The sequence below is a fragment of the Oenanthe melanoleuca genome, chromosome Z (genome assembly GCF_029582105.1).
Source record: "Oenanthe melanoleuca isolate GR-GAL-2019-014 chromosome Z, OMel1.0, whole genome shotgun sequence".
NCBI lineage: Eukaryota > Metazoa > Chordata > Aves > Passeriformes > Muscicapidae > Oenanthe > Oenanthe melanoleuca.
In genome coordinates, this window is record NC_079362.1 from 990856 (window position 1) to 1135034 (window position 144179).

General features: G+C 38.6%; 4 protein-coding genes and 1 long non-coding RNA gene across 8 annotated transcripts in view; 2 read left to right on the forward strand and 3 right to left on the reverse strand.

The window, feature by feature from the left end:
- RGMB (repulsive guidance molecule BMP co-receptor b) overlaps positions 1-6336 on the reverse strand; it is a 14212-nt gene extending 7876 nt beyond the window's left edge. The window contains exons 1-2 of the mRNA XM_056513002.1: positions 6029-6336; positions 3270-3778 (exon numbers count right to left, since the gene is read on the reverse strand). Of these exons, the coding sequence (XP_056368977.1) occupies positions 3270-3778; positions 6029-6128 (609 nt within the window). The 5' untranslated portion in view covers positions 6129-6336. The remainder of the gene's footprint in view (positions 1-3269; positions 3779-6028) is intronic.
- Positions 6337-41204: 34868 nt separating this feature from the next.
- On the reverse strand, positions 41205-46393 carry LOC130264771 (uncharacterized). Of its 2 annotated transcripts, none has more exons than XR_008842515.1 (3): positions 46070-46393; positions 42952-45519; positions 41205-42167 (listed from the first exon to the last, which is right to left on the reverse strand). It is a non-coding gene; the product is annotated as an uncharacterized LOC130264771 (long non-coding RNA). The 2 variants fall into 2 exon arrangements; XR_008842514.1 differs by lacking the exon at positions 46070-46393 and having other exon boundaries at positions 42952-43058; positions 43162-45936.
- A 394-nt stretch (positions 46394-46787) lies between these two features.
- Positions 46788-100341, forward strand: RASA1 (RAS p21 protein activator 1). The gene is made up of 25 exons (XM_056513263.1): positions 46788-47378; positions 62385-62534; positions 63861-63996; positions 64760-64830; positions 67651-67768; positions 68639-68670; positions 70959-71011; positions 71637-71787; positions 74695-74773; positions 77656-77776; positions 79800-79956; positions 81557-81644; positions 83655-83732; positions 84888-85045; positions 85341-85417; positions 89526-89698; positions 89917-90076; positions 90254-90396; positions 91109-91224; positions 92416-92502; positions 94802-94869; positions 96501-96589; positions 97409-97486; positions 98678-98812; positions 99457-100341. Exons 1-25 carry the CDS (start codon positions 46993-46995, stop codon positions 99538-99540), a joined length of 2988 nt encoding a protein of 995 aa, XP_056369238.1. The 5' UTR covers positions 46788-46992; the 3' UTR covers positions 99541-100341.
- CCNH (cyclin H) lies at positions 99453-109540 on the reverse strand. Its single transcript, XM_056513264.1, has 9 exons — positions 109382-109540; positions 109182-109304; positions 107974-108047; positions 107509-107719; positions 107032-107195; positions 105238-105308; positions 102748-102859; positions 102124-102184; positions 99453-101831 (listed from the first exon to the last, which is right to left on the reverse strand). The coding sequence occupies exons 1-9, from the start codon at positions 109496-109498 to the stop codon at positions 101787-101789; spliced, it is 978 nt and encodes a 325-aa protein (XP_056369239.1). The 5' UTR covers positions 109499-109540; the 3' UTR covers positions 99453-101786.
- A 29-nt stretch (positions 109541-109569) lies between these two features.
- Positions 109570-116592, forward strand: LOC130264772 (E3 ubiquitin-protein ligase Topors-like). 3 transcript variants are annotated; one of them, XM_056513267.1, is made up of 3 exons: positions 109570-109701; positions 114405-114608; positions 115460-116592. In XM_056513267.1, exons 2-3 carry the CDS (start codon positions 114577-114579, stop codon positions 116529-116531), a joined length of 1104 nt encoding a protein of 367 aa, XP_056369242.1. In that variant the 5' UTR covers positions 109570-109701; positions 114405-114576; the 3' UTR covers positions 116532-116592. The 3 variants fall into 3 exon arrangements, with proteins under 3 accessions (XP_056369242.1, XP_056369243.1, XP_056369244.1); XM_056513268.1 differs by having other exon boundaries at positions 109595-109654; XM_056513269.1 differs by lacking the exons at positions 109570-109701; positions 114405-114608 and adding an exon at positions 114717-114786.
- The last annotated feature ends 27587 nt before the right edge of the window (positions 116593-144179 follow it).

The following is a 144179-nucleotide window of genomic DNA, read 5'->3' on the forward strand; positions in this document are numbered from 1 at the left end:
CTATTCAGGAACAATTACTCTAGGGATATCCAGAACACCTGTCACAGCAGCAAAAGGCTATAAAGACTTCGCACCCCTCCAAATAAAGCACACAATAAATAAAATTTTAAAAATATCAATATTCTATTTAATGCACTGTACAATACCCTCCCTACCTGCTCCCAGTAAGAGACATTTATTCTCAGGGAATTACAAAACCACTTCCAAGACAGGGAAGCTCTTTATACTTATCTAGAGCTGCAGAAATCAAACATAAATAATGCCAGTGACTTACACAAAACCCATACAAGAAGTCTGTCAGAAACAAAAAGAAAGAAGTTTAAACTTAAACTCAGTTTCCCAGTTACTTGCTCATGATCCTCCTTTTCCATCTGAAAAGCAGTAACATCCTATGCCAAGAGGCGTAAGAACATCAGTCAAACTCAAAAACCTGGAGTTTCAAAGTCTCAGCTAGACCACAGAACATAAAATAGCTTTGTTCATGGTGAGAAACAGATGCTACTATGAGTAACACAAATATGCAAAATACCTACAAACAAAATGTCAAAAGCCTTTTTGTGGATAAGTATGCAACCTCACAAGATGTGCTCTTCCAATTAAGGAATTCAAGGGAAATTTTTCCTCCTTTTCACATTTTCATGCCAGATGTGCAGTGAATAAGAGGCAGGGGAGAAACATTATGCATTTATTCCTCATATTCTTATTTGAAGTGTCCTCCTGGCATTCTCTTGTCCTTTATGAACTTACTGGATAGTCCTCAGACTGCTGGGGTTCCCATAGTCTCTTAAGTTTTGGAGAGAGAAGAAAACTTCACACGTAAGGCTGCCTTCATTACCAACTCCCTCAAAGACTGGTACAGCAGAAAGCTAGGATAAAAGTGAAATGTACTAACTCCCTGAAAGGGCAAGTGATGGTTTGCACCTTTCAAAAGAACAATGGGCTGAAGATTAACCATTCTGTTTCTATGACTTCTTAAACCACTTTCCCTAAAAATGCATTCAGGAAAAATATTGTCCTACCTTTCATTAGGGCTGCTTTAGAGAGGACTAATTAGGTGAGTATTTGCTTTGGCTTCTGTACAACTTAAGTTCAGCATATACCTTTGTTTTTATTTCCCATTAAATATCTATTTCAAATACAAGCAATGAAAAATAGCCAGAATAACCAGAAAAGGAACAGTCTGAAAATTTTTCTTATGATGATGGTGGAAGATCTATGTAGATAAATGTCACTGAAGTGTAGCTCTTTAGAAGTCATTCAAGCTACCCTGTGGCCAAAATCAGTTAATTACATCCAGTAGCTTTTTATTTCATTTATAGTAGCCTGTTCCTACTAGAAATAACAGAGTAAAAAGCATGGATTAGAGACACTAAAACTTATCTTTTAAGTCACTTGTACATTCAAACAACCTTCCTTGCCTACAACAGATGGGCTAAATTCTGTTATATACAAAAAAAAAAAAAAGAAAAAATTCAAGAACTTTGCAACACATAAGATATATTAGCCTTAGAAATATTTCTATTATCATAAACCATAGATCTTGTTTTATTTAACTGCTTCTGCACACCTAGCTGTACTTGGGCAATGACAGGGACTACTAGAAGAAAAAACATTTTACCCAAGTCAAAGACAAAAGAAAACCCTCTTAAGAATAAATACAGACAGAAGGCATCCATACTTTCCCTAAGTATGTACATACTGAGTGTTCACTTCTTTTATCTCTTTAAAAAGACATATACCAGCACAATGTGCTACCACAGTCAATCATTTTCAGAATGTGAGTAAACTTAAGATCATCTATGCACTACGACCACACCCTAGCCATCCAAACAATTTGTACACAAGAGTCTCAACTTTTTCCTCTACTACTATCAGGAACAAAGAAATAAAGAAAATTCTGCAAGAGTTTAGCAGAACTGGAGCTAAAAGCTTACTGCAGACTATGAAATGCAGCTTTTTCTTTCACTTATTTAGGAGTCTTTAGAAAAAAGCTACTGAAGGAGACTGTGGGGGACATTAAGTCTCTTTTGCAAAGCTTACTCACATTTAACCTGAGTCCCTTATTTTATACACCTTCAGAACTCATTCAAAATGAAAACTGTCTTTGAAACTGGCACAAGTTAAGAAAATGTAGTTCTGAGCTCCAGTCCAATCTCTGTACACTCACACAAGCACTGCCATTTGTCAATACTTCAAAATACAGCACAAACTTAACAGTAAAACTGATTTTCCTATAGTAATACTACTGCTCAGCCAACTCCACAGAAGATGTGTAGGTTATACCTACTGTGAGAGACAACTTTGGCTTCTGACTCCAGTAACTTAAAAAAACTACTTCCATGCTTACAAAACAGTGAAAATTCTTTGGTGTGAATGTCTTGAAGCTGTGTACATAAAGCCTGGTTGTAGCTTGACAATACAAGAGCTACACTACCACAATTTTTAAAAAAGCCCTTTCACTCCAAAAAAGGTATCAGCTTCAAGTGCATACTTCAGTAACTGATGGACACACTTGCTACCTGCATTCAGCAGGAAGAGATAAAGACTTTTCTTAAGTTAAAGAAATGGCATCATTTATCAAATACAATCGGATGTATTCCTACTCTGGACTCCTCAAGTATTTGAGAGGAATACAATTATAAGTCTTGCCTGTCTCAGCAAGGGTTTAATATTCTTGGCACAATTTTAGGGTCACTGCTTGTTTAGTAAAGCCAAGGTACTAAGTCCTTGTCAGAAGCATTTAGCTTGCTATCTCCTCTCAGTTCTCTGTAGTTCCCCCTCTGAAGAGCTGCTTTCTGGTCTAAATGGCCAGTGCTTTGGTAACTAGCTTTTTGTGCTGCTTTCAGTATTATTTGTTTTCTACCATTATAGCTGGGAAGTTTAGAAAACTTAAAAAAAAGCAGAGGCATACATTCTTTCCACCTTTAAGTTCCCTTCCAACTCAAAGCATTGTATGATTTTTTTGAATTTTTAATTAGTGCAGAGACAGTCACAGATGTACAATAATCAGTAACTGTGTTACATCAGTATCCTTACAGGCTTGTGTGGTGATATGCAAAGGTTTTCTTGTAATAAGCAGGAGCAGAGGGAAGAACATGTTTTGTTTGATATTCATTAAAGAAGCTGCTAAGAGTTTTACCTTTTAATACTACTGCATAGAAGATTCTCAAGCAGCTACACTTCTTCACTGTTAAGCGCTAAATTACTTACTTAACTGTCTTGGCCTTTTACTTCTCCATGCATGCACAGTGCACAAAAAAAATACATACCTTGTTTGTAGCAGTAGCGCTGAATCCTGGGACCACAGGCACATTGGTCACTTGCACTGATAAGTAGTTATTGTCTATGAGGGGCCAAGCACCTTCCACTTTGCATGTCTGGAAGTGATCCTTAAAAGTTCTCAGATGAGGATCCCCAAACAAGCCACAAAACAGGTAGGTAGGAGGAGTCTTGTCTCCCCCGTGATGCTCTCTCGCTTCTGTGTGGCCACTGTAACTGCAAGGATCACGGGCAGTTTCAGGGTTGGTGGAGGATGTGGGTCCGTCTTTGGTACAGTTTCTCTGGGTCATGAGATCACCGATCCCAAGCACTGCAGCGTGGTAGACCAGGTTTCCACGGCACACTTTGGAATTGCGATAGGTACACACAGAGTACGCCCGCAGGGCCTTGCAGAACTCCCGATCAAAGTCCTCAAGAGCCGCGTTTAGATGTGAAGTGAAGGATACAAAATCAGTAGTGCACTTCTGGATTCCACAAGATGTGTGCAGCTGACAGTCACCTAAGCACAAAACAGACAGAATAAAGCAAACCTCTTAGGTGGCAATACCCCTTTCCACTCCCACAAGAACCACAGAAAACAACCTGAAAGAAAGTTGCTCACCCATTAGGGAAACACTGCATTTTAGGAAAAAGGCGGTTGAAAGATAGCAATGGAGAGTATCTCAGATGCTGACAGGACTCATGATGTCTTAATCCATTATTTCATATTGTCTAGATGAAAATTAAGAGCACTCGGCCCTGTCAAGTATACGCCAATAGTTTTTTACAGATACCAAGGTGATGATGTAATTCTTTGTTTAAATTAATTACTTAGTCAATAAGGAAGTCTCCATTTAGTCTTTAAGTACTTTACACAAGTTACTGAATTTTTATATGAAATTCTGCCCCTCAGAAGAGTGTGGTAAAGGCAACAAAGTAATGTTGTTTAGCCATTGTTTAGATGTTAGACATGTCTAAATATGTTTATGCAAAAACTAGACTGAATAAAGCAAAAATCAAGTTCTCTTCTAGAAAACACGGTGGGGGGAGGATGGTCGGTAAGCAGACAAGCAGTTCTCTTTATTTCTCTTGCACTGCTACAGGTAATATGTCACTGCTCGTTTTTCTTGGAACAAATGCATCAAAAAATCCAGCTGTCTGAAGTGCAAGTTTTCAGCTAACACACCTGTACACCCACACCCTCTCCCCACAAAAGCCTGGAGTACTTATCAGACGTATGCAACTGCTACACAGTTCAGTTAACATGAGCAAACCAGTCACACTTTATCTGATGTCCTAATTTCCATAAAAAAGCACAGTTAACATCCTTGCAAACAAATTGGAGTTTTACAGCTGTCTCCTCCACAGTTCTCACAGGTATGATCTGAAATTCTTCCAGAATATCATGGCAGTTAACAAGGCTTTCTGAAGATAACTCTTTAGCAGAGAATTTACCAGGAGCAAAAATTAAATTAACAAGACATACTAAGGGAAATAGAGCCACACTTTTCACACAGGTTAAAACCAGGAGGACCCAAATCTAGGATAAATTGCATTTCCTGTCATCCAAAGAAAATGTACCTTTAAAAAGAATATGTGCACAACTTCATGCAACAGCTGTCCAAGCCTGCAAAACTACCTACTAAAATTAATCGGTGGGAACATTTAATTTCTCACTGTCACAAAGCATGTTTTGAACACTATAAAAATGCCTACAAAGACACGTGGAAGAGTTAAAATGGAAAACATAATATATCTATGAGAAACTTCTGAGCTGCGAGAAGTGGAAAGTAGGCTGAGTAACAACATTTTTCGTTTTTAAATAATTGTTTTCTGCAATGCACCCAGTGATGAGAGGATATCAGCAATTTCTTTGCCTGCCCCTTAGCTGACCTTCCTGAGTCAGTACTCACATGACTTACTCTGAATATTCATACTGTGAATTTATAAGCACAATATGTTTTGCCAGTGATGCATAGCTAACACAAATCTGCCAAAATCCCAAGACAACATCAAGTAAGATGAGGAACTCTCCACCTACAGCTAAGAATGACCATGACTTGTGTAAGTAATCTGAAAATTTCTTTGTGTAAGCCATACATACCTCTGCAAAGTACAAGAAAAACCCATAACAACATTCAACTTCTGTACTTTCAGATACACAGAAAAGATCCATGCCAAACAAAATGACAGAGGGAATGTTGGGTTTAGAGCCAGACTTTCAAAACATCAAAACTTTTATTTCTCTTCAGTCCTATTTGTAATATTATTTTCATCACAAATAAATGAGGCTAGCTGAGCAAGTCTGTCAAGTTATCAAATAGTCGAGTAAATCATAGAATCACAGAATTTTGAGGGCTGGAAGGGACCTCCTGGGATCATCCAGTCCAACCCCCTGCCAAGGCAGGATCGCTTGGAGCAGCTGACACAGGAACGGGTCCAGGTGGCGTTTGTCTCGAGAGAGGGAAACTCCCCGGCAGCCTGTTCTAGGCTTAATGCAAAGAGCTTCTTCCTCATGTTGAGGTGAAACTTCTTGTGTTTTAGTTTGCAGGCTCTGCTTCTCTTCCTGCCGCTGGGCACCAACGAGAGCCTGGCACTGTCCTCTGGGATGAGGATATTTATACACAGCCCCTCAGCCTTCCCCCCGCCGGAGCACGCAGGCCCAGCTCGCCAATCGCTCCTCACGAAAGGCTCTACCTGCAGGAAAAGGACCCGCCAGCTCCTCGCGTCTGCGGGCGCCCCGTCCCTCCCAGCCCCACGCTCTCGGTACCTGCGCCCAGCAGCAGCAGCCCCAGCGCGGCGAGCAGCCGCTGGACGGCGGCGAGCGGCGACTCAGCCCTGGGGGCGCGGGAGGGCGCAGCGCTCCCCATGCCCGGCCATGCAGGTCCCCGGGCCGGCGGCAGGACGGCGCCGCGGCATGAGGCGGCGGCGGAGCGGGCGGGCGGACGGCGTTCTCCACACTGCTTCCCCCTCCGCCGCCTCCTCCTCCTCCTCCGGCTGCTCGCTGCTGCCCGCGCCTCCCTCTGCTCCAGCAGCACGGCCGCAACGGCGGCAGCGCGACGTGACGCGACGCGCACAAAGCGGCGCACCTCGATAGGGCGGTGCCCGCGCTGCGCCCGCCCCGCTCCTCCCGTTCCTCGTCTTCTATTGGTGCTCGGAGCTGTCTGTCACAGCTGGACAGGCGCCCGACGCCCCCTGGCGGCAACGACCCACCCAGCGCGGGCCGGGCCGCCACCGTCGCGTCACTACGGAGCGAGTGCGCCTGCGCAGCTGAGCCGCGCCCCTGAGGTGGGAAGGAACGGCGCCGGGATAGGAAAGGAAAGAGCCCGGGACACGGTGGGGAGCACCCTCCGAGAGGAGAGGAGAGGAGAGCTGCCGGGAGAGGTCAGGAACACCTCAGGGATGGGACGGGGAAGGGCTCCGGCCAAGCAAGGGGATACGGCCGGATAGAGCAAATGGCAGCAGCGGTGCGCTGCTGGGAGCAGGGCAGGGGACGTCGGTGGGACAGAGCCGGTGGCAGCGCAGGGACAGCGGGGCTGACAAAATACCGGGACAGAGCAGGGGTCATCACCAGGGCGAGAATTAGGAAAATCTGCAGGAGAAGATAAGTTCCCTCATGCCAGGATATTTTTTGGGCATCCAAAGGTAAACTTCCCTTTGAATACTAAGAAGCTAACAGGATGAACTTACTTTACTTCTCAGACGTAAGTAAAAATACTGCTTTCAGGCTGTTTTTCCAATCTGTTTCTCCTTTCTCGCAAACATACTTCATACTGCTGAGACTAGACCAGCTGAGGGCAGTTTGTCGCGGTTTAGCAAGGCGGGGTGCTGGGTCACAGCAATCCCTGGCAGTGCTGATGGCTGGGACAGTGGCTGGAAGGCTGCCTGGGGGTGCTGACAGGCTGAGCTGAACACGAGTTTCTGGAAAATAAAAATCCAGGAAAGAAACTGCTCATTTTATCAGCTGTGATAGGAAAAAAACCCAGCCAACCAACCAAAAACACCAAACCTGAGCAAAAATCTGAGCTTCGGCAGACATTAAAATGAATCTAAATTGCCTAGAAAGTTAAAATTAATCTAAACTGCCACAACCTAGAAAGAAGACATTTGGCTTCTACTATAGGTCACATAGTATTCATTAATCTAGCTGGGGCTCCGAAAAGTGTCACCCATGGTTTCCTTTTTCTTCAATGCTCTTAGAGAAATATTTCTGCTGTTCACCTCTACTAAGAGACAACACCAACCTCCTTTGAATTTCATATTGCTCTAATTTAATTTTTGTAGTGTAGTAACAGCTACTTGGATTCCTTGAAGCTGTCTTTGACTTTGGATGTCGTCACAGCAAGGGTACATGTACATGCTTCTTTTGGAGGCTCATAGAAGCTCACTCTGTCTGTTCTCCTTCTGTTCCAGAAGCAAAACAGGTGTATTAGTACATGGCACAGCTGACTCAAAGGGGTTTATCCTCACAAGATCCATACCACAGCAACAACCGTGGTTTTGTTTGGGTTCTGGCTGAACAGTGGCTAGATCTGAGCAGACACAGAATCTTCTCATACTGAACTACATGGTATACAATATTCTGCAGCCTTAGATGTTTGTGATTCTGTTTTTACTGCTTAACTCTATGGATAGCTTACCTTAGAAGATACTTCACTAGAGGTCATAAGGCATATTCCTTTTCTCTTAGGGTCTAATATTGTCAAACTGCTATGGACTTTTTTACTGGAGCAAAAATTACAAAGGAAACAAGATCATTGACAGAGTGAAATAATGTAATTTTGTTCCCTTGACTAATGCTGATTCATTCTATAAGCACAGCCATTTATGGAACCAGATTATGTTATACTATATCATGCTGGTTTATGTAAATCAGAACTAAAACTGAGTGCTTTTACATGTAGAAAGAAATTTTTCTCATGATCTCTAATATTACTAAAGATTTTTAAAGCATTCTAACACCCAGCTAATGCAGTAAAATTTCCCTAGGAGTAGGAAATTTTGCTTGTGAGGGATTTTAGAAGCTGAGGCAAATCTCTATCTTAAAAGTCTGAAACTGTCAGAAAAGTGCTGAGGACTGTGTTTTGAAATTAATTTCTCAGAGAGTACACAGATCTACAGGTAGATTGTAGACTGTACAATGGATCTCTTGGACTCCAAAGTAGTAACAGGTGTAAATATGCCTGAAGAGCTGCTACACTGTATGTGGAGTTGATTTATGTTTGTCTACTTGTTGCGCATGAAAGTAGCGATGTCCTGAAAGAAATAAGACCTCATCTTGGACTGGGAGTTTCTTTCTCTTCCTCAAAGTTACACTTGGAATTGTAGCTTTCCTTAGCAGGCCCTTGCAGTAAGTTATCCCTGAATGTGTGGCTCCACTTTTTATCCAAATCCTACAGTTCTTTTGCTGCCTTTTTGGAACTGGAGGATCTGTGGTGCACGCCTGCCTATTTTCCCCCGGCCCTTAACAGCTGGCCTGGACGCCTCACAGTCATAGATACCTGAATTATAATTCCACCAGTCTATGCCATTAGGGAAAAGGGGTGAACATCCCTAGGAGGAAGGCACTGAGTAGTATGGTTTTTGAAAACCATATAAAAAGGAAATGCACTCAATAAAATTTGCTGTTGCTGCATGAACTGCGGAGTGTTGTGTCGTGCCCAGCTCAACTGTGACACCTCTCATCACCCATTGCCAAAATCCTTAGTGGGCATCTGCTAATTGCTTCAAATATCTCAATTCAACACCCCTTTCAGTTTAAAAATTTGATTATAGAAGGCTCGCAACCGCACTGCTTATATACAATTACCAGTTTCATTTAAAAGCTTACTGCAGATTGGTACAACTGCACTGACCATATACAGAGATACAAATATCACTTTCAGTTCACACAAACAAATGTATCACAGGTTACAAAGTAGTTGCTTATATATGTATATATACAGAGACAAACATCAGTTGGAATATCTAAATATCCACAAAGCAGTAATTAAACTGTACAACGCTACACAACTTTACACAGAACTCCATACATATATAAACATAACAATCTATGGTATGTAAATATATTGACATCTGTGTAAATATAACAATATACATGGTGAATCTATACACATAAATATGCGAAAATACGAAAGGTTTATCTTTAATAAAGTATCTCCTTCAGTAGAAGTATCTAAACTCCTATCTAAATCTCTGTATACCTGTGATGGTATATAATTTCAAATACAACTCTTGACATATAGAAACATAGCTATATATGGACAGAAGTATAACTGAATACACAGATACGGAGAGAACAAGATACAGATGGAACCCAACCGGGACATTTCCCCATGATTCCTCTCAGTCCTTCTGCACAGGACTTGCTGTGGCAGCCTGGGGCTGAACCCCAGCCCTGGTAGCTACAACCTGGGGCTGAAAGTGCTGCTCGGCCCAGTCTGGCTGCCAGCCTGGACCCCAGCATGGCAAGAGGGGACAGAGGCAGGAGAGTGGAGAAAGAGGTGAAAGAGCAGCATATACCTCTAAAATATCAATAGATCACTTAAATATCGGTAGACATAGAATTCTAGAAATACAGACCTCTAGAATTATAACCTTATCTAGTTGTCATTTTTCAGAGTGCTGATGTGATGTGACATCAGGTATGGTTGTACTCTGCCACAGATTGCAATGTAGCATGTAGCTCACGCACTGTCAACTATCTGGAAGGTGGCTTCTGTTGTGGGTACTTGTCCTGGTTTGAAGGACAGGGATCTGCCAATAAAGGCAGGTGCTTCTCTTTGACATGGAGAATGTAAACCCCCTCCCTCCAAATTATTAATTGTGAAATTAAGGGGCTCTCAGGCAAAGATATGGGAATTAGGAATAACAGTTTTTTACTAGGAAAATTAAAATAGAAATACAGTATTGCAAAGAACAATCCCAAAACACTGACAGAGTCAGAATACAACCTGACACCCCATCAGTCAGTCAAGGTGTTGGTAGCAGTCCCATTCAATGGTGGCTGCATCCTCCTGCAGTGGCAGATGTGGTTCAGCTGGAGCAGTGCTCCTGGAGAAGGTGCAGTTTTCCTCTGAGGGTCCAGAGATGGTGTGGAAAAGTCCGGCTTTCCTCTGGAATCCAGTGGAAAGAAGGTAACTTGCTGTCCAAAATCTCAGTTTTTATCTAGGTAGGAAAGGCTTGGCTCCTTCCCCTGGCTGGAGCATCTCCCAGTGGGATGATGCAATTTTATCAGTCATGCACTGGGACTGAATGGGCCAGCAGCAGATGATATCTTCCTGGAGGGAGGATGGGTTGTGGAAAGGATAAAGATGATTGCCCCACCTAGTCCTAAAGATGCCCATTAGCAGATGGTATGTGCCACGGAGATAAGGGTCACTACCCCACCTGGCTTCAACAGATGGTGATACAATACACATTTCTGGCCTCATCAACTCAACACAATCCTCGCAGGACAGCCAGCAGCTCCTGTAGCAGACACAGGATGCAGGGACTTGTCTGAGGAGCTGCATTCAAACAGCAGCAACCCACAGTTTTCTCCACGTCATCTGAGAGTTCCCTGCCACAATGTGCAGAAACATCCAGGTGCTCATGCCACCAATTTGGAGGGGGGAGGGCAAGAGTGTATGGTTTTCGTGGGAGTATGGAACTGGGAGACTATCACTGCTAAACCATGAAAGCCAGAAGAGAAATGGATGAATGTATGGACTGAAAGGCTTCTGATATTCCTTACTGCAGGAAGAAAAGCTCGTCATAGCCCAAGTATGATGCGGTGCCGGATTCTCACTAGCTCACTGACGGCTCTGTGCTGAGAGTGGGGCACGCCTCGGGAGCAAGGCCACCCAAGGTCGCTCTCATGCCCTCTATGGCACAGTTTGGTTGCTGCATGAAGTGGAGGCAAAGTTTGAAGAGGCCTTTTGTATGGCTTCCATGGAAGGTTTATTTCCACGGATGTTCCAGGGACCAGAGAGCAAAGAAATACGGATGCAGCAATTTATATATGAGAGGGGAAATTCAAGGGGATGTTACAAGTCTTCAACTAATCGGAGATATCCTGGGGAGGAGCAAGAGGGGGGTCTGGACCACAGTAACTCATGAGGGAAGCAAGGGGAGGAGAATTGGTCACATGGGCCAGTGGGGCATCCAGGTTTAGGGGATTTCCAAAGGGGATGTCCGAACAGGGAGTTTTCAGGCACAAGGGAGGATTGATAGGGAACTTACTGGAACAAAGGAAGGTATCGAGGTGGATTGACAACAGGGGTAGGAGGAGCAAGGAACATTCTACAAGGGTAGGAAGGCACAGCTTGAGCTTAACCATTAACACAGGGAACAACTGAGCAAACCATTAACAGAACAAACCATTAACATAAGAACACACCACAACACAAGTACGTCTTATGTACGCAGTTACTAAGGAGAAGAATTTCAGAGCTGTATTGTGTTACACCAATCTGTTGTACTGTTTGGCAGCCCCACACTATCTCAAGGACTCACCTACCTTGAAATTTCCCCTGCTTCCAGACACAAACAGAATTACCTCTGTCCAGGATTAGAACTCATGTACTTGACTTGCTGCCTTCTCCCCTTGCCTGCAGCACTGGCATCAGTTTGTTCTTTTCAGTAGCACTTTATTTTGACATCTAGAATTAAGTCACAGAGGAGAATTCCATACAATGCAGCACTTCCTACCAACACTGCTTCCCTATTTTGCAAATGTCCACTGTAAAAATGGAAGTTAGCTTAGAAATTTACTCACCTTCTGTGGGCTGGAGTTTAGAGTCCAGCAAAGAATTTGAAAATGTACTGCCATCCAGAACATATCCTTCATTGATGGGACACAGATTTAAAAGCAATGTCTGTTGAGGAATCTGATGCTGCAGATTCCCATAAGCCAAAGGGAATCTGTTTTTGCAAAGACATCAGGAGTCCAATGCTGTACAGGGAACTATTTTTTTAGAAGGTCTGAGTTGGGAGGATGTAGGAAAGGTGGTCAAAGTGGGGAGAATGGGCAGATACACCTATGGGTGAATTCACATTCTGATGGCTGCTTCAAGGACACACCCTGCCATGCTCAGGACATGGGCACTGCCCTGTGCAGAGGATGTGTCCCTGAGGTGTTGACAACACACATTATTCAAGTGTCATGCAAACACATGCAGGATTAATGTCTCCATAGCTTCTGTACTTGTAATGGGGACACTCAAGTTTTAGGCATCCAAAATTCATGATAAATGAAAAAAAAATTGGAAAAGCCAAGCAAGAAACCTGCTCTTGCTGTGGCTTGATATTTCCAAGAAATATCTGTTGTCTGTGATGACATCTGAGAGTTTCCAGTTTTCTGGCTATTATGTGAGCCAGAGATCTACCTGTAATGGACAGGAGGAAAGGAGAGTGTTCAGAAGCGTCTTTCCCACTCCCATTACTTTTAAATCAATTTTTCTCTCCCTCATAAAAAGACAATACTGAGGATCAGTACACCTGAGGAACTTTTTCCTCTACTACTGTGCTACAGACAGATTCAGCAGCATTGCTTCACATGGATATCCACAAAGTGACCAAAAGTCACTGTGTCCCTTAAATTCAAAAGTCTAAAATCTCAGAGGATCCAGATAGAAAAGACTTATATGCTCCATATTTGCTCTATTGACTCACTTCTGCCTGGTACATCTTTGTATGACAAAGAATAATAACAAGGGAGCAGCTCCCTGTCACCCACGCAACTGAGGGACCCCTCTGGCCCCAAGACTCAGGGCACTCTAAGCATCCACTTTGTAAGCAGCCAGTTCTGCTCTCATGGCAGCCAACCACCAAAATCCTTGCTGACTTCAGTGGAAGTAGCAGCATTTCCCATACCTGATGCATATGACTGAGTCTGGGCTGGACAAGTGAGATACACAGCAGCAAAAGCTGTCTTTCAAAATAACCACCTGCCACTGTTACCTCGTATTTGCAGTAATGCCCCTTCAGCCTGAGGCACCTGGCCAGCCTCAGTGCCAGCTTAGGTTTTGGTGACAGGCCCTGGGCTCCTAGAGGTTATGCACCAAACAGAGGTGGGGACTCGCTCTCCAGACTGAGCAGGGCAGCCCCAGGCAGCAGTTTTGCTCATCCCTTACTTCTCAGAGAATCAAAAATGACCATTTTATTATGCTGAATCCAAGACAGCATCCAACCTTCCTGCCACTCACCAGTCCTCTGCTCACAAACAGCAGGCCCAGCATCACTGTGGGCAGTCATAGAAGAGTCTCTGCCCCATCTGCACTGGGAACTGAAACTCTCTACAGTCACAGCAGAAAGCCTGTATCTGCACAGGATGTTTTGGCTACCCCACTCTTCTTTGGGTTTTGCTGGAAATGCAATTACCCTTTTTTCCTCATCTAGAAGTATCATGGCTTAGCAAAAGCTGGGCACTGGGCCCTATTCCAAAGCCACTGCAGGAGCAGATGAAGGAAGGAGACCCCCAATTCCAAACCATCTCTAAAAGCCCAGAAACAGGACTTTCTGTCTTTAAGAACAATGGACAATTCAGAAGTGCATGTATAGCTTATACACAAGGTGACAAGGAAGACAATCTACCAACAGAATTAATGTTTTACAAAGTTTTATTGTGGGTGCCACTCAGGGCAGTTGACCCTTGGGAAAGCCATTCTGAGATGGTCCTTGCCATTGTGTTGCAATGATCAGAGAAACAAGGCTGGACCGAGGAACAGCTGATTTTTAAAATGGGTGCTGCTCGAAAAAAAATGAATGAACCATTCTTTTCTAAGTTCAGTCGTCACAGGCTCAAGCAGGATTTCTCTGGTGCCCACAAATACCAAGAAATAGGAGTGAGGGAGCCATTTGCATTCCATCTTTATGTTCATGATCTGGTTATGACAGGGAAATACAGTCTGTAACCCCACTAATCCATTCATTCTGCAGTCTTCAGTTTGCTGGTATTTTTACCCTGACTGCACTGTGGGAATGCTGCTTGCTGTCTCAGGAAACTCCAAATACTTCCTCAGGTTCCTCTTTTCTACAGGCAGGAGTGATTTGAGTTGCCAAAGGAGGGGAAAAAAAGCTATTGCTCAGGAACCTCCAACACATCTGAGAAATCTTGATGCCAGTAGGATTTAGGCTTAGGTGTTGTACTGAAGCCCACTGAGATAAACAAGAGCAGGGAGGCAAATGGTGGAGCGCTGATGGACTCGGCTGTGATTTGTAGGGAGAGCAGTGACTACCTTTCCTTGCCCTGCCCTTCTGCTGGATGGCACCTTCCTTCCTGAGAGAGCTGAGTGGCACGTTCTGCAGCTCCCTGTCTGTCACACAGCCTGGCAGTAATCCTGAAGCAGTTCTTGACTTGACCATGGTGGGCAGCAAATGGGGCTGGGACAAGTGACAGAATCACAGAATTAACTAGGTTGGAAAAGACCTTTGAGATCATCTAGTCTTACCTATGATCTAATACCTACTTATCAACCAAACCATGGTACTGAGTGCCATGTCCCATCTTTTTTTAAACACTGTCCAGGGACAGTGACTCCACCACCTCCCTGGGCAGATGATTCCAGCACGCAATCACTCTTTCAGTGAAGAATATTTTTCTAACATCTAACCCAAACTTCCCCTGGTGCAGCTTAAGACTGTGTCATCTTGTTCTGTCAGTGGTTGCCTAGGAGAACAGACTATTCCCCACCTGACTACAAACACCTTCAAGGTAGTTGTAGAGAGTGCTAAGGACACCCCTAAGTCTCCTTTTCTCCAGACTAAACAACCCAAACTCCCTCAGCCATTCCTCAGTCATTCAACACTCACAGGCCTTGTGTTCCAAGCTCCTCACCAGCCTTGCTGCTCTCCTCTGGATGTGCTCAGGTGTCTCAACATCCTCCCTGAACTGAGCTGGACACAGCACTCAAGATGTTGCCTCACCGGTGCCAAGTACAGGGAAAGAATGACCTCCCTGCTCCTGCTGGCCACACTATTCCTGATAGAGGCCAGGGGCCAGTGACCTTCTTGGCCACCAGGGCACACTGCTGGCTCATGTTCAGTCGGCTGTTGACCATTACTCCCAGGTCCCTTTGTGCCTGGGCACTGTCCAGCCACAGCATCCCCAGCCTGTAACATTGCCGGGGGTTGTTGTGGCCTAAGTCAGGACTCACCTGGACTTGTTAAACTTCATCTTATTAGACTCAGCCCATCTATCAAGCCTGTCAGAGTTGCTTTGCAGAGTCTCTTACGCTTTAACTGATTGACACATGCTCCCAGCTTGGTGTCGTCCTCAAATGTACTGGTGGAGAACTCAATCCCCTCATCCAGGTCACCAATGAAGATATTAAACATAACAGGCCCAGCACAGACCCCTGGAGGACACCACTGGTGACTGGTGACCAGCTGGATGCAGCACTGTTCACCACCACTCTCTGGGCCTGGCCATCCAGCCAGTTCATAACCCTGCAAAGAGTGTTCCTGCCCAAGGTACAGGCTGCCAGCTTTTCCAGGGAATGCTGTGCGAGACAGTGTCCAAGGCCTTGCTGAAGTCCAGCTACACAACACCCACAGCCTTTCCTGCATCCACCAGGGAGGTCGTCTGGTTATAAAAAGAGATCTGGTTGGTCAAACATGACCTTCCCCTCCTAAACCCATGCTGGCTGGGTGTGATATCCTGTTCATCCTGTAAGTGCTGTGTGATGACACATAAGATGATCTGTTCCACAATATTACCAGGTACTGAGGCAAGACTGACTGGCCTGTAGTTTCCCAAATCCTGTTTCCTGCCCTTCTTGTGGATGGGTGTCACATTAGCCATCTTCCATCTGGGACCTCCCCAGTGAGCCAGCACTGCTGGTAAATGATGTACAGCACCTTCACAAGCTCATCTGCCACTCCCTCATCAGCCTGGGATGAATCCCATCCAGTCCCATAGACGTATGAACATTCAAGTGGCTCAGCATTTTTCTGACTGCTTCCTTCTGGATAGCAGGGGGGCTACTCTGCTCCCTGACACTATCTACCAATCCAGGAGGACAGTTGTCCTGAGGCCAACCTATCTTTCTGTTGAAAACTGAGGCAAAGGTGCTGTTCAGTACCTCTGCCTTTTCCTCATCTTTAGTTACTGAATTCCGTCCCAGATCTAATAGAGAATGGAGGATGCCTTTACTCTTCTTTTTGCTATTAATGTAATTATAAAAATATTTGTATGGTTTTTCACATAAGTTGCCAGTTTGAGTTTTAACTGGGCTTTTGCCTCTCTGATTTTTTTTATACGTGTCTTAGCAATCCCCTTAAATATTTCCTGAGATACCTAACCTACTTCCAAAGGTGATACACCCTCTTTTTCTTTCCTTAGCTCCTTCAAGAGTTCCTTGCCCATCCAGACTGGTCATTTGTCTCGTTGACTCATCTTTTGCCACACAGGGGCAGTCTGTTCCTGTTCCTTTTCCTTCAAGATATCTGTTTTGAAGCACACCCATCCTTCCTTTGTGGGAGTGTTTTTAGAGGAAAATGGACATGTGGTGAATGAGCCAGGAAAGGGATATGAATGCTTTTATGAACCTGAGCTAGGCCTGTTGCATTGCCCTTGAAGTCACCGTGAAAGAGAGGTAAGAAGAAAAACAGCTGTTGCTTAACAAGAAAGCAAAGGGCAAGACAAGAAAAGCTGAATGCAGTAGGTGAAGATGCCAAGAAGCTGTGAAGCCAATGAAAAATAGAAAAGTCCTCATGTTTGCCTTGTGCAAGAAGGCTTTTACCAATGATGAGTTGTGTGATCACGTGTAGGGGTAGAGAAATTGTATATTAAGGTTAGAAGAAAGCAATAAAGCGGCATTTGATTCATATTGAAACGTGCAGTGTCCAGTTCTTTATCATCTCAGATAGTGATTTCAGTGTGCTAACAAGCTGAGTGGACCAGATCTGCTTGGCAGGTAAAACTCTGCAGCTCGGGAGCAGAAGGTACACTGGCTGGATTATGGATTACTGAGACCAGGGCGAATTGGAGGACGGTTCGCGATACTAAGGAGAGCGTACATTGCAACGAAGCACCCTCATGAGGTGAGAGCCAGGGAAGGAGATGGGCCAGAATGTATCTCAGGAGGAGGGAGCAATAGTGAGGCTTCTCCTCTATATACTGTCTAAGAGAGGAATTAAATACTATGCGAGTACTCTCCGTAGACTGTTGATTTGGTGCAGATATAATGGAATCCCCGCGGGCGCTCTGACCGTGTTTCATACGGAAACCTGGGAGGTGGTCAGGAAGGTTTTGTGGGATGCAGTGAGTAACAAGAGATAAGATTATAATGAGAAGGACTGCCCGCAGTCCGATGGAAAGCAAAATGCCAGCACAGCTAAAAAAGTCAGGTTGTTGGTGTTCACTGAGTTATACATAATAAAAAGACCAAGCCGAATTAAGTGTAATAAAAAAAACCCGATTTTTATTTTGTGACTGAAATATGGTCCTTGATAGCCACAATCAAAAAGGACAGTGCTGAGCCCAGGATCAGTGCCAGGTGAACACACTCTGATCCGACCTCTATCGCATGGGATCCCCCAATGTTCACAAATGCTGTCTTGGTCAGTCCTGTTTTTATACAGTTTTTCTAGCCTGGAGCAGAGGTCCATCTTTCTTTTTGTAGTTTTGCATATTCATGTAGTTTTCTTTCTCTGCATTGGGCTGGACAAAACCATTTCTGGGAAGCGATGAATTTTGGTGAATGCAGATTTTGGCTTAGGGGAACCAGGCATTGAGATGTAGTTTTCCCTGATGACTCCGGTTATCTTGATTAGCGATACTTGTTGGGTGTTCATTGCTTGGGTGTTCCCTGGACAGTTTCTGAAAGGGCCATCTCCGCCGGGGCCACTTCTATCAACTTGCTAATTTAGGTTCTTCAGCTTTTCTTGGCAGCTGCAGTGTTGCAATGAAGCAATCCCTGTTCCTCCCTCTGCAGCTTTATGTTCTAAAGTTTCCTTTTTATTTTCTTTATTTATACAAACATGATTTATTTCACATTAATTACAAACCAACACAAATTATTTTATTATTTAATTTTATTATTTAATTATTTATATTTTAATTATTTATAGATTACAATTGGATGAAAAAACACAGAAGTGCATTGGGCTCGTCAGAGCTCTCTTGCCTCCTCGCACCTCTGCGGGGCTCGGCTTCCCCCTGCACCCCATCCACCTGCTGGAGAGCAGCCAACCAGCTCCATTTGCTGAAGCTATGATGCACCATTATTGGAATGCCTTAAAGACGCATTGAAGTGCTTTTGTTAAAGATAACCTTGCGTTTTTAGTGAATTGTGATTTTTAGCAGGACTTACTGGAGAGACCTAAAGGTATCTGTCTGAATGTAATGTGGCAAGATGTCGTTTACTTAACAGAAATGCTGATAAAATTTACCGTATGAAATTACACTAAATTGGCACTGGTTCTTTGCTAGGTTATGATTTAGAAACTTATATACCTAAAAATATTTACAGGTGGATAACGTTTATGCCCCCTTAATTTCGGGGACCTTTCCTCGCAAATGTTTTAATTAAATGCTGGTAGAGCAACAATCTTTGAGCCCAGACTGAAGAGCAATTATCTAGGTTCTATAACCTTGAATTTTATCTACCACGGTTATTTGAAGCTCGACTATAATTGCACAGCATAGGCAGACAATATTGTGCTAGTTTTGCCCATTTGCTTGTTTTTTACATCACAAATTTCATAAGGTGATTTCATTGTGCATCCTTTTTACCATAAAACCTAAGTGTCAAAATTTTAATTATGTTTGCCTATTTAGTGAAACTCACTTCTGCTGTATGGTCAGTCTTGAGAAGATTGAAGAAGTGCCAAGATCTACATTGTCATTTTTTTTTTTCAGTGAAGCTGCACTTTAAAAAGTCTTAGTGAATTTATACTTGTACCAGAAAAATCCTTACAATGAATGAGTATTTTCAGTGATATTTCCTGCTGCCATAAGCTGTTCTCAAAGCTGAATTACATAAAATTACAATATACTTGCCATACCTTTATAATCCTTCCAGTAAATTAATGTTGCTGCTCTTTCAAATACAGATTGTTCGAATTTTCGGTAACTTTCTTGTAATGATAGAGTCAAAATCAGTTTTAGGTGATACTAATTTTTAGCTCTGTTATGTTTTCATTTAATACAATTTCATTTAATTAAATTTCATTTAATACAAAGTGTTTCTATGATTAAGCGAAGTTAAGCTCCCATACTGTCAGATTTGAGTTGAGTTCTGTTAATTTAACAAGGATTAAGTTCTATTATGTTAATTTTGTTTGGTTTAATTTCTGGCAAGTTTGAATGTTACTGGGTTTTGACAAAGTCAAGTTTAACTGTTCTTCACTTTAAGCTGTTTAATGTTCTAGTCCAGTTTTATTAAGATCAATTTGTGTTTGATATTAATACTGATCAACTTTCAGTTCTCTTAAGTGTGCTTTTTGTTCTCCTGAAGTGCTGATTAAGCTACATTCTCTCGTGAGCATGATAAAAGGATGGGTTGGCTAGTCAGGAGACAATCCTGAGAGAGAAGGTGCTGAAAGTACTGAAGGAACACTTCAAAAGGATGAGAGAACTGCCCAAATGGGAGAGAGGCTTGCTGCTGTAAGAAATCTGCTGTGAGGTCAGTCTGGGTCTGCAGTTAGACCCTGCAGTGGGTGCTTGAAGTCAGAGTCAAACTATGTGAAAGCTTGTGGTCAGAGGCAGCAAGAAAATACTTGCAGTCATATTCCAGCAGGAAATAATCTGCCCTCAGAGTCTGCAAAGGAAACCTACAGTGGGCGTTTGCTGCAGTCAAAGTCTCTGATCAATTGGAGTTGGGTGAGTTATAATGAAGAATAAGCTGGGACCTTTTCACGTTGTTAAATAAGAATCTGTGTCTTAATTCATTTCTATCTCAACTGCAAGGTCTGCTGCAACACTACTGATTGCATGGTGTGAATTTACCAATTTTGTAATAGGCATAATTTATAAGATATTTATGTTGTGTTTATTGCTGGCTTTTTAATATGTTTTAACATCTCTTGGTAATTATCTATGAGACACATGCCATTTTCAGGATCTTTTTTTATTGTTCTCTAGTTGCATATGCATCTCCTTTCTCCAGGCTACCTCTCCATTGTCTCATGATTTTCAGTATTTTCAGAGTTCCAAGAAACAATACCTGAGCTTCACTGAAAACCTCCTCTAAACTGATGATCTTGTGGTCCTTGGCAGAGAGGACAGAGCACAGATGAAATCCTAATCATTTTTTTAAAGAAGTACTCCAGCAGTTTGCTGCCTTTGAGACATCTCTGTCCTAAAGGGAACCAGCCTTTGGATGGGTTTGATTAGTCTTTCACCTCAAAACCTTTACTCATAACTTCTATTATTGAGAGTTTTGTTTTTAAAATGTGTCGTGGAATTCCCTTCCAGTTAGGGCAAGGGCTCTTGCCATGCCCTAGCTCTACCTGGATGGGAAACTGCCAACAGACCTAGGTGTTTTCTGCATCAAAATAATATTCAAGTTGCACTGCAACTTTGGCACTTTAAACCTTTCACTTACTAAAAGCATTAGAGCTTACCCTAAAACTTACTTACTTATTCTACTTAAAAGTCTTCTTTATGTGTGAGTGGCTTAATATACTTCAGTGCATCCAAAGGCTTTAATTCAATCCCTACACTCTGATTTCTCTCTAAAGAATTCAGAGAGACCCCTGACTCACTGACTCCAACAAAAACCTTTTCCTGATGTTTGGAAATTTCCTGTCTAGAATCAAAGAATCATAGAATTGTTCAAGTTGGAAAAGACCACCAAGATCATAAAATCTAGTGTTTGACCAAACACCACAATGTCAATTAAATCATAGCACTAAGTGCCCATTCAGTAATTTCATAAACACCTCCAGGTATGGTAATAGAAAAAAATGGATCCCTACCATAAGTAACAGAGAAAGAAGAGATTGGATGTCCATATATTTTTCTTTTCCTTTTTTCTTTTTTTTTAAAAATGAACAGTCTAATAATTAACTCTACCTAAAAAACCCCTCTGTTCTTGTAAGCATCCAAAATTATATTCAGCTGCTAAAACTGGGGGGAAAGAATGTAAACTGGGTGAGGCACCAGTTCTGTCTTTAAATTTCCGGTTATTTCCTGTCCTGGTTTGAAGGACAGGTATCTGCCAATTAAAGCAGAAGCTTCTCTTTGACATGGAGAGTGTAAACCCCCTCCCTCCAAATTATTATAACTTTTTTTTTTCCCATTAAATGGTGGCTACAGTCCTCCTGCAGTGGCAGATGTGGTTCAGCTGAAGCAGTGCTCCTGTAGAAAGGTGCAATGTGAGGGGCCCAAAACAACCTAGGGTTTGAGCTGCAGCCTCACCAAGCACCCTGTACATAGGGACAATCACTTCCCTGGTTCTGCTGTTCTCACTATTTCTGACACAGGCTGGGATGCCATTGGCCTTTCTGGCCACCTGGGCAGATGGCTGGCTCATGTTCTGCTGGCTGTTGACCAGCACCCCCAAGTCCTTTTCCACAGGGCAGCCTTCCTGACATATTTGTCCATAACTGAAGCATTGCCTAGGACTGCTATGAGTTGTGGCTGAGTGCCTGATAGGGCAGGCAGGGGAATCATGCTTGTTCAGGTCTTTATGTTACTGGTGGCAGGAGTGCTGACAGGACTTTTAAGGAATTCTGATCTTCAGCATGCTTAGAACATAATGGGTGGCTCAGTAGCTGATAGGGCAGCTGCAGGAACCTGAGTTGTGCAGGTGCTTGTGATGTTACATGTGGCACAGTTCCTCACAGTGCATACATAGGAGCCTGGCTCGTGCTGGTGATAATCACTGTTGGATGAAACAATATAAGGTACTGAGTAGAATCTGATCATGCTGGTGCTTGGTGATACCACACTTGGCAGAGGAACTGATGGAGAAGGTGAGGGAAGAGCAGCACTTCATATCTTGCCATACTTCACTTTAGGATCAATAAAGAGCAACAAACCTAATGGTGTACCTGTGAACTGGAAAACCCCATCTCACATTCAAGTGAGTGAAGGTGCCTTGAAAAATAATTTGAAAAGTGGTTTTGAAACCCAAAGATGCAAGATAACCAAAGTATAGGACAAGATAGCTACTAAAAGTACTAAAGTACTAAAATGAAATCTGTCCTGCCTGTACAATTACTTCATTCTAAAAGTATCACCATCAGGAATTTGGGGACAATCTGAGTTGTCCCCAAACTGCACCTCATCTGTATGCCCCCACCACTCTCCCCTTGAGCTGGGATGCCTCTTGAGTTTAGAAACACTTAACCTGAGATGAAGAGATAGTTTCTTATCCGAGGCAGAAAGATTCTTTACCGGTGACAATTCCTCACTGAGTGACTTGTAGCATGCTGGATAATTACTATGAAAAATTACTAATTCATTTAGGGAGTCATAGATCATATATGTTAGGCACACCATATAAATTGTCAGGAGTTGTGAGACTTGCTGGAAGATTTAGCTGGAAGACAATGTCTGTAGATAGTAAACCTACCATCCCTCAAGACAGGTCTGTTAACTGGAGAATCATGGTAGAAACATTTTTCAAGCTAGTCTTCAGAACTTAAACTGGGATTTACATCACTTCCCTTACTGGCAGCTAAAAGAAGTATTTCCAGTCAGGCTTTATTTCTACATTTCATCCATTAATCTTAGATATTCATCTGTGCAAAAGACGAAATCCTCAATTTAAATTGATTCCATCCCTATTTTTACCCTGTTGTACATCAGCTGCATTTCTCAGCAGTTTGCCATCTTTTCTAGCTTAACACTTTCTCTTATCACCCAAACTTTTCCTTATTACAGCACCTCAGCTTTTTGCTGGAAGTAAGTCCCCCATTTTTACTGTTTATTTCTAATATTCTAGTAATCAACATTGAGCATCTATGTGAATGTACTAAAAATTACTTGGGCCTCTTCCTTCTGCAGTAAATTATGCCTGCATTGCAGCAATACTGAATCACATGCTCTAAAGCCTTCCATTCAATGTGTATGACATGAAAAGTGATTTTGGTTATAAGTACCAGGAAATATGGTTGTAAATATGATTGGAAATAAATAATACAGTCTTGGAAAATCATTACTCACGTGATGTCTATTAGCTGAAGTTATGTTTTGCAGCTTCTCTTCCTCTTAGGTTCCTCACTGTCATGTTCAAATTCATCCTAAAATAAAGTGAGTATATTTTTTTTTTAGTTGAAACCACCAGTATATAATTTGAGGTTTATGTTCCTTTGAAGTCCCTTTGTGGTTTTCCTCTTTTTAAAAATCTCACAACTCTTCCTGCCTTAATAAAAAATCTGCACATTTCCTCAATGTGGTGTTTGTTCTGCTTTCTGGAAACCTAATGAACTTATTGAATAAAGCCATACCTTTTACTAATGACTAGTGTCCCACAGCTTGCCTATCTGCAGAAATTACTGTGTTGTAAATATAGGTGTGAATTAACTTAATGATAATTGTTTTATATCCTTCTCTAGACAGATGTCAATGGAAAATAAGGATGTATTATGCTGATTTCTAGGTCAGGGTTTGGCTGTTATTCTGAACATATCCTTCCTTACTAGCTCCACATTTTGCAGCTAAACACAATGCCTGCAGACTGTTTTTTACAGGACATTTTTAGAAGAAACAATTGAGAATTGTAGGATTGCTTGAACTTGATGTCTACGCCTCTAGCATGCATGGGAAACAATAGAGACAGAATGGGATGAGTATCTCAGAAATGGAGTCACCAACTTTGCCTGATGTTCTCTGGTGTTTATGGGTGAGGTTGAACTGCTGGAGGGAGCCAATAGGATATTGCTTTAAATTAGATTCAAAGAGAGAGAAACTGACTTTAAATATGTATAAAGAGACAATGAAACAACTTTTAAATTTTCGATTGGAGTATTTAGTTTGTCTCAACATATTTTGTATGTAAAATGGTGGAAAAGTTAAAAATGTGACTTGAACATAAAAGTGAGATAGCCTGCATCTCTGAACACCAGGTCACAGCAGGTTCCTGAAAAAACACTTGGTGTGCTACATTGACCACTCACTTCACAGTCTTGGTAATAGTAGCATTGTAAATTCTGTGTTAGGACACTAGCCTGTGTGAGCAGGCTTTGCTAAGAAACTAAAAACATTCTGCTATTAGAGTGGAACTCCAAATGTCTGCAAGAGAAAGGCTTCCAGTGTCAATTCCAGTGGTGGAACACCTGGCTATTTGATACCTTAGGTCAGACCTAACCACAGCCAATGTTTGCATCACTGGAGACTCTGTCGTGGAGCAGAATTTTCCTTTATCTAACATTGGTCTCTGTGATCCCACAATGGGATCTTCCAAATAAATGGAGCTGGCAGAATCAGAATCAGACCCCTGAAATAAGTGTCAGCCTCTGGAGGACACTGAAACTTCCCTCACCTGCTATGAGATTATATTGAAGTAATTAGATTTCTTATTTATATGCATTTCTTTTGGGGCAATCCCAGCTTAGAGAAATTGTTCACAGTAAATGTGAGACTGTGAGTGGGGCTTCAAAAAAAGATCTGTCTCATAATACAGGCAGCACTTCTCACCTACTCAGGTGATACCCATGGATCTCAGTGTCCTTGATACCCAGAGTTGTTCATTCATCTTATGCCTAGTATTGAATTTTTCTGTGGTCTGAGGTCTGGAGCAATTTTGAACAGAGGAAATGTGCACTGTGACCAAATTTGTGACCACTGTTCACCAAATTTGATCCAAATATTTTCCATCAGCTTGAACCAACAAACTGTACAGAGCACTGAAAGATCAGGAGTGAGAAACAAAAAAAAAAAAATTATACAGCTTTATTCTCAAGCCACATCTCTTCTGAACTAAAAAGACAAGTAAGTATGCCTTGCTGGTACACTACAGTATAATTTTTCCAATTTATTAGGCTGACAGCAGCCACAGTCTGACAATAGGTTACTTTTGTCAAATTTAATAAAAACTTCAATAGTGAAAGCCCTTGGAGGCTACACACCAGGAAAGGTTGTGACACAGTACAATGCACACTTCCACTGTGCAGCAACACAGAACCTTTGCCCTAGACATACACTTCAACAGGAAACACAGAGGCTTTTTACTGGGTTTTGTGTAGCAGTATCACAATAGAAGCTTGAAAAATATAAAATAATTGCCTATATTATTGTCTGCTGAATGAAAATTCTATCAAACCCAATTCATGATTTTTGAGACTGGTAAGGCTGCTAACTTTTGTCACTTTAAAGATTTTTAAAGACATTGTTCCAGTCCTTACTTCTCCAAAAAGCCCTTTGTATTTGCATCACATCTAAACAAAACACCAGAACTTAGAATGCTAAGCATAAATGTCTTCAGTACCTAACTATTCCTTTCATATCAATGAATTTCCTCTTCATGCTAGAAGCAGAATTGAGGACCACAAATGGCATTCCTTTTCAGACAAAAACCATAATATAATGTTTATTTTGAAAGCAGCCTGTAGTGGTTGTAGAGTCCAGACACTCAAACAAGATGAAAATTGTCTGGTTACCCTAAAAATTATACCCTCAAGCCCTATGAAAGGTCATTAAAAAATGTGTGGAATAAATGCTCCCTGGGGAACTAAAACCTAGCCTTTGAGAGAAGGAGAAATCTGTGTAAAGTCTGAATATGTCTGTGAAATGACAAATCAAAACCCAAAGTGGGAGTTAAATGCCAGTAAAGAAAGGGAAGTCTGCTACCATGGTTTCTATAGAGAATATTTAAAAGAAAGGAAGTTTGAGTATCAGAATATCGTATCATAGGTGTGAAACTGAGAGAGCTTTCACTTCTAGATGGTTTGGATAGAGCCTAAGTGAGATCATTAGTCAGTGTAATTTTCAGCATACTCTTTGAGAAGATATCTTAAAAGGCTTGAAAACAATTTCCCATTTAGGAATTTTAAGAAGACTTTTTTTTCTGAAATAAGTATATTACCTGAAGGAGGGATATAAAGTTTTGATTGGTAATATATGTAACTCTTCAGTTTAATACAGCAATGATGTAAAATTGCTGTCCATTCAAACTTGCAAACTATTTTTAGTTTAAACTGTATAATTCATCATTCCATGACGTTTCATTGCCTTCATGGATATCTGAATCCATTTAAATACATGTTCTTTGGGGAGAAAAAAGAAAGTTATTCCAGGCACATTTCCAACAACCACAGTCTATAAATAAACAATTAAAGGCACCAAGGTTCCACCACAAGCATCCTAACAAATTATATCCCCATTACAAAATGGCTAGCTATGAACTAAAACCACACTAACTGCAATAATTTTTTTTAATACCAGGGCAGTTGTGCCAACTCCTTATGTAAGTCTAAGACCACCTGCCTTCTCAAATAAAAGACTACAAATTGTTATTGTCACCTGCTGTCCTTCTCATTGAACACTATGTATGCAGAAGATATATTACAGTTAGTGATAGAATGCACAGTCCAGGTATATCAGGTTTGTGTTCTTCTAAATCTGACCACTGCAAAGATAAAAAATCCCAAGGCAACCTCCATCAATATGTTCTGAGTCAAAACCAACTGAGTTAAAAATATTGCATAACCACACAAGAGATTATGTGTTATTTGATAGAATTTAACAGAAGACAATGACTTTTTCTACCAGGGATGTACAAGAGGCTTCTTTGTAATAATTTCCACCTTTAAACAGAAGGTGATAAAGAATGCCACTTGGAATAAAGGAGATGGTTATAAGCTGGCTTTAGCACTGCTCCACTCAGCATGTTAATGGGAACCTCAAGAGATCATCTGGTCCAAACTTCCACAGAAAAGGGAACCTAGATAAGCTCACCTAACACCCTGTCTACATCTGGAAAACCTCTTGTGCTGGAGACTCTTCAGTTCTTTCCTCCTTCTCCAGCCCTTTGATCCATCTGGCGTAGCTCACGTGCACCAGTCAGCACAGCAAAGGCCCTGCTGTGTGTCTCCATGGACAGTCCCCTTCACAACACAGATGTCATCCTTGGATTGCAAGCCTGGGCATTTAGGTGGTTGATAGAACATCAGAGACATTCTGTCAACTGAGATACAGATCTTTGCAAATTAAATATAAGTAAACTTTTGTAAGTAATTTTATTGCCCATAGAATTACTGAGACGTGTGTGTACAACCTCAAAGTTTTCACTTTTCCTCCTCAAAATATCTTTCTAGAGTTGTTACCCCATCACTCTAGGGATTCTGTTCAGTGTATGGATGTCCACAGGCTGCAAATACTCAGTATAAATTTTTTGAGCAGTAACTTTTAACAATGAAGGCACATCCTGCCTATCAACTGCTTGAGGCTTCAGAACACAGCAAGGGAAAACAAAAGAATGCATTTCAGAGCTGTGTGCAGAAGATAAAATATTCATGTCCTGATTTTTTATAGAACTAGCAGGTATTTATGTATTCCTTGCAGATTACTTTGTTAATTCAGCACTTATGTGGGTGGATTCAATACTTACACTAGCATTGCTATGTTCACATAACCCTGAAAGGAAGTCCTACTGCATAGTTCAACTGTAATATTCAATACAGCATCAGAAACCACACTACTTCCTCTTCTGACATAAATACCTAAACAGAAAGAACTCATCTTATTTTTTTAACTTTTGTTGTGTCTTGTGAGGGAATTCAAATGTTTCCAAAAAGACTCAGAGTTGTCTATACTGATTTCAGACTTTAATTCTTTCTCCCTCTTAAAAGCAGCTTTGTAAATTGGGATCCTCCTACCCACATATGAAACAAAATAAAACAAAAAATATTTCTCAATTATTGCAACTTGTAGCATCAGGAAGTGAGGTTGTCTATATATACATGTACATTAATATAACTTGAAAATTTCACTTCATTGCAATTTACTAATAAAGCAAAGTGCTGTGTTCTTATTGAGATAACAAACTTCCTTCTCAGATTCAGTAAAGAATAGGACAGTAAAAAAAGACAGAAAAATATATTTTTTTTTTCCCCTAAGGTTTTGACAGGGTCCCAGATAGAATTAAAAAAGGATGAAAAATGCTACAAATTTAAAATATCTGGGTTTCCTAAACAAGGGAAACTAGGTTGGGCATTGTAAATTTACAGGTTTAATGAATAGTAATTAAAAGTATCTGCTGTTTGAGTAGAAATATTCTGTGATAATTTGTTCAGTTTATTTCCACATTATTTCCTTTTCCTGACATGAAAATAAATTCAACATAAACATTTGTATTCATTTGGATTTTTCCCAGTTTAGAAAACAGATAATTTTGGAGGTGTTTTATGACAGTGCTAGTTTATGAAATGTAAACTGTACATTTGGGGCTTGAAGTGGCTTCCAGGTCTTGGAATTAGATTTTTCTTAATGTTCCATTGCCTTGGGCTCAGTTTTTCAAAATTCTGACATTTAGCACTGAAACATGTTTATATTTCATTGAGAAGCCACAATAGTTCAAGCTGAAAAAACTGAAGTATATATAAAGTCCAGCAAAGCTAAATCAGATAGATTTTCATTAAAGTTTAAAATTTTAAGTTATGAATTGTCCCTAGGCTAGCAATCAGGATGTGTTTGTAATATCCTTCAACTCTGACATCACTACCTGTGGAACTTGTACAAAATGTAAATTGCATTACAACTTAAAGCTCTGATTTAACTTTACACTGAATAAATTACACCTTATCCTAAACATTTTTCCTCTGTGCTATTTGTATAGTTACTGGGATGTGTTTTGATTAGAGTTTTGAGGGATTTTTGTGCATGGTTTTCTTTAAAATAATACGTTGCTTCTAGCTCACCTTGGTGTAAGATATCTAATTTTGCAAGCATTCACTTGCAAAAGTATTGAACTTTGCAATTTATCCCTCCTCCCTATTAAGAACATTACTTTGTTTCTGAAGAATTAAAGATTTGTTGAAATTTTCCACAAAAAGATAATGCTGGTGGTAACCCACACAAAGTTGATGGAATATTTTTTCATTATTTAAAACAAATTAAATGGCAAACCACTAAAAAAAGAATTGTAGGGCTCTGCATAGTTTCCTCTTCTGCCCTTTAGTAAGTGATTTTTCAGTTATTACTGATTGGACTGGGTCTGGCTGGGATGGAGATCATTATCCTCACAGCAACCAGTAAAGTGCTGTGCTTTGGATTTCAGGCTGAAGGAGCTTAGATAGCAGACCAGGGTTAACAGTGCTCACAGTCCACTCATGTTTTCTCTGTTACCCCACAACAAACAAGCTGGGATGGGACACAGCCAAGGTGAGAAAAGTGATCAAAGTCATACCCCCCACCATATGACAGCATCAAAATTGCTTTAGCTCAGGCAAGAGAGGATGCTTTTGTGAGGTGGTTGCACATCTGAAAACATGACTGATCCCAATGGTCAGTTAGCCCTACTAATCCCCTTCAAGCAAACATTTTTTGGAAAAGCAGACAGAGGGTAACAGATACTTGGGTCTACCAATTAATTATTTCACTGATTTATTTTGCTAAATATTATCATGACTATACTAAATAAATAAAGGGAGAAAGATAAAGACAGGCAGAGCTCTTGCACTGAAAAATGTTAAGATGTGGAGAGTAATGCCCTTCAGAAGAATAAGACCATGTTTACTACAGAATTCACTTTTAATTGGTGGCTCTTTGATAGCCTCAGGAATCCTTTCAGAAGTGTCCCCAGAGGACAAATGTTGCATCAGAAAAATCACTACAAGAGTCATATATTTTTTGAGGTTAATAAATAAATAGTGGAAGCCAAAGCCTGAGAAGAAATGATAAATATTAGAAAAGCAAGGGACACCTAAAGAAAGAGAACTTCAGCTCAATAACTGCTAAATAACACTTTGGAGTGAAGAAAATGCCCAAAAAGTTAAGCACCATCTGATGAGCTTGTGGAGTTTTTTCCTACTTAATTACAGATGATGATTCCAGAGATACTTGCATTTGAAAGGGGGAAAAAAAAAAGTACATTAAATCTGTAAGTCGTTTTTGCAGAGCTGCATGCAGGCAGGGAATTTAAATGCCAAGGTGTTGCTTCCTGCCAGTCTTGTAAAACAAATGGTATTGTAAATCAACATCAGGGTGAATATACAGTCACATGAATGTCTGCTACACTCCAACTTAAGGCTTCATATCTTGTTTTGAAAGCAGTACACAAAAACCAGAATTGTAAGGAGCAATGGCAGCTGAAACGTCTTGCAGCCAGCCCCACAAGCACTGCTGTAGTAAGCCCAGTGGGGTTTACTTGCCATACTAAAAAAAAATAAATAATCAAAAGAACCCCACAACTATCCCACAGTCCTTATCTAAATAAATCTTTTACATAACTCAGAGTTTGGTTGACAACTGGCAAAATATTGATAAACCAAATTTACAGTAAGGAAAGCATTACAGAGAAGAAAGAAGTATTTTGGATTGTTGTTTCGGGTTTTTTATTACTGTGTTATATTAGAGCTAGTCTAAAAATTTTACTGATTCTTCTACAGGAAAAAAGAACCCAACAACCCACAAGCTCTACAGAACTGGTAGATAGTTATAGCTCTGAAGAATTAGAAATAACATATGTATTAGGCTTGTATCTGGTTCACTCAGGCTGAAGAAGCAATGGGGAAAACGACTTATGTATATATGTTACAAATGTGCAAGGAAACAAGGTCAGATTTCACAGATTAGGTTGGTTTGGAAGAGATCTTGAAGATAATTTCGTTCCAAGCTGCATGTCATGGTAAGGAACACCTTTCATTAGGTATGTACTTATTTCCAGTAAGTATAAAATAAATAAAATTAAAATAATATCATAATTCTACATTGTGAAAGACAGTGAGTATGAGAGATTGAATCTAATAGCATCACTAAAAGGTATGCAAGGCTGCATGTCATGCTTGGAGCAAACAAAAACACTTTCATTTTAGAAAAAGATGAAGCAAATCGTAAGATACTGTGCTGCATACCTACGGGATGTTAGCTTCTGCTTCATGGCCTTGGTTCTTTTAAAAATATAAATATTTCTGATGTCTTTACAAAACAAGTGAACTTGCTTTACATTTATTACTGTACCCAGACTGCTCCTTGGTGACTAACAGACACTTGATTTGATTCAGCCTCATCTACAGGAACATTTCCTCTTCTGCTGGAATATTACATTCCACTGTTCAGGCAATCTCACAAATCCCAAAACACAAGATCTGAGAGACAAATGATCTTATGAGAAGAAGCATTCACAAATCTTGTATGGTGAGTGCCAGTACTTGACAGTACTAGGAAATAATAATAACTGATATGGTTAATGATGATGATGATGTCAGCAGTAAAAAAGTTTAACTAGTAGTGCTAATTAAATCTACTTAAAATGAAATTATGCTAGCTAATTTGCTCAATAGGTTTCTTGGATTATCTAAGATTACCTTTACTCTTGCTACAGAGAACAGCCTCCTCCTCACAAATTATTGGTGAAAAAGTCAGATAACAGTACCAGGGGATGGTGGGGAGAGAACAAATATCTACAGTAATTCATAATACATTATATTGAGTGAGGTCACATCCTGAGTACTGTGTTCACTTCTCATCTTCACAGTGCAAGAAAGACAAGGGACTACTGGAGAGAGTCCAGATGGGCCACAAAAGATGATGAGGGGTCTGAAGCATCTCCATGGGGAGAGACAGTGGGAGTTGAGCCTGTTTAGTCTAAAAAAGAGAACACTGAGAGGGAATCTTGTTAATGTGCATATAAATATCTTGAAGCCAGATACCAAGAGGAAGGTACCAGACTCTTTTCAGTGGTATCCAGCAATAAGATGAGGAATAATGGCCATAAAATAAAACACAAGAAGACTCATCTCAACATAAGGAAGAACTTCTTTACAATATGGGGTGGCAGAGCACTGGGACAGGCTGCCCAATAAAGTTGTAGTCTCTGGAGATATTCAAAACTCACTATGTCCTTGCCTTGGTGAGGGGGTTGGAGCTGCAGATATCCCTTCCAACCCTAAATATTCTGTGGTTTTATGGTATTTTATTTCAAAATATTATCTTTTCTTTTTTTCCTCTGGAGATGACAAGGGCATGAATCTGAAACTGAAGGAAAAGCTGGTGTAGATAACTCACATGTTAAGCAAACCACGAAAACAGCAACATGGTGGAAACAGCACTCTGAGGCAGACCCTTAGTGACTCAGATATTCTGAATTACTTTTAAAAAGGAAGTGGTTATTTCTGTATGAGGGAAAAGATATCAACTCGTGCATGACACTTCACCACAATTGTACTCAGGGCTCTAAGGAAATCACCTATGGTTGCCAAAATATAAGCACAAAGTATTTAACACATTTCTATGTATTGTCATTACAGGAGTGGGAGAAAAACCCCTTACATTTAATCTTAGTTCTCTTGCAACAAAGAAACTATATCTTCCTTTGTTTGTTTGGCACTGGCCCTCAACCTCAGAGAATTAGGGCTTTAAAGAAGTGCCAGATTTTTCTGATAAGAGATAGTTCTTCCCCCTAACTATTTGCTTAGTGAAAAACAGGATCAATGGATACAGCAATGGATACAGCAAGTTTACCTTGTCTAGCTGAATCTCCAGCCTGCTGGGTTTCAAATGTTTAAACTCACAGTTTCAAATTAGATGGAGGACTTGCTGAATTCTCTCTTACAAATAGACTTGGAGAAGAAAAGTCAGGTTTTCACTCTCCATCATTGGACTATGAAGGAAGTCCATAGTAAGGTAACATTATTGTAAATTTGTACATGAAACATTTGTAGAATTTGTAAAATTTGTACACCACCAATTTTGTATACAAACATCTTGTCAAACCAGCCATTTATTATCATTATTGTGTGATTATTGTTATGTCTGACTTCTTATAAGAACAGCTAGTAACTCACTAATTCAGTGCTTGCCCACCCTCAAATCACACAACATGAGTTAAAATATTTGCAGGTGATCTGGATGGGGGTGGAAAGTGCACCCTCAATTTGCTGCTGATATGACCCAGTGAGGACAGACAGGTACCAGGAGGAGTGTGTGATATTCCAGAGGGTTGTGCTGCTATCCAGGGGGATGGAGAAATGGGCTGACATAGAGATTGTGTATCTCAGGAAATGTAAAATCCTGAAGCTGGGAACTACAACCCAAAGCACCAGTATATAGTGGGAGCACCCAGCTCTGCACTAAACCCTAGAGGTCCCACTGGAATAGAAGGTGAGGGTGTTAAAGTAAGCACACAAGAGTAATGATAAAATGACAGAATTTAGAGTAATGGTTCAAACTTCTTAAATTTTTTTTTTTTGGGGGGGGCAGGGGGGGAGGGTCTATGTATGTGTGTGTGTGGATGATATGAGGTTGATACTATTAAATACATTACACATTTTCTTCCCTACCTCTTCTGAGATTTTATAAGTGAAAAAATACATTGCAGCTTTTTACCGAGATTTGTGAAATCTGGTAACATTTGAAATAAAGAAAAATTTTTAATTATTATTTATAAATACATTGCTCAAAATACAAGAAATTATAGGATTGGTCTTGTAAATGGAATAAATAAAACCTTTAATGCTACAGCACTTGTGCAATTTTTATTCCCTTGACAGCTTTTTCCTTTTCAGCTACATCTCCCAAAATAGTCAGAAAACTGGGTTCTCCCAATATTTCACTAGAAGCATTAGGTTTTCCCTTGCATTTTTTAAAAGCTGGATATATTTCACTCAGAATGACTAGACTTTCTATTTGTAGGAACTGATATTTCAAAATCGTAAAACAGAACTCAAGCTTGAAACACAACCTTGGAAAGTAAATGTTATCTACATAACAAAGAACTTCAAGAGAGGATCTCGTTTTCTGCTTCCTTTTTTGCTTTTCCTTTCAAAAGCAATGATATTGATCAAGCCAAACCCATGAAACACGAAACATGGAAAGAAAAATCCCTATAGTTTTAGATTAGCAATTAAACAGTTATATTCAGAAGTGCATGCCTGAACAAATCACTCCCTTTTCTGTAGTACTAGATCTTATTGAACACACAAAACACTTAAGTAATGACAATAACCCAGTACTATAGTGAATGTAAAATGTAGCCAAACACATAAAAGCTATGGTCTTTCACATGCAAATATTAAACCTTTACAGTTGCCCTTAAAACTAAATGGGAGAGAAAACTTTGAATACAAAGATCACTAATTCTCTCATCAGTGAGACACAGTGGCATTTTTCTGGAAGATAAGCATAACAAAAAAACCCCAAAAAAACAAACCTGAGGTTTTCTCTGAAAAATAATGCCTTTGTTCAATGGCATTATAACTGATGAATGACACCTATGTAGAATATACAGAATACTTTGTGTTTTTACTGAGAATTACAAAGTTGATTTATGAGCATTCCCAAATAAGAGAATGAGCTAATACACTTTAGTGATGCTTTCCTCTACTAATGGACAGTGTGGGGTATGGTTCTGTCAGATAAATGGCAGAGGGTCGGCAGAAAAAAATCTTAGAACAAACACCTTTATATCAGTCTCTGCTATTTTTTAGTCCACTAACCTTCTATGCAAGAAAAGTTCACATGCCTCCCCCTTTTTACTTCCATGGAGTAATCTTTTGATTTGCAAGACAGGTGTTTGCTAAGAGAGGCAGGAGCATCTCTTGGAAATGGAGAATGTCAACCCCCTCCCTCTGAATTATTATAATTTTGAAATTAAGGGCAAAGATATGGGAATAGGAATAACAGTTCTTTACTAGGAAAATTAAAACAGAAATACAATATTACAAACAACAATCCCAAAAACACTGACAGAGTCAGAATCCAAGCTGACACCCGTCAGTCAGTCAGGGTGTTGGCACAGTCCCATTCAATGGTGGCTGCATCCTCCTGCAGGGGCAGATGTGGTTCAGCTGGAGCAGTGCTCCTGGAGAAGGTGCAGTTTCCTCTGAAGCTCCAGGGATGTTGTGAAAAGGGCTGGCTTTCCTCTGAAATCCAGTGGAAAAAATGCCACTTTTTTGGGGCTCCAAGTCTTAGTTTTTTATCTAGGTAGGAAAGGCTTGGCTCCTTCCCCTGGCTGGAGCATCTCCCAGTGGGATGATGTAATTTTATCAGTCATGCAGTGGGACTGAATGGGCCAGCAGCAGATGATATCTTCCTGGAGGGAGGATGGGTTGTGGAAAAGATGAAGCTGACTGCCCCACCTGATTTTGACAGATGGTGATAGAGTACATACTTTTGTTCACATTCTGTATTGCAGCCTAAGACAAATAGTTATATTCAAGTGTAGCCAAGTACAAATATATCTATGAAGTGTGTATATATGTATATACATATATACATGAAGTGTGTATAGTCAAGAACTAAAGAGAACAGATACACTCTTCCTCTGGTGTAATGTGATTTTGCCTGAGTGAGAACGCTTAAAACACCATTCCATGTATCAGGTATCATCTATATAAAAAAATTGCAGTAACATTTCTTAATTTAAAAAATTATTACCACCTTTCAGTGATTAAAGCATTGTTCCTTTTATGAAATCAGAATTAAGTATTAACTGCCAAAGCAGAAAATGCATTTGATGTTAGTCATTCAAGATACATAATTTTTTTGTTGCTCTTCTTCTTCTAACAGCAGCATATAGATTTAAAGCACTTTATCCAGTTTCCTCTTCCTCCTCCTCATTACCTTCTTTTTTTATGTAGTTTGTCATCTCACAGCTATTCAAATAACCATCATATTACATACTGGTTTTAGGGAATCTAGCCTGAGATAGAGGAACACTTCAATAGACTTTAGTGCCACGTTGCACTGCACAGTATTTGAATGTTTTCACATAAATTGGTGGGGGATTTTTTGTTGTTTTTTTGTTATCATAGTTTTTTTTTGTTTGTTTGTTTGTTTTTATTTTTTGTTAGGTGTTTTTTGTTTGCTTTTAATAGGCTTTGTTTTTAATAGGTACTTGCACTCAAATAATTCAGTTTTTTAAAGAAAAGACTGCAATATGGTAGGTCAGATGCAGCATTTGTACCATTTTTCTTCCAGGAAGTATTTAGGATTATTTCGAACTCTGCTCTTACAACCATTTCTTTTTTGTTTCTACGTAATTTCCAGCCAATATGACATGTGGGGAAAAATATTCATGGAATACTACTAAGCAGTTTGCATACTCTGAATAAGAGACACAGTGATCTTCATTGAAAAAAAATGAAAAAAACCCCAAAAAGCATAATTATATGTTCAGAAGGCATTAACAACTGTGCAGCATATCCTCCCTAACTGTGAGTCAAATTGCACAATGTGGTTTTCACTACAGAGAGCCTGTAGTGGATTAGATCCTATTTGGAAACAAAATTGTGAAAACAGCTTATATCAGGGTGAGATATGCATACTGAGTGGAAATCTGAAAAGGTTTAAATGTTTTATAAAATACATAGAGGCTTTGGCATTTGGGTTTGCTCTGTGTTACCCTCTCAAAATACCTGAAAAAGAAAACTCAAGGGACTGAATTAACTTTTTAAATTATGACAACATATTGTACTTACCATGTAACATGAAAATCAGGACAGAACTAAACTATTTCAAATTAACACAGCCATTTCTTTCCCAAAGCAACAGAATCTTAAGCAACCCAAACAAGGGTGAGTTGATATTCCTTGTTTGTTCAAATCTGATTCTCCCAGCAGCTTTTAAAATGTCTCAGTATTGACTACTTTGCATTACTCTGATGTTCCACTGAAATGACTCTTCTAAATTGAGTGGGTCTGTACAGGAACACTATTAGCAGGCTTTGTTCCTTACCTTACCTAAATAGGTTTTAAGGAATGACACATCCCATTGGATTACTTAGGTTTTTTTCACCCTTCATCCTCCATGTCTACAAGCAGAGGGAATCAGTTCTTGAAAAATGAGATTACTTAGAATAGGAAAAAAAATTTGATTCTCGCCTTTTGCTCTGCTCTGGTGAGACCCTGCCCTGTAGTTTTGTGCTCACCTCTAGGGTCCACATTATAAGAAGGATGTGGATCTGTTGGAGGAGGAGACCACAATGAAAGTCAGAGGGCTGGAGCTCCTCTGCTGAAGAGAAGCACTGGGGAAACCTTAGAGCCCCTTCCAGCATCTGAAAGGGCTCCAAAGCTGGAGAGGAACTATTGGCAGAGGCATTGTCCTGGTTTGAAAGACAGGTGTCTGTTAGGGCCCTCCCTTGAAATGGAGAAAGTAAAGCCCCTCCCTCTGAATTAGTATGATGTTGAAATTAATGGGCTCTCAGGCAAAGATATGAGGACAGGAATAACAGCTATTTACTAGTGTGTGTAACAAGGCAAACAAACAACAACAGCTGTGGCATTAACACCAAGCAGAGCAGGAGTCCAGTTCTATATCAACCTATATCAACCAGTTCTATATCAATCTATATCTATATCAATCTATATCAATCTATATCCTCCTCCGAAGCCAAGGGTAAGCAAGAGAGAACAACTGCCCCTGCTCTCCTTTTATGCACTTGTAAATCTCACACTGTCCCCCTCCCAAAAACCAGAGAGGTTCCCTCTCCCCAATCTCAAGGACTTAGCTATCAGTGCTTCTTAACATTCAATGGGAAAAATTCCACAGGCAAAGTGGAAAAGAAAAAAAAAAGACAACCCCCAACAGGCACGGAGTGACAGGACAAGGGGGAATGGCTTTAAATTGTCAGAAGGCAGGGTTAGATTAAATATCAGGACAATATTCTGCGGTGCAAGGATGGTGAAGCCCTGGCCAAGGGAAGCTGTGGTTGCCCGACCCTGGCAGTGTTCAAGGCCAGGTTGAACAGGCCTTGGAGCAACCTGGGAAAGTGGGAGATGTCCTTGACCTTGGAGAGGGGTGGAATTAGATGATCTTTGAGTTTCCTTTTAACCCAAATCATTTTGTCGTACTATGATTGCATGAATTGCTGAGTTAACTTTCCACATTCTTAACAATTTTCAGTATTTTCTATTAGCCATATTGGATACACTTGATTATAGATGAGCTGTTCTTAATTTAAAATAAGGACACAGAAAGATGACATAGGTCTCTTAGTGCTATCTTTGAATTAGAAAAAAAACTAAAGCATGGCATTGAGTTAAGAGGAGTTTTCCTTTTGAGGCCCAATTCATCATTATATGATTCTGAATATTGAAAGATATTTTGCTAATCTGTGCAATAAAGTAGCAAAGGAAAAATATGACTGTTAATGAAGGCTGAGGAAGACATGACAAAAAATACAACTGAACGTACAAAAAATACAAGCAAAGGTACAAAAATAAAACTAAGAGAAAAATGTTTCCCATCTCCCTTCTTCCCCCTCCATTGGGGGCAAGTTTGATAATGCATTTCATGACACAGCTGAGCAACCCTCCTTCCAGATGTGGACCTGTCTTGGCCCTTCATATGAGTCACTATCACCCTGGAAGGTGATTTAGTAAAGCAAGATGGAGATAGGCAGCTCCTACTGCTTTAACACGCCAGTTTTTACATCTGAAACATGGTATCTTGTACTCTGTGGCTGGATTGAAGTCTATGCCAACAGGACTGCTGTTTTCCAATAAGTCTCAACAATTTAAGATCTTAAGCAATTGGAAATGTGTAAAACTCTTGGTGTGACACTGATAATAAAGTTTTCATATTGCTGCTTGTGGAATTGTTGGTTCAGTACTCTCACTAGCACTGCAGAGCAATTCATCTGAGACCCTGCTTTTTCACTGACATGGTACTACTCCCAAATATGCCATATTTTCTGTACCTGATAGGTAGGACTTGCTTTAATTTCTTCCTAGAGTCTGATATGATCCATGCTCTTAAGGCAGGTGATGAGGCATGGTAAAGTTCTAACAAAAATAGCATATATTCTTGCTATGCTGGCATCCAGACTGAGGGATGGAAAAAGGCAGAATGTGGCCAAATGCTGTCATTCATACAAGGAGGTAATGTCAGGCACTCCTGTTGTCCAGGTACTCTATTCCCTGGGAAACAGAGGTGATGCCAATAGGTGGATTGGCTGGTTAGGACAGCAGAGGGGTTGGAAGGGTGAGAAAGCGAAGGAGGAAGGAAAATGCAGAATTACTAGACTGTTAGGTACATATGTAACTAAACACTAATTTATGTCAATGCAAATTTTCGTTCCCACATGAATACATAATCCAGAGGAAATCTGAGTTACAGATATGCGAGTTCAGTTGTAGACTGGAACAGTATTTTGTGCACTGCTGTAAATCACACAAACAAGCCCACAACTTTTTCAATTATTATCTGCTTTACCAAGGCATGGAATAGCCAGGCTTTCAAAGGCAAGACCAGTTAAGAGCAGTGAGTTAGCATAGGAGGCAATCTCTCAGTCCCCCATGCCCCTAATACACAAAACCTCAGAAGCACCAATATTAAGAAGCATCCTTTCTGAGTGGGAAGGGACATTGTCTTCTCTTGTGCAATGTAACATGAGCTAACCTGCTGCTATGGAGATATCTCTCCCTACAGTGAAAACCATACTAAAAAGATGGAGCCGTAGGCTCAAATACCACAGTGAAAACCAGTGAAGACCACTGCTAGCTCTAAATCCATTAGAAAGGGATTGTAACCTTGTCTGAAATCTGCCAGTCTGACTTTGTTCCTCTGGGAATTGCTGACCACCATCTGGCATAAATTTAAGCAGAAGCCAGAATCCTTTAATTCCATCATGGTGCTGCTATCTCACCTGCTGCAGGGACTAGATGTGCCTATTCCTTGCGTATGCCAAGACAGCTCCTTGTTTCCTTTTTACCACGTACACTGCAAATTTTCATTAGTTAGAAGGATACTAGTATATAGCCTTCCCTAATTTTCTATTCACTGTGCTAAATCCTGCAACTGTTATAAGCACATATACTGCTGTTTACACAGCACAATTTTGAAAATACAGCCAAAGCCTCATGTATTTGTATTATATACTCTGTGATTGATATAGTTCTCCAAACAGCTCATCTTTCATTGTTTTACAAAAATAAAGTTAGAAAAATCAATATGTGTTTGCTCATTATGAGGGAATAGATATCCTTGCAAATTGTGCACTATCAGTGAAGGTTGTAAAGCTATTCACAGGTGCTAAAAAAGCAGCAAATTAACTATAAACTAGAATCTATATACCAGCACATCTTGGAAAATCTCAGATTAAATTCAAACAATGTTAATGAGTTACCATTTAAATATCAAATGAAACTAGTATTATTTGTAGATAACTGCTGCTGCAATAATTGCTCCTATGTAGCAGATGCCATACATCAGATGCAATGTTTGAACTTCCCCTTTTTCCTAATCATCATGAATGTCATGTTGAAGCATATATGTAATAACTTCCATACCTTTCAAAGCAATTGGGTTCAGCATTATCACCATTTAATCTTTAGGTACCTCTGATTTAATAAAATAGTGAAATGACAGCTAGTTTAATTGTTTAATACCTTTTATATTATTATTTTATTTTATTATTATTTTATACCTTTATAATACAGTAAGTTAAAATTGAATAATCACTGTGTGAATATGTTTATGTTATTCTAGAGTGAGTTACATCATCCATCACTTAAAAACTATACTATGAATTACATCACTTAAAACTATAGACTACATATGTTCCTACTTGTAGTAGTTTCGTGCTCTGGAACTGATTTCAAAGTCAACAACAGAAATACAACCAGCTTAAACAAATTGCTTCATACAAGTAAATTCTATTACAAGCAACAAACATAATAGTAATCAATAGTAATCACAAGTAGACTATGTGAGAAGTAATGTTCAAATTAATACATTATAAGGTCAAGAAGTTTAGGAGTATGGGCAGTTATATAAACCACATAATTTTACCTGTTAGATCTAGCAGATTAATTTAGTGTCTTAAGTCATAGAATCCTATAAGATAAATAAATATAGATAAGAATCTTATCTATAGATAAGAATCAAAGTCAGCATATTGGATTTTAAAAATCAATTTCTTCTTTCTAATTAAGAAACACACTTTAATGGAAAAATTCATCCCATGATGGAAGACATATAGAAATTAAACTGTAGGTAGAACAGGACACCTAAACTGTAACATATGAAGGAATTTGTTCCATGTGAGTATATACGTGCACAAAAATAGGAATCTTCATATACAGAATGTGTAAATATGATCATAGACACAGTTACTCATTTTGTAAATACATTTTATATGTCTATCATGCAAATACTAGTTTATATACAGTCAGTAAGCATATACAAAAGATTTGATGGCATCATGTAAGCAGGTATTTTAAAACTTAATTAGCTTCGTCCTGGTCTGATTTCTAGGATCTGGCCACAACTTAGATAAAGAAACATCCGTCACATGAATCAGCATTTTCTCTCCTTACTTTTCAGTTTTCAATGACACAATCTATGAAGATGTTAATTTAAAAATGCAGGTCAAAAAGAATTTTTTTTTTTTTGGTAACTTACATGGAAATATTTTTCCCCTGGAAACTTACAAGAAAATTCTAAATTCAAAGTAACTTCCACTATTATTATTTTAAAAGCTTTATTATATAAACATTCCTTGAAAAGACCAATCTATATCTTACATATTGCCTACAGATGTTTTATATTAAGCCATTGGAACTGATAACCACAAACGCAGAAATTATTTTATTGAAATGAGTGAGAATGATGCATTCCTCATCAGTGTTACTAACTGTTTATTTTAAAATTTCAGAGTACACAGCACAAAAAATTACCCAAATTTGAAATGAAAGACAGTCCTCCGTGCAACAGCTGGGTTTATCCTGCACAGGTTACATGACCAGTCTCAGAGGAAATTCTGTAGTTATTAAGACTGTAGTTATATTTTCCTGTTTGTTCATTCTTATAATGCTTTTTTCTTTTCCCTGGCTGGTGTAGAAGCAACTATGCAAACATCCAAAGGATACCTAAGCAGCTGCAAAATACAAAGATGTTTTTCAATGTGTAACTTTTGTCCATCAACGGCCAGAGATATACTGCAGAAACCTAAGCTCCATCATTACTGAGAACCATTATGGAAGTTAGATGTAATTAACTAAGCATGGAAACTATTACATGCAGGTATTTTCATGTTTAAAATTGAAAAGATAAAAAGCTGTCCTTTGCAACCCAATCTTTCAGTTCTTCTTATGGAATAACTAACAAATCTGCTTCCAAGGGTGAGGATAATTTTAGTGTTGCTTAAAACATAGCATAATTGTTCAGTGTACACAGGCTCATGGGAGAATCTAAATATGGTTTTTATGAAGGCCTAAATTACAAATGTAGGTAAGTACAAATAGTAAGGTTATTTTTTGCATTTAAACATAGACAATGATATTGAATTTCAGTAAAAGGATCACATGATAGAGCAATCATGTAGCACTTTTTTGTACACTACTAAAGGTAAAGGGGTGTTGGGCTGACAGGGTGTCATGGTTTAAAAGCCCAGCCAGTAGCCAAGCCCCCTGCTCACTTACTGCCCCACTGCCCCAGGACTGGAATGGTAAAAGCCAGAAAACTCATGGGCTGAGATACAGACAGCTCAACAGGGAATGCAAAAACCATGCACACAAGCAAAACAAGGAATCAATCCACTGCTTCCCAAGGGAATGTAGTTGTTCAGCCATCATCAGGAGAGAGGGCCCCATCACATGTAATAGTGAGCTGCAGAAAAATATGCCATCACTCCGAATGTTCTCCTTCCTCCTCCTTCTTACCTCTGCTTTATCTACTGGGCATGATGTCACACGGTCTGGAATACCCCTTTAGTCAGCTGGGCTCACCTGTCCTGGCTGTGCCTCCTCCCAGCCCCGATGCACCCATCCTTGACAGCGTGGCAAGCATATGAAAAGCAGAAAAGCAATATATGTAGCATGCCAGCTCTGCAGGTAGGAAGAAGCAGCATTCTGTAACAGTTTATTTTATACCTGTGGGAGTACAGGAGGCAGAACTGGAGTAGTTGGAGCATTCCAGGATCTTATTACAGGAAAGTTGCTTTCTCTCCCATGACAGAAAGACTGAAAATTCCTCTGCTGCTATTGATTTCTGAAATAGGATAACACCTTGGAAAAGTAGAAATACAACTGTGCTCAGGCAGAAGAGAGAAGTAGGAAATAAGGAATGATTTTGTGGTATTTGTATCTACTATCCAAGCAACACCTTCTCTTTTAATAACTGAAATACTGTGTCACACTTTATGTGGCTTTTCACCCTTAACAATTAGATTGTTTAACAGATTTCAAATGCTGTAAAAAACCCTACATGACTCTCTGACATACCTGTGAAATAGCTTCTTACTTTACTGATGGAGAAGGAATAACATTGCTCAAATTACTTGCCCACTGACATACAAATCAATAACAAACCCAGCCTGAATACCTGAGCTGAAATGTCTCCCCCCGTCACTGTTCTCACAATATGTACTATTATATTAGCTCAAACTAGGGAACAGGCAAATGTGCTTCTCAGGCAATCTAGCCTGATACTATTCTGACACAGCAGGGATGAAGGACTGACTATCCTAGTGTCACTTATAACTGCAATTTCAGAAACAGACGTATTTGCAGAAGCTCAAGAAGTATTGAGAAAAATATCGTTACACTTGCCCCTTCATCCAAATACATTAATTAAAAAAAACCAGTCCTATGAAGGCTTGTAGCTGTAGTTTTGAGTAGTCCTGAGAGGAACAGGAGTTGGACTAAAGGATCCTTACAGATCACTTCCAGCCCAAGATATTTCAGAATTCTAAAGATGGAGTAGACTTCCAAGGCTTAAGAAGTGACACAAGGTGACATGCAGAATCTCCAGCACCAAGTGACTTGAGATGGCAACTTTGCCTGCAAAGTGAACACAAAAAGTGTGTCATCTGCAGAGAGCTAACAGCTCAGCTGATATTACTAGGAGGTCTTTCTTTGTACAATCCTTTTCCAATTTAAAATTGTTCTCACCAAAATAAACTTCCTGGAAGAGTGTTGTAGACACATTACCCCCTCCTGAGCGAAATTCTTAGCGCAGCTGTCCTTCTAGTCCCCATGCTCCCACACACATGCTGCTGCCCTGGAAAGCACTTAGAAAAGCTTGCCTCATAAAGGGAATCTTTTAAATATTTATACTGCATTTCTATATTTAGGCTTACTGCTACTACTACTGTGACAAGGCTGCATTAAAATTAATTTTTTTAGAAACCTGTGAGAGAAAGCAAGAAGCAGTAAAAGGAAACACATAGAGAGAGTAGCCTACAACACTCTTTGGAATTACAATTTCTTAAAGTGGAAACCCAGCAGTAAATGGATGTATTCCAATGGAATAAACTGAGGGCTAGAGTCAGCTTCTCTGTTCAATGTGACCCTGGGCACAAAACCAGAATATTTCCACATATCTTAGTAGTGGAAGTTGAAAGCAGTTTGCCCTCAGAAGGAAAGATATGAAACAATTTCAACAGATAAGAAGAGCTTAAAGAGCTTGGGAGCTGTGAAAGTGGGAGCAGTAGTTTGTTTAAGTGGCCTCAGGAAAAATTCACTTAATACTTTTGGGTAATGCAAAGCTTTGAAAACCTGAATGTTTAGATGCCTTCTGAGAACTGTAGAGAAACACGCAAGTGTAAACATGCTGCTATTTGTCATCTCTTTTAACACTGGGGGCAAAGAAAAAGAAAAATCCAAAGATATCTACATACTGTATTGCCTGGTAATGGCAATCACAGGATGCTTTCTAGATCCCAGAGGTACTTAGGTGTGAAGTCAATCTGATGTACCAAGTAAACCCACTTAAGGGAAAAAGGAATGGTTTATGATGAAGGTAAGCAGAGGTTTGCAGAAGGTGGGGTTGAGAGCTCACAAGCTTGAGTAACATGAAAAAAATACAGTTTCAGGGAAGTACAGAGTAAAGTAGCAACGGAGTCAGAGTTCTTACAAAGTAAACTGCCACCAGGATGTATTTGTTAAATTTATGGTTAGATGAGAATCAGAATTCTTAAGGTTGGAAAACACCACCAAGATCATCAAGTCCAACCATCAACCTAAGATCCACCACAAAACCATGTCCTCATGCACCACATCCACGTGGTTTTGGAACACTTTCACGGATGGCAAGTCCCCTGTTGCCCCAGGAGCCTGCTCCAGTGCTTGACTGCCCTTTCAGTGAAGTATTTTTTCCTAATATCCAGTCTAATCCTCCCTTGACAAAACCGTTTCCACTTGTTCTATCAATACCTGATGGTAGGCTGTAGTGAGGTGGGGATTGTTCTCTTCTAAGGTGCCTGCAGTGGCACGACCAGGGGAAATGGCCTAAAACCGAGACCAAGGCGAGATTCAGATTTCACGGAATCACACAGAATAAACTGAGCTGGAAGACACCCAACGGCGTTTCCTCACTGTAAGGGTGGTCAGGCATCATAACAAGTTGCCTAGAGAGGTAATGGATCTGGATGGTAATGGGGTCACAGTGTAATATATGATACGATGCAATTCTTGTAAGTTTGTAAATTAATGTAGAATAAATAGTGATTGTATGAATAAAATAATAAAAAACTCGGAAACCAAAAAGAAAGTAAATAGACGTCGCCCCAACGGAGCTGGCTCTCTCGGAAACTGTCCAGGAAACACCCCAGTGATGAGCACCGGACAAGATGATTAAGACAACCAGAGCCATCGGGAGAGATACATCTCAATACCGGCTTCCCATAAACCAAGACCTGCCCTCATCAGAATTCATCGTCCCCCAGAATATGGTTTTGTCCAAGCCAACGCAGAGAAAGAAAACTACATGAATATGTGGAACAAGGAAAAGAATGACCTCCGCTCCAGGCTAGAAAAACTGTATAAAAACAAGGCTGACCAAGGCGGCTTTGTGAACGCTGGGGGATCCGAAGCGATAGAGTTCGGATCCGAGCGTGTTCACCCGGTGCCGATCCTGGGCTCGGCACTGTCCCTTTTTTATTGTGGCTGTCAAGGACCGTATTTTGGTCGCGAAATAAATTATAGCTTATTTTTACCATATTTAATTCGGCTGAATCTCTTCATTATTTATAACAAGAGTTACAGTGCTCCTGGGTTGAACGAGTGGACCGTACACCAGTCCCGCGAGTTCCCCGGCCCTTGGCCGCGCACGGAGCCCTGTGTTCCCCCACACAGAGCCCTGTGTTCCGCACACGGAGCCCTTTGTTCCGCGCACGGAGACTTGTGCTCCCCAGCCCTCAGCCGCGCACGGAGCCCGGCGTTCCCAGCCCACACGGAGCCCTGCGTTCCCCGGCCCTCAGCCGCGCACGGAGCCCTTTGTTCTGCCCACAGAGCCCTGCGTTCCCAGCCCACACGGAGCCCTGTGCACCGCACACGGAGCCCTTTGTTCCGCGCACGGAGCCCTTTGTTCTGCGCACCGAGCCCTGCGTTCCCAGCCCACACGGAGCCCGGCGCTCCCAGCCCACACGCCCGCGCTCCCGCGCGCCCGCCGTCCCTCACGGCCCGGCCAGGGCCGCGCAGCCCGCGCAGGCGCAGAGGGGCCGCGCAAGCGCGGAGCTCCCCGCCAGGCGGGCGGCACTTCCTCGGGGCGGCCGCGGGCCGAGGCAGCGGCGCGGGGCCCTGCGGAGCGACCCAGCCCCCGCCCAGCCGGGCATTGTTCCCGGCCCGACTCCGCCGGGAAGTTTCGGCCGCGTCCCGGCTCCGCTGCCTGCTGGGGCGGGGGAGGGGGGGCGGGGTGGGGGCAGGGGCCCGGAGCCCCTTTGTCGGCTCCTCCCCGGTGTGAGGCGGCCGGCGAGGCTCAACATGATGGCGGCCGAGGCCGCGGGTGAGGAGGGCGGCTCGGGCGCTGCAGCCGGGACGGCGGGAGCCGCCGCCGCCGCCGGGGAGCTGGGGCACTGCCCCGCCTTGTGCCGGGGCCGGGCGCCGGAGCCGCAAGGCCCCTTCCTGGTCGGCGGCGGCCCCCCAGGCGGGGCGGCTTTGTGCTCGGTGCTGGGGCTGCTGGAGTTGGGCGCGGGGCCAGCCCCTCCGGCCGCCGCTGGGGCTGCCGATCCCGGCTTCCCCCCGCTGCCGCCGCCCCCGCCCCCGTTGGCCGGGGGGCTGGGGACAGTGGACGAGGGAGATTCGCTGGACGGGCCCGAGTACGAGGAAGAGGAGGTGGCCATTCCGCTGAACGCGCCCCCCACCAATCAGTGAGTACCCACCGTCCCCGCCTCAGTCCTTGTGGGGAGTGGGTACCGCGCCGCCGGGGAAAGTGTGTGTCAAACTCCGCTGCAAGTCTCGCTAAAGTTCTGCGTCCTACCCCTTCACTTTCTCTCCCTCCTCCGGTTCCGTTCCAGCCGGAAGTTTTCTTGGCGGGGACGCTGCCGGGGTCTGCGGAGGGCAGCCCACCCGCAGCCCGGGAGGGTCAGCAGCGGGGAGATCGGGCTCCTTCCCCTTCCCCGAGGGCTGGTGCTTCGGTACTCAGTGGGATCAGCTCATGGGAAAAAGGCGGTTGAGTTAGTTTTCTGCAAGTTTTCGTAGCGATGCTGCAGGCTGCCAGGGAGAGCGAGCTATTCTGATTGTGGTTGAAACTACCTGTTGGGGAGACTTTTCTAGTAACTGGTTGCCTCTTCTCAGTAAAGCCATGAACTTAATTTCTGTAAATAGACAGAAAAACCCTATCCATGGCATAAAATAACTTCATTTACCATGTTATCATTTTGTATTGCATTGCTTTCTGCTGAAAAAAAAAAGCAGGTTGCTTATCTTTTCCATTTGATATATAGAAACAGCCAAAGTAATGCCCGCATGTTGGATCTTTTTAAAAATTCTGGCAGTCTTGAGTAAAGGATTTAAAATAAATTAAAATAATTTCTAATTTTAAAAGCATTAACAGGGGGATATTTTTATAAATGTTTTAACTGCCTTGCTGCTCAACAGATTTAAAGTTGTTTTCATTTAGGATATGCTTGGAGAGAGGAGGTATTTGGAATAAACTGTGAACTTATAGTTAGGTTTTATTGTATTTATCCATACATCAGGTTAATTTGGATTCCTGCAATGCTGGTAATAGAAGAAATCTTGCACTAGAGGCAGTTTATGTTGGGTGAAATATGAGATTAAATAGTGTTACATAGAGTCCATGTAGTTAGTAGGTACTCTAAACACAACCTTTGGATTTCACTGTAGAAAATCTCCAGGTTGACACAAACCACTTCCATGGTGTGTATTAGAATAGAAAATAAACCTTTTCTTCTGTATCTGTGTCATATTCTCCCCAAATTAAATTGAAACAACTAAAATTGTTTCAAAGGCTTACATTTTTTCATTGATATAATTTCTATAAATATGTTGTTCCTGAAATTCTCGCACGTATAGTGGATAATTTAGGGGGTAACATACAGTAGTATTAAAGATATATATATATGTAGATAAATAGAGAGGTCAGAAAGTTGACTTAAAAATCTCTGTGAATTTTTGATTCTTTCTGTATATTCTGTCATGACTGACAGAGTTAACTTCTGCATTATGTTACATACTTTAGGGATTTCACGAGCCATTGTGATTTTAACTAGGATGTAAAATGGTAAATACTACAGGATTTCTTTTTAAATTAATCTCTCTAACATTGACAGGCTTCATAGCAGTCCTTTATCCTTTTAGTTTCTGAACTTTGTGTGAAAGAGTGTAAACATTAAAGCCTTGTTTTCTGAAGACAGTGTTTGAATAGTCTTAAACTTCTGGAAGTCCCTAATAAGCTAGAAATAGGATTAGGAAGTTTAGAAATCTGGGAAATGGAAGCACGTAAAAAACAAAGTTACTTCTTCAGGATTGTGTGCCAAGCATGTGAGGAACAGGATTTTGCATTTCTGGTTTGTCTCTCTGAAAAGTTCAAAGTGCTTCTGTCAGACCTAAGTTCCTCAGAGAACTGAGGAAAAGGCCAAAAATCAAGCTTTTTATAATATTTTTGGAAAGCAGGGTAGTCATTCATGAGTAAATCAGTTTTTGATATTAAATTAATTGTTACATCTACAATTCTGAGTGTATTTTTCAGTCAATACATTGTCTTGTGCAATACTGTAACGGTGTGCAAACATCATGGTTAACTTTCAGAAAAGGATGTTAATATTTCTGGCAAGGAGTACAAGGTTGGGGAAGACTTCAGTCCTGGTTTTGTTTTGGCTGAGAAGGCTACTTACCTTACACAGGATAATAGCATGATAGCATAGCTCCCTAGTTAAATGTTCTTCTGTTGAAGAACGTAATACTGAAGCAGACAAGAAGTAAAAACATTTAGAAATTGATTCAGAAGTTTTTACTTCCAAATACTTAAGCTTTTTCTTTGTAATTTTTGTCTTTGGTGTGTGACTCTTCCATTAAATATTTAAGTTGTCTGATGATTTAGAAACGTTTTTCCGTTTCATTCATCTCTTATTTATGCTGTGAAGCATCAGTTTTTATGATTCTCTCTTAGGTCATAAAATTGGTATATGTCAATAGTACATTCTGTCCTTTCAGTACTGCTGTTTTAACTTGGAAATGCACTTTCTTTGTAGTTATACCATCTGCTTCTATAGGGTTGAGTTCCTGATTTATTACCAAAACCAGACATAGTATTAATCTGTCATCATATAATAAGGAAAGCTCCAGTATGAGTCTTTGAGAAGACTAACTGCTCATTCAGTTTAAATTTGAATTAAATTTCTCCAGTTGGATGTGATTACAGGAATGCTGTTCCATTTGTTTAAGTGTGATTGTCAGCTCCACTGTTGTGCACTTCCTCCTTACTCAGATTTTATAGAAGAAATGCAGGGTGATTTAAGAGATAATTCCTCAGTCTGTCACATGGTTTTGTTGGTCTTCATTGCTTAAAATATCTTATGTGTACATTTGAAATTTGAGAGTGCTCTTCTCTCCTGGCCTTGCCATAATACAAAATTACTGATTTCCTCTATAAGAATGCAAAGATGTTATTTCTTTTATAATAGTAACAACTCACTAGGTTTCTTTGCCTTCCCATAGGTGTGTGTTGCATTTTAGAATTTCCTGAGTGGCTACTCTCTCTCCAGAGAGAAATACCTGTTAAATGTTGCTGCTGGTTTTTCCAGGTTCAAACTCCAATCTTAGATTAGACTTCTAAGAATAAAATAAAACATTCTGCATAAACTTTGGGACAACTTTATCACTTTTCTGAACTTGTTTTGCATATTTAAAAAACAAGCCCAAAGCAAACCAGAAAACTTAAACACGAACTAGACAAAATATGACTTCCTGGTGAGGCTGTAAATATGTTGCAAATGCTTTTTTTATGCATCAGTGTGCTTTTAAATAGTGTAAAGTTGACATTCTGACTTTCATAGTAACTAATACGAAGAGGTGGGAAGTGAAGCACATGTGGGTTCTGCACTTCCCATTAGGATGTTATAAATATAGTTTGTTCAGAGAGGTCTGGGGAATATGTCGTCTTCTAGTGTGTATTCTTTAATATTCAGGAGGATACTAGCATACAAGACCTCTTTATTCACTAAAATCCCTCACTAGGGTTGATTCTTTAAAATCTTTGATCTGGAGTGAAACTTGAGGCTTCTCTGTTCAGTGTGTGTGAGTTTTAATTTCTGTGGAGCACAGCAGTGGTGTGTTCATGTTGTAGCTTAATGCTAGGTGGGAGGCACAGGATACTACAGAATAAAGTGGGCAACTCTGTGTTTGTTTAGGTAATTTTTTCCATTGCTTTCTGCCCCATTTACAGAGCTCTGGCAGAGGCTCAGATAGTGTAAGGAAATGCCTTTGGATTTAATGAATGAATGCTGATTCTGTTATGTATGTGATTTAAAATCTTAGTTAACAAAATTATTTTATATCCTAGTGCTGCAATAATGTGGCAGGAGCCATTCCAGTATTACAGCAGAACTGGCATTTTCATTCGTTGTTTTTTGAGCAGTGCTTATCAGTTTCAAATGGAAATCAGTTGAAATCTGAAAGTGATCAACCACACAAAATGAAACAGGCTGTCAAAATAGTGTCTGGTTAAAACAAATCTTGCCCAAAGCAGATATATTCTTACCATCACTCTTGGTGCTTGTTCATGCAATATAATAACAAGAAAAAGCACTGAAGACGAAGACAGGTAGAAAAATATTAAATAAGAATGGATTGCATTAAAGTAGAACATTTTTCTGCCTTGTCATAAGCTGAAGTTCTAGTATCTTCACATAAGTGTTTGAGATAGCAAGCTAAGTGTTCTGCATTTGCAACTCATAAAAAATATTTTTCTGAATAACTGCAGAAGGCATTTTTCCAGACTAACGAATGAAACTGTTGCACTGTAAACTGTGAAGAAGTAATGTTGGTGTGTTTAGTTAGAACTGTATAAAAAAATGAAATGTGATGTCAATAGATTGTACTGTATGAGGTTTCTTTGTTTAGCAGTTGATGTAGTTAGCATTAAATATTTGCATTTTTGATAGTGAATTTTTTCATCAGTCTCTGTTATGTGTGGAAGAGAACACCTTGTTTTTCTGAAGCCATCGAGTAGTGTACTCTGGGCGACTTCTGGCTGCTTGTGTGGTGTTAAAAGTACTGTCTTAAATGAGTGGTTAAACACAGCGGAGCAATATTGTACCTAACCTGCTACAGGAAGTGAAGCAGTTAGGAAACTGAGTGTGCTAGCTCATAGGTAAATGAACACTTCAGTTAAATAAAATCAGAAGGAGGATAGCATTTGAAGCCAGAAGTTTGAGGATGATTTTTCAGTAGTTTAGTCAGTATTTCTAGTTAACATCAGTGAACAGTGACTAGAGTCTCTTGACTTGCTCTTTCGTTTTTATTTTGTGCTATAGATTGAGTCTTATAATATCAGTGTGGGACTTTGGCAGTTCATGTACCAGCCTACCCCATGGAGAAGCGTAATACCATTCTGTGTTTTTTCACCCTTTTTTGTTTATATGTTTTGTGATTGTGAAGGGAAGAGGAACACAAATTTTCTGGTGAGGGCTTAGGTCTCTTCAGGATAGGACTCCATATTCTAATTCTGGCATAAATTCATAAAACTTCCATTGTGGTTTTCCAATTTCATATCTTTCTCCCAAACAAAATAAGCATCTTCTTGTCATGTCTTGCTGGTAGGCACAGTAGGAGGGAGGAGAAAGCATCTTGTTTTAGCATAGTCCTTGTGCTGCACATAAGTATTGCAGGGTTGGTTTCTCAGTGTCCCTCCAGAGTATGGTTAGTAAAATGTTACAGTGCTTGACAGAGTTTGTATACTTGACCTACTTTATTTACTTCTATATTACTATTTAAAGATTGAAGGTGGTCTTTAATAGTTTTTATTTTTATATGAAATAAGCACTCTATCACTCTTGATAGTGATAGAGCAGAAAAAAGTTTCTGTTATTAAATTGGTTTATCTTTAAATCTTATTTAGTGCTGAAGGTGGTGAGGAGTAATCAATATGGATTTATAAGTCGTTGACTTGGGGGAGAAAGCGAGAGAGTTTACCATAACTTTTACTGAAGCTTTGGACACTGTCTCCTTACAGACAAACTGACAGAGTACAGGTTAGATAAATGGACATGAGGTGCATTGAAAACCAGTTGAATGTCTGGAAGCAGAGCATGGTGATCAGCAGCTCAAAGTCCAGATAGAGGCAAATTACTGGGGTTATTCCCTAGGGTGCCTCCAGGGGCCAATACTGTGGCCTTGGTGCTTGGACAGAGTACATGCAGCCTTAGCAAGTTCACAGATAATGCAAAACTGAAGGAGGAGCAGCTGAAACACCAGATAGTTGTGCTGACATCCAAAGTGATATGGACAGGCTGGAGAACTGGGCAGCAGGAGATCTTGTGTAGTGAAACAAAGGAAACCCAAAGTTCTGCACTGGTGAGTAGTAACCCTGAGCACGTGGTGGGGCTAAACAGCTGGAAAGCAGCTCTGCAGAGAAGCATGTGGGCGTCAGGATGTGAACAAAGCCAGCAGTGTGCCTGTGTGGCGAAGAAGGCTGATGGTGTCTTCGTGTCGCTGGGAGGGGTGTTGTCAGCAGCTTGAGAAGGATGATCATTCACTCTGCTCAGCACTGCTGAGACACATTGGACATGGAGTTACTCCAGAGAGGTCTGTGCAAGGCCGTCAAGGTGATGAAGGAACTGGATCATATGTCACATAAAGAGATACAGAGAGATCTGGGTCTGTTGAGCCTGGAGAAGAGGAAGTTGAGTGAGTCTTAAATATTAGTGTAAAAATCATGTGGGAAGGGTTAAGATGAGAGTACCAGACTGACCTCAGTAGTGTGAGGTGACAGGGAAAGAGGCAATGGAGACAAATGGAAAAAGTTGAATTTCCATTTAAATACAACAGGATGCTTTTGTTTGTTTGTTTGTTTGATTGTTGTTTTGTTTAGTTGTTTTTTTTTTAATGGAGAAGATGATCAAACAATGACAAAGATTGCTCAGAGTGGTCATGAAGTCTCCATCGTTGAAGATATTCATGACCTGATGGAAGACAGCCCTCAGCAACCAGATGTAGCTGATGCTACCTGAGCTGGGGATAGAAGAGGGGCAGGGTTGAACTAGATGATTCCCAGTTGTCTGAACTCAAGTGATTCTATCTGTGTGTATAAAGATACTGTTTATAGGTAAGGATCCGTTTTACAGGACCTATTTGCTGAAAACTCTTACTGTAATTAGTCAGGAATAAAGTCAGGACAGTTGCTAATAGGGGAGATTAGTAATGAAAGTACAAGAAATTTTTAGGTTGGCAAGAAGAATATTTCATTATTTCTGTATAGACACATAATTTCTCTGGTAAAAGCTCAGGAATCTGCCTTTAAAAAGGTTTTTCTAAAGTAGCTAACAGTGCTTCTAAAATATATATTAATTTGCTTCAAATACCAGGCTTTTCAATCTAGGGTATGTTTTTATTATAATTATTCACATGTATAAATTAATGTACCCAGTGTTGCTAGACTAATTTCAAAGCTTCAGTCATATTTCAGGAATGGAGTGTTGAGGTTTCCAGAATACTTAGTGTACACAGTGTGTTATGGCAGGTTACAGTCTGATTCTTATGAAGATCAGACCCAGAAAGCTATGTTTTGTACTCAAATTTCAGTATTTTCAGCTACTTTTCAGGCCAACTTCACACCATACCAGTTTTTCATGTTGGTGTTCTGTTTTTAGCTAAACTGAAATAGCAATAGTTGTTCATACTCAAGTGCTAATAGTTTGTGGGATCTTTTGAGTATAAAATTTCATCAGAGTTGGAATATATAGAATCATAAAACCATAAATCAGCCCAGATGGGGACAGACCTCAAAAGTTCTTATGTCCCAGCCTTTTGGGGGACAGGGAGTATAACTGAGGTTATACTGTCATGTCTCACTTCCAGTGAGGTTTTTCTTCCTACTGGGGGAAGTTGGTTCAGTGAATGATTTTAACTGCTGGAACATTGTGGTGAGATGACCCTGAGCCTTTTCATCTTCAGAGAGGAGAGGCCTAGCTCATTCATTCCTCATGGGACAGGTTCTCTAGCCCTTTGTTCATCTTACTGTCCCTCCTTTGGATCGTCTCCGGCCTGTTCACGTCTTTCTTGGATTATGTGGACCAGAACTAGATATGGTACTCCAGCTGCAGCTGTGCAGCTGGGTGAATTGGAATGATCACCATCTAGATTTTGCACTTATGATAATCAACTCAGGAATCATATGGTAATTATGTGTAGATTTGTGTAAGATGTTTCTCTGAAATTTTGATATTTTTTATTTTTAATATTTTGAGTCTGCCTCTTGCTTTCCATAAAATTATGCATCTGTATGTAAATGTTTACCTGTATAAAGGAAATTCTCTATATGGCTCATTAAGCTTTGTATGGTTATTTTATAGATAAATGGCATTATATTTTCTGTTCATAAAATTTAGGAATGATCATAAGTCAGTCAATTTCTTCTCAATATTGCCATTTGTTAGTAGAGTTAGCCCTGGAGATGTTACAAGATTCAAGGTTGGACACTTGCCTAATACTGAACATGAAGGAATTGCTTGCATTATCTTATTCAAACCACTTTTTTTTTCCCTCAGTTTTTTCTTGCATGGATTTTTGTGGGCTTTCTAAGCATCTATGGGTTTTTTTTGTTATTTCCATTCCTTAAAATAAAACAAAAAGGGTGCTAGAGAAATGTCTTTATTCCTTTAAAAGCAGCATGTTACTATGCTTCTGTAGTAATCATGTCAACCTGTGTTCCAGTCTAGAAACATGTGGGATATTTTTCTCAGTTTTATGCACAGTTTTTTAAATATTACATTGTGAGATTTGTTCTGAATGGGTTGTACTCTAGCTTATATGCACTATTGTTCCTAGTGCATGTTGGATGATTTGAACATGTTCAAATGTTCACAGTTCAGGGTAGGGTTTGATTTGTAGTGTATAAAAATCTGTCAAGGTTTTCTCATTGTAGAAGCAGTTAATCCATCTGTGGATTTGACACATCTCTCTCTTGCAGGAGGAGGTGAGAGGGGAGAAGAAAACTAAAACCTGTGTTTGATTAGAGGGCGAGGTGCAAGGAGAGGAGGAAGATGAAAGAACCTCTGGTACATTTAATGAGAGTAATGGCAGACAAATTGAACAACATGTTAGAAATTCCTTAGTTATTGTCAAGAGTATCTGCTCATTTAATGTAGCCTTATTGACATTGTTTCAGAACTAATTACTCAAAAAAAGGTGTATTTTTCACCTGAGAGCACAGATACCTAGCATGTAGAAATGGAAAGTTTCTTGCTAAGGCCTTTAATGAGTTCCAGAATTCATTTCCTAATCTGATTCTTCAGTAAAAAAAATGCCAGCTGTTTCAAGAAATATTTTTCTTGAAGTTTAGCTGGCTTTCACTTGCTTATTGCTGATTCTTGTGAAAATGAGATAGGCAGTCTGTCTTCTTCTCAGTGTTAGATAGTATGCTGTTGTCACACTTCTGTCTTTTCTAAAGTTATGGCATTGTTTGCTACAGCAATTGAAACTTTTAGAAGCTTTTTTCCCTTTGTGAAATTATTTAAAGGTATTATTTGTTTTACTGTATACTCGCCTTGCTATTTCATGTTTTCCTAGTCTCCCTGTTATGACATACTGAGGTTTTAAGTTGATCTGTTTAGTTCTAGCTCAGAGCTGACATTAACTGCTGATTTTTAATGGCTTTTTTGTGCAGGTGTGTGCAAGGCAGAGGTGTGTCCTGCAGTGAACAGGTTGACACAGCTAGTGTGCTGAAGAGTGCCTGTGGTGGGGACTTTCCATGTTAGTTGGCTGGTACCTAGTCTTGTAGCACACCACAGTTCAGTTTTTCCATGCTGTTTCTGTTTTTGGGGAATTTTGGAACAGTCGAATAAGAAAAGCAGAATTGAGTCTTTGTTAGGCTTACAGGGATGTTCTTAAGTGCCTCTTAGAAAAAGAAAGCAAAAGGTGTGAATATCTTTCCCTCATGTTCCTAAAACTCAGGATCATGCACACTGGACACACAATACTTGGCTAGAAGTTACTTTCAACTTCTTATCCTAAAGGTGCATCCATTCTAGCATATATGCAGATCTTTTTCTGGTAGCAAAGTTTTGTAATGTGGAGAACTGGAAGGACTTTGTCAAAAATTAGTAACTACTGAATAATAATTAACAAGATGGAAGAAGGAGATGACTGTAGTAAAATCTAACTGAAATTTAGTTTAATCTTATCTCTGCAAATTAGTTGCATAAAGGCAGTATCACACCTTTACAGATATGACAGAAATGGGAAATAAAGTGCTGAAAGGCAGGGTCTGGATAAAAATAATAAAATCAAGAGTGCAGTTTAGGCTGGGAGAAGCTGTAAGACTGTAATAAAACTTCAGCAGTGAGTAGAAGTATTGAATGTTGTCGTGGTTTAAAATCTGCTAAGGATAATATCTGCCAGAAAATAATCTGCCAAAGAAGGTGGAAACCTTCCTGGCATGAAAAAACAACCCCTCCCTCCAAATTACTGTGACTTCAAAAGTTATGAGGCTTCCAGGCAAAAATAACGGAAAAGGAGTAACAGTTCTTTACTAGCAAATATATATAGGGGACATATATATAAAAAAACATATACACACACATATATATATATCTCAGAACAAACACCCCTGAAATTTTCTTATGTTAAGTGCCACTTTTCCCCTTTGGTGTAGTTATGACCACCAGTGGCTCCGCACCATGATCCATCCTCCAAGACTCTTCACGTGGAAGGCTTGAAAGGAGGATGGTTGATGTTAACCATCATTAGAGTAAGAAGACAAAAACAATGATTCAGGATGTTCTGTTGTGTCATTTTTCTCTTCTGCCTTCATGAAATGTCTTGAGATTTTTGTGTCTTTGATACTGAGGATTTTCCTAGTTCAAAGTAATCTTTTCTCTCTTTTGCCTCTAATTGAAACAGAGCTCATAGTCTGAGGTGGTGACAAGAATCTCTAATGAGTGAAAGGCACTAAAGCAATCTGGACTCAGCGGAGCTCTGACCATGATTCTCCAAGTTCTCCATTGTTACTACATATTTTTTTGACACACCATGGTATAGCTGAGAAGAGCCTTGAATGAAGTGGATGTGGCATTTGAAGACCGTTTTTCCTGTGCACTGTAGCTTTTATAGATGGAAATAGAAAACCCTACAGCTGTGATCAGCATCTCTGTTCGTACTAAGTTGCTGAAACTCTCTTTTGCTTCCCTTCAGCACTTTTCTTGCATTCTCTTCTCCCTTACTTACTGTGTTCCTAAGAAAAAAATTGTAATGTACGATAAGTGCAGAGTCCTTTAGTAGAGCAGCAAAGCTTTTCCCACTTGTAAAAAGGAAATATGTGAGTAAAGACTTGGTTGTACAGTGTGACATGCTTCCACACATAATAGCAGCTGCCTTCTTCCATGTGGTAAATTCACCATCTGCTAGTTCTTTGTGAATGGCTTGTTCCTTGCATGGACCTTGTGGTGTTGGGGCTGTGTTGGGGGCCAGAAGCTGTATAGCTATACTGTGCATTTACTAAAGGGATGCAGTGTAACTGCATTCCTCCTCACAGAGGAAAGGGCTGCCTGGGCCTAATGGGGTTGCTGTGACTACCCAGCAGCTTCCATGGAGCATGGGAAAATATAGGGGTCTTTTGTTTGTGTGTGGACCAGAGGTCACAGCTCTGACTGCAGTGCAGCTCATTCCATGAGGTTCATGACTTGGCATGTTGTTGTCAGCCACTCACTGTGGCAGTGGTATAGGCACCAGTCTTCTCCACACCTGTATGTTTCTTGGGTGGATATAGAAGCTCTTTGTAATGTTGAGTCTTTGTTCTGTCTGCTTGCTGTAATTAAATTGTGATAGATAGGGTTGGAGTTTTGAACATGCTGCTTTTGAAATAAACTAGCAGATGGGAGTATTTTCATACACAGTTTTGGCAGGTTTCTGAAACACAGAAGCCTTTTATTGGTATTCTCTTAGAATCGAAATAAAGAAAAGTTACACAAGTTTCTTCAAGCACATGAGTTAAACGGGTGTTCACAGAAAAAAAACCACCTGAATTGTGATCTATAATTGATAGAACATTTTATAGTTAAATAATTTCATAACATACACTTGCATAGCTACTTACTCTCTTTCAGTGCATGTCATAACAGCAATGGCATTGTTAGAGTACTAGCGGTGACTCAGAATGTCATTGAATTATGTTTGCTCAACACACAATGAAGGTAGGGGACTGTCACCATTTAAAAATGTGCAAAGCTAATGCTAGATATACAGAAGTGTTCCTAGGTAGGATTAGGCAAACAAGCAGAGGTGACTGATGAGAAATTATAGGGACCTTGTCTTTGGCAGTGATAGAGGGCGTGCATCTAAGTAGTAGTGAATTAGAACTTTGAGTGCAGACACTTGTAAGTCACAGTCACCTGGCAACTTATTTATGAATAAGCTAGGCAGGTTATTAATGTGATACCTTCCTATCCAAACCTTAATTCCTTTCATGAGACTTACAGTACACCATACATAGCAATTCCTTTTGCGTCCATCTATGGTTAGCATTGCTTCTGATTGAAAACATTAAACTTGAAGCTGTTTTGATTGTAAAATATTTAGGTTGTAGGTCTTGACTTAGAAAAGTTGGAGAGAGGGTTTCTTATGATGTATTTTTGCAGAAATACTGAGCTCAGGCTTCACTCAAATACCTAATTGGAGCTTAAAACCAAAGGATCTGGGAGTTACTTTTATTTCAGTTCAGAAGTTACAGTAGTCTGTTTGTATCCTTCAGAGTGTTCTGTTCTCTATTCTCTGATGAAGTTAGGAGTTTGGCTAGCTCTGTATTTTACTAATTTCTGTTATATTTTCTTTGGATAGCACTGACTGTTGGGTGGATATTCCTTTGTAACTGATAAAACAGCATGAGATCTTAAAATCTTTTATTAGTGCTCATTAGATTGGTCAATATCCTTAAATGAGGTTGAATACTGCAGTTCTATAAAACAGTCTTTACTGTTTGCTATCAGCATCCTTGAAGATAGTGATGGGCAGTTGCAGAGTGTGTCTTTCTATAATACTGAATACTGGTGATAGCAGGATAAGTTATAAGACATGCACTTCTGACTGTGATGTCTTTCAGTGCTCCTAGATTGTATATTGCTTGAATAAACTTTGTCTATTGGTGAAACTCTGTTCTCTGAAAAAATGCAGTGATTTCTGGACAACCATTTTGCATACTCTAATGGTATTATGCAAGTTTGCACATAAGTGTGTACTCTGTCTTTTTAAAGATGTGGAAAAGCTACAGAGCTCTCCTGAGGATATCACTTGAGCTGTTTTCTCTTGTCATTGCTCAATATTGACTGCTTTACTGTTGTTTGTATTAAATTTATTGTTAATATTTATTTCTGTGGCTAGTAGTATAGAGTAATTTGGTACATTGCACTAGTGCAGAGTGAGATGTAAAATACAGTGGTTTTTTACCATCAAAATTTAACATTTTATGTATGGGCGTAATGACACTGAATTTAATTGTCCTCAGAAATTAACTTAATATTTTTATTTTAGAAAACAAACCATTCCTTAAATGCTTTAACAGGTGATAAATATCTTCTGGTATACACTAGATATGGAAGTGTTGAATGGGACAAAATATATATAGCCTGTTCAGGGTTAAGAGACTGTAATCAGTATATGGGATATACTAATATATATGTTGCTGTCATCAGCAAGGGGGGTGTCTTTTTTTGAAGCTTCTGGACTGAAAATTGGAGCACCTAAATTTGTGTTATTGTTGCTAGAAATCCTCTTCCCTTACAGAAAAATTATTTTATTTGCATATGATCCTGTCTTTCTACTTACTCTGTAAATTTTTCATTGATAATTTGCATTCTTATCAAGACTCCCACTTCTCCATTTTGAAACTGTGCCTTTCTTTAAGTTTGGCATTGTAATGCAATGTGTCTCTCAGTAGAATTAAGACTACTTTCCTCAAGTGGGTGATAAATAGGAACAAATAAAAGCTCAGTGAACCTATTATTAGTCTAAAATATATTTCATGAAATGGAATGTTGGTTTTTTAGTCAGGGAAGTTTCTTGGGTCTCCGGGGAGTTTTATACTTCATGAAAGTCAGTCTGTCCAGGAAAGCAAAGCTGATATGTCTTGGGAACGAGCTCACTCAAGTTTGAGCTGTCCTGTGCACACTGACACACAGAATATTTCATCTTAGTCACTTCAAAATCAACAGTGTTGATTTTGCTTTATTTCCTAAAGGACCCTCCTGTTAGGGAAGATGTGTGATCCACTTCTTTGTGGACTGTCTTTGAATGACAGGTTTCTGTTCATGAGGCTGCTTTGCCCTGGAATGGAATGACACAGGCTCTTGCTAATATACCTAGGCCTGCAGCAGTTTCAAGTTTTAAACGATGTAGAGACACAACAGTGCTTCTACTGGTTTGACTTGTTTTAGTTGTGGTGAGGAAGAGAAGCAAAGGGAGCAATACTAGCAAGCACTCAGTTTTGCCAGGTTAGACAATATCTATACCTGTGCTGCTCCTAGTGTTGAAATGGTGTTTTTTGGTTTAGTTTGTCAAAGTTTTGTTCTGATAAAAGCTCTAAAAGCTTTTGTTTCCATTTTATAGAAAAAAATTGCTTTTGTTCAGATTTTATCAACAGCTCAGCTTTTTTTTTTAACTGTATGCTGTGAAATCCTTGATATTTTTGCATATTTTAGTTCAAGAGATGATTTACATGTTTTCTAGAATTGCATGTTTGTGAATTTTGCAAAACAGTTTCTGAACTGTTAGAACTAAATGGTATATGATCTGAAATGGTGAAGGATTTACATTTTCTGAAACGGCTGTTTTGAAGCTGACAGTTTCTGAGTGTAAAAATTAAAGTTTTAATCAAGCAAAATTAGGTGGAGGAGCTAATGAATTATTGTAATATGTAGCTCTGGAACATGCTGTGGCTTGGTGAAGATAATGAGAGCAATGTCTCTCTTTGAAAACTGCTCTCCATCACTTCTTTCTTGGTAAAAAAAAAAAAAAAGTTGTGCTTGATCATTTGGAGTAGAACAAGTGGTCTGACAAAGGTTGTGTAAATAAACTGACATAAGTGATTGAATGCTTGAATGGTAGCAGTAGAGTAAAGATTTCCTTTGTCATATTTTGCTGTCTATGATTGGACATGCATCAGCACTCACTTTTCATTGATAGAGTACACATTATGATGAGGAAAGGTGGTTTTGGGCTGGATGGTGGTCTGGTGACTACTGTCCAGTTCTTTGCTGGCTTTGCTGCAGCAGCATTTCTGTCAGCTGAGGAACAGTCTCATAAAATTCACTTCTCTGTTTGTGCTTTTGAAATACCCAGCCTAGACACCTGTGTAGGCTTAAAATACAATAGTCTTTTCAGTCAGGTCAGTCACCTCAGTTTCTGTTTATTCAAAGTTAACAAATTAGGGAGGAGATAAAAACTGATGATATGTGTAGAACCTCTGACTCTTAGGGTTGTTCCTTGAGAAAATAATGTTATTTGAGGAACTCTGTTGTGTTTAAAAATACTCTTTTTTGGAAATAAGTCAACTAGAAGGTTGAACTTGTAACAATGTGATAGCTTTGAAACAAAGTTTTGAGTTGTATGGGTTTTGACTGAAAAATTTTCTTCTTTTCATGGGTCTGTTTTGTTAAAGGAAACCCGTAAGTTCTGAGGACATACATTGTTACTCCATTTTTCAGGTGGTATCATGGAAAACTTGACAGAACGATTGCGGAAGAACGTCTTCGACAAGCGGGAAAACCTGGAAGTTACCTTATTCGAGAGAGTGATCGGAGACCAGGTTCATTTGTGCTTTCATTCCTTAGTAAAACAAATGTCAATCATTTTAGGTGAGAATTAAGTGTTTTATTTTGAATACTGTGATCTATCTACTTTTTGTTTCAGAGCACAAAAAAGTCAGCAGTGATTGTATTATAATGCGCTCTTTTTGACTCTTTATGCTTTCATTGTACAGCTTTTTACTAGTGTTTGATTGTTTTAAAACATGCCACTTTAAAATTACTTTATAGGGTGAAGAACTGAAGTGTGAGGAAACCAAAAATATCTGGATAGAGAAGCTTGCCTAAAGTGGTTTGAATAGATTTAAAGCACCGTGCAGTTTTCATTAGTCAGTCAAGGAGATTGTTTTGTGTCTGTTCCATAGTAATCATTGTAATTAGCACAGTTAAAGTGCCGGCACATCTGGTTGCTTTCTTAATTTTGAGGGGGGAAAACCCCACCCAAAACAAACAAACACTCCCCCAAAACAAACAACTCCCAAACAAATTTTAAAAAAAGCCACAGAAAATCCCAAAGCAAAAAACACCAATGGATTTTATGTTTAGTAATCAAAAGGTTTGCTGGGAACAGCTTTCTGCATTTGTCCTGAGCATTGTTTTCTGACTCCCCTTGCAGTGCTATATGCTTTTGAGCTTGGATTTAGTCCCTGAAGATTCATCTTTGTATGAATTTTACATTACTTTTCAGAAGAAAGAGCTTAATTCAAATTATGCATTAAAGAATCTCTTCTTGAAGACAGTACACAAACATTAAAGAAATAAGTAAACTGTTTTGCTAGAAGCCTTTGTTTTGTTAAACTGCTGAAATGGTTATGTGAGCTTTTTCCCATTAGATACCAAAATTTTAAATTGAGTTTAAGGAGATACTTTGATTATTCCCAAGTAATTTCTTAACTTTTAATATGGATGCTAAGCAAACTGTAACTGTTTTTGTTTTCTGCATTGTGTCATCTAGAAGTGTAGCAATTTTTTGTTAAAAAATTTTTTGTTCAGTTTATGCCTAGTATAAATAGTGTATGTTGTGCATAATACAAGTAATAATGCTGTTGTGTACTAGTGCATTATTTCAGTTTTCCTGGATGCTCATGCTTATATTTTTTTTTCTTTTGATTTCATTTAATTCTGACAAATGTACTGTCTTTTTCTGTGAATCAGCACTTTCTTTAGGATCATATCATATATATATATATGAATATATTTAATAAAAGGTTCATTAGGTTTATTTATATATTTATAGAGGGCTGATAATACTGTGTTTTACTGAATATAGGCACTCTTTTAAGAATTAAATGTGGTCCTAATCTCCTTTTGTTTAAAAAAAAAAATCATAGCAAAAACTTTTCTAATGTCAAGCTTCTGGGTTTTTTTTATTAATAGGATTATTGCCATGTGTGGAGACTATTACATTGGTGGGCGTCGCTTTGCTTCACTCTCAGACCTGATCGGTTATTACAGTCATGTGTCATGCTTGCTGAAAGGGGAAAAGCTCTTATTTCCAGTAGCACCTCCAGAGGCAAGTAAAATAAAAATTCTGAAGACTAATTTACTAAAATTAGTAAACATTTGTAACTTTAATCACTATGCAGAATTTTCTTTGGGAAAAAAATTTACAAAGTTTCCTGTAGTTTTGTATAGGCATATGTGGAACTATAAGAGAATAAAAATGCATTATTACTGATACAAAATAATGATTAAAAAAATTCTAATTAATAAAAATATACGATGAAGAAAATAGAGGTATTGCAGTTATTACACAATGTGGTAGTATCATTTTAAATAGACAGAGAAAAACAAGAACATACTGACTTATTGGCTAATAAAGTGCACTGTTGTAAGGTAACCTTCACTGTTCTGTGACATTTTGCATATCTAACAATGTTTTCAAATATGCGTCCTGGAGATAACCAAAGTTTCTTTCACTTACCCATCGTTAAGACAAGAAAAGTAATTAAAATGAAACAAAAACCTGCAAAAATATCCCATGTAACAAAATCCAAAATGTGGATAGAAATGTTTCTAAATATTAAAATTGTGGACATTCCCTCCACTCTAAGTGAAAAAAAAAAATAAATAAGCGCTCTCTTAGCCAACAAATTACATGTTTCCAGCTGACAGAGGTTTTGAGCTTTGGAAACATAAAACTGGCAAGGCAGATATAAGGGATGTTACCAGTTCTTAGCCTCAGAATAGCATAATGCTGGGGATAAAGTTTCTACAGTATAGAATCTACAGTACACAGTATGGAGAAAAAACCATCGTTCTCTTTTAAACCGTAGCCTGTGGAAGACAGAAGGAGAGTTCGAGCAATTCTACCTTACACCAAAGTGCCAGAAACTGATGAAATAAGGTATGTTTGAGTAATGGTAGTAGCTGTGAAGATCTCAAGAGTATTTATAAATAGTAATAATTTAGATAGGTGTTTGAATGCAAATATTTTCCAGTTGCATCTTAAACTTGACACAGTTAGATTACAGGATTATATCTCCTCTGTTCTTTGGTTGGAAATAAGAATAAGACATTTCGTTCTTAGTGTATTTGTTTATATTAATTGTAAGGGAAGGTACACTAGGGACATAGAATTAAAATTAGTAATTTATAATTTTGAAATATATTTTGTAAAGCCCTTGATTTTTACCAAAGGGATGTTTATCTAAGAATTCTGTATGTGTGTGAAAGAAATGAGCTAGGTTTTTTTCTAGACTGCCACAGAATTATTAGTAGATGTGTAGCTAAAGAAAACAATTCAGATCACTAGAAAGTAAAACCTGAGACTTGATTACTTAAAATTTAAGTATGGAAGAAGTGAGCCTTTCAATACAAGACCATTTTCTGGTTTCTTGGGATTGATACTGCTTTCTTGAGATAATATTTTTCCAGATTAAAAAACAGGAGGATTTTAAAGTGATTTGTGGTGATTTCTAATTTCTCTGATGAGACAGATTTCATAAGCTGATGTCATACACCAGTTGAATTGGGAATTTTCCTAGGTTTAGGATTATTATCTTAAAATGTATAGAAAGATACCAGAGCTTTGTATCCTCATTTGGATGGAAATTTATTCCAAGACTCACTGTCCAGTCTGATCCTTTAAAGGATGGTATGAGGATATTTGTTTTTGTAATTATATGTTTTAGTAAGATGGTAGGATTGGGAAGGGACTCTCTAATGGTACATTGCAACTGAGGCTTCCTACTGTGTGTGATAACAAAAACAAAAAAGGGTCTTTTATCTGCCTTATTCCACCTATCAACTTAAGAGGAAATAGCATTTTGTTGTTTGCTATCATAACAAAAAATGTAGGCAGTTAAACGTTTTCTTCCTCTTTTAGGATAGAACTGAAATGCAAAGCTGGTATTTGGGTTTTGAGGTCTACATGGCTAAAATAGTTCTGTTCATGACATAGCTGAGCCCAAAGTTCTTAGTTCTTCTAGATCAAATTAATGTGCTCTTGAAGAAAGTATGTATTTCAGAGAGTATTGATTTAGAATTTTAATACCATAGTTAATATTTATTAAGTTTGAAGTATTGCTGAGTTAATTTCACTGTATCTTCCATGCAGTAATTCTACAGTGATGGTTGGGTTGTTGTTTGTCACCTGTTAAAGTTGAATAGCAGTAGAATTTATTCTTTATTTTCGATTGTGGTTGGTTGCTGTTTTTTTTCTGTTAGCCTACTTCAGATGGGAGCCATGCTGTAGACAGTTGCTATGAGATTTTGAATTGAAATGATAGTTAATGAGCTTCAACTCTTTATTGTTTTCCTGTACATTGATGCAGCATGAAACATGATCAAAAATTCTGTGCTGCAGTGAAAGGTTTTCATGTGATCCGCGTTCATGTTCTTTAAGGAGTAACTTACACTAACTAGTTCTTCTGGAAATGAAAACTCCTTTGGACCAGGTGCTGGGTCCTGCACTTTGGTTACAATAAAACCCTCTGCAGAGCTACAGGAGGAAGAGTGGCTAGAAAGCTGTTCAGTGGGAAAGGACCTGTGGGTGCAGCTCACCAGCTGGCTGAAGATGAGCCAGCTGTGCACAGGAGAGTCAATGGCATCCTGACCTGGATCAGCAGTGGTGTAGCCAGTAGGATTAAGAAAGTGATTCTTCTTGAGCCTGTGCTCAACACTGGTGAGGCCACACCTTGAGTACTATGTGCACTTGTAGGGCATTCAATTCAGGAATGACATTGAGATCCTGGAGTGTGTCCAGAGAAGGGTAATGGAACTGGTAAAGTATCTGGAGTACAAGTCCTATTAGGAGTGGCTTCAGGGCCTCAGCCTGAAGAAAACGAGTCTCAAGGGAGATTTCATTGCTCTCTACAACTCCTGGAAGGAAACATGTAGCCAGGTAGGGTTCATCTCTTCTGCCAGGCAACCAGTGACAGGATGAGAGGATGTAATCTTAAATTCCCCTTTAATCTACAGGGCAGCTCTAGGCTGGACATTAGGGGAAAATTTTTCACAGGAAGGGTGATTAGACATGGAAATTCTACCCAATTGAGGTGGTGGAGTCACTGTTTCGGAAGGTGTTTGTTTAAGGAAAGAGTGGATGTTGCACTTAGTGCTGTTTGGTTAACATGTGGTATTAGGTTGTAGGCTGGACTCAACCTCAGAGGTCTTTTCCAGCCTGTTTGATTCTGTGGTTCTCTGATTCTGAATGTTAGTGCTTCTTATGCTTGTAGCTAATTGCATGGCATCTCTGGTAACTGCTCTGCATTCTCTTTGCATCACTTGTATTCATATGTGAGAACATAATGAATAAGTATTCCACAACTTACATTATGCAAGGTAATTTTTCAATGAAAGGAATATTATTTTCTTGTAAACTACTAAGGGTTATTTTACTTGTGTTTAATTGATAAAAGAACAATATTACTATATTTTAATATTGCTGTGTTATTTTTGTTTTATACATTAGCACACTTTGAAGTTGACAGCACTGAAGTATGTATTAGATACTAGACATTATTCAAAAGTATGAAAACTTGTATATGGTAGCCACCTAATTGTGAGGCAAAATACACATGTGCTTGGATTATCAATTCCTGCATTTTTTGCAAATAGGTTTTCCCAAGTATTTTATGGTAATCATACTCAAGAACTCATTGTGTTTTTAAACTTTATGTTATGATAATATCCCTGATTTAAATCTTGCTGTAACCCTCTTCAGTTTCCTTAAAGGAGACATGTTTATTGTCCATAACGAATTGGAAGATGGCTGGATGTGGGTTACAAACCTACGGACAGATGAACAAGGTCTTATTGTGGAAGACCTGGTAGAAGAAGTGGTAAGTAATTTTTGTATTCAGATTTCTTAAATGAATGGGATTTTTTGATAAAATAACATTGAATAAAAACTAGTGACATTTAATTGCCTGTTTTTCTAATTATACTTTTCTAAACCTAGTAAACTAATCTAGTAGTTTCTAAAATAGTAAAACAAACCTTTAATCCTGGTTTGCTATAAAAAAAATAATTATTCATGTATTGTTCAAGCATAAGTACAAATGAATGGTACTGTAAATTTACTAGGCATTTCTCTAAAATCTGTTATGGTGAAGAATCAGTAAATTGCATTTCTTTCTTTTTAATTGCCATGGAATGTTCACTAACTCAACAGAATGTAATTTTGCCTTGTGGTAGATCTTTCTCTTTATTCAAGGATGGAATTTGGGTTAAAAATTCATTGGTGAGAAGCAAAAAAGGAAAAAATAGGTTTTTTGTAGTATCTTCTTACACAGTATGTATGTTTTGCTAATAGCAATGTTACTTGAGATGCTTCTCATAGATGACCTGTGTCAGAATGTGAATAGCTAAGCTGAAGTGGTGGTACTAGGCTGTTGATCTGTAGACTGATAGGTCAGTGGTAATTTAACCTTCAAAAGGCTGAGAAGGTTGAAACTCTCTAAAAAGTTACCACCCCTAAAGGACTTGGATCATGACTGAAGTAAACATCAGAAATAACTTTTTAGCTGAATTTTAACCTAATGAATGAAGAGGAAAACTTTTCATAGATCTGCAGTAAGTCCTGTAGTTAAAAAATGCCTCAGGCTTCTAAATATTTTTTTTTTTCCCTACAGAAGGTCTTTATTTTTTTTTTTTTTTTTGAAATTGAGTTGTATTGTTGTCATTCACTTGATATGTTAATTTTCTCATAGGGAAGAGAAGAAGATCCCCATGAAGGCAAAATGTAAGGATTTTTGTTTTGTTGTTTAAAAGCAATCATAACTGTTTGTAAACTTCCACTATGGGATTTCTAAATTTTTGAGAAAGTGACCAAAGAGATTTAGTTTTTAATCTCAAGACTTCCTTATATACTAGCTGCTGCAGATGCAGGGATAATTAACATGTAAAAATCCTAAAATAGATATGTCTGTTACTAATGGGTATTGTAGTGCTGAAATCTTAGATGAGGCCATGTATGATCACTTTCAGTCAAAATATGCACAACCGGAGTATTTCTTGAACACAGTTACCTTGAAGATAACTCTAAATACTGTGCCATAGAACAGTGTCTTTATTTGCCTCATGGGGGGCATTGACCTTCTGGAGGGTAGGAGGGCTCTGCACAGGAATCTGGAGAGGCTGGGTCAGTGAGGCCAGTGGTATAAGATCCCACAGAGCCAAGGGATGATTTCTGCCCTTGGATCACAACAGCCCCTGCAGTGCTACAGGCTGGGGCTGTGGCTGGAAAGCTGCTCAGCAGAAAGGACCTGAGGTGCTGGTCAGCACTAGCTGAACATGAGCCAGTGTGGGCCCAGGGACCAAGAAGGCCAGTGGCATCCTGGCTTGTGTCAGCAGCAGTGAGGCCAGCAGGACCAGGGCAGTGAGCGTTCCCATGGATACCTTGAGTTCTGGGTTCAGTTTTGGGCTCTCACTGCAAGAAAGACATTGCAGTGAGTCCAGGGAAGGGAAACGGAGCTGGGGAAGGGTCTGGAACACAAGTCTGGTGAGGAGCAACTGAGGGAGCTGGTGGGGCTCAGCATGGAGAAAAGGAGCCTCAGAGAGAATCTCATCACTCTCTGCAGATGGCTTGAAGGAGGTTGTAGCCAAAAGAGGTCTCTTCTCCCAGGTAACAAGTGATAGGACAAGAGGAAACTTGCTCAAGTTGCACCCAGGGAAGATTAGATATTAAGATTGGATATTAGGGAAGATGCCTTCACTGGAAGGGTTGTCAAGCCCTGGAACAGGCTGCTCAGGGCAGTGGTAGAATTGCTGCCTCTGAAGGGATTTAGGTGGTGTGTAAATGTGGCATCTGGGACATGATATAGTGATGGATTTGGCAGTGCTGTGTTAAGGATTGCATGTGATGATCTTAAAGGTATTTTCCAAACCAAAAGATTTTGTGATTCTTATAATACTTAAAAGTTTGAAGAAAAAGTCACATGACTATAAGTTTCCTTCTATTTGCTTAAATATTTCAAAAAGTTTTAAAAATTGAATGGAACTTACAATCAACAGGGTGTTGATATGTCAGTCTGTTGATAGATTACATTTACAAGTGAAGATGAGTGGCAGATAGTTGTGAAAAATGTCTAGTGCCTTGATGAATTAATTTGATATCCTCATTTGTCATATTTGTGCTTGCTGGTTTTTTTGCTGTTTCCCACTTTGCAAGAGGCTGGTGGCAGAAGGAGGTATTTCAGTGGTCTGTTTGGTTTACTGTGTTCTTCAAAGCAATTCAAGCGTATGGATGTCTTCAAATGTGGGAATTTTATATTTGGAAAGTAGCTTTTAGGAGATGCCTGGAGATTTGATTGTTTTTCAGCAGTTGTTTACCTTTCAGAGGAATCCATAAATTAATATCTAAAGGTAGTATAGAAAGAAAGTTTGAAATTTGAGTGTTTTCTGATATATAAAAGCACCATGTCTTTAGCTTTCCTTTAAATAAAATTATTAAGTTGTAGCGTGTCAAACTTTTCTGAATAGTGGTATCAGGTGGAGACTAGGCACAGGCTGTGAACTTTTGTGAGGTACTGCTCTGACACAAGACTGGGAAAGTACAAGGTGTGAGACCAAAGCAGTTTGTATCCATTAATCTAACAAAGCTAGATTTCATTTCCACAGCTCTGGCAAATTTGAGTTTGAGATTTTCTGTATGTGTTTAATTTCTTGTTTGAGCTTCAGATTTCATGATTCTAGTACGTTGCTGTGTGACTTCAAATAATGCCTATCAAATTATCTACTTTTCGGACAATTCATCTCAATCTCTAAACACAATTGTATTTCAACATCAGCTCCAAGTACTGGATATTTTTATTGGAAGTAATTTATTTATATACCTATTAGTGTTAGTCTTTTCATGCTCTTGGTAGAAGAGAATCATTAAGTAACATAGACATTGATTGTCTCATCTATATATATTGGGTCTTTTTAAATAAAGATTAATTCATAGGTGCCAGAGCCTTGGATGTCACCACAACCAAAAAAGAGAGCTGCTAGTCTTGCTTTCTAATTTTTCTCTTCATCTTTGTTAAGATGGTTCCATGGGAAGATCTCCAAACAGGAAGCTTACAATTTGCTGATGACAGGTATGTGTATTTCCGATGTGAAATAGAGTGAAATGGCACAAAGTGATCCTGTTAATAATAAACTGTGGCAAAACTTTCTTATATGTATGAAAATATATGAGTGATTTAGATTCCCCAATCCCTCTGGATGCTACTTCAGTAGAACACTACAGGGGAAGAAAGCTTTTGTGGTTATCAGAACTGAGTATATTCTTAAGTAAAGTTAATTAAATAATTTTTGATCTAATTAATTTTTAGATTATTGTATGTGGAATCAATTATTTCTATTTCATAAAGCAAATATTTCTTTAAATGAAAACAGTACTTCTGACCCATATTGTTTAATACCCTACTTTAAATACTGGAAGCGGGGTTGTGTTATTTTGAAAATGTTACCAAACTTTTTTTTGTATGCTGTTTTAAGAGTTGGCAAAGATGTGGCTAGGTTGTGGGCTACAGCTGAGCCATTTTTCATTAATTCTGGTGGTTTAGTACTAGTTCCTCTAGTCTCAGATCACTCTTAGAATTTACCTTTAAATGGTTTGTATTTCTTCAAGTGTGCAGTTCTTCCTAGTTTATATAGAAATAGATAGTAAAGGTCTATATATATCACTAAGAAAATAACACTATTATTATGTCTTTTCAGTTGGTCAGGTGTGCAGTTTTCTTGTGAGGCCTTCAGATAATACCCCTGGTGATTATTCACTTTATTTCCGGACCAGTGAAAATATTCAGCGTTTTAAAATATGTCCAACGTCAAACAATCAGTTTATGATGGGAGGAAGATACTATAATAGGTGAGTTCTTATGGCAAAAGGAACTGTGCATATTTTATGCTTGCATAACTTGCTCCTGATAATTATTAACTACTATGATTTTAGGACTGTCATTTCCTTTACACAAAAAATTTTCCCTAATTTTCTCGGTAGTTACATCTAACTGAGCAAATTCTTACAGCTTAAATAGCCCAAGTGTAACTTGTTTCTCTTGAAGTATTTGTGCTTCTGCCAGCCAGTTGCTTCACTCTGTAAATTGTGGTTTGAATGGATCATGTGGAACCATAAAGTGTGTATCTGTAATTAAGAGATTACTCTATTTGAAGCAGCCTGGAAAGCTTCTCCATGTGTTCTTGTCTGTTTGAAAAGGGGAAAATAAAAATGCTAATTTTATCTGAGACAATCAATAGTTTTCAAATAATGGAAATAGGTATTTACAAGAAAGGGGAAAAACACCTTCATTGTTGGAAAAAGTTACTAAATTGCACTGAAATATGTACATGGTACTTGGAACAGAAGTATGCATCTGTTCATTTAGAGTGAACAAACTAAAGATGCATTTCTTTTGCCATTGGTGGAAAAATACAGAAATTTGTATAAGAAGAAAGAAATAATGAGGTGTTTCCCCTTTTGTGGGAAAAACTATCTGTACAATTCCATCTGTGATAGTATTTTTTAGAATTGTTGTATCTGGAAGATTTTTAAGTAGTGAAAACTCACTTTCCTGCTTAAACAGAGGTCATTGCCTGCTTAAAAAAAATCAGCATTTTTCCAGTCATGTTCACCTAGAGCTAGGGCATTTTTACCTCAATAGAGAATTTCAGTCACTTCCAGCTTGGCTTTTGAGTGGGTAGGGATTCAGCAGTTGAAGTCTGAGAAAATGTCAAGATCTCCTCGAGTTCAGTGGACTTTTTCATATGATTTCACTCACATGATGCTGTGAGGCTAAGCAGTTGGATCCTTATGAACCTATGCACATTTCATACCCAGGCAGCTTGAATACCTTCTTCATTAATCAGTCTGGCATCCAATCATTGAAAACTAGGCTAGCTGCAGGGTCAGCCTTTCATGAAGGTAAATTCCAATTTCTAGTTGCATGGCTTACTAGGAGGATGATAGGCCAGGAGCCCCCCACCTTTGGTGATGTCAAATTAATCATCAAGTTAGAGGAACTCTTATTAGTCTCAGATGGGTTTGTAGCATTAAATAGTATACTTTGAGAAAGTTACTACATTGTTATTGCTTCAGATTACTTTATAATTCAGGATTCACTTGGGGTGTAGATTACATTTGTCTGAAAATGATTTTATGCAGTTGAACAGAAAACAAGATTTTAAGGTTAAGCAGCAATAAATTCTGACCAAGTGCTTTAAGAATTTTTTTTTAGTATTTTGGTGTGTAGTTTGCAGAAATCTTCCTCAGTGTGAAAGAAACGCTTTGTTTTGTTGTATGTTTGGAGAATTATCACTACACACTTAAGCTCACATTCAGTTCTACTTACTGTGTATATCAGATTGGTAAATTTGCTGGAAGTTCAAACATATAATGAAGAATGCAGCCCTTAGGTGCTCCATCAAGGCTTGGAGTTCTAGTCTATATGTTAATCCATCTACAGAAGGAGTTTTTAAATACAACTGAGTTTATTCTTCAGCCCCTATTACAAAATTGCAGAAATTTTGCAGGCACCTGCTTCTTATCTTGAGGAACTCCTAATGGCATTTTTAATTGAGAAAGCAGAAGGTCACTGATTTGATGAGTGAGAAAATTCATACAATGCTGTTTTATTGATTAGAAAATATTAGTAGTAGCTATTCAACCCATGAAATATAATGAGTCATTATTTTTTGTAGTGTGGCAGTTGAAATTCTTATGTGGAAAACAGCATATGCAGACAGCATCTCAGTAAAAACTGAAATTAATTACTCAATTTCATTAAAACAGAAAGAAATGTTAATCTAATTTTATGTACCTGAAAAAATACTTCTGGGAAGGTCATTGTATCAAGTTTGCACTAGTTCATTGCTTCAGAATGAAACAGAAAAGCCAACCAAGATGCCTTCATATAGCTTTTTTTAGGAGTTTTTGAGCCCTGCAGTATCAACTGTTGTTCCTGTGTTCCACACATGCCTTATTTGTATCTGTGCACCCGCAGCTGTGTATATTTTATCTACTTAATTATTTAGCTCTTTTATTAAATTGATATTTTGCATGTAAATTATTGATTTCTGTTGGTGTCCTTATTGTTATTCTTTATTAAAGTGTACATTTCAGTAATGCAAAAGTAAATTAGAGCAACTTAAATGCCTTGGGTTTCAGCTTGTGTCAATCACTGCTTCTCTCCTGAGCCTTCCAAGTGCAATTGCAGTCTGAATCTGGTAACTAGGATGAATGCTTCCTTGTGGAGGAGTGTTACTGACATGAGTATTTGAAGTGATAGCTCAGTGATGTCCAGTCATAATCTGTATAAGGCCTGCTACAAACCTTTTCTGTTTTCTCTTCCTGTCCTCCTAGAAAGAGATTGCACTTCACTCAGAGTATGTCCTATTCCACTTAGCTAATTACTGTAGGACTTACTTGGAAAATTACTGGCAATGAAATAGCAATTTTCAGCCTGGTTGGAAAGTGGGTAATGCACATGTACTACCTGAATGTGGAAAGTGAAGTGTCCTCATTTGACATTTTAAGCAAGTCCTTAAAATATTTTGCAGAGTTTAGTATTAATACATTCTGAATACTGTTTTGTGAACTTTCTTGACTTCAGTATATTAGTAAATCTTCATTCCGACAAATAAGATTATGATGATTAATACTTCATTTTATTAAAACTTCGAGGGAAAGTTTTCTGTGGTTTTGTGAAAAAAGCAGATTCTCAATCAGTGGAAAATTCATATGTTTAACATTTCAATATTCTTTTTCTTACTGGAACAGTATTGCTGACATCATTGAGCACTACAGAAAAGAACAAATTGTTGAAGGATACTACTTAAAAGATCCTGTTCCAATGCAGGTAGGATTTAATCTCTGAGCCTTTCATGTTGAGTCACAGACTGAATCATTATCAAATCATTTTATGAACTAAATTACAGCAGAGATACCAGAGGTAGTTAAACAGCATCATTGCCAGTAGTCAGTCATCAACAGTTTCAGTGTTTTCAGCTCATCTGTTTCTTTTGTTTTATCCTCAAATACATACACTTATTGAATACTGGCTTGTAGTCAACAGAAAGTATGGTAAGCTCTGTCTCTGCCTCTAGCTGTGTTCCTGGGCCCATGGTTTGCTTTAATCCCATTTTAAGAGGAACCAGTCTGCCCTTCTCTCTTCTGTGTCTGGGGTTTTTCTCCTGTCACAAGAAGCCTGTAAAAACTAGAAACTGAAAAGCTTCAGGGATAGTTGCAGGGCTGGGACTGCAACACTTGTTCTGAAGTGCACTTGCCCCATAGCAGAAGTTGATTCTAAGATACCACCAATAATAAGCACACCACATCATTTAGCTTTTCATGAGCTTACAGCTAGTTACAAAATTTACATGCCTATTTTTTTCTTTTTCTATTCCCGAGCTTTCCTGTTTCAGTGGAAATGGGAAATTTGCTCTTCCTCTCCTCCCTAGAGTTGCAGTCAATTCATACCCCTCTGTGGGGTAATCTTTCTTATTAATATGAAAGCATTTCCTCTGTTCACCAAGCTAAGCACACAGAAGCTGATCCTGTCTCTTTGTTGTGTTTACATAAGTTGCCTTGCTGCTATCAGTTTTGGTGTGAACTCGCCTTTCTTGAACATGTACCAGAACAATTTAGGGTAGTACCATGATACGCATAATTCCCTTTCCCCCTGGAAAGCACTTAATGAGTATACATGTAATTTTCTGTGGTGAGTTGACCCTGGTGAGCTGCTAAGGACCTGCACTTTTGTTTGTGCACTCCCTATTCCTGTGGAATGAGGCAAAAGCAAAAAAAAACGTCTGGGTTGAGAATACTGTTTTATAAGCAAAGGAATGGGTGATGCAAAGGCAATCACTCAACACCTCTCACAGGTAGACTGATGCTCAGCTGCTCTGTGAGACCTCTCTGTGCCCACACGCTTATTGCTGATCACGACAGGGAATATCCCTGTGATCAGTTGCCATCATCTGTTCTGGCTATCTCTGCTCCCAGAATCTTGTCCACCAAGTCACCTCTCTGAGGAAGGGGGCAGAGTGGGGAATGGAGAAAGTCTTGACACTATGCAGGTACTAATCAACAAGAGCCAAAACACTGGTGTGTAAATGATATGATTCCAGTCACAGAACCAAAACACAACACCTTAGGAGCTGCAATGACAGAAGTTAAGTCCATCGTTGTGAGACCATTATGTTGGCATAGCCAACAATATCACAGCCCAGTCCTCCAGTGACTCAGCTATTCATGTCTCATTTTCTCTGTCAGTGTAACTGCTCTGTTGTACTAGGAGATGTATACCTTGTTATTGCAATCTTTCCTACACTGCTAATTGTGGTGTCTCCTGGGTGCTTCCCCATTACCTCCTGTTAACTTGTGCTCAGTATTGTGAGCACAGAAAAGCAAATAGGAAATTTGGGAATTGGGTCAGAAAGCAAATAGGAATTCTGAGACTGCTTCTTGGAAAACTTCTTTAGTAATTTTCTTCATGCTCCATTATTCCTCTTTAATCATGGCAGTAAGTATTCATTTTAGCTTTTCATATATGCGAAACTTACAGTTTCTGTATGAATAAACTGCATTGACTCATTTTCCGTGTGAGAGTACTTCAGATTCTTTTAACCTAGCCAGATACACTTGTGACTTTATTTAAAAACTTAGTGCTCAGTGGTGCAGTTAATGTTTAGCTTTGTGTTACCTCCCTTCCACATTGCACCATGCTCCATGTTTTTGAGGGGAAAAAGAATTAAAAATCTGATGGAATTCCTGTGTCTGATGTAATACTTAAAATATTTGTCACTAGATGTCTTGTTTTGTGCACTACTCCTTGTGTACTTATGTTACAGACATTATCTTAACAGATAATTATGTTAATGATGTTATGTTACATTATCATTTCGTAACATATAGATACAGCTTCCATTGTATGTCCTATAATTCCTATTAATATTACCAAAATATTCTTCATCTTTCTATTTTTGTTTTCATCAAAATTGTAATTCTTGCAGATATTTGCGCCGGAAGAAAGATAGAATATTATGTAAGAGCCAGTTCATATTTCTCTTTTCATCTCAGCGATGTCCTTACTACGTTATAGTCCTGCTTTTATTGTTTTTTTTATGGCTAAAGAGCTTTTGTTGATCAGCTTACTTAGTAAGGTCAGACCTGGCTTGGGTTTTGATGATACTTATTACTTGCATTTCTAGATACTCCCATTTTTGGTATGAATTTATCTTTTTTCTGTTTCCTGTTTCTGCTTTCATCTGTTGAGTTCTGCTCAGTTACAGCATGTGAGTTCTAATGTGCCACTTTGAGAAGGTTTTTATTATGATCTGCACCATTTTTGTTGCTTCAGAGTTTGTCCATGATTACTCAGGCCTATGACCTTTGGTAGAAGACAGAAGCTAGATAAACCTTCAAAGACTGGCATAAATTTTAACAAAGTGAAACCACAGTGAAAGGTCACGTTTTGGGGTTTTGTTTACATGAAAAGGACTTACTTTGTCCAAGTTGCTCTATATTGAAAACTCCTATTTTCTTTCAGTTTTGGAAATAGGGAAAGAGTTATAGTACATTTCTAGCAAGTGTATTGTATGAAAAATGAATGCTTTAGTAAAATGCTTGAGAGACCAATAGTACCACTCATTAAGGTGATCCTAATCTCAGCTTCATAGGATGCATTTTTTTAATGGCAATTTCAGAGCTTAAAGTATGTTTTTCTGATATGTTTTCTAGCACCAAGAACAAGTGCTTAATGATACAGTGGATGGAAAAGAAATCTACAATACAATTCGTCGGAAAACAAAGGATGCTTTTTATAAAAATATTGTCAAAAAAGGTTATCTTCTGAAAAAAAGTGAGTTATGTTTGCCTCTTATTTTTTAAAGGAAGAAAAAAAGCAGATAAGGGTCATAGAATCATACAGTATCTTAAATTGGAAGGGAGTCATAAAGATCATGCTCCTTGCAGGTCTACCAAAAGCTAAACCACATGACTAAGAGCATGATCTAGATACTCCTTAAACCCTGTCAGGCTGTGAGCGTTTCCAGCATACCCTGTCCAAGGACCAGCCACCTCCTCACTGAAGAACTTTTTTCTAAAGTCTAATCTGAACTTTCCCTGATTCAACTTCTTTCCATTTCCTTGTGCCCTATTGTTGGTCACTAGAGAGCAGAGATAAGCACATCCTGGCTGAATTTAGTGAGTTTAGCAGTACTAGAACGAAATTGAAGTAGGCAAAATGTTCTAGAAAGTGTGTAAGGAGTATGGAAGATCTCTTTCCTTAAGTAGCAGATGAATAGAACAGTGTAATACATGAAATTATATGCAGCGTAAAATTTATGGTTGGCAGTTCTGAAAAAATCAACACAGCACAAAAACTAGGCATTCTTGTCAAAGGTAGCATTCAAAATCATGAAATGAAATATATTTTCATAAAGTGTGGTTAATATGGAACTCACTAAGTTCTATTTGATAGTTTTGAGAGAGCTAGAATAGTGTAAATCTGTACATTCACTGCAGACAACAGCTGGTTTAATTTTGTTATTCTAAGTCAGGTTGTATGTTTTCAATCTTAAATATAAAATGCACAGTCTGCCATACAAAGGATATAGTGACTTTTTAGGTTCTAACGCTGACAGCATAACATAAACTAAGCACATTAAAAGCTGGCTTGGCTTATTTCAGTGTAATCTTCAGTGTTACTCTTAAGAATTTCCATTGAACAAGTCTGAAGTTTTGAGAAAGCTAGTCCCTTCAGACTGTTGTATTTCTACTTTTTGAAAAAATCAGCATTAATGGACATAAAAAAAATATATCAGTATCAAAATTTCTGCAGATGGACAAGAAAGATAAGTTACAGGTGGTATTCTGGATAGTGACCAAATGCAAGAAAGAAGGTAAGCGTTTACATACAGCCTAATACAAGAGACATTAAAAAACCCCAAACCACCCCTAACTATACCTTCTGAACAGAACAAGAGAAGTATCTAATTTGCTGAGAAGGCTTATTCTGTAGAGATATGCCACAGAGTAAGGAATGAAATGAGAATGACTTGAAAAAATTAGGCTAAAATAGAGGCAAATTGGAGTACTCTTTTGTAGAGAGATGCACATAGTGTATATGGAATAAATGCAATAAAATCACTCTTCTGTCTGGGAGTCATGGTGTAATAAATGAGTGTTACATTTGTATTTCGAAAGCAATGTTGGTAGTAGTTTATTGACAACCCAGTGGATTTATGATGATTAAAGTATAAAATAAAGGCTGAAACTTTTGTTTGTTGCAAAATGCTCCTCATTGCTTGTAATACAAATAACCTTTCTCTGCAGCAAGTGGAACCAGCCAAATTCTTACATACAGGTGTGCTTGTGGGTTGATTCTGATTTAAGTTTGCATATAAAATATTTCCATTTCTGTTCTTCAGCTATATGTTTTAAGGTATTGTAATGCAATCTGTTAAACATTGGTCAGAGTTCAGGAATAACTTTCTAACGTCAAGAGTCCAATTTAAAAAAAAAAAATCTAATGAATGGGGTCCACACTGTCAGTATTTGCAGTCTGTGTAGATACATGTGTAACGCTGAGAGGAGCTTACTGTTGGGGCAGTTCACATGCACTGCATGATGCTGTTGAAAGCACTGAAAATGTTTGAATAACCTTTTGCAACTCTGCCTGCATCTGTAAAGAGGGTCTGGTTTTAGTAATCTTGTATAAAACTGAATGTATATACTGATGTTATAACTCAAGCATTATCTGTACATTGTTCTTCTATTTGGAATTTGACAGAAACTTTACTGCCCTCTTCTGTTTCCTTAATTTACAAAATTTACATGTTGTTTTAGACAGTATTATAACCGTTTGCTTGATTTTTGTACAGGTAAAGGAAAGAGATGGAAAAACTTGTACTTTATATTAGAGGGAAATGATGCCCAGCTTATTTATTTTGAAAGTGAAAAACGTGCCACAAAACCCAAAGGACTAATAGACCTTAGTGTGTGTTCTGTCTACGGAGTACATGACAGTTTATTTGGCAGGTAGGACATCGGATTTTGTAATCCTATTTCATCAAGAGTTAATAAGATAAAGAATTTTTTTAAATTCTAAAAGTTCTACATTATTTTGATATTTGAAAGCTAACTTAGTTGGAAGTCTGTAGATGCTTTTCTATTTAAAAGAAGTACTTTGTAGTATACTAGTTTGTATGAACAAGTAAACATCCTCAGAGATTGTTTTTGCACAATTATACTCAGAGTGACTTACACATCAGTTCTTATTTACTGTATTGTTTTGATATTCAAAATATGCTGACCACAAGAGAAGCGATTATGAGCAAGAGAGTTGAGAATCAGAAGTCTTTTAGATATTACTAGAAATTAAGAAGAGAGTTTATATATTTTTTCATTGAGAGTTACAAAAACAACCTTACTGGCCTGTATTAGAGTTTTTTTTGGAAGAAATAACCACATTTACTTATGTATTAAGTGATAGAAGTTAGAAATTCTGGTTTTCCTAAGGATCTTAATATTTATTGAAGAATTACATGTAGTCAACTTCTAGTTACTTTGTGAAAAAACTATAGACAAATGTTTAAAATTAGTGACATTTCTTCTGATGCTTTGCCCTGTCTGTAGGTTTTTAGAATCTTCATAATTATTTTGAAAAACTCCAACATCTAACTACTGGAATGAGGAGTACAGATACAGATAAAGATTATTAAAAGAATTACTGAAATGTTCCCAATGTAGTTGACAATTAGGCAGGCGGCTTTGATACATATTGTATATCAATAAATACTCTGTTTCTTTTCTCCTAAACAGCTTTTAAGAAACCCTATATTGTGGGCTGGAGCATAGTGAGGTGCTAGGTGGTACTTAAACGTGTAGAAGGATGTGCATGGTTGCAGGAGCTTAGGAAGCTGTTGGTGAGGAAGTGCAGCTGAGACAAAATTCCTCCTGCACTTCAAGTAGCTGATAAAAAACTGTCTCTGCCCTTTTCTCAAGAGTACAGTGAAGTCTGTACTTCTGTACTCTAGACCTCTAAGGTCTAGAGGTTTGTGTGACATACACTCGGATGTTTCGTGTATGATGTAGTACACATTTCACTGGTGATGAGATCTGTGGGACACATTCATACAGGGGACTCCTTAGGTTAATTCTGCTTCCTGAAAGAAAAATCCTTAATGTATGATTAACTGGTTGTGAATTAATGCTGAACCTCTGCTGCTTTTAAACTTAGTAATAATCCTTGTTGACAAGTTTTTTCAGATGGCTGTTTTTTTGTTTTGATTGTAAGACAGCATATATGCTTGTTCAATACACACCATTCTAAAAATGTGTCAATATTCTGAAACAGGCTGCATGTACTGTTTAGTTTTCTTAAAATGACACAATACATTAAAAAAAAAAAGTAGTTTTTGAAGATTTGAGAAGTCTTGTTGGCATTCTTCCTCTTTCCATGTGTGATGGTAACATGTAGATGAACAAAAATTGACTCAATTATTCACTGCACCTTACAGACAAACAGCGAAATCTGTTAGTTCAGTGTAAACTTCGTTTTGGCACAGATCAAGTGAAGGTGTCCATTAAAATGTGAAGATTAATTAAACTTAATTTTTGTTGTTTTTTTATTTTTAAGGCCAAACTGTTTTCAGATAGTAGTTCAGCACTTTAGTGAAGAGCATTACATCTTTTACTTTGCAGGCGAAACTCCAGAACAAGCTCAGGTGAGATCTTTTTTATTTGCTAAGTGTAAAAAAAGTAACTTTTTATCTTGTGTTGTTCAGTGATGTTGCTCTTCTGAAAAAGGAAGCAAATGTATCACAAATATTTAGTGGTTGTATAGGAGATGTTAAAATCAACTACTAGAAGATCTCTGAGGGGAAAGGTTAGTGCTGAAAATCCAGCACCTGTATTACCTGTTTTTCAGGGTTTCGGTTTTGACAAGCTCCAGTCAGGTCCCACGCGCAGAACTTGAGTTGTTTTCTGTTTTCTGTTTCCTGTTTCTGGAAAGCATATATGTTTTTTGACATAGTACAATTCAGAAGAAAAAAATTACTCTTCAGGTCTTTCCCAGGTTACTAAACACAACATAATAAGTGAGGGTTTTACTTCAGAGTGAAATAAATAAAATACTAATGCATGTATATATGCCCAGTGACCAAAGTAACAGGCAGTCATTAAATTGCCTTTTTCCAGTTATTTGCCATGTATATTAACTTGTAGTCATGCACAGTCTTCAGCCCTGATGGTGCTCAGTGTAAGATTTATTTGGTTTATAGGGTGTCTTTAATGACTAGCTATCTTAACAGTTATGTTCACTGATTAAGAATTGTGGGATAGAAGCCTACTTCTGAGAAATTAGTTTACCAGCAGATTGTATCTAAAGTGACACAGTGTTCTTATTTAAGTTTTAAGCTCTGCAAGTTCACAGCTCTGATGTATATGTTGCATTAGAAAATACATTTTCTAATTGATATTCTTTGAATGGGATGAAAGCCTTTTAGAGCACTCATAACAGACTGTATTCAGCAGAGCATGAAGTCTCTATAAGTATAGTATTTTTTGTATGCTAAATATAAAGTAAAGCACACAATTAATGCAAATTGTTAAATTTGCAGAGATGACATAAGAATGATGTACTGATATTTATCATACAACTGTCATAATACTGTCATCATAATACTGTCTTTAAGAAGCAGTATGCTGTATCATAATTGAGAATATATAAATTAAGTGCCATGCTCCTTAATTTTTGCAATATCTGTAAAATATTTTGTTTTCTAAAAAGTAAAAGAATTAAGAATGTGTAGAGGATAAAATATCCTGTCTTGTTTCTTGAACATTTGATTTAATTTAGTTTTGGTATTGAAACTGCGTTCATATACAACACGTTGTTTCAGCTCAGCTTTCTTTATTTTCTAGAAAAATTAGAAACTTGGTGGGATGTAGCTGAAAGCTTTTCCTTGGAAAGATTTGAAAGCTGAAGCCTAATCACAAAGCTGGGAATAAATGCAGCACATATTCCTTTATTTTTAAAATGTGGAAGAAGTTGTGAAGAATGATTGATGGTTTTAATGACAGTGTTAAATTGTACTTTGAGAATAGATGGCAGATCTTCGAGATACTGACTCAAGAGAAGACTGTGGGTCAAAACGTAAATTTTGTGCTTTGCAAGAAATGTACAGGATTTAATGGCTGGGAGACTAGAGTAACTAAAGAATGAGGCTGTCATGTATCTTCCACCTTCCAGATTAAAACTGGAGAATGTTGGATATATGCTCTGTGTTTTTCTGTTAATTGTTCAGTTTTTGTTTGAAGTATACAGTGTTATGACTGCCTTATGGGAGTACTGGAGAGAATAATCAGACCAATTTGGCCTGTTAAATGCAATTTTTTCAGAAGCAAACAAATTTTGCTAAATTTTATAGACAATTTGCAATTTCTTATGGTATCACTACACTGGAAAATTGGCAAAGGTCACACTGTATAGCAATTTGTAACACTTGATAATTGTAAAAGAAAATGGTTCAGATTTGCAAATTCTTTATGAGGTTTTGCTTAGTAAAGATAATAAATTTGCTTAAATAATCTGACTTTTGTACAGTGGAATTAAAACTTAGGTTTTGCCATGCTAAAGAGAAAATTCAGATACTTTTTGCAGATATGTCTGTTCTACTCCAAGAAGCTCTGTCTGACTTGGTTTCATTACATTCTTCTGCATCCTTCTCTCTTAGGACTGGATGAAAGCTCTGCAGGTGTTCTGCAGTTTAAGAAAAACCAGTCCAGGAACATCAAATAAACGTCTGCGTCAGGTGAAGCTGATATTGTGGGGTTGGAGGTGCATGTAGAGAAATATTTTGTCTCCTCTGTGCAAAATCATGTTCCTGAATTTCAGAATTTTCCTTTCAACAGTAGCAAATCCTGAATAAAAGTCTAAAGAAATCAGCAGCTTTTCAAATACGCCTTACATGGGAAACCATAAAAATTCATAAAACATGGAAACAAAAATATTTATAAAAATTTATATGACACATACATAAAATACTCATTATTTACAATTCATTTATATATAAATACATGTTATTTAACTAATGATACTCATTTTATGTAACAAATACATGGTGAGCCATGCTTGTGTCTTAATTTCTCTTGGCCTCTTGGAAGTGCCATATACGCAAGAATTTCTTCAGAGAGGGCTGTCAGTCTAAAATAGCTATGTCTGTAATGATTGGAGAATAACAGGGAAATACTCAAAACTCCTGGTATGATTTAATTTTGGGAATATTGAATGTAGTTATTTGTTACAGGCAGTAGAGAAGGGAATAAAAGGGTGAATAAAAAGTAATAAACCACAACTGCTTGGCTGTGAGCATTTAAAGAAGTTTGGATACTTCTGAATCTGAAAACTGAAACTGAACTAAATTAGGTGACTTTACAGATAAAGTGACAGGTGCAGTTGGGAGCTTCAGGGTGCAAAAGCAAAGCAATAAGGGAATTCTTCAAGAGACAGTGCTTATCTACATAAATGTGATAATATATAATCTGTTGCACAAGAGAATTTTACATAATATGTTAGGAAAGCACCAAACAATAAACCACTGTATTTGGAATTATTAATGGCTCGTACTCAAAAGTGCCAGTCTTCCATTTCAGTAAAATTTTTTGTCTCTGGAAAAGTAGTTATTTGCAAATCCTAATACCTCAAAAATGAATTTAAAATAAAAACCCAAGATTCATTAAAAACATGGGTCTGGATATTTGTTTTCAGTAATTATTATATTACTCTTACTTTGTTCCTTGTGCTTCTTAAAATGCTCTAATACCTTTGGTCTTTGCTCTTCTAATAAAGAGTTTTGTATTCAGTATTCACATATTAACATTAAGCCTCTGCATAGAGGATTTAAAATAATTCATTCATGTGCTTTGTATTTTAGCAACAAAAAATTAATTGTTAATTTTTTCTTCAGGTCAGCAGTCTCATTTTGCATGTAGAAGAAGCTCATACACTCCCAGTAAAGCATTTTACAAATCCATATTGTAACATCTACCTGAACAGTGTCCAGGTAGCAAAAACACACATCAGGGAAGGACAAAACCCTGTGTGGTCTGAAGAATTTGTCTTTGAGTAAGTCTTAATTATCTTGAATTAGTGAATTTCACTTTTAATTTCTATTTGATTTAAGATTCTTAACGCATTTTTATTGTTTTACAGTATTTTAAAAAATACTGTATATATGTATATACAGAATATACAGAAGCAACCTTTCAGAGAAATTCTGCATGGGCAGAATTTTCTGTAGACACCTATCTTTGCTGATATAAGTGGCTGATAGTGATAACTCAGGATTGAAATGAAATTAGGAAAAGCTTAAATGCCTGCCATATAAAGTATTAATTGAGCTCTCTGTCTTTTCTCCTAGTGATCTTTCATCTGATATTAATAGATTTGAGATAAGTCTTAGTAACAAAACAAAGAAAAGTAAAGATCCAGATATATGTAAGTATTTTTCTGTAAAATGTGCATATATATTTCAGCAATGGATACTTTCTGTGGTTATCATTGCTTTTGTCAAGGATTGTCACAAGGGAATTAAGTATGTTTTTAGGTTCACCAAACTGTGTATGTCTGTTTTCGATGTGTCATACTGGCTTTTCATTAATGTTTTTATAATGAGAACTTCCACTGATATACACCAGTCCTGTATGTCTGACATAGCTCTGCTCTATAGTAACTATTGCTACACAGTGACTGTGCTTATCAAAATCCAAGAGCAAAGAGAAATTTTCTACACTAGTCTGCTTCGTAAAATGTTAAGTTCCATGGAGTCTAATTACGCTGAATTTCTTTTCAGGTTTTTAGTTGCTTCCCGTGAGGTAGGGAAGGGTGCAGTTCTTTGATTAAAAAATAATCTCAGCAGTCTCTGAAGAAAATTTTCTTTTTTTTTCTTTCCATTTTACCTCACCTGCCTTCTTTCCTTATTACTATTCTTTGGCTTAAATCTGAAGTTACCTCGATGTCATTTTGAATGGGAAAGGATCTGTATTTTCTTCTCATGTTAGCCAGGCAGGTGCTTCTTTAATGTGGTTTTCTGTTCCAGCAAATCAACAGCAAGGTGGTAGAATCTGTCAGCTTCCTAGAAAAGAAAGGGTTTGAAGAATGTGGATTTGAAAATTTTTGGTAGAAAAATATGTATTTTTAAGGTCAGGTCTCTTCCTACACAGTACTTTTAGTTTAGTTTTGTGGTTTTGTTTTTTTTTCCTTGGTTCATCAAGGTATCTCATTTCCCAGTATACTTGTTCTGGAGCAGCTTCAGCCTTGTGCCCCCTCTTTGATGCTTGCAGGGCAGGATGGCTCTCCCTGCCCTCTTCAAATTTGTTCCAAGGGTTTGTTTTTCCTTTATGTTCTGAGCTGTCTGTTCCAAGACAGTCAGAGTATATATAATCTACTGCAGTTGTTTTCAGTTTGCATATATTGTGTTACTGGCCTGTAATTTATACCAGTGCTATTTATTGATTTTTGATTTTCTGGGGTTTATTAAGATATGTAGGGAAACCTTAGCCAAAGTAGGTTGTGCTGCTTTGGCACTAAAGACAACCCAAAGAAGTGATTCTTTGAGAGGAGCAGCTAGGCTTCCTTTATGTCTGAAAAAGTTTCAAATTGGTGAATCAAAACCACTACATGAAATTGGTGGTTTTGCCCAGTTGAACCAAAACCACATTGATATTTACTACTGATTTTGAATGGTCTTGCAGAATCTGATTTAATTTCAGATCTCTTTCTCCTCCTCTCATTAGAAAAGTTTCTGCATAGCAGGAGGAATAGATGCATTCTCTCTGACAGACTAAAAGGCTGTAATTGCAGTTGTGACCTTGGTCTTGAATTCATTTGAGCTGGAAAACTGTTTACCTGTCTGAACCAAAGCCTTGGTTAGAAAGAGAATCTTAAAAGGCTAATTCTTGAGTTGGATATTTCAATAGTTTCTTTGAAAGTATTTTTGTAGTTTCCTCATCTCTGTTCAGATTAAGGAGATGTTGTTGTTTGTTCTATGCATTCAGGTGATGGAAGGCTTCCTGTTCTAGGTCAGGGGCAGGATTGACTGAATTTCTTTGCTGCAGTTATCTACACTTCTATAGCATAATCATAATCCAGCATAACTCTCTCGTTTTGAGATAAAGATTACACTAAGTCACCTTGAATGAACATTCACCTCTGCTTACATCCCCAGCCCTATGAAGTATGAGAAGTTCACTGGGATAAAATAAGCTAAACCACATCTTCTCTGACATACGTGGTGTTGCACTGCCAAAATAAACCTGTAACTCTTCAAAAGCAAGATAACTGGTTCCTTTCCTTAACCAAACAGCTTTCCTTTCCTTTTCAGCCACAGATGTTACCTGTGGAATGGTATGAAGTGGAAGTCCTGTACAGCTGCTGCTATTCATCTTGCCAGTTATTAATTGGGTTAACTCATCTTTTCTGCTTGCTTTTCCTTCCATGCAATGTGGATTGAAGGTCCAAAATTTAATTGTTGGATTCACTACTTTGTTTCTTCCATCATAATGCAAAACTTAAATACCAAAATGATACATGAATGAAGGCTGCCTTTTCAGTATTTTAAAACCTTTCCTGAGTTTTCAGGTCTTTACATTGCAGTTCACCTATTAAGAATGTTCCATAGTTACTTTAAGAGTTTTTGAAAGTATTCCAGATAGACAGAAATTATACTGAACAGTTCAGCATCAATTGCATCAATTCTATTCACTTCTTTTTGTTTCTCTTATTTTAAATTGCATAAGGACTTACTCAAATATATACGTAATATGACTTGCAATATCCAAAGTCATAGAATTTATTAGTAGACTTCCATCAGCTACTATTCATAGTTGAATTAGTAGGTCTGGAAGGACAACACGACAATGTATTGAACTAGAGTGGAGATTCTGATTTGGTTTTGCACTACAGTGATTAATTTCAAATTAATTCATGTTGAGTAGAAGCATCTTGCTGAAAGGAGCCTGCCAATTCAATGTAACATTATAAACAGGAAAAAAGTCTTATTTCTTCAAAGTCATATAATACAAATTATGATAACAATTACTCTGCAGTCCTTGTACAGATATTTGGTATGTTTTTTTAAAAAAACATAAGTAGATCAAGTAAATTAATATTATTTATATTATAGTTAAGAAGTGCTACTGTAAGCACAGAGAAAAACTAAATCATAATTTAATCCTAGGTCCTGTATTTCATTCACCATTCCTCTCATTGAGGGACAAGTAAAAATGTGCAGGTAAATAAGAAGAAAAGCACATTGCTTAGATGTGGATCGTGAGTTTTGAGGTGGAGAAGCATACTAGGAAAGTCAATTTATTACGTAGTCTAATGACACTCTGTCCACACTGGTGATAAGTAGCAGGTGATTGTTTTTCATGCTGTTTGACTTATGTAAATGCATTAACTTCTATCAGTTCATCATCTCCAAAAGTTATGAAATAGGCAGCATACAATATGAATGAGGCATTATAAATACAGTTTTTTTCTGTTCTAGTGTCAAATTATATCCTGCTATGTATTGCAACAATGGGGCAATGAGAAATCTCTTGGAACTGTTGACAGTTTCTGCAAGACAGATTAGTGTATTGGCTTTGCAGAAATGTAAAAAAAATAAGCTCTTGGTTTTATGGCTTTTTTGTTTTTCATGTGAGGAAAGTTACCACAAATATCTTTGTCATGGAAAGAGAGCGTGTTTGACTGAGAGATGCAGTCAGATAGGTTAAATGTAAAACTAATTGTGGACTTCTCTTGGAGCATGGTGGCTGTTTCACAGGCACAGTGCTGCCTCTGAAAGTGCATGGGCCTTTCTTTGTGGAGAAAACCCCTCCACTCAGAATCATATGTTCCTGCTCTGGATGGGCCTGTGTTCCCTCCCAGCTGCTGTAGCTGGCTGGCCCATTGCTGCACCAGACATCAGCTGCAGTCCAGGTCATTGCTTGTTAATTTCAGTGTACCATCAATCACCAGTTAATGATTTGACTATTCTTGAGTTGATTTTCATTATGTAGTCAGCAAGTGCTTTGGAACACTTTTTAACTATACACACAAACTGTTACTTAGAGTGGAGTTATTGTAAAACTAATGTGTGTGTCAGTGTTTGGGAATACCATAGGAACACTGTAATGATAAATCTGAACAGACCCTGATGGTGGTGTCAGCCCAAGACTGAAAAGGGAGTAGTGAATTCTAAAGATTCAACCTGTTTTTTAGTTTCTGACTTCTGGCTGGACTTTCAGGGTACCACTGTTTCACCTACTTACTTGGGTATTACTAGGAAAACCATGTCAATATTCATGTGGCATTTTTGAATTTATATTTATACATTCTTTACAGATTGCCATATATTTCTTCTTCAGTTTACAAGACACTATTAAGCCATTGAAGGGAGAATGAATCCATTAATATAGTGATGAAAAACTTTTTGTTTACTCTTGCTGGTATTTTTTTCCTGAAATATGATGATGTGCTGAAAATAAAACTATTTTTTATTAAGTAGTAGCACTGTGTTGGTGGAGATAACGTACCTGAACAACTCTTCTCTTTCTTTAAGTGTTTATGCGCTGCCAATTAAGCCGATTACAGAAAGGACATGCAACAGATGAGTGGTTTCAACTCAGTTCCCATGTACCATTAAAGGGTATTGAGCCAGGATCTTTGCGTGTTCGAGCACGATATTCCATGGAGAAGATCATGCCAGAAGAAGAGTACAATGAGTTTAAAGAGGTATGAACTTAAGTTTTTCCATCCATGGTTTATCTGTCGAAACTTATTTTTTTCATTGGTTGAGAGGGATCTCAGTAACACTGGTTGATGTAATCAAATAATATTTTTAAGTGACAGCTATATATACATAGATATATAGGTACATAATATAATATTTTTCCAAAGCTGTTATATGTAAGGAGAAGCTTCTGAATATTTAAAAATTGTTTTTCTTTCAGCTTATACTCCAGAAAGAACTTCATGTAGTCTATGCCTTATCACATGTTTGTGGACAGGATAGAACACTGTTGGCTGGCATTTTACTGAAGATTTTTCTTCATGAAAAGCTTGAGTCCTTGTTGTTACGAACACTAAATGACAGGGAGATAAGCATGGAAGGTACTGCACTAAATCACACAAAAGCTTACTGGAATTCTGGGCAGGTGGGGAGGAAAGGGTTCTGGTGCTATCCTTTTTTTCCTTGAATTGTAGCTTATGTCAAAGAGTAACCATGTTCTTCCTCTCTTTTTGATGTCTCCTTTTCTCAGTTTTTCTCTTTACAATTTCTTTTTTCAGATGAAGCTACTACCTTGTTCCGTGCCACCACTTTAGCAAGCACACTTATGGAGCAGTATATGAAAGCCACAGCAACAAGTTTTGTTCATCATGCACTGAAAGACTCCATATTAAAGATCATGGAGAGCAAGCAGTCCTGTGAGGTGATACCTTAAAACTGTGTATTTGAACATTTTGATTTGTTGACACAATAATCCATTGGTTGTTAAATGTTGTGTTTACATTAAATATTGGTTGTAGAGACATTTAATTGGTTACATCAGAAATACAGGAACTAAATATCTGTTTTTCCTTGATTAAGAGTTTTTTTCCTTGATTTTGGCTTCAAACATTATTCATAGTAGAACCTACTAAGTTTTTAAATCAAAATTTCTTTTAATTCTTTAGCAGGCATTCAGTAGCTGTTGCTGAATGTCCTAATCTAGGTAACTCTTGTTAAACCTAAGATATTATAGAAGTCAAGGTCAGAACTTCTGATTTAATTGTAAAATTCCTGATATTAAATGGTTGTTACTGATACTGAAACTCTTAAAAATGACCTTCCTAACTCCTGTTTTTCACTTCAACTTCATTGTGGAAAAGATGTAAGTCATCAGAAATTTGGATTGAGAGAGACAAAAAAGTTACACAGATTAAAAGTGGTGAATATTCAAGCTGATAAAAGCCAGATATGTGTATAAGAATTTAAAACTGTTGCTTCACATTTCCTGACAAGTCACTGAAACATGCTTGAGTTCTGTAAGAGACTTGTACAGTAGCAGAATATTTAATTTGCTTTGAAAGTATTCAATGTGTAATATTCAGAAACTATATATATATATGTAGCTGAAGAAATCTAATCTTTTTCTGTTTTAGTTAAATCCCTCGAAGTTAGAAAAAAATGAAGATGTAAACACTAATTTGGCACATCTACTCAGTATACTTTCAGAATTGGTGGAGAAGATATTCATGGCTGCGGAGATACTGCCCCCGTAAGTTTGCACTTTTCTGTTCAGATTTATATTTGAAAATTCCCGTTTCCATTAATTACATTGCACCTTAAAACAATGTTCTTACTGAGTTATCTTGGTGTTGCTGTATAGAGACAGAGGAAAACAGATGGGGGAAAATAACACTTCTGGGAATTTCTAGTGTTTTACAAAAGCCTCTGGCTGGCACATTTGGTTTTCTTTTAAAGAAGAAGCTACTACACTCAAGAAATCAGGGACAAAATAGTATTAAAATAATTAATTTCATTTTTGCAAAAAAATGGAAAACAGTAGTTAGCAGACAATGACATGTATTTGTCAGTCTTTTTAACTCTGACAAAGAGGTGGAATTATTAACAGCATATTAATAATACAGGTAGGTAGTAACAGTGATACCATGTTATGCCTATTTTTGTCTGCTAGGGAAATGCAGAGGCCATTTTTCCCCTGCTTCTTTTAATTTATAAAGTAACTTGTTTTCATACCTCAGATTTGAATCATCTAATAAAAAGTGGATAGTGCAGAGTCTTCTTTCATTGTATCATTAGCTTTTAAAGTATATGAACCACTCAATTTGGAGTAATTGGAATAGCATGGAACCTTCTTTTGTGTTAGTGGCTGACAAGGTTAACATTGAAAATTGCAGTCCTTTTAAGTATATGATGCAGTGATCAACATTTTCTGAAATACACCACAAATGTCCTTTTTTTTAATGGGAGAGGACTATTGCTGTGGTGCTTAACTTTTTAGCTTTTTTCACTATGCATCATGTATGGAAAGAATAGTTCTTGTTTAGTTAAGAGAGAAATGAAAAGAAAAACCAACCATCAAAATGATCTTTTTTCAAAAAGGAACTACTGCTTAAGAGAACAGTTACAAAACATTTAATGCACATCTGAATGATCACAGAATTGCACAGAATGGATTTTCCTTGTCATTTATAAATTTACTTTTTAAAATATATCTATTATAATAATTTTATCTATATAAAATTATATATAATTTTAAAATATTATTTTAATGCATTTGTTAACTTTAACTAGGATTTAATTTATAAGTTAAAGATTTGTCTAACTTATTATTACAAAGTTGATAATAGTTCTGCATCAAGTAGGAGGTTGGTCTAGTCTTGCTGACCAGCTATTTTGATTCTGTAAGTTTAATGGAGTGGGTAATTAGCTACTATTTCTGCAGGACATTGAGGTATATTTATGGGTGCCTGCAGAAGTCTGTTCAAAACAAATGGCCAGCTAATACTACCATGAGAACCAGAGTTGTTAGGTAAGTTACTTGTCAACCTTATCCTGGAAATAGTTCTTTCAAGCGTTGTTGAAGACATACTGCAGTGTGCTTATCTATGTTTCTTTCAGTGACAAAACTGTATGAACTTCCACAGGTGTTTAAGATGTTTATGATGATGAAGCACAATGTCTCAATTAAAGATTGAACTTTCTGGATTCTTGGTCTTGTTCTTAGAGCTTTGCCAGAATAAAATGATGTAGTATAGAGGTCAGTATAGCTTTACCTTAATGGTTTTAACTTCAAATTCGTAGCACTACAGCCCAATCATGTTGAAATATTCTGGAGCTCCTCTGAAAATGCTGCTGGAGGTTACAGAACGTGGCTCTTCTGAACTCACACCAGCTACCAAAACTCCAATCTACATTGTTAAACCAGCGCAATACAAAAGTTCTAATTCTGTTTGTCAAACAAAAACCTTTGACAAAGCTGTGGTCTTGACATTTTTTTCTAAACAGGCAGGGATTTTAAGGATATCAGAGCCACAGCTTTCCTTTTTGTGGTGTCAGGCAGTTGTATGGTTAGCAGAGTTTTATCTCCCATGGAGGGATCTTTAAGAGCATTTGTCTTTGGCTTGTATTTATCATTTTGACACCAGAAGCTTTATGTGTTTCATACTGTGAAGCGGCATTGCCTTCAAATGGAGACTGCTCCTACTCTGAGAGCTCCTTTTACTCTGAGGGACTAAGCTGCAGGAAGGCTGTAAAGGTCAGTAGTGAATTCCTTATCTCTGGCTGTTCCTCCCCAGCTCCAAAGAGGACCATGTGGTTTTCCTTAGTGGACACACAGCTCACTTTCAGAGTTTTCCCAGTGGTCTCCACTAGATGCTAAAAATACTTTATCACTTGCTTTTGTGGTATTCCATTTTCACAAGAGGGTACTAGAGATTTCTCTCTGAAATGCAGTTTCACAGCCTTCAGTAATGTTTATTACCTTTCATTGCACTGTTACTGGTTTAAGAATGATTCAATATTCAGAGGCAGATGGACAGTTTTTTTGATATCTGGGTATCTTCTCTATCACATCAGTCAGAATGTGCTACCATTTGTCTCTGATTTAAAACTCCCTTAGAGATACTCATTCCTAATGTAAGGCAGGTTGACAAAGGTAAGGAGCATGAGGTCTTCCCTGTCAGCAGGGTCTCTGGTAGATGTGTACCTTGTTGGCTGTCAAATTTGTGCACTCTTAAAAGAGTGATTGGTATATGTGCCATGACTTCAAAATCAATTACTGAGTCATAGCTTTGAATTCTCACCTGGGGAAGTATTTTAGCTTAACCTCTAGCCAGGAACTGTTTTTTTACTAGCCCATAACTTGTGTTTCTTAGAGAGATAAGATACATCTGTAACAGAACAGGTGTCTTGGACTTGAAGAAGGTGCATCAACTTCACTATTGTTTGTCACTTCAAGGAAATGTAGACATTTCCCTAACTGTGTGCTTTACAAGAGGCAAGGTTCCCTTCCTGCTTTCATTAGGAGTCAGGCTCTGGTATTGCTGCAGTGAAATCCAGCCTGCTGCTGATGTCCAAGGACAAAATTGCTGATGTCTCAGATTTATTTAATTGATCTGTATCTCACTTCATTGTACAGCAACTAGCTGGAGCTGAGGTTAACCTGAGTGATGATTTTGACCTCTGGTATTAACAGGAAGACAGATTTTTTCTCATGCTGCTGAAGCCTATTCTGGGTTCCTGTTGAATGAATTTCTAGTTCTGCAGTTAGAACAGAACTTTTCCCAGCTTCTAAAATGGCAGCAATTCCTTACTGGTGGAAAGTAGTAGATCCCTTATTTTTCAAATGAAGTGTATCAGGATAGTGGATAGCTGAAGCTGACCTAAAGGTGTGTTCTGCCAAGAGAGATCTTTTTGCCCATCCACTCCTGCAGGCCAGCTTACACTGGCATAGGGAAGTGGGTGACTGTGGGATAGATAACTTGCAGTAGCAGACAGTGGAGAATTTTTGGGAGGTCAGAGACCAAGGGCAGCTCCTTTTTGAGGTGAGCATGGTCTGGGATTGGCTTCATTATTACTTGACAATTAATTTCTTTCTATACAATTTCAACAGTTCACCTTTACTGGGAAATCAGTGTGCCTCTTCTTTCAGATTTCATTGCAGTTCATACAATCGTAGCATGATGATCTTAATTTATATTTTTACAGAGCACAGGCTAGTGCTGGTGTTTGTCTCAAGATTCCCCATTAACTTTATTCCTCAAAGACTACACAATTTTACATTAATTTTCTAATGGTTTTGAACAAAATACAATTTTATTTCATTTCAGTGGCTTTGTTTTTCTTCGACTGATTTGTCCTGCTATCCTGAATCCAAGGATGTTTAATATCATCTCAGGTGACTATGTGCCTCAGATCGAATCTATACTTTATGCAGCAGGAGACATGAAATCACTGTAGTATGTAACAAAGCAAAGTAGGAAGTTTTTTTGAATGCTGTGTTTCAAGTCAAGTTATGCACATCATTTGGCTGACTTCTCCTTGGGGTATATGTCTTTCACCCTCAAAGGCTTTATTGTGGATATCCCCAATGTAATTTAAATTCCAAAAACCATCCTCTGTGATATTTAATAATAAAATTTTGAGTCAAGTCTAGCATTGTTTAATGTATCTTAGGAGTGTGAAAAATGTAATTATGGGAACTTCAGATGTCACTTTCAATACAGTGCGATGCCAGAGTTAATAGCTGAATGCAATGGTATCTCTGAAATTACAAGATTTAAAAAGTTGCTATGTGTCTACAGAGTTTGGAATACATTTGTGCACCTAGAAAATTATTACGGAACAAATTGAATGTCCTGCTTAGATGGCTTCCAGCCTTCAGAGTAGTGTGTTGACTCATTAAATACAGTTACCTTAGATGTAAGATCTTAAAGATGAGAGAGGGATGGCCTTCAGAAAGGGTGAAAAATAGGAAACACAGGATATAATAAAAAAATCTGGTTCATAAATCTTTTTTCTTTATTCAAGGACAATTTTTAAGACAATGTGGATGTTTTCTACCATCAGTCTTTAAAACTGTACTAAATGAGAAGGAGTGTGTCAAACGAAGTTCCTTTCTCTCACACAGTAGTCATTTCTGTACATGCTATGGAGAAGGCATTTGAGAAACGTGACTGGAACAAGTGATAATTTCTTTGGCATTTTATTATCTTTGGGTAGTTTGCAAGTTAGGTACCTCCTAACTTGGGTTGCACTGTGACTGCAGGTGTAAAGAACTACTTTATTCTTTGAGTAATGCGTTTTGAGCTTGTCTATTACAATCCTGCTGAGTTCTCTCCATCTATTATTCTTGACTACTGTTAAAGGAAACTTACAGACTGTATAACCTATCAGTGAAGTGCTTTCAACCAGGCCATTTACTTTAAACGGAGAGAAAAGTAATTTTGCAGGATACTGCTGGGTAGCATCCCTTTTCGGAAAAGGAAGTTCTAACTGACTTAAGTGGTTAATGTAAAGTGTTTATAGTCACAGTGATTACAGTCTAGAGTTTCATGGAAATACAGGCCACGATTGCATGTAACATTCACTCTGTTTTCCTGCTGCCAGTAACTTAAAAGTATGACTTGACAGTGCCCATTTCTGTGGGTGTAAGCAAATAAGGAAAATGTAAACATCCTTCTTTTTTTTTTTTAATTTCAAAGGTAAATGTTTTAACAAGTAGTCCTCCTTTAAATAAAACTCCTCAAGTTTTGAGCAAATGGTTATAATTTCACCTAACTCTTAATAACACTTATTTATTTTGCCTTCTTGTTCTGTTTACTATTATTAAAAATAAAATAAGATGATCAGATTAACATGGCTTTTGGACATTACAAAAGCAATATATTTTACTTTACCAAGTGACACCTTTCACATGCAGTTGTTTTAAGAAAGAATCTATAAAAATATGAGTGGGAAAAGAATTTATTTTCATGTGACTGCTGTTAATTTTAAATGTAATGGCAAATGACTCTGCTTTCCTGCCAGATTCTCCTTCCCCTACTGCTGCAAGAACACTGACGCTGGTCGCCAAGTCTGTGCAGAATTTAGCAAATCTGGTTGAATTTGGAGCTAAGGTGAATAGTTTTATATACAGAGTTTTACATACAGAGAATAACCTAGAACTGTGTTTCCAGTACACTTTTCACATGTTCCTGTTCAATGCGTGCAAAAAATTTGTTGCTATTTTCTTACACAGAAGCAATGACTTTCGCTTCCTCCACTTTGACTCCTGCATTTATCACTTGTTAAATTGCTGTTTTCTGTGGTAGAGTACTTCAAAGCTCTCACAATCAGCTAGATATATACTATACTGCTAAACATAATGAAAGCTGTAAGTCAAGTGTACCTGTTGCACTAATAAGCCCAAGCTTTCAATAATGTTTCTGTTAAAAGACTAAGAGAATGCCAGCAGTGACTGGTCTCAATTTCCAGGCTGAAACATTGCTAAAAATATATCTGTTGACTTAAGCATAATTAACATGACTTCAGGCTGGCATGAGAAAGTTGTTTCTCTGACACACAGAACTTGGAATGTAAGAATTAATGACAAAACAAGAAAGAAGGCACTTATTTCTGATGATACATCTGAACAGAGAGCATCTGTTCACTGCAAACAGGTCTTTAGAGACACTCCCCTTGATGCAAATTTGTATCAGTGCGGATCTGTAAGAAAAATTCTCAATCACAGGTTCTCAGTCTTCTGAATACAAGAAAATAGCAAATTCTATACTCTTTTTACTGTCTGCACAACAGACATTAGAAATATACTTGAAAAAGGATATTATTCCAGTTTACATAAGCATTTTGCAGTATCATTTGCCTGACTACACTGTGTTTGCCTCAGATGTGATCTTGGCACTGATTTGTTAATTAATACTTTTCAAAATTACTAGGAGCCATATATGGAAGGGGTAAATCCATTCATCAAGAGCAACAAGCATCGCATGATCATGTTCTTGGATGAACTTGGGGTAAGTGGTTAAAAAAATAATTACTGAAGTTACACAGCAGAATTGTTAATTATAATTTTTTACACCTCTTACTAAGTAGCTCAGCAATGCATCAGCTCCCACATAATTCTGAATGCTTTTATCTGAGTACATTTTTAATACATATTTAAAAACTGCTGGTCTGTCATATGGAATTGAAACCATCAAGTGTCTTCTTAAGACTTTATTAATTTAGTGCCTCTAATTAATTTAAGAATTAATTTAGTGTAAATATGAGAAGCTGAAATATATTCTATAGCTATGAGATTAGTACTATTAGGCAAAAATACTGACCTTTCACAAACATATTTTTAAACCAGAAGTTTTTATATATAACTTGTCATATGGCTTTGACTAGGGACTGAAAATAATTTTTCTTTAAAAAATATTAGGCTGAATTTCAGTTAGCACTGGCAAAAGCTTCAGTGTACATTCTACGTATTGTAGTTTGAAAGTGAACTGCTGCCACTGTGTCCTTTTAAAATGTGACTATTTTGTATGTGTGAAAGCTGTAAGAGGAGTTAGATCATCATGTTTTATATATATGTATTTTAAATGCAATAATTCATTTTCAAAAGTGAAATAAAAAAATGTGCTAAGCATCCTGAATGAATCCTTCAGAAGTGACTAGACGATATCTCAGAATACATAAACATGAGTGGCATTTGGGTAGGTTCCAGATGTCATCCTTTTCTGATTAAATTGCAACTTCTGCATATTATGACACATGGGTTTTCTTTAAATGATAGATTTTATATGCAGTTTCTGATAACTTTGGTTTGAAAATATCTGTTGGATTATTCTGCTGTTTTAATTGCAGCATTATTGGTTTATCATCAGTTTTACAAGTTACATGATAGGTAACAGCAGATTTTGCTGAATTTTGTTGCTCTTCTCTCATTTAGATTAAAAAAAGCTCCTAATGGATGGATTTCCCCTTCATTTAGAGGGTTTGAGTCTCCATGTGCTGTAGGTTTCTCGTCAGCTCAAAGGTAGAGCAGTATCAGATCTTGTAGTAAGAATCCTCCTAGCAGTACAACTTGCAGTACACATGCCTGTGAAGAGGAGAAAATAAACAGATAATTCATAATAGAAAGATGGACTGGAGGTTTAGCTGGAAAGACCAAAGGTGGTCTTGGCACCCTAAATCTGCTGTCTTCTACTTTGTTGAAGAACGTTCCTGAGCTTCCAGACACTGCCGAGCACTCTCGCACTGACCTCTCCCGTGACCTGGCGGCCTTGCATGAGATCTGTGTGGCGCACTCGGATGAGCTCCGGACGCTGAGCAACGAGCGGGGCGTCATGCAGGTGAGTTCACACAAACAAAGCACAGGGAGGGGAGCTGTGTCCTGAGTTACTCCTCAGGAATTCTTCTGTGGTATTTCTGTTGCAATATTACTGATACAGGAGGTTATGAGCTGTAAAGGAAATACTTAATCCATAATTTTGTTCCCTCATGCAACAAAACCAACTAAGTTTGGATGTTCTTTTAAAGTTTCTACAGTAAGCCTTAAACTCACAAAATTACTGTCTCCTGACAGACTCTCTGAGTCTTAGTTATCAGATCTGGATTATTTTTCAGTTGATAACCAAATTCACTTTCTTTAGCTTTCTATTAATACCTCATTTCTGCTTCCTAGTTTGCCATTACAGTTGTATGCTTGGCAAACTCTCCTGGTGAACTGTAACAGTGTGTTAGCTGCACACTTTTTCTGCCTTCCTCTTAACAACAAAGAAGCAAGAAGATCCATGGGAGGAGCAGCAAAGTCCATAACATTATTTTAAGACTACCCTTACTGGCTAGGGAATCAGTTGCTTTCTCTTTTTAGTAATATATTTAAACTACCAAGTTTCAGGTCTCATAGGCTGATGCTGAAAATATGCTGCTCAGGGAGGCCTTTTCTGTCTCCAGTAATTAACATGTAGTTTTACTGACTCACTCTCTTTCACAGCATGTTCTTAAGAAGCTTTTGGCCATTACTGAACTGCTACAACAAAAACAAAATCAGTATTCGGTGTCCAACAACATCAGGTAGCAGCCTTCTACCTGAATTCTGCATGGATCCAGCATGCCCAACATGGCAACTCTCACCAGTATCACTTTCTTCTTGCTCTTGCCAAAAATAGCACACCCTGTCACATTCTCAGTGATGTGTGAACTATGCAAAAAGAAAACAAAGATCCTGTTGGTGAATGATTGTACCAGCAGCTTTTTTTTTAAGCTATCTGTGCAGGACATTTGCACTTTTTTTTTTTTTCCACTTGGAAACAATGAAATTTCACAACCTCTGAGCCTTGGTGTACAGTTCACCTTCTACAGAGAAAATGCTGTGACTGTGTCTAGGACTTTGAAATTTTCAGCATCTCTGATTGCCAAAGTGTTTGCTGTCTGATTGGAAAAGAATTATCAACTGACATGAGAAGAAAGGCGTTGTTCTGACAACCACCTATAACTGGATTACATTTCTTACTGTAATTTCTGACTGGTTACAATAATTACGACTTTTGACTGTTTCAACCACTTTTAACTTGTATTTACAGTTTCCAGAATTCGATGTTATGGTAGGAAAAACCTTTACTGTACACTTTTTATACCATGCTGTTTCTCTTGCTGAAATGGTGTCGAAAGAGAATATGCAGAATGGGTCTTTGTCAGCTTTATTTTTTTGATGTGCCACTGATTCAGTCTGAATAGTTCTTCCATCAAGAACTGTATATCCAGATAAATCACAATGCTTTTGTAAAATGTTTACAACGGTAAATAATTTGAATTCAGTAAATTTATTGATCATTATATCAGACATGCATGCATTCATTAAACCATTTTATAAAATAGGTATTGTTTGGTCTTTTTTATACTGTAAGTCTAGCATAAATATTATTTTTATAAGTGAAAAGTTTTTAAAATAAATCAAGCTGCATATCTCAAACTCTCTGGAAACTGGCTAACTCTGGCTGCTGTGGAAAGTATCTGCACTGGTGTTGTACTCTGAAGTGTTCACACTGTGACACTTTTTGAGCATGAGTCCTCAGACAAGATTACCTTGTCCTTGTGCCTTAATTTGTACATCACTGGGTGAGGAAGTAGATATTAAAACATCTTGGGTAGGTTGAGATTTAATAAATTCTTCCATGTGAGTGGAGTGAGGCACTGGCAGAGTGCCAGGGATGCTGCAGTCTTGAATGGTGTTGAAGGTCATGTTCAGTGAGGCTTGCAGCAACCCTGTCTAGTGGAAAGTGCCCCTGCTCATCACACTGCCATAATCTGTTTAAAAAATTACATAGTAAAATGTGCTGTTGCTTTAGAGGGTATTTCATCATCACTGTTGTGTTACTTTCTAGGCAGTGATACAGTAATAGGGAATAAAAGGATTTACTGACAAGACTAATGAGATAACCACTTAAATAATTCTGTCATACACTGTTGTAAATCTTTACAATATCCTACAGTGTTTTTCCTGTTTATCAGAACTCAGAAATCACTGTCACATAAATTCAGAGACTGCTTTTGCACCTTTACTGTAGTATTACAGTGGCTTTTGCTGTGTTGACCTGGTCTCCAGCTGGAACAGCTTTTTGAAGGTGGGAGCTCACAGATGTCACATGTATGGCACTGGGCAAACACCATGTGATGCTCTTCCATACTGACTACACACTTGTTTGCAAGACCTTGTTACTAGAGAAGTCTTTTCTTAGATTGTCCCAAAACACATATAAGCCTATATTAAACTGCATCTCAGAGGAGTAATTAACCTTTCATTCTGTCCTACTTAGATGGTAAACAGTGTATGAAAGGGATTATTTTGTGGATTTAGTTGCTTTGGTATAGACAATATAACATGGTAAAAATACAAACTGGAAGACAGAGCAGAGCTGCCTACCTAATTTACCTGTTACACACAAAATACAGCAAATAGAATGAAACTGGTGAACACCTAAAGCTACATGTAAGGTGTGTGTACTTTAGAATTATAACAGGATGAATGAAAAGGAAATAAAGCAGCCGGTGCTTTTAACACTATGCTGCAGCCACATCAAACTATTTCAGAAACTAACTGTTTCTGAACCAAAAACAAGGGCCAGATCTCTTGAAACAAATCTTGCTGGTTTTGGACATGTAATGGATGAGGTTTTAATAGAACAACAACTTACTATTTTATTAAAGGCAAGATAAAGACCAACAGCATCAACATCTTATGACACATAATAAGGAACGTGCGGCAGGCACAGTCACACCTGACACCAGAGAGTGGTTCCTGCAGTGGTAGGAGTCCATTTTCCTTCAAAGTAATGATGAATCTGCAAGGTCATCATCAGTCCACTCTTCCTAATGAAAGGGAGAAACACAACACTTTGAGCGACATCTGCATATTCATTCCCCTATCCACAAGACAGGGGTATTCAAGAACACTTCCAAGCACAGTATGAAATCCGGCTCATTTAAAATGAAAAAAAAAAAAAAAAAATTAAAAAAAAGTTGAAAAAGGTTAAGTCCGAGCAACAAGTAAAATTCTATTACAGATGTGCAAATTCATCTTAGTAGCTGTGTCACTTCTGTCAAGGCATTAAGAATGAAAAAAAAAAAGACAGGAAAAAACTTGTACAACAGGTTTACTAACCTCATCCATTTTACATTTCTTTGTGACATATTCATCATCTTCATAACCTTTCCTCTTCTTCCTAACACAGAAAAAAAGGGAAATGCTTAGGTATTTTTATAAGTTAAGACTCTCTTTATTTGACCCCAATATTACATTATGGATGTACCTGCTCCATTAAAAAAAAAAAAACTAGCAAAGCCTTGGCATGCAACTTGCTGGGAGTTCAGGGTGCATATTGAAATGAAATGGGCAGAATAGAAGAATCAGGAAGTCCTTTGCCGTCCACATAATTCTTAGGAAAATATTAAGCCTTTATAACATTCTTGTTTTAATCACCTGATTTTAAAGCCCTTAGTTCTCATTACATACAATATCAAGTGGCCAAACCTTAGAAACCACCCTGTATTCCAGTATTTGTTACAAAATAATCAGCTTGCCATGCAAATCAGCACAAAAGTACCTATTTATTACTGAAAGCAGTAATGAGTCTTCAGTCTCAGCTTCAGTAAATACAGCAAGCAGACAAACATTGTGTAAACATTTAAGGGTTTTCATTTTACATCACTCACACCGGTATGAAAATACCAACGTTGTTATGCCAGTAAAAAAGGATGAAGTTTACCACATCCAGGATATACTTACAAGTTTGCATTAAATGAAAGGTCCAAGCTGTGACACTTCTCTAACTTCTGTTTTAGAGCAGCAACCTCCTCAGGCCTTGGCAATTCGTATTTTCTGATGAGATTTTTCATGCCTAAAATGGCAACACAGCTGTAAGCATACAGATAACTTTTGCTCTGCCTTCTTGTGTTGGGTCTGCATGGCAAGATGTTGGCAGTGGGGGGCCTACGGGGGTGGCTTCTGTGAGAAGCTGCTAGAGGCAGCTCAAGGCACAACAGAGGCAATGCCAGACGGCTCCAAGATGTATCCACCACTGGCCAAGGCCAAGCCTATTAAGTGACAGTGGATGTGCATCTCTTGTAATGGATTTAAAGAAAAAAATGCAAACACTGGTGGCAACACTAATGGCTGCTGGAAAGAGGAACGACAATATACGAGAACATCTACACCCTGTATCTATTAGGGTCAGTGAGGAAGGAAGTTCTCCAGGCACTGAAACATTCCCCTGCAGCACCTAGTGCAGACTATGGGGAAGCAGCTGTGCCCCTGCACGGAGGTCAGCAGGAGTGTGGAGTGTGCAGATGAACCCTGGCAGCCTGTAGAGGAGGTGACAGGAGCAAGTGGATGTGCCCAAAGGAGGCTGTGACCCTCGGGAATACCATGCTATTTGCCATACCATGCAGGGAAGAGGAACCTACACTACAGAAGGTAATGGACCCACATCAAAGCAGTGCATGAAGAACTGTAGCATGTGGGAAGGACTCGTAAAAATTTGTAGAGGACTGTCTCTAGTGTGGGGAGGAACTCTACACTGCAACAGGGGAATGTGAGGATGAAGGAGCATCAGAAACATGGTAAGCTGACTGCAATCCCCCTGCACTGGAGGGAGGGAATTCAGGAGCGAAAGTGAATCCAGAAAGAAGGAAGGGTGGGGGAAAGGTCTTTTTAAGATTGGGATTTCACTTCTCATTATCCCACTCTGATTTGACTGGTGATTAATTAATTTCCCCCAGCTGTGTCCATTTTGCCCATGACAGTGACTGCTGAGTGACCTCTCCCTGCCCTTGTCTTAGCCCATAAACTTGCTATTTTCTTTTCTCTGCCCTGCCTAGCTAGGGAGGTCGGTAAAAGGGTGGCTTTGGTGGTCACTTGGCATCAAGCTGGGGTCAACCTACCACACTTGTGAATCACACAATCCTATCCAGTCTCCAGCGTGGCCGAGTATTGTCTAAGTCTCATAGTCAGGCTTGACCCAACAGTTCATCCTTCCTTCCCTCATTGTAACTACAGTGAAAAAAATCTCCAGCAGCAATGGCTCTAAATTTCCTTAAGGCAGAGTTCACATTACTTTCCTAACAAGCTTCAAAATATACAGGTATTTTTTGCAATCAATATTGTACCCGCTGTCCTAAAAAAAACATAAATCAGTTCCAGTCTTTTTAATAATGCAAATTAAATTTACAAGTTTTTTTCTCTGCTACCAGTACTCTGTAGAAGTCATTTATAAATGCTTGAAAAGTTTTCTTCCAACCATCTTATGTTTATGGAAGAGCCACCTTTGGGTTAAAGTACTATCCACAGTAACTGAAGTGAAGAGTAAGTGATCCCAGCATTCCCTTCCATCTCAGCAATGGAAGTCTGAAGACTTGGTTTGTTAGAAGACCAGAAAGTAAAGGACATCTTAAGTCTTATAAATTAAAAATAAGTTGAATACAAATTCAACCCTGGTTACAAGTAACTTAGGTCAGCCAGCCCAGTTTCACTGCCACCATTCCCATCTGAAGTGCATGCACTAGCTTAATGCATTCAATAACTGATTACTTACTGGGAATTTCATATCACAGCCTTTTAATTTAACTTAACAATTAGTGTAATACACTCCCTTTTACTCTAGATAAACATGGTAGTATTCTTAACATTTGTAAAATATATATGTCCATACACACAAAGATATTTCTCACACTAGTGAAGCTAAGTGTCTTCTGAAACACTGCTGCGAAATAGCTGTGCGTTATAAATACTGGCACATCATGTTAATCATTTAGCTTACAAAAAGCACCTTTTGGTGGTAGTAGCTGTTATATGCAGGCTTTGCCTGAAGCTGTAATGTTTAAGATATAGTGACTTAAAAAGCAATTTAGTTCTGTTGTTACAGAAACCATTATCTAGTTCTCAAAATAGACTTCTCACTTTTGAATCAGTGGCTAGCACTTAAGTCACTCCAGCATTTAAGTACTGAAAGAATCAGGAAGGTCCTCTACCTGTTAATATGAACAAATTAAATAAATTAAATTAGTTTAATTTACTTGTTCATTTTGTCTAAGTATTTTTTCCCTTCCATCCACATTCTGGGTAGTTTATTCTACTGTCTGCAGTTTACTTATGTATGCCTTAAGGTGAAGGGAACCATTTGAAGTGCACCTTTCTATCTAAAGTTTTTGTAATCTAGAAAAAGATGGTGTTTCCTCCTTTTGAGATATTCTTTATCATAGTTTTCCAGTGTTTACTTACATTTCATGTTCTCTAGTAATCTGGATAATGTTGATTTGTTGTCTTTCAGCATAAGACTTTCTGATAAATAGCTGCAAAGAGATATGGAAGAATAAATTTTTGAAGTGTCAGAATAATTTGTGGCAATTACTGTGAGTTAATAAATACTGTGAGTATTATTTATTATTAACATCTCCTAGAGCTTTAGAATTAGATCAGTAAGAATGCCTTGCTTTAAACTTTTTATTGAAGTGCTATGAAGTGATAAAAAAGCAAATCTGTCACTGTAAGAATGTGACAAAAACATTCCCTCAGCCACGTAGAAATAACACTTCCAAATTTGACATTTCTAAGCCTCAAGAAGCTAAGTCAAATCAAGTTTAAGACTGTACAACAACTTCACACTATTGTACAATATGCCCACAAGACAAACAAATACTACAGTGGTTTTCAGATTAACCAACAGCACAGCTTGCAAGACTGGCTGCTTCTGACAGCTGAAAGCTATTACTAAATGCTGCCTTGCATCACCCTATGGGTCCCTTCCTCTCCCCAGTGAGATCAAACTTCTCTTCAGGAATAACACTAATGCACACTGTCTGGATAAAGACATGAGCTACCCTCCTCATCAACACCCACAACAATGACGGAGTTCTACCCCTTCCCCCACGACAGCAACAGGTTTTCCAAGTCCCACATGTTCTGTACCACCTCTGCAGCTGCACCTGATCACAGGTCCACAGACCATCAGCTGCACCATCAGCTTCTTTCATGTCTGGCAGCAAAAACTCACATCAAACAGCAAATAACTAGGTTACAACAACTGTATGCTTCAGACAGGTAACAAAGTCTTGAATTCTTCCTGAATGTGCAAACAAAGTTTAGACGCATTGAATCACGTTATCTACAAATTATTTTAATTCTTTTTGCAAGCATACTTTTCTGAATTTTGGCACAAGCAGTACGGAACACCAATCTAGGAATGAGCTCAGGTTTCAATTTAAAGTAAGCACCTGAACGTTTTTACACAATTCTGAGAAGACAGTGAATCCTGTAGACAATACTCCCAAAACTCCTTCTTTTAGAACTACAGAGATTTAGAACCAATTGAAGATTTTAAAAGAACTTTGGGATTTAGAGCATTCCAGATGCAAAATGCTCACAGGCAGTGGCATGGTATTATCACATGCCAGGTACAGCACCTTACAGCAATCACCTCAGCTGTTCATCTGAAGAAAAACATATATTTTGTCCACAAGAGAACTAAACCAAACAAACTACACATTTCAGCAAAGGTATCGAAGTGTTTGATAATGCCTGTGCAAACATCAGTGGCAATGACACAGAAGGGAAAGAAAAGACTGATTTAGAGCAACACCTTAGCCCTGGTTCATATCCATGGAAACTGAACAGTTGGCAGCAGCCAAACACAGCATGTTACAGCAGGCCCATTAGCTGTCAGTTCAGTGTAATTTCAGTTCATTCTCAGTTTCCACCATATTTCCACTTTCTTCCCTGTGTAACCCTTAAACTGAGTCTGAAAATCCTATGCTGTTCTAATTAAGGCAAAGTCATCAGCAGATTTTCTTAATTTTTTCCAAAGGAATATAAAAAACAGACAGCAACCTACTGCTTTCATTGCCTATTTGTGAAAATGAACAGTACCACTGCCATTCTATAAAACATAAAGACGAGACAAGTGCTATCAACCAGTAAATACACAATTCTAGTGGTTAAGAATGTCCAGAGCAAAACAATTTTATACAAGAAGCAAATAAACTGCTTAAATCACGCATAAAAGAAAGAAAATACTACCTTTCCATATTAATTCCTGCTCTTGAGCCACTAGACAATATGGCAGTGAGAGCAATCTGTGAGGGTGTAAAGAGCAGATAAGCATCTGTCAGAGCCACTCTGTTAAGGAAGTCATCAGCTGTTTTTCTCAAAACTTCAGGATTTTCCAGAACTGGATAGCGAGTCTAAAAAGTAGTGATTTAGGAAAATAAGTAGCTGTTCATCATTCCTGTTCATGAGCTCAGAACTCAAAATTCAACAGTATTTTATAAAGCTAAAAAGTAGCAGACCATATTTTTATTCCAAAAATATCCTAAATAACTTAAAGGCCTTAAAGACCACGAATAAAACAACTATCTTTCAGGTATTTGTCTATCACTATAGAAATTAGATTTTTAAACTCAGAGACACAAAAGGAAGTGAAGTTTTTTAAGACAATGCACGACAGACTTGTCTTACTTTACTACACAGAGCACATAGCGTATCAGAGAGTATTACCTTAATATCAATTAGAAATCCCTCAAATGGCCTGTATGGATTGTGGATGATGAGATGGAAATTCAGTTGCTGAATAAGTAGCAGTTCATATTCCAGTATTTGTTCAAGAGCTTTTTCCTGTCCAAGAGGACTTTCTCGGAGGTTACCAACAAACTGTGCACTGGATACATTAAATTCATCTACTTTACAGGCCAAAAATGCACATGTTAGCCTTGAGGAGGGAAAAAACCAAAAATTTACATATGCAGCATCCATTCTTCTATAAAAGTTCTGCTCAGAAAATTTGTGTAGATTTAAAACACGATGTTCTGAACACAGCAAAACTATAGTGAAACTGACCATATTTTGTCTTTACTCCTACTTAAGCTCTCAGATTTTTTTTCTTGTTTTTTTTTCAGTCTTAATAAAGATCATACCTCTAATATTCCATTTGATAGAGTAACTCAAGAACTGTTGATAACTCACATTATTATTCGAGGATGATACTCCATCACTGAGTTATTGAGGTAAAAACGCTTGAAATACATGCAAGCTGTTCCCTAAATCGAAAAAAAATGGCAAGGGAAAAAATAAAAATGGATTAAGAAAAAATAAGTAAGTACATAAAAAGAAAAAAACCACAAAACAGGCAAATTTGGATATATACTACAAGCACACATGATACACTGAGGCACTAAGACACATATAGCCATTTTATGTCATAAAATATTTCAAAGTCTTTATTTTTGCCTGCAAGAACCTTACACTATGACTGTCATACCAAATAATTTTTTTTTTTTAGACATGTTTTGGAAGACAATGCTTAAAAAGCCAAAAGTATCTTTATGAAAAAAAATTGGTATTAAAATGAAATTTAAAAATCAAAGTCTGAAAAAACATCTGAACGTCTGAAAGCTGCAAGCAATCCTAACTATTTGACTTTTTACATCACTAAATTCTGCAGCATGCTTATCAGCATGAAAGGCAATGCTTTCCAAAATGAGTAGCCCCTCTGCAGGGGCTACTTCTCAAACATCAGTCTGGCTTCACAGAACATGCCATGGCACTGACTGCCATCTTTCAAAGGCATCCTCAAGCATGGCACTCTTCACCACAGCTGCTTGAAAAAGGGAGGACTAACACGGGACAGTGTAAATCACACATCTTAATGGCTCAATGAGAGAGAGGGGCACAATTTCACTCCGTTCTTCAGCCCTAAGTCTGCACTTCTCCCTTCTGAAATATACTCTTCTGCATTCAAGACAAGTCAGTTCAAGGTAATTTTGTTCTTCCTTTGTAGGTTAATATTTTGCCAGTACATTATTTTTTGGTCAGAGAAGCATTAATGCTGGAGAAACATTGGAATGACAGCCCACATTTGGCACCGTCTCCTTTAACTACTGGGAGATGGTTTCATTATATCATCAAACATCTACCACTATGCTTTGCTAAAGGGAAACGAATCGATTCAGCAACCCAAGCAAGTTAAAGAGCCACAGGCGAAGGATCGCCTTGAAACACATCACGTTTTGAAACGCTTCAGAAAATGAAAGACAAAAAAAAAAGTACAAAGCGGTCACAGACTGTAGTGCTAGAATAGAAGAAAAGGGCTTTAAAGACATCGGCGCTCTCAAGAACAATCCAAGCAGGCAGAAAGCGAAGGAATAAGAAGGAGGGAGGCTCGCTTCGCTTACCACCACGGACCGCGGCATCGCGGGCTTGAAGGCGGCGCAGAAGTCCAAGAGCCTCTTCTCGTAGTACTTGCACAGCGCCAGCTCCTCGTGCGGCTCCAGCAGCACCGCCTCGCCCTGCGGCACCTGGCGAAAAGCAAAGCCGCGCCTCAGTCTCCCGCGGCCGCTGGCCGCCGCCCCGCAGCCCCAGCGGCCCCGCGCACCTTGCCGCTGGCCGCCGCCCGGGCCCGGGCGCGGCGGTTCCCCTCAGCGCGGCGCCGCGCCAGCTCCTCCTCGCCGCGGAAGGTCCAGTGCCGGCGCTGCGTGCTGCTGTGGAACATGGCTGCGAGCGCGGCCGCGCAACATGGCGGCGCCGCGCGGGGCACGCCGGGAGCGCCTCACGCGGCGCGCGGGGCGGGCCCGGCCCGAGGGACGGCGCCTTTCATTTTCCAAACTGCTGCGTGAGGAGAGCTGTGCGAGTTCTTTCTGACCCCCCGGTGCTCTGCTGGCTCCTGCTCTGAGCTCGTAGCCTCTTACTTGTCGGGTAATTCTCTAAATAACCAAAGCAGCTAATAGTTAAAAAGGTTATTTATTACAAAGCACATCTTATTGCAAAGCACATCAGTCTCAGCAGGCAACAGCAAAAGCAATGGCAAAAACAGCAGCAATAAGGAAATGGCTAGAAGCCCTGGTAGAAGCCAATAGCTAAAAGCAACAACTCTCTGAATACATACTCTTATATAGGGTTTTCCCCACAAGCTAAAATGCAAGCTTGGACCACAACTCTTCAACCTATTAGAATTCTAGTTTCTTAGCATACCAGGTTACATGTAACATTACGCATAGAATCTATCTTGTTCTATCAAAGAAATGTAAGCAATATTCTTACTAGCACTCTTATGTCTAAGTCCTGTCTACACTGTGGGCCTGCAGCCTCTGCTGAAGATACCAATGTGTTTACAGCCTTGACTAGGACACTCTACTACCGTGGTATTTGATGCTTTTCACTTATTAAAAAAAACCAAACAAAAACACACAAAAAAAAACCCCTTCGACTCTTACTAAACCTTATTCAGAGAGAGCCCCAGCTCACAGACTCCAGCATGCCAGCAGAGGCAGAGGACTGGCTCGGGAAGCTCCCAGACTGCAAGGAGTGGTCCCAGGCAGTTCTGTCCTGGCAGTGACTCGGTGTTGGCTTCCCTGCTCAAGAGCTGCTGTGCCACAGAAACTCAAGTCATGCTGCAACGCACCAAGTGTTTTACACCTGTGTGCTTTTGTTCTAGGACATGTGGTTTCTAAAACACATAGCTTCCTCAGAAACAGGTCGCATCTGAAATGGTAGCAGCTCTCCCACTCATGATGCTGTTTTCCCCACAAAAGATATGTGGTCTAAACTTACTGACATTGCACCTATTCTTCCATGGTTTCAGGGCATTTTGTCTTCAGACTCAGATTACATCTGAATCAGGTATTCTAGAAGAGGATATTCCACGTGATCCAGAGACAGACAATTCTCTTCTAGGTTTATCCAGTTCATATTCTACATCCTCATACTGAGGCAGAATTCCTGATCTGAGAATGAGAAAACTTTTATGAAAAATACTCTCTAAGTATTTAAAATGACAGATGTTGTCTCTTCATTTTCCCTGGTGTAGGTACATCAGTCAAGTGGAGATAGTTTGGGGAACGCTAAAATATGAAAACCATGATTATTATTTTATTTGGTGAAGAATTAATTAATTAATTACTTTGACCTCCAGTAAAGGTCTAGATGAATTTGGATTAAAACAATGGGTTAGGACTGATGTACTAAAGTATGAGTACTGGTCTAATATTGATATCCAACTGTGACAGATAAAAGACTCTCTAACAATTTAAAGTTAGAAAGTGTATGTTTATTCAGTGCCGGGCAGCTGTATAGGGTAACTCACTGCAAAATCACAGGTGATCACAGAGTCTATTTATTTACAAAAATTTTGAATTATTACATATTCATAACACCAGCACCTCCCATTCCCTGCTTCCTATGGTAATTAGCTTGAATGGCTATTAAGCATGTGTGGTTGGCTTCTTGAATTAGGTCTGGGGTCGTTTTTGTGGGGAGGAGTCTTAAAAAGAGGAAGTAGGGTGAGTCTTCCTGTCTCTGAGCTCTCAACCTTTTCTATCGATGGCAATACAAATGACCTCTGGGAGCACTCCAATTTCCTCCCTTCGCAACTTTGAATAAGTTTCTGCTTGCAATTGTTTGTGGTTTTCTGGATCTATTTCTAGTTTCTTATTTTCCCATTGCAAACATGGCTGAGCAAACATAAAAAGGACAGACAAGTAATTATTTAGATCTGAGATAACTATCTCAAGCCCAGTTTCTTCTAACTAACTTCTAACTTTTAATTATTTTCAGCAAGGCCTATCCATCTGCTTTTAATTAATTCTGGTAAATAACTAACTTTTAACAAAAATCCAAATTTCTCTAAGATTAATATTTTGGGACTATATAGATCTATATTTTAGTACTATCTCTGGTGCAGAAATCCAGTTCTGATATATTTTAGTATTTTCAGCTGTGAATTTGAATTCCAACTTTTCTGCCTTCAGAAAAGTGAAGAATGAGGGCATAAGCTATTATGTTACTATGGAAATGAGTGCCACAAAAGACCCTAGAATAAATATTGGAAAAACATGCAGCCATCACATTATCATCTCCTCAATAAATCCTACCTCTCCCACCCTGTAGAATTTGGCATTAGTATGTTAAGGAAAGATATACACACTACAAATGTTGAGCCTACAAACGTGAGTATAAGATGATCTGATCCCATCATACATAAACACAAGCTATAAGGAGGAACATAAAGAATTTGTGCATCCTATAGAGTATTGTCAATATGCCTTACTCTGATACAAACACAGATCCAATATGTAAGCATACTAATTATCCATATGTATCCTTTTTTTTCTGAGGAAGACAAATAAATCTTCCTTTTCAAAATCTACCTCAATTTTTGCTAGTTCCTGTGAATTCAAATGGATTGTTCAAGCTAAATCAATTCCCTGCTTTCTTAGATTGTCTGACATGGCTCTGTGAACTGAGGTTCATTTGAGTGAGGAAATATCCATGTGTGATTTTCAGCTTCTGTATGGCCAATGGTTGCAGTAAGCCATGTCTGAAGTCAGGGCCTGGACATGGCATTAGCAAGCAGCTATTCCTACTGCTAACCTTCTTCAATAAATTCACAGGCCTCCTGCCATGTGTACTAACATATATGGGTGTCTTGGGTTGCAATGCAGGATGTAATCAAAAGTATGTACTATATCACCCTCTATTGAAACCAGGTGGGAATGGATCCTTATCTCCAGGGGAGATCTCTTATGTTAATTGGCTATATGTTAAAGCCAGGATGGGCAGTGCTCTTTATCTTTTCCACAACCCATCCTTCCTCCAGGAAGATATCTCCTGTTAATGGCCATTGAGTCCCACTGTAAGACTGATAAAATTGCATCATTCCATTGGGAGATGCTCCAGCCAGGGGGAGCAGCCAAGCCTTTCCTACCTAGATAAAAACTGAGATTTGGAACAGCAGAGCAGCATTTTTCCACTTGATTCCAGAGGCAAACTGGACCTTTCCACATCATCCCTGGACCTTCAGAGGAAAATTGCACCTTCTACAGGAGCACTGCTTCAGCTGAACCACATCTGCCACTGCAGGAGGTTACAGCCACCATTGAATGGGACTGTGCCAACACCCTGTGTTGTGTTCTGACACTGTCAGTGTCTTGTTGTTTTGTATTACTGTATTTCTATTTTAATTTTCCTATTCCTATATCTTTGCCTGAGAGCTCCTTAATTTCAAAATTATAATAATTTGGAGGGAGAGAGTTGACATTTTTCCATTTCTAGAAATGCTTTTGCCTTCCTTAGCAGACACCTGTCTTTCAAACCAAGACAATGGGCTTTTCAATTAGACCTGTGCTTTAGAGATTAGTACAAAGTGAATACTATTGCATATTTAAATGAATACAGTGGCCAAATTATATTGTTTGCTAGTGTATTTATCTAGCTGCTTAGATAATCAGAGTGAATTAAGCTACAGCCATCTCAGGTAACATGGCAATGGACACAGTGGGTGGTCACAGCACAGCAGCTCAGCTTTTTAAACAACACAAAACATTAATTTGGTCTCAAGTGTAGAGGTATATCCTAATGTGAGTGCAATATTAATTCAGTGTAGTTGAGTACTGTAATTATTTAAGGACTGTTCTGTGTTTCCAGTGATATATAACTGAATATATGTTTATATAACTATAAGATAGGAGACTAATTGATCAACAAAAACTTAGAGAAGAGTTATGACTATTCTAAAGCAAATGTTTACCAAAAGCTTTATATACTTGGAAAATAACAGAGGCTGGTTTCATTAGAGGAAAAAAGCTAAGGATATTTCAATTTCCCTCTAGGTCCTGTAGTCTTAATAAATGTAAAAAAAAATAAAAAATAAAAAATTATACTGGACTTTTCTCCTTCATGTCCTACTATGTCCAGAACTGGTAAGTTGAATAAATAATTGAAAGTGCATCTGCAGCTTTTCTTGGGCTAGATCTATGCTTAGCATTTGGACATCTACAGTCCTTTTAGTGATGTTTCACAATAAAGTATGGATATACATAGATCACTACTAAAAATATTTTTTATTTCATAATGCAGAAAAAATGTTTTTTTGTCTCTGAATTCACACATGAGGGAAAAGCCACCAAACCCTTGATTTTGAAACAAGATCTCTGAACAACCTAAACATCAAATACTTCAGATTAGAGAACAAATTTCCTTTAATTTCAGTGAAGTTTGAAACTGTCTTCTGTTAAATCAGAAATGTTTTAAGGAAAACCTCTTAATCTGTAATCTCCAACAACAGTGAAGGTGAGTGTTCCCAGCCTTGCAAGAGGCCTCATGTGCCAAGTGTGCATGCGGGGTCTGGATGACTGATCCATGATCTTCCTGGTTCTGGGTGGTGCTTTGGAGCTTGCCTTCAGCTACCAGTGCCCATCCAGAATCCATTGTTTCTGTTTTCCCATTAACATTTTCCCCTAGTTCAAGTAGCCAGGTACCACAGAATGCTTATAACAGTGCAGGTGAGCTGTGCAAGGAGACATCTCTCTGGGGCTGACCTTGGGGTGAGTTTGAGGCTTGGGGAACCAGGGTGGTGTCATTATTAAGGGTCTGGACATTTCTTGAATTTTTTCCATACCCAGGACAGCTGGTGACCATGAGTAAGACCATGATCCTTCAGCAGTGTGTGACACCAGTGAGAGGTGGCAACTCTTCATTCTCTGCTCTCCCCGATCTGTCACAACAAACAAGACATGGAAAGGATGCCATAGTGCTTGAAGAGCTTCTGAGAAAGCACTGAGGTGATGCTTGGAGATGAGTCATAAGCAGCAGAGGACGCCAGGCAGGTCAGTATTGTTGAAGAGCCAGGCTTTGGAGTCTGCTGCTCTGTGATGCCATAGTTCAGTGATGCACAAGGGATTTCTGTCCCAATGTTCCGCTGCACCTCTGCACATGTCTGGGGCTACTGCAGCCCCAGTAAAGCTCCACTTCCTGCTTCTCTCCCATGTCTTCTGCTCACCATAGGTATTTCATGCCAGTCACTAAAGGCTCTGTCTTCCCCTCCTCACATGCCCTTGCACTTCACTTTCTCCAGGTTTGCCTCTACCCATATAAACAACTCCACCCAATGGCCGTTTTTCTCATTGCTTCCAACATGAATTGATCTGGTCCTAGACTTGGGATTTGGGAGAGCATTATTTAGGCAACGTCAGACTTAAATGATGTTTCAGATATAGCTGCACCAATGCTTTTCTCTTGCAAGGCTCCCCTTCCCAGCATATCTCCTGTCCAGGTTATCTGTGCATTTTGGCCATCTCTTGGGAAACATTCCTTCATGAATTGTGAAATCCAGCTGTTCCTCATAGTGCCATCTAAAACTTTGCCTGGCTTCCTGAACTGAATTTCTGATGATCTGTGATAGACCAAACTTTAACCTTGCTGTTTCTCCACAGCCAAGGATCCATTAACTCTGATCTCCAGTTTGGTGATGCCCTCCTTTCTGGGGTGCAGCAGGGGCTTCTGCAGAGGGCAGCCTCCAACCAGCAGTGTATTTCCAACAGCCACAGGGGCAGACATCACATTGTAACATCACTGGGTGGTGGAGGCGATGGTAATCCTAATAATAATCCTAGGAATAATCATAATCCTGGTGGTAGATTATGACTGTGACCTCACATCCATTGGTCTGTAACTTCAGAGCCTGTGCTGTCAGAGCCTGGGCCAGCCTGTGGGAACAAGCACACATGGCCACGGGGAAGGAGTGGAGCTGTCCCATCTGCTGCGATGCACGAGACGACGTCGCTTACACGATGCCCTGCGGCCACCGGTTCTGCCTTGGCTGCATCCTGCGTTGGGCAGAGAAAAACCCTGCCTGCCCGCTCTGCAGAAGATCCATCTTGACAGTGAAGTTTTCTGATCGTGGTGGAGATGACTACCTACATTGTGTCATCACACCTCCCAGGGAGTTGCCAGAGACCAGCAGCCAGGCAGCAGAAGCTCCTAGAGGCCTGGCTGGAAACAGAGCCCATGGGCCTGCAGATCCCCTTGGTTCCTCTCCACTAGGAGTGACAGCCCCTGCTGGGCAGCAGGCTGCAGGATCAGAGGCTGTGGGCGGCATCCTGCCCGAGCTTTGGGCAGAACTTTTCCGAAGACGACGGAACCTCCTGAACCCCGTGCGGCCGTGGCTGCGCCAGGGGCTGGAGATGATTTATGGGGGTGAGTGGTATCAGGTGAAGAGTGCAGAGAGTGGCATCGTGCTCGCACTCTGTGTCTATGGCCCAGACAGGGAAGTCTTGGTCCAGAGATTGCAGCCCCGTCTCCAGCACTACACTGCATCACTGGTCCATGGCATCCTCACTATCATTGAGACCCAGTGCACTGAGGAGGTTCGGAGGCTGTGGCACTCTCACACCGTCAGGGAGGAGGATGAGATCCCTGCTGCCAGCTCTGATCCCTCTGCCTCCCAGGAGGGTGCTCCCACCCTCAGCCAGGCCCCATCCAGTGGCACTGCAAATTTCCATGTGGAGGAGGAAGCCAGCAGATCGGAGACTGCCCTCCATGGACATCCCAGCCACTCTCCATCTGTGTCCAGCCCTGCAGAGCAGGAACAGCCCCAGGAAGAGGAGACAAGAGTGGCTGCAGGTTCCTCTGCTCCTGGCCAGAGCAGGGACCCCTCACCTGCAACATCCCAGCGGTGCCGGAAGAGGAGGACCCGTGGGTCCCCAGCTGCCTCCCATTCCAGCAAGAGGCAGCGCCGTGAGCAGCTCTAGAACGCCTTTAGCACACAGCAAGCCTTTACTCAAGAAAAAGAAAATAAATGGCTATTTCCTTAATTCAGTCTCAGGTTGCTTTTTGCTTCCTCTTCTCATGAGGCATTTTTCCTTTACCCTTACACCCAAGCGTCAGCCAAAGGCTTCTGGAGCCCTAGGGCCGTGTTGGCACAGCTGCCTCCCCCAGGAAATGCGGCTGCAGCCACACCAGGCATTCCTCAAGCAATCAGTGGAATGCTGTGGGAATACCTTGCACCATTTCTGCTCAGCAGCTTAGGGTGAAATGTAGTTTGCTGAGGTAATTGGGGTGAATCACATTGCTTGTCGTGTTGAGCATCCTTCATTTAATACAGACAAGGGTACACAAAGGCTGCATGAGATTCAGAGGCAGGAAAATAATTTGCATCCTCATTTTTGCAGCTATGTGGCTTGTATGCTGATGAATGAGAGTTCTTTTGTATGTGTTTGTTGATTATCCCTGTTAGTCTCAGACTAGAGGGTGCAATACATAGGATGCTCTGTGGTGCTTTTGTATCCAAAAAATGAGTAAGCGATTATAAAAACTCTTTGACCATATTTTCAAAACTGATTTTTTTTACCAAGTAATTTTTTTTAAAATTAGAATTACTTTTTTACCCAGTAATAGGAGTAATTCTTTTATATGTTACTTGGTCTGGATCTTAAGAGAAGCTCTTATTCTCTTGAAGTCAAGAAGCTGAGGAATGAGAATTCCTATCTGTGCTGGAGGCTGGGCAGAGTACAGACATCATTTCTGAGGTAGACCAGCAGAGGAGACCACCAGGAAGGTCAGTATTGTTAGACAGCCAGGCTTTGGAGTGTCACAATCTGCCCCTCTGTGACACCACCCTCCACCGTTCAGTCATGCACAAGTTTTATCATGTAGCAAAACCTAGTGATATTTTTCTTTTCCTGTGGAAAGGAAATGCAGGGTATTTGGGATATAACCTGTCCTTCACTGGTATTTCATGTGTTTTGTAGTCCTGTTGTTTTGGAAAATCTGGATTTTGCAATCTGAGCGTGATTCCAAGGTTGGATGAATCTATGGCCTTTGAAGTATTTTATCTTCTGCTCTTGCTGCGGACAGTGAAATAAGATTTTTTCAAAGAGGGAATTGACTTTCCAAAATGGTCTTGCTGCGAAAATTCCAGCTGTTGTATGTTATTGAAAATCAGCAAAAAGAGGTTAGATGACAATTATATTAGCAAATGTATTGTAGCCTATTAATACATATTCAAAATATTTATCTTCATGTTTTCTCATTGTATTAAAATATTTTCTAATGTTTTCCACACTTTTTATTCTATTTTCAAAGAAAAAGAAATGAAAAATCTAGTCAATGCCTTGCATGTAGGTGTCTATCAAATGAAGAATTTTTTAAAACTGTGTTTTGCAGTGTTATTATTATGGAAATTATTTTACTGATACTGTGAATAAGGCACAACTTAATGGAATTTAAGTTCTGTATAACAAAACTATAAACCTGATACAAACCTCATTCAAATCAAAAAAGGTCTGATTTCTGCTGTCCTGTGATGATTCTGTTTTTTGTAACAGCTGATGTTAGTGTTCTGGTAATTAAGTATGCTAAAAACATTTTCTTTAGATACAATGAGCTCAGTTTAGCTGTGCCTGAACCTTTTCCCAGGAGCATTTCTATGACACTGTGAACTGCAGTCATTATTCCCAGATTCCCCAAACTACACAGATTTCCTTACAGATTTGCTCTGCATGATCAGATTTCATTCCTGTCACCTCTTGAAGAGATCTCAGAAGCCCTGCTGTCCCATCCAGAGACACAAAGAATGAAACAGGCTTCCCCAGCACCTACCACCAATTTCCACCTGCTGGGTCAGGATAGCCCACAGCATCTGAAATGGCATTGGACACCAAGGTGTTGCAGATTTCAACCAACTCCCCTTTCATATAATATTTTTTTTTGTGGGTTTGGTTTTGGTTTTCTTGTTTTGTTTCAAAATTTAACTTGCACTGTCTTTTTTTCACCTCCACTAGTCCATGCCAATACCCTCATTTGGAGTGGCTAAAGTCAGGAGTATTAATATTGTCAATTAATAAAGCAGGTTTATATTAAATTAAAACATGGGGTTGCTGCTGGTATGTTGGAAGACAGGACAGAAGTGTTGCTGGTCATCCTTCCTCTGTGTACAGCTATGTGCATTAAAATTAGTAAAAATCAGGAGATACTGTAAGGGGTAACATTCTTTAATACAAAACTGTGGTAAATGCTATCTTTGTATTAAAATGTGTCCCCAAAACATAGAACTGTGAAGACTCATTGTCAAAGCAGGTGGTATTCCAGATAATCCAGGGAGAGTAAATTTTAGTCTAAAACATTCTTTTCAGTTTATTCTTGAGGAAAAAGCACGTGTCCTTAAAGTGCTGTTGGGATCCTCCAGCTGAAAATGACTGCATTCCCCGATTTTTTAATTGGCTCCTACCTTACACCATTACCTAAACACTAGCTCTTTCATCTTCAGTAGCAGTGGTGGTGGCAGTCAGAAGGGTGTGGTTATGCTTGCCCTGTTTATCCTACCTTCTCAAAAGACCACAAGCACTTTTCCTGCTCCATCCTTGCTGCTTTTGTCCCTGTTGACATATCATGAGACTGTGAATATTTAGCAGCTGAGGCACCTGGGTCATTTACTTTGGAAATTAAGGAAGATTAAACATTGGCAATATCTAAAAGTAACTTTAAAATTTATTTTGTATTCACAGTTCTCAATCCTTCTTGACTGCTGCTAGCATTAGTGATATCCGTAGTCTCAGTTATAAAGGCCAATACTAACACTCGTTTGCTTATAGGCCAATGAATATAATCTAATATCCAGTGCCAAAATAATAGATTGCATCTCAAATTTCTTGTCCATGGAATCTAGGATCATGCTCCCATTTAATCTGTTTCGTTTATGTCCCTGGAAACATTTTGTTGCTCTGAGCAACTTGGTTTAGTGGGACAGGTTTTGGAAACAGATGATTGCTGAGGTTGCTTCCAACCCAAGCCATTTATGATTTTTTTTGAAATTAACTTAGAAATCCTAGAGTAATGTAGGCATCTACCATGGATTTATTCTGGTATTTTAAGAGGTAAATTTTATGTTTTTATTCTTGACATGGCATCAGTTTTAAGGCATTCAAGGATGCTTTCCTAAAGCATGATTTGGAATAGCCAGTGTTCTGTGTAAAAATGTCAGCATATTTCAAACAGGACATTTCTGTACAAAACCTTGTGATTTTATCCAATGTTTCAATGCAGGATGAAGCTGTAATTACAGTAGTGCTGTTTACAATATGAGATGATGTACATGTTGCTTGCTCAGAATATCCAGTTCCTGAAGACTTTTATCTTTTCACTGCACAATTTCTTGTTCCAAAAATTCATGGCAGTCTAATTGAAAATATCTGCATCTTCTTATGATAAACTGAAAACCATGATAGTTTAGTTTATTTGAGAAATTATTGCCTTGCTACCGTGGAGTTCCCAGTTCTAATCCCATTAAAAGGAAAGTCAAGTATTTTTAGGGTTTTACAGTGAACATATAACCATTGCAGTGCTGCCTTTGATCTGTAAGTGACAGCATTTATTAGTTGGTGCCAGTAGAATTTATAGCAGGATTGTCTGATGTTTCTGAAGTCTTGTCTATCACATTACTTAATTTCCAACTATATTATATGTAAATCAGCTGCAGCTTCATGCCAGCAGCACAATTTGCACAGTAATTGGTGGCATTTCACAATAATTCCATTTTCACATTACTGCTTAGTATACATTGGAGACAGAGGTTTTCATGAAGAAAATTCTTGCAAATCATCCCTCACCACCCTGGTGATTTTTATATTTTTGTCTAAGTGTTTAGGAATACCTTTTCATTGATTTAGTATTCATTCAGTCAATGACTGTGCAGCAAGCACTGTTGTAATGCCACTGCACATCCAATTTCCTACATCCTCCGATTTTAGCTAAGCTACACTATCTGGATCTAATTCTCCCAAGTCATATGAAAGGGTTGGAATAGGAGCCCCAGTCCATCCTTCAGCTGCTTTCTCACCAAGTGTTTACTGGCAAAATTTTAGGTCAAGTTATAGTGCAAGGTTTGTGCCTGATTTGGATTATGCCTGTATAGAAGATCTCAGCAGTGTGTGCTGGTAAACCAGTAGGAAAAATCAACCCCCACGCAATCACCATGAGAAAGATTTCAGGCTGGAAATGCAATTTATTAGAATTATTATAATAAATGCAGTGCAGAAACACTGACTTAAACCAGCAAGGTCAGAGTACAGCCTGGCACCCTGTTGGTCAGGATCGTGGTCACAGTCCACTTCAGCAGTGGTTGCAGTCCTGTTGGAGTGGTGGTTCTGGTCTTGTTGAAGGTGGTTGCTCTGTGGAAAGGTCTGGTCCTCCTGTGGAATTTGGGCCCACCTGTGGATGTTCAGTGACTGTGGTGTTCCAAGTCCTCCAACATCAAGATTATATGTGGTCAGACTCAGCTGGTACCTCCCCCCGGGCTGGGAGTTTCACAATGGAATGATGTCATCCTGTGAGTCATAGGATGGTTTTTGAGTCCTTGATGGTCATTCTAGCCTCGAGTTTTTGATGGCCCATTAACAAGGGTAACCTCCTCTAAATGGGTGTGACTATGCATCCTTGGAGGGAGCTCTCAGGGCTGAGTAATTTCCCCACCTCTCAAGGCTGGCTCTTTTTTTCCTTATCTCAAGCACCCAGCTCATAGTCTGAGGGGTGGAGTGTGTGCCAGGCCACTGTTGCAAGTGATCCATCGTTATCAGTTCATGATGTAGATGGAAGTGGAATACATAGTTTGATTACACCCATAGTGGCACCCTTTTTTCCTTGATGGCAATCCTTTTTACTTGAGCTGGCTAGATCATCAAGAGTTTTAAGTGACTAGCATTTATATTTTTATAGTGTTTTGCTTTGTCACCCCATCTGGGCATCTGAAAGAGTAGGATTTGAGACCTTATAGTTATTCTGCACTGACAGCATACCTTGGAGTTGTTCAAATAAAAGCTCCAAGACTGGTACTTCTACAAACATTTTGAAGATGAGGATGTGAAATTGTGCATAGAATACGTGCCCAGGTACTTTTAGATTACATCACTCACTGTGAGTATGGAGGTAATTTTATTGGAGGATTGTTGAGCCCCATACAGCCCCAGAGTCTGCCTTGACTAAGAGCCACCCTCTGAGATGTCTGCCCCTGGAGGGTATTCACTGGAGCTGTACTCACCATAAACTGAAAGAGGACCATTGCATAGTAATTGTTAAATGTCTGTACTAAATGTCACTAATTTAAATGTCTGTTTTGTAGTCAACTACTGCAGTCTTCCAAAGGTACAGGCTGGATACCAAGGAGACCTTTCAAAAAGAGCAGGACTTCCCTTTCTAATTTGGCAGGACATAGTGCTTTTCAGTGAGGACGTTCAGCACTAGGAAGAGTGTCATGTTTGAAGATGGACAGCTGCCCTTTTGAACCATGGTGAGTATGCTAATGTTGCTACTCGAGAGGTTATTTTCAGAAACATACAAGAAACAGAATCATTAACTAAAACACCTCAGTAAGAAGAGCTAAGGCTGAAAAGTTCCAGGACATCAGTATGGATTTTATAGCTCTTAAGGGTTACACTGATAATTGAAGAAGCTTTGCACACTCTAGTCAAAACAAAACTTTTACTGCTTCTTTTTCTTAGGTCAGCCCCAGCAGGGGATTAAATATCCATGTTTCTTCCTAAAAATGCATAATATGGTTTGATTTCCTTACTTAATAGTTCCATTCATAATCACAATATTATCAGAAAGGCATATATGGTAATCTTCTATTTATATTGCACAATATATTACACAATATCACACATCTGATGTAGATAGATTTGATGTTTCTATATATTATATGCAGGAAGTACCAGGTAGTCTGTAGCCAACTATTTTATACCCTAGTATTAGAGATGTTGAGTACTGTGTCATTGAAATATTGTAAGAAGCTTGTATCAAATAAATGCTGTCTGAGATTTCAATACTTGTTGGGTACAACATATGCCTCAAAGACATAAAGTTTTTCCAGAGAGGTCTGAAGGCTGAAGGTTCTTCTCTGGAAGTGAAGAGTGGGTCCTGCTTATTACTGGGTTAAAAGCAAAAACTAATTTCAGTGCTCTGTTCTCAGACTTAAATGCCATTGAGCATTTCTGACTACAGCCCTGAGACAGGAAAATTGTCAGAGTCGTACAGGTCCCTCTTCCCTCAGGGATTTTTTATGCTAATGCACAGATAACAACCCAAACCTTTACTTGCCTGCTTCATTATAGGCATTCTCAAATGATCTCTTTAATACACTTCTAGGAAAATGGTGCTGGAGAGGTTCTTCATCTGTGAGTACATGTAGGAAAAAAGTGTATGGACCAGTGTTTGGGAGGGAGATGTTTGGCACAGGAAGGCAGTTATTCACTGAGTGTGTTTTGGTCCTGCAGGATTATGGGTCCAGCTGCCTCCCACAGTATTCCCTACATGCTAGAACAAGCTCAACAATAAAGTTTCGGAGATATTGTCACAGTATAATCCTGATAAATGACTTTCAAAAATCAGCACTGTGGTAGAGTGGAAAAATGTCACTTGAACCTCTGCTTTCCTATCAGTCACATTGAGCCCAAGTTTTTTCTGTTTCTGCCTCTGGTTTGTGTGGAATACTCAAAATACCCATTTTTTTTAAAGGAACTCTGATTGTTTGAGGTGCAAGTTACAAATCTGCAATATTCTGAAAGGTGGTGGTTTTGTTATAAAGCATTAAGAGAAAATCGCAATACAGATGAGAAAAACAATTTCCTGCTCATGCTAAATGTGTAATTCTGTAGCTGCAGTCACTCACTAAATTATACTCTGAGCTTAGGAGGAGCAGTAGTTTTATTTAAAGAATGAAAAGGAAAGTGATTGTGTGATGTAACATTCACTTAATGTATTATGTGTTACATTCATTTATATTGCTTAACATATGTAATAGCATGTAGGTTAGATATGTATTCTGAAATAATATAATGTAAAATTTAAATGCCTTAGGAGGAAGATACTACACTTTACATGCAAATATGTGAATACAAGAGCATCAATGTGTTTCTGCCATGTGTGCTACTCAGCTGCAGAGGGATGCAGAGTTGACTTTTAAGTAGAAAGGCCTTTTATGTAAATGCTTCTCCTTCTTTTGTTGCTCAAAATGTCTGAATGAAATTAACATTTTAATCCTTGCTTGCATTTGTGCACTGAATGTGATCTTTTCTAAAACTCTTGCTTTCAGAAGATGGGATATACACCTTGATAATAGCAATTGTGAATAAACAGAAAAAAGCAGCTTTTACCTGGAAATGTTCTGGGTTTGGTGGAAAGAGTAAGTTAAGATTTTTTTCAATTTTTATGAATTCGCAGGTGACTGTTCCTGCACGTTTATGTAGTTTCAAATATATGTATCTTCTCTAGAAATAGCACTACCAAACCTTCCCAGTGCCTTTCTGAATGACTGAAAAGCTCACATACCTTGTTTTATAAATTTTGAAATGTATGCCTAGTCCTGGAAAACAGGAAGTAAGTTTTCTATGTAGGATATGGCATCTCCACACTCTTTTAACTAGGAAGACTACAAGAGGTATTTATATTTTAATATTTTTACATATACATATACATATACATATACATATACATATACATATACATATACATATACATATACATATACATATACATATACATATACATATACATATACACATCTCTCTCTCTCTCTCTCTCTCTCTCTCTCTCTCTATCTCCCTGCTTGTATTTTTAACATCACTGTTTTAATACTTCTTTTGCTTTAGTATACTCTTCTGCTTCTGATAATTTACATAAAAATATGTAATATGCGAATAATGCATAAGACTTATTGTAAAGTCAAGACTCCTAGCTCCCACAGTGCAGAAGTTTATACAACATTATGGTTGTCTCTGCTGTGATTTCATTACTGGTAATTTCTAGGAGCACAACAGAGGTTGAAAAGGCTGGCAGGAATGGACACGATTCATTTTGTGAGAAATATTTGCAGTTTTTTCAAGACAATTGTATCACAAAATTTTGTGTGAAATTATTGCTCCTTTATTTTGTTTCCCTGGGAAGAATGCATTAAAAGGTTAGTTACTGTTCCTTTGTGGATTGAGTCAGATGTGTGGTTTGATTTTTTGGGGATTTTTTTTTGAGGATACTGCTGGATTTTTATCCCATTTCCATCAATGTGAGCATGAGGTATATTAAGTAAAGAACCATCAGATTCTCAGGGTTTCTCAGTGGAAATATCAAGACAATGCTAACAAACACTTGAAGAAGTTTAAATATATTGACTTTAAAAAGTTAAAGTATAGAGATTTTAGTTTTGATTTTAATTTCATGTTGAGATTTTAGATTATTTTGGTTTTTTTCCCCAGGAGAATGAAATGACTCCTGAAATGTACATTCTTCATTTTCATTCAAGTCAGTTGATGATGTTATATCATATAGATTATTCTTACATTAAACATGCATTATTATAGAGAATAATTAACCAAGATGCACAAAGATTTTATTTTTATTTTAGCAATATCTTAGTCCATATGTTTATACAAAAAGAAAATATTTCTTCTCCCCTCAAACAACTATCATTTATTAACAAGACTAGGGAAAGCTATTGCTGTTTATGATTTGAACAACAATTTTCCAAGCTTTTCAGGCATGTTGATAAAAGTAGTATTTTTCCTGAAATAAAATGAAGATCAGTGTGCCAGCCTGACTAGTCACCCATAAACATAATTCAGTTTTAGTCAGACGCACAAAAAAGATTTGTTTTAGGAATTTTTGAATCTGTAAATTATCTGAATTTTTTTTCTGCATTTCTTTTGGTATAGAAGAGTATCTACTGTTGCTATAGCAAAGAGTTTCACAACATATTTAGTTGTAGCTGTAGATGATGAGGTCACGTGCAAGTTCTCACAGGTTTGATTAATATTTTTAATAGCAGAGGATACTGCCATATAACTATAACTTGTATAAGTAACTGTAAGTTACTTATAAGTAAGTTTTATCTACTGATTGCACATCACATCTAAGCAACAAAAACACAGTGCTGAAACATTTTTTTTTTTAAATCAACAGATGACGTCAAGCATTTGGTATTTCAATTCCTTGACAGCTCATTTCTGACAGGTTGCCTGAAAACTTTATTTTTCTCCTTCATGTCCTGACAAAGACAAATAAGGGACTAAATGAATAAATAAACACAATTTCTAAGCTCCCCAGAGTGCAGGAGAAGTGATGGCTTAAACAACTACATTTTCTGTATATACTACTGCACTTTACTATTTATTTACTATTTTGAAAACTGATTCCAAAGAGTTGCTAATAAATAATTAGAAGTGTTTAAAAGGAAGCACTCCTTTCTATTCCTCTGCAAAATTCTAGTGAAGGTTTTTGTTTTGATTCTGTGATACCATCAGTTCTTTCATAAAAACACACAAATGTTCATAAAAACTATTTACCAGTTGCTAAACCATAAAATACCTTTAATAGTTCTAATAACTGCAGAAGAGAAGCTTTTCATCCAGAGATGTGCAAATGCCAAGTCAATGAAACTGTCAGATTGAATGGTTTGTTACTAACCAAATACCCAAATAATTTTCTGTTTGCAAACTCAGACACTCTTTTTTGTAAACTTTGCACTAAATCAGATTTTGATGAGATTTTCTTTTTTTGTGATTAAACTTGGTGGAAAGACAGAAAGTTAAGTTATGGGATTTGTGGGGGGGAATATAAGTTTTGAGGTTTGTTTTGGTTTTTGGTGTTTTTCTGTTGTTTCTTGTTTTAGGTGTTTTGGGTTTTTTAGGGGGATTTTTTGGTGTTTTTTTGTTTTATTTTTTGGTTTTTGTTGTGATGGTTGTTGTTTATTTTTTGGTTTGGAGTTCTTTTTGGTGGTGGTGGTGGCCTTTTAATTTTTTTTTTTTTTCCTGGCTGAGGAGCAAGGGCAGAAAGTTCCTGTGCATTGAATAATTCTAAATCTTAAAAGGAAAAAAAAAAAAAGAAAAAAAGGAGCAAACCTGTTTTGGTTAATTTGGCTCTGATCTTCCCACAAATATTGTACATTTAATAGAAAGTAAATCTAATAAAGATGTTCTGGCACATGGCCCTTTGTTTCCATTAAGAAGAATTCTTGATTAGCTGAAGACATGGCTTGAATAATAATTTCAGTGCCTGCCAAACCACTGAGAGGCTCTCAAGCCTGTTCTCAATGGGTGAAAGCCAGAAGGGCTCTGCTAGAGCCAGAAGAAATAACTGAGGCTGTGGCACAGTTGGAAACCAGCATATCTGAGCACAAACACAGCTCTGGTCCTTGAAGACGTTTGGATGTTCAGGATTATGGGTCCAACCAGATCCTGGTGACACAGAGAACTGCAAGAGGTTGGCCAAATCACTTGACAAACTGAGGTCCTAAGGGTCATCAAATCTTCTGGTCCAGGATGGTGGTGAGGTGCCCATTGTGGTAATCCATGATGGTGAGCCAAGCTGAAACAAACCACTGAGAGGCAGGAGTGAATGTTAAACAGATTGTACACCAGAGAAGATGAGTCAGTGAATGAAAATGCTCATCAAGAAATTATAAGGAGGAATTTGTAAACTATGGGGACATCCATAGATAAACTCACAGATGCCACTGTGTCATTAGGTCATGCCCCTGATGTGGAGAGCAGTTGTATTAATTTCACAGTGATTGCTGAGAAAAATAACTTAATTTAAACATTCTTTTGTCATAAAATATATATGATATATTAGAGGTAAACAGCCTTAGTAAGACACTTTCCCTAAAACCCCTTTTTTTGGGCTAGTATTCAGTAACTTGGTTTAATGCTTAGTGTCTTACAGAGACAGAAGTGAGTCATAAAATCACCCTCATCACATCTACTTTTTGTATCTCCATCCTGCCAAGATACAACAATAATGGAAGAAAAAACCTGAATATCTGAAACTGTTTTTCCTCTTTTCCTGTAATTGCAAGGGCTTTCATTCTTGTCACCATCTCCTTTCTGAGTAGACTGTTCAGTGGGTGTCATTTCAGTATCTGTACAATTATTTATATTATAATTATTTATATTGTGCTGGTGGTGGCATGCTTCCTCACCATTAACTTGAATGCAAGGGCTGGAGGCTGCTGCATCTGGAGCAGATCTGAATGCTGAAAAGTGCTGTGATGTCCTGTATTAGGGTGCAGGATGGTGGAACAGAGCAAAAACATTTTCCTTGTAGAAGAACAGGATGCATTGAAGCTTCCAGAGGCTGGGCAAACTCTTGCTGTTTCAAAACTTCACACTCAGAAACGTCTTTCAGGATGACGCTGTTCCCAATCCCACTTAGTAAAACTTGGTAAAAACATTACTAGTGTGGAAGGAAAGTTAAATGAGAAGAGTCAAATGCTAATCCTGAACGTATCAGAGATGTGTTTTGTGAAGTCCTTGGTGAATTTTCTGGTGGTTCAGTGCTGGCAGCCATTTCTTTCATGGCAATTTCCCCTGACTAAGACATTTTGTTCTTAGTTTCTGAGTTTTTCTCCTGGTTTACTTGTAGGTTGGCTTCCTGTAATTACTAATATTTCAGTATCAGTAGAAGTTACAGCAACTGTTTTATGGTACATGCATGCCGTTTCTGCATCTTAAATCAAACTAAATGTTTTGTCTGAATTAGATTAAAGAAAGCCAATACCCCATAAATTCTGATCTGATATCCTGTTTTTGTCACTGCTCTACATTATTGACATGGTTTGACACTGGCCTAATGCCAGGCACCCACGAAACTAGCTCACTCACCCTCCCCTGCTACAACTGGGAAGAGGAAGGAAAAAGGGAAAAAAATTAATGAACGCTTCATGAGTCAGATAAGGAGTGGGAGAAATATCCCAAGGGCAAAGCAGGCTCAACTTAAGTTGCCACGTGAAATTTATTACTAACAGAATCAGAAGTAAAGATAAGCCCTTAAAATACCTTTTCTTCCCCCAGTCCCTGGCAGTGAGAAGAGACGTGGCATGGAGGTTTTGGTCAGCTCACCACTCAGATTTTCTTTGCTGCTCCAGAGGGCAGTCCTTCCTCTGTGAGGCTGTGGGGTCTGTCCCATGGAGATGGCTCTCCCTGAACTTCTCCAGTGTTGGTCCACTCTGAGCCCCTTCCCCACGGGCTGGGGTGGATCTCTGCATCCCCATGGATCCCATGGGCTGTGGGTGGATCTCTCCATCCCCATGGATCCCCATGGGTTGTGGGTGGATCTGCATCCCCGTGGATCCCATGGGCTGTGGGTGGATCTCTCCATCCCCATGGATCCCCATGGGTTGTGGGTGGATCTGCATCCCCGTGGATCCCATGGGCTGTGGGTGGATCTCTGCATCCCCATGGATCCCATGGTCTGTGGGTGGATCTCTGCATTCCCATGGATCCCATGGGCTGAGGGTGGATCTCTGCATCCCCCATGGATCCCATGGGCTGGGGGTGGATCTCTGCATTCCCCTGGGTCCCATGGGCTGCAGGGCACAGCTGCTTCACCATTGTCTCACCACAGCCTGCAGAGGAATCTCAGCTCCAGTGCCTGGAGCACCTCTTGCCCCTCCTTCTCCACTGACCCTGGTGTCTCTGTGCTGTTTCCCTCACATGTCCTCACCTCCTTCTCTTCTATGACTAGAAGCTATAAGCCCCTGACTTTGTTTGGATTTTCTTCCTAAGTATGTCCCCACAGAGGCATTACCAGCCTCTCACTTTTGGCCCAGTTTTGGCCACCTTGGGTCCTACCAGTTCCAGTCTCTGGTGGTGCAAACGAGAAGTACAGAGGAGCTCCTGTGTCAGCAGAGAGGAAAGATTCTCTAACAGACCCTGCTATCTGTTCTCCTGTGCTATGAGAAAATGTTCCTGCCTTTCCTCTTGGGGAGCCACCTACCTTTATATGTTAGGGTACAACAAACTTTTCTAGCTGTTGTCAGAATGCTGGCAGGCAGAATTTAGCTGTGTCCTGGTTTAGGGCAGTCACCCCAGGACAAGCTGCTGTGAATTCACATGGTGAAACTGATGACTTTAGTAGAACTGTATGTTTTTTTACTGTTGTTGATCATATGCCCTTAGTTTTATTGAAGAAGTACAAACCTTTCTGCTGAATGATGCTTATATTCATCACGAAATATGTGACATCCTAGGTTTTCTCCATTGTCTTGCTAACCCAAACCTAAGTGTGTGAAGAGTTATGTTGCATCCAAGAGAAGCTATCCTTTCAGGTTTTTCCATTCATTCAGTTAAAATTCCCAAATTAGTTCAATTAACTTGCAGCTGTCTCAGATTTCTTAGCTTTCACCTTTTTCTCTTCCTTTTCTTTCCAAGAAGATTTTCGTTTTATAACACCTTGGTTAGTCATCAAAGAGACCCTAGTGGAAAAAGCTGGGATTTCCTTTCATGTGTCCCTGTGAATAAAATATACTCTGTAAATCCTTTCAGAACCTTAGTGTAAGAGCCAGGATTGGTTAGAGTCTTGATTGGTTAGTTCATCATTTGCATGTGTGTACCTAGTGGTGATGATACATTTTCAAATATGTTTTTTCCTGACACTTTCTTCTGCTGCTTTAGAAAGTAATTGTGGATGGATTCTCAAATCCTGAGAACTGTTAAGTCCAGGAAAGCATAACATAGACTTGGAATATTTCTCTCTTTCAACTAATTTTTTCGGTCAGTGTTCAAATCTGAAGCTGAAATCCATTTGTGTCATTCAAGAAATAGAGATCCAATAGAAGTCAGGACTCTGTCAGTGACACCTGTGCATCAGATTTCCATCTATCATGTCAATAACTACGTAGGCAAATAAATGTAAATGCATAATTGTCCCTTGTAATCAGAGGGATGACTGTGCATGAAGACTGCCTATATTCCTTTGCACCTTTTGAAGTGGGTTTTTAGGTCTGTTTTTTCCTCACTGTTGTATTGAGCTTGTGATGGCCTTTGAACTATATCATATTAGAAAGTTTAAATCCTTTTGCAGTGGATAGGAGGGGTTGGCCCCAGCCACCCCTATGTATTTTATCTGTCATTGTGCTAATGTGAAGAGGTGACAAGCACTTTCCTTGGTGGAACCTGTCATTGTTTTTATTAAATTGAGACCTATGCAATGCAGCAAAACAAAGCTGAAAACAACCAGTGCTGGTTCAGGTATGCTGACTTAAGTTTTAAGAGGGAGTCAAGCATGATAGAATAGAATCATAAAATGGTTTGGGCTGTCGTGATGTCCAGTAGAACACTGATCCACAATTCTCAAGATCTTATGTTTCAGCTACATTGGTTGCAGCCCACCTTGACTCATTTTTATGACTGCAGTCTAAAGTCTGTAGTCAAAAGTCAGCTCTCTATCTGCTGGTTCTGTTTGCTGTATCAATGTTTTCTTGATCTGAATATGATTTCCCGTAAAGAGATGATGATGAGGGAATTCCTTTTGATTTTAAAATCTCTTAATCTACAGAAGATAATTTCCTCATAAACTTGCATATTTTCCCTATTTGCCCTGAAGCTATGGCTGAGAAACTTCTAATAATCTAGTAGAATTCCTAGGCTTGCTGATTCTTTGACACATGTGAAGCAATTATTTGCATTCAGGTTCTGCACAGCTAATAGCACACTGACACAAAGCCATGTGTGAATGGGTGTTCTTTATAGGCTCCTGTGAAAGTCCTGCTTACTGTGACCCAGGGTGCTTCTATTCATATAATAAACAGAAAGTTGCAGCCACTTCACATTATTATTTTAGTATGTTGGCTTTCATGTGGTGCCCTTGTTGGCTGGGATTGCTGTGGGGAGAAGGAGGCTCATTAAACAGAAACAATTGCAGATTTTACATATAAAAAAGAAAAAGAAAAAGAAAAAGAAAAAGAAAAAGAAAAAGAAAAAGAAAAAGAAAAAGAAAAAGAAAAAGAAAAAGAAAAAGAAAAAGAAAAAGAAAAAGAAAAAGAAAAAGAAAAAGAAAAAGGCAGCTAGAGTAGATAAGAGATGAAGAGTCTGAAATGAAATTTTGCAGTTGCTCTGGGCCATTGGAACTATCAGCAGAGTCTCCAGCTAGAGATTCTCTGAGTGTCTGAAGTTTAAGACATGAAGGTTTGTCACTTGCTGTATTCCTGCAGGTCATGTCCAGTCTAGTACCAGAACTCTGAGCTATAAACAATCTGAGCCCAATCCTGTTTAAAAACTCAGTGCAGAAGCTGCCATCATAAGCATCACTGTGATCCTGCCTTCTCAAGCAGATGGGTAGTACAACTTGGAAGAAGTCTAAAATCATTTGCTTAATGACTCACTGAGTTATTTGTTTGCTGTTTACATATTCTCAAGAAACTACTGGTGTCCTCAGGCTTCCTTTTTTCCTCAGCACAACTGAAATTTTTTGATTATGAAGAGCCTTACCACATCCAAGCAGGAAGCTGAAAGATTTTATGTTACGTCTGTGTTGACCTGTCCTGTGCTTTCCTGTGTGTACCTATTTCCCCACCCTTTGTGCAATAATGCGAGAAGAAGAGTGTATTTTCTTCACATTTTATATTTTTTTGCAGTTGTCTTAGACATCCAGGCTGCTCTTTGTATTTACTTTGTATGGCCAAGAAGCCCTCCCTTTTCTGAAACTTCTCCTTGTAAAGCCAAATACTTCAAACATTCATTTGTTCACAGTCATTCCTTCTCCTTTAATCTCAGTGGCTTTACTATAAATTTAGCCCAAATTTTTAAAGCTGAAGTTGTTTCTCTGATTGTCCTTGCTGTTTTTCACTTGCTTACTTTCTGCATCCTTTTCTTCACTCCAGTTCCATGTAAATGAAGTGGAAGAGAACTTGGGCTGAAAAAGCACATTTTCCTCTGGCACTCCCTCTCAAGACAGACTACCTGTACTCACTGCTGGCAGCTGCTTGCCTTTTACTTAAAAATTGTCTGTGAATGCAGCTGTGCAGAGTTTTTGTACCGCATGTAAAATGTCAACAGAGAAGAATGGTACTTTCCCAGCACTTTCTCAAGTGCTGCTGTGTGTGTTGTGCTGCTGGCTGGGAGCTCCACCTGCCTTGCCAGTGCTTGTACCATATTGACTCCAGTCTTCACATTCTAAAAAACATTTCCATCTTGTTACTGACTCTTGCCATATAAAAATGCAATTTCTTTCCTCAGTGGTATGAGGCAAGATTTCCAGAAGGTAGCTGTCCTGGGGAGAGAGTGAGATTCAAAGTTTGTTAGAGAATCCCTTCCACTGGGTCACAAGGTGAAGAAAGGACTCCCTTGCTTTGTAAACTCCTTTACAGAGAGGAGTCAAGGTGCAGCAGGATCTAATCCAGACTTTGTCAATGGTTTATGTTTAAAGGATTATACAGCTATAATGAACCTTTATACAACTTTGTCCTGCAGATTAAGGATGGCAAACCAGATATATTTACACAAATAGCTATGATTTATTAAGATAATGATTAGACAAGAGGAATTATTCAGATTTATTTACTACACAGTATAGGGGCTATAACTACTATATAGTATGATGCATTATTTTGAATAAAAAAAAATATACTAAAGCAATTGTAATAGAACCAGCAAAAAACAATAGTTAAATAAAGATGTGTTATTCACCCTACTGACTGTGGGCAAATCCTGTTCACTTGACATTGAGTACTAACCCTGAGGAGTGTCCACACTCAAGGGAGGAATCTCCACACACACTTCAAGATGTGATTTGTTAGAAGACCTTGCTGTTGAAATACAGGATTAGTTTTGATAGTATAAAATGATTGACCTTCAGTCAGATGCCTCCAGGTCAGCTGTGTCAGTTCTGTAGCTATAGAGAAGTTATTATTAGTATGACTTAGTTCACAATGTTTTTTGTTTTTTTTTTCCCCTTTATTTGGTACTTTATGTCTGCCACACCTTCATCTCACTATCAGGATGTTTAATTTTGGGATTGGTGAGTCACTGGTTAAATAATACTGATTTCAGTGTTATTTAACACCAAAACAGCATGACTTCCCCTTCTTCATTCATGAATGCTCTTTGCAAATAGGGCTTTTATTGAGTTGTTTTACACCATTGCAGACAGAGCAACTTTCTAGAAAAGCCTGAAAATTATTGAGAAGCTGTAATAAAATTTACTTGAACTATTGTTTTTTACTCCAAAGTATTTCTTAGGCATAACAATGCAGGTAAAGCTGTCCTAATAGAAAACAAAGTTGCTTGGGTGAGTAAAAAGTTTATGTCAAGATAATATCCTGTTTGTTTTACGCAAAGTTTCTTGATTGAAACATTAAAATCTGTGTTTTCTGACCATTAGGATGATGGCAATGCCAGAGTTTTTGCTGGTCACTTTGGAATGTTTATAATTACCAGATTTTTTGATGGAGCACTAAAATCAGGCTTGCTTGATAAGGATTCAAAGAAGCTGAGTGTTCAGGGCTTCTGCCAGGTTGTGAGAGTTGTTGGCAAGGAGAATTGAGGTCTGGAGAAACACGGAACTTAACGAGCTGAAGTCTTGTGTTGGGAGCAATTCAACATATTTGGTATTTAATGGTGGACACTAAATTACTGAGTGAGAACTAAGAAACTAGAAAAAGAGGAGATATTTGAGAAACTGACTGCCCAATAGTTTCTTCTGAGCACCTTATGTAGTGGTGGAAAACTCTGTCATCATTTTATACTGCAGTGGAAGTGGTTTGGCAAGGTATAAAGTAGTGGAGAGTGAAGAATTGTTTAATTGCAGTAAGCACAAACATATTCCATCTCAAACTTTGCATAATGGGCATTAAAGGGCATTAAACTGCTAGATGTTTTCTAGGCTTCAGAATCTCTGATTAACATTATGGAAATAAAGCCACAAGCCCAAGAGCTAGACTACATTTCACTGCAAATTGTATTTCAGAGCTCATTCCTGTATTTTTGTTAGCTTCTGGTATTTATCTGTTTCAGATCCTATCATTGTGTGCTCCCATGCTATTAGCAATACAGAAGAGTTAGTGTTGGTAAATGTTCCAAACTATGCAACACTATACTAGTAGACTTGTAGTTAAATAAATTACCTGTTTAAATGGAGAAAAGGATAAGCCTTTCAAAGCAATCCCTTAAGAAAAGTTAGATGTGTGCTGTGCTTCACTTGTGCATCATCTTTGGAATTTTCCATTTCCTTTAGCTAAGGCTGTGCATTATGTCTGAAAGATGGGCTAGGATCACCATGCCACCTATCAAACATCAATTCAGCAGTGTGAAGTCATACAGCAAATCTACAAAAGCTATATTTTTCCTCCAAAAATTTCTCCAGCTTGAGAAAAATCATGTCAAAACAGAAGGGAATTGTAAATGCTTGAATTTAAGATGATGGAGAACAAATCTACAAAGGTAAAGGTTTGTAAAACCATGTGGAAGTTTTAGCTTTATTTTCACAGTAGGGACAGGCTGACTGTGTGCTCCTAGCTGATTTCTTGGCTTTTTGACAGATGGTCCTGTCTTGTGTGTCTGTTCAATCATGAATTTTCCACATAGCTCCAAGTGCTTCACAGACAGTAAAGCTGGGTTGTTCTCATTTGAACTGAATTTAGTATGGTTCTCCCTGTGATGGTTACCCAAGACCTGCTACAGAATTAACTGATGGTCTATGCCCATGTGAATGACAAAAATCCTCTTGGTAAATGTAATTCCTAGAGTTCATGTCATGAACTGGCCTAATTTTATAACAATGAAAAGGATTTTGGCTTCAGATTATTGGTGAAGTGATGCAGATTTTTAAAATTTGCATTCTGTAAATTTGAATTTTGATGTCAGCAACATATTTCAGGACTATCAGACTATTCAATTGTCATGATTCATTTTTCAAAATCATTTGAGAGAAATAGAAGTGTACTCTATAAACTGAATATGAAAACAGTTCAGAGTCATGGTAACTGATGAACATGACAGTAATAGATATTGCAATATAGAAGAGAATGTTTATAACGTATTAATTCATGGGTGCCTGGCAAGGAATCAGGGCAGTCAGGTGTAGTAGAAGTGTTTGTGTGAGTTCTGCATGGTAAATTATTGGGTTTTATGTTTGTATGTATATGGGTGCACCAATGTTCATGCCTGTGTGCATGCATGTTAGATTAAAAAATCTAGAAAATGCAAGCATAAAAAATAGTAAAGTACAGGTGCAACTATCACTTGTCATGTCAATTTTTCTTCAGTTTTGTAAAATGTTTTCTGTATTAAGTATAGCCTCAGCCTTGTAACTTCTACAGTTTGCTGTTATGTGTTGTTTCTTTCTCCTAAGTTTCTGGACCGTGCACATGACAATAAGACCTGACCCAGCAATAGTTTCCTTTATTTTCCAGGGCTCTTGACAAAATTTTAGCACATCCAGGACATTTACTCTGTCTCTTTTTCATGTTCAGAATCCATTAGTTGGCTGCAGATGGTAAAAATAACATATTTGTTTACTTGCCATACAGCCTACTCTGTAAATAAATAGTCTGATGAACTAGGAGGGGAAAAAGGAGCAGAATAAGATTAATTTCCCTTAATGTTATACCAGTGGGAGTAGTGGAATTACTCCCCCTGTTAGCCCAAATTGGTGTCACAGTAAACTGGTCTGCTAACTTAAAGGAGTGTAGTTCACTTTTTAACTTCTAGCCCTCAGCAGCACATAGTTAAAAAAAAACCAGAGATGTAAATCGGTTATCAATTGGCTTTTAGACCTCATTTTCTTTGTCTCCAAGGAAGCCTCAGTTTTCCTTGTCTGTTGTTGCTATTTTTTTTTACTTCTGCTGCTGGTGCTGTTGTTACTGCTGCTACTATGGCTGCTGCCACTACCAGTCTTACTAAAACCAGTAATTTTTAAAAGAACTAATTCTACTTCTAAACATTTTCTTTTATTATCCACTTATGGTCTCAACACCAAGAGAATGTAATGATCTCCACTTAGGTTGCTGGTACCTTTTTGCTGCTATAATCCATAGCACAGAACTAAAGGAGGTAAGAAAGGGGAGTTTTGCTATGCATATATAACATAAATATCTGATAAATAAGATGATATGACCAGCAGCCTGAGTGAGAAGAAGGAGAGCTTCCTTCTTTTTCTTTTACTAAATCTATTTAATTTAGATTATTCTCAATTAATTTCAAACAAACCTTTTCTCTGTTCAATTCCACTGTTTTTGAGAATATTCTGGGTGAAATCACAGGTATAACTTCTGCTTCTTGCTATTTATGCATTCAAATCACATTATTTTTTGGATTCTCCATTAAAAATGTTTCACAAATGAGTCCACTTTACTAGAGTTAGAATGAGTAAGGCTCAAGACCTGAGCATCCCAATCTCCAAACTAAGAGATGAATTTGCATCGTAAGGAAGATGAATTTTGGCAGGGCTGAACTCAATAAGGTTTAAGAAAAGTAAAGAGCCCACTGGAACCTCAAAAAAACCTTTGTTCTCCCTTTCTATAATAATGAAAATAATTGTGTGTGAAGAGCTAGATGTAATGTCAATCTGCATATCTTTAGTCATTTTAGCCTTGTATGCCAACATAAGATTGAAACCTGAGTTTCAAATCAAGATTGTTTTTTCATATGTCCTGTCATGAGATTTTTGAATACAGTGTTTCCCCACTGAAAAGGGTATCTCTTCTGCAAACATTAGGACAGCCAACAATCTATTTTTCTATAGCACTTTTCCTAGGAACAAAAAAAATATCTATAGCATCTTGAAAAAACAGAACTTGTGCATTTAGAATTGCACCTAGATCAATAATTTTCCAGATGTACGATTATCAAGATCTGAGTTGCTAAGTACAAACATCAAAAAGTATTACACAAATTGTCCTGCCCTATAATGTCCATAACTTTAACACAGCAAGTACTTAATGGAACTGCTGTCTTTGAGTGACACATCAGTCACTCAAATCAATCTGTGTCTGCTTTCCTCAGGATCCTCATGTGGTCTGTCTGACTGAAGAAATTATTATGGAGGATTGCAGTACTTCTTAAAGTCTAAAATAAGTTTCTGTGCTGCACAGAAGGGTGGCATCAGCTCAGAACAGAGAAAATTCCTCTGGCCTTTAAGGATAATGAAACCTGAGTTTCTAAGCTTTTTGGCAGTTTTTCTGGCAGTTTTTTTGGCCTGTTCAGTGTAGCTGGCTGGTTATTCTTGATAATAAGCAGTGCAACTGCTAAATGTCTTAGAATGTCTTGAAATTGCTGTTGAGCATTCAGAGGAAATTCATTATCTCCATATTATGCCCATGATATGACTTGAAACAATTTGAGTGAGCTTGGGTACAAAATTAGTATATTTTTTCCTTTTGTATGTGTTGTACAAAATTTAGTCCTTCTGTTAAATCCACGTGATTCTATCTGTCAGGCACAAAAATGAGTCATAAATGCCAAGCTAGATAAAAATGCTATCATGTCTAGCAAAGATTAAACTCCACCACATGATTTGAGCTCTGAGTTTTGCCTGATAATGAGAGCAAGAGAGCATCAATGTTTGGGTCAAATGCTTTGGGCGTTGTAGTGGGCACTCCAGTGACAACAGTAGCAGCACCCTGAAACTCCTCTTGTCCTCCCAAATTCCTTATCCTCTGTCCCTAAAGTGGCTTCCCAAGCTTGACAAGGCTTATCTGTGCCTTGTGCCTGGAGCTAGGGCCACAGGTATTGAATCCCTTCCTAAGAGACTCTGAAAAAAAAATGCTGCAGCCATAAAAGGGCTGAAAAATAATTAAAAATAAATAATTATCAGGGTGAATGGACAAATACCATCATGAGCTCTTCATACTGTTGTCCTGGCAAGATAGAAAACACCAGCATATATAACCATGTGGCAAGTGCAGACTAATCTGAATGCTAATTTGAAAAGTATAATCTTAAAATAACTTATGAACTGAGTAACTTTTGACAGATAGCCATCCTCTTTCTATCAAAACCTGTTTTGATGTTAATTCCCTTTCTCTAATCTTGTTTTAAATTAAGTAAATAATCAATTTGTAAAATTACAACTTTCCTTTACTTTTTTCCTTTGCACCTTTTTTTCTCCTAGACAATCTACATGGATATGAAGGAAGGCTTTTTGGAATAATAGGTCATAACTCTGAAAATGTAACATTTTCTGCTCATGTTGAATTAAGTGGCAAAATTCCTACATGCATTAATGAATCAAGAACTGGTGTCCCAGTATAATATTGGGATTTGATTATTTGACTGGAATTCACTAAACATGCTGGTTTCTATAAGAAACCAAATATGATCAGCTTGTGCAAACAAAACCAAGCTCACAGAGATTTCTTATAAAAACTGCTTTTGTTTCTCAGCACTGTGGACTGACCAGTGCCAGCATTCAGTTTCAATTCAGGCAAATAAAAAAAGAAACTCCTATTTTAATAGGCTGATTTACCTTTAAGTTTCTAAGACGTTTCAGAAGGTACTTAGCCTTGCTGGTTTTACATATTTTTTACAAAATTGTATATGTTATACTTTAATGTGACACTGGCACTGAATGGTGCCTCCAAGCTGGTTTGCAAAAGGAATAGCAAGGCTCTTTGCTGAAGTGACTGGGGCCAGTTCTGTCATCTGTAGTGGGAGTTTGGCTGCAATTGCTTATCACCATGGCACCTGAGGAGGGAATCGTGGATTTATCCATTTCATAAGCTTGCATTTGCAGTGTTGAATCCATAACAAGTACAGGAAATGCAGGGCTGCATAGCCATACTGTACCCACCAACAGTGGAAATGAGCAGCTGAACCTTGCTAGGATGTTTTTTTTGCCTGCAGAATATTACAGGAGGACACCACCTGAAGAGTTTATGGAAAATGTGTGTAACATGAAGCAATTAAGAAAGCAACACGTTTGTAGTGATAGTGATGAAGGTGAAAAGCAGCAAGGACTGCCTGTGACTGGGTCATGGGGGGTGGCATCTGTCAGTCTGTCAGCTCAGAATCTGGACCCTGTGGTGGGGCTGGAGGAGGAACCTCTGCTTTAGGAAGGATCCTTTGGTGCAGGTCTTGCACAACACAGCTTCAGCATCTCTGCCTGTGCCTGCCCCTTTACTGTGGCTCATACAAGAGTTAACTCATTATTCAGAGTTTACAAGACTGAGGCTGCTTAGTGACTAGACATTTCATTAAAATACCAGAAGCCATCTGTCATTTAATTTGTTTTGATTTGCACAATGCAGCTCTGAGCTGCTGAGTGAATGAAGAGCTTGTCTGGCTTTGTGTGCTGCAGGGTACAAGGCAAGCCCAGCCACAAAGTGAGGGACCTGCAGTGGGAGAGCAGCTCTTTACATGGGAAAGAAATGGCCTTTCTGAGTCTTTTGAGGAGGAAGCAAGGAATAAGAAGTGGAGAGTGAAACAAAAGGTGCTCTGGAGCCCTAGAAGATACAGAGAGTGAATGTGAAAATCAGACAAGATATTAGGAATGGCAGAAGACACTAAACACAACGGGAACCTTACTCTGTAAACCTAAGAATGATAATGTTCATGGGAAAATCCTTTAGGGTTTAGCCTTAAAAAGATTGATAATCTTAGACTAGGTAGAGTCATAAGATGAATACTGAAGGTCAAGGAACTAAAATGTAGAAAATTCAGAGGAGGATTTTTATTTAAGGAGAGCAGCACAGACCTTTAGCAATTTTTCCCCATTTCATCAAGGAACCAAAGTCTATTCTAATTAATAGTAGAATAAGAGCACGGAGAAGGTTTTCTAGTTTTAGATGAGGAATTATCTGGATACCTGGATTATATGGAACAATTAAGAATTTCTCTCTCTTTTACATGAGGAAATGATCACTGCAGTGATAGGACTCTACCATTCAAAATTCAATGCATTATTTTGAGATTTAAAAATGTACAAATGTTTCTATCCCTTTCAGCTTAATGAAAAAAAAATCTTATTCAACATATGTGGATCTCTATATTTTACATTTGTGCTTAAGACTGGACCTCTAGAATTTTTTAAAAATCTGTAGAGATCCAAAGGAGAACAAAAAAAGTCACAGGAAGCCAAGATGGAAAAAAACCAAACATTATGTACGTTGATGAAGGAAGGCAGGACAGAGGTTTGCAGATTAAAGAATTATGAGTGTAAAATGATTCTACCACATTCTACCACCTCCTTGTTGTCTTGAATATGCCTAGTAGAAAAAAGTCTTTGCTGTTTGCCTCCCTGTCACTTCAGCAAAGAGATGCTGCTTGAGGTATTGAAGGTGGAGATCTGGGCTGATGTTTATTTTTGCAGTAGAACTTGCATGCAACCTTTATTACATTGCTTACTTACCAGATAATTAGCACTATCTGGATTGTCTTATAATGTTTTTTGAGGGATCTGGATGTTGACCCATACATTTACTTGATAATAATTATTTGTGTGTGTGAAGTCCTCATCACCACCTGCAACAACCTGCCTTAATGGTGTAAGACAGAAAAATTTTGCAAATCTTAGACAATAAAGGCAATAATGGGAGATCTGGAAATGGTGTAGGTATGCAGCAAAGGTCATTAACCAGCTCAGAGACCTATGGCAAAAGACATGGGCCCCAGGTTGAGTCAGATTGAGAGCTCCCAACAAGATGAGACTGAAGAGAACAGTGGTGGAACTATGGGAAGAAAAAAAAAATTAATTACCTTTGGGCATCCAGAACCAGTACCTTATATCCCAAAACAGACTGTAGAGCTAATTATTCCACATTAGTCTATGAAATTAACAAATCCTTCTCCATTATGCACCAAGGGAGGATGACTTTCTTTGTTACTGATTGAAGACTGAAATATACAGCTGACATGGAGATTAGCAGTTTGGTCCAGCTGATAATCTTCAGTGTCAACACATGGAAGGGGAAAAAAAACCACAGAAAACAAAAACACAGTTGAAAAGTATTGGTGCCAGCTGGTCCTGAATTCTGATTTGAGAAGAAGCAAGTATTTGACTCATAATTATCTCTATTCTTGGGGGAAAAAAGAAATGCATTGAATACGCAGCATTAGATGTCTATTCAGGAATTAACTACAGAGTATGCAGTTAGAAGTGGGTATGATGGAAAACCATGTCAAAACTGTCAGTTATTGACAAAACCAGCTGGTATTTGAGCACTTGAGGGGCAGGAACCACCAGATGGCAGGAGAGCCTCTCAGAGAGTGGCTGGAACCAACAAGGCATCTTCAAATGTGCTGGGTTTGCTTTTTCCCTGGGAAAAAGAGGCAGATTCACTTATTTTCCTTCTTTCCAGAGAACTTTCAGCCATCCCATTTTTGGGGAAAAAAATTTACCCAGTGTCTCTGTACTTTTGCAGCACACCTATAAAGGTTTTAAACACTGTCTGCATCTCAAACATATGAAAAATTGTTGTATTCCATCACACACCATCATTTACCCCAGGGTGGAATATCCACTTAAAAGCTCTTTTGATTTTTGGTCTTGATTTAAAATAACAGGAAAGAAAATCCAAGTGAAAACAAAACCAAAAGTGAAATCAAGCCTTGATGGCTACTAATGCATGAATAAGAGATCTGTTGTAATTTGAAGTATATGTTAAGAAACCTTTTTTACACATCCTGTGGGAAAATAACATAGTTCTGGAAAAGGTGTTGAATACATGGGAAGTGAGCACCATTATTTATTTCATATGCTCTTGATATAGTTAGGATTATGTAGGTATGTTAGATTTTCTAGTTTCTGATTTGCTATTCTACAAGATCACATAACCATAATATCTAATTTGTAAACTTGTCTGTTTTTGAAAGTGCTTTGAAGAACACAATTTTTTGCTCTCTGCGAAGAATTTTATATTCTTTCTCAATCTAAGTAGAATAATAATAGTAAAATATTAGCTCCAACAAAAAGAAGAATTTAAACCCAGAGACCCCTAACCTGCATAGAGACAAAACTGAGATTTTTATGGCCTGTGTAACAATTCTGTTGTGCCTGGTTCAGTAAATTCTGAAACCTGGGATGTTTTTTGCATTATTCGAATGATAATGAATGATATATGTCTTGGGGTTATGGGGATGACTTTCTTTTCAAACATGTTTTAAACATAATTGCAAAATCTTGTAACAGAAATGGAATTAGGAATTTATGTCTAAGTCACAGGCCAAAAGATCACAGTCTCAGAAACTGGAGAGTGTTCCTGCTGCCCTGTAATCCACACCCTGCAAAAGTCTTCTAAACATTGTTTTGTTTGTTTTTTTTTCCTTTTTGTCTAAACCATTCTGTGCTTAATCATTTTATTGAACTAACAGATTTTGTTATGATTTTATTTTATTATCCTGCAATTTAGAATTCCTTATTACTTCAAGGAACACAATAAATCTTATTAAAAATTCTGCAGATCTGAGTTGGATTCAGACCAGAAGGTCTACATGATGACCTAGGATGTGTCATAAATGTGTGATCTATCTATGGCAGAAAGTTCCAATGCACAGTAAGTGTGAGTGTAGCTCCCTTCCAGCTTTTCATAAATTTGGCCCCAGTGTAGAGAATTTTACTGCACATGTGAATTCATGCATGGAATGTTGTAAATTTTGTCAGGTGAAGTAGCTCCTCTTGAAAAAAGCTAAATCAAAAGAAGTCTTAAAAAACCCTGTGATGAAAACTCATCAAGGTGTTCTTGAATTATGCAAGAGAGTTGCACAAATATGATCTATAATTTTTCAGCCTCACCAGTCAATACCATTTCCAAGCAATATTTTAGTGAGGTGTCCCTGTAAGGCAGGTAATGTTTGTCTGCCATGGAAACTGCCTAAAATAACCCAGCCACAAAAAAGCAGGTGGCAAGAATTATGGCAGACCCATGAATCATTGCCACCAATGCAGCTGGTCCCTGCAAAGAATTTGGGCCAGATGAACAATTTCTGGAATTTGCCTCAATCTCTGTTGGTGTCAGCATGCAGAAGAGCTGCTAAGAAATGCAGTTTTAAAAATGGTAAACTAAAAATTTTTGCGTTGGAGTGGCTTTAAAAGCAAAAGCCACAGTTGGAATAATGTCTCACAGCTTTGATGTCATGGTTTTGACTGGCACTGATGTTCTCTAGCAGGGCTACAGGGCATTGGACCTACCCCTCTCATTTATTCCCACTGCTGTGGAAATAGGGGGAAGTACAAAGAGCAAAGACTCTAGTTAAACTGATGATAAAGATATGACTATTAGAATGAAAATAAAAGAATCTTCCTGCTCTGCCTATAAACAAATAGTAGGAGATCCACAAGGACTTTTGACTGCATTGACAGATGTTTTGCTTTGTGTTTTACTTTTTATAAAAATCTGCTTGTTTATTTAAAAGACCTCTCTTCTGTCTGTCTGTGCTTTTGCACAACAGACACACTGATATAAATATAGATTGGAGTTCTTTGTGGTGGTGTTTTTTTGGTTGTTATTGGGGCTTCCCCACCTTTTATTTACTTTTTTTGGTGGCATTGTGATTGGAACTCGGCTGTCTTATGTTACAGAAATTCTGCTGAAAATTAATTATATAACTGCCAAATTAATATATCAAATGTTTCCACACTGTGTATCAATGCATAGGATTTTATTAATCCCCAAAATTCTCTTCTTGATGATGCAATTCCACAAAAAA

Coding starts and splice junctions, on each gene's coding strand:
- RASA1 (XM_056513263.1), top strand. CDS start 46,993: ATGATGGCGGCCGAGGCCGCGGGTGAGGAGGGCGGCTCGGGCGCTGCA. Junction 90,397..91,108: donor AGAGCAAGCAGTCCTGTGAG/GTGATACCTTAA, acceptor TTTCTGTTTTAG/TTAAATCCCTCGAAGTTAGA. Junction 94,870..96,500: donor GATGTTTAATATCATCTCAG/GTGACTATGTGC, acceptor CTTTCCTGCCAG/ATTCTCCTTCCCCTACTGCT.
- CCNH (XM_056513264.1), bottom strand. CDS start 109,498: ATGTTCCACAGCAGCACGCAGCGCCGGCACTGGACCTTCCGCGGCGAG. Junction 108,048..109,181: donor CGATGCCGCGGTCCGTGGTG/GTAAGCGAAGCG, acceptor TTTTCGATTTAG/GGAACAGCTTGCATGTATTT. Junction 101,832..102,123: donor AGAAATGTAAAATGGATGAG/GTTAGTAAACCT, acceptor CCCTTTCATTAG/GAAGAGTGGACTGATGATGA.
- LOC130264772 (XM_056513267.1), top strand. CDS start 114,577: ATGAGTCATAAGCAGCAGAGGACGCCAGGCAG. Junction 114,609..115,459: donor CAGCAGAGGACGCCAGGCAG/GTCAGTATTGTT, acceptor CTGTAACTTCAG/AGCCTGTGCTGTCAGAGCCT.